The sequence below is a fragment of the Monodelphis domestica genome, chromosome 3 (assembly GCF_027887165.1).
Source record: "Monodelphis domestica isolate mMonDom1 chromosome 3, mMonDom1.pri, whole genome shotgun sequence".
NCBI classification, from domain to species: Eukaryota; Metazoa; Chordata; class Mammalia; order Didelphimorphia; family Didelphidae; genus Monodelphis; species Monodelphis domestica.
In genome coordinates, this window is record NC_077229.1 from 343,601,168 (window position 1) to 343,741,820 (window position 140,653).

Consider the following 140,653-nt stretch of genomic DNA (forward strand, 5'->3'; position numbering starts at 1 on the left):
GCTGGACTGGCCTCAAGATTTGGGCCCACAGAAGTGACAAGCAGCTGGGGATTGTCCAGCCAGCCAGAAAGGCTGGGTGGGAGGAGCCAAACCTTTCACAGACCCGGGCAGCTGGGCAAGGCACACCAAAGGAATTGGACACACGCTTTTGCAGAAGATGGCTTCTGGTGCAGGGAAAGGCCTGGCCAGGAAGGCACAAGGTAGCATTCACCCAATTGAAGCTAAGGGGAGAAAAGGCCAGGCTGCTGGGGAGCCTCTGGCTCAGAAGGGACCGCTCAGCCAGGGCAAGATTTCCCTGGGCTTGACTCCCAAGAAGAGGAGGTTCAGAAGGAGCTCAGCCAGGGGTGGAAAGACCTGAGTGGGGGCAGGAAGAAACCAAAATGCTCCTCTCCAACAGGTGCCTGCCGGGGTTTTCGGCTGTTCCTGCTCTCACCTGTAGGCCTTTGGTAGTCTCAGTTCACTCCCAAGACCTGTGGGTGCCCCTGGCTCACTTCAGGGGATCCCTTCACACACTCCTTGATTACAGCACACTACTTCTCTGAGCCAGAGATCTGAGCTCCCCTTGCCCACCTGCTGCCCTTTCCCCTGTTTCTACTCACACAGGACTAGGTCCTTGGTGGTCTTGGTCAGGTCCCCAGACCTGGGGCTGCCCCTTGTTCAGTCCTGGGCAGCCCCTCCCTCACTGGTGGATTCTGGCCAGTGCTGACTTCAACTCTGGCTCCCTTGGTGTGGTGGCTCGGGGAGGGTGGGTCAGCTTTTCATTCCCTTAGGTTGGGGAAATGACACAGTCCCACCTACCTTCACTGCTGAGCCTTGGTGTGGGGCCTCTCCCTTCTTATGAGGATGGTGTCTTTTCTGGGGGTGGGGGAGGGGAGGTTTGAGGTCATCTGTGCCATTGGGTCTGAGGAGAGGAAGGGAGCCACCTTTACCAGGAAGTCCCCGATATTGTCAAAATGGATACCATTGTGCCCTAGAACATGAATAGGATGAGCACAGAAAAGTCTAGGAAAAGATGTGAACTGATATCATGTAAACTGATGACTGGAAGGACACTATACAGGAACAGAAATTTTGAATAGTGATCAACTCTGAAGGATTAAATCATCAGCAAAGTTTCCAAGGCATTCCCAAGGGACTCAGGATGGAAAAATACGATCAACACCCAAGCAATGAATTTTTGGAATCGGATGGTAGATCAGAGTATGCCATCTTCCACTTCATTTGCTGAGACCTGACTGGAAGGGTGATGTGCATCTTCCCTCACGGATTCAGCAATAGGGAAACCTCTTATGAAAGCATTGCTATAGCTCATATCTGACTCTTTATTGCCTGGGGGACGGGGAGGGAAAGAATCTGATTTCTAAATGGAAAATCAAAAATTGTTTCCACATGTAATTGAATAAACTGAAATGAAAACAGTCTTCCATATTAAAAAACAAAAAGTGGCCATTTTTCTACACACACAGAACTAGAGTACCATGCTACTTGAACCTGTAGGGCTAGCAGCAGTCTAATGGTGGTCACATTCCCTGCAACTACAACGTCTTCTTTTACTCACAGAACAAACAACATCATAGCCACCTGGGCAAATTTCACCTAGATTCGGGTATTTAAGAAAAGAAATCCAAGTTAACTTCCCCCCCCCATTCATGGTAGTCTGAAGACTCTCCCACATTCAGTACATTTACTAAATTTCCTTTCAAGTGTTTTCTGATGGGTGAGAAGAGCAAACTTCTCTTAGAAAGCTCTCCCACATTCACTACCCTCATGGTTTTCCTCCTTTGGAATCCTGATGGAAATCCATGGCTGACCTGTCAGAAGGTTTTGCCACCTTCACTATACACATCAATGATTCTCTTCAGTATGAGTTCTGATGGAAGGACCACGAGGTATTTGAACGTTTTGTTCACATTCAGAGTGTTCATAGGGCTTGGCTCCACTTTCAGTACTGATGCTGAGTAAGAAATGAGCAGTACTTGAAGGATTTCCCACAGTCAGTACATTCACTAGGTTTCTCTCCAGTATGAATTTTCTGATGTTCAATAATGTGCTCTGTTTAAAAGCTCTCACATTGTGTCAGCCCAAGAAAAATCACCAGAGAAAACAGTTTCCACAGGGAAGGATAGAAACAAATTCCTATGTGGGAGCCCCAGTAAATGAACTTTCCAAAGTCTCCTGTTGACATCCCTTTTCATTAATGAGAAATGAGGGGTGTATGGAGCCAGTAAGAAATGAGTGTCTTCAATATAGTTTTGGTTATCAGTAGGGAAATTAGATCACTCTTCCTGAAACACCAAATGGAGATGATTGGAATCATTAGATAACAGTTTCACTCTCCCTTCTCCTTTCCCCTTCCCAGTCTCTTCTCACAAAAGCTCTTAATGAGGAATCTTTTGCATAGGAAGAGGATATTGGATGAGTTTCTTTTGAATTGGGAGTTCACTTGTAAATCTTGGGGTCTCCTTGAAGCACAGTGTCCCCATCCTTTGAGTAAGCAATGAAACCACATTTGTGGGCATCTCATCTTGGCCCAATTGTTTGAGCGGTAAGGGGGGGTATATCTTGTTATATGCAGACACCCCAAAATCCCCACTCCAGACAAGGGAAGTAATCAAGGTGGGCTATAATACAACAGGAAATGCTCAGTTCCACTTTTTGATATGAAGTTTTCACAACATTTTCCTCCCTTACAAGATTCATGCCTCCCTCCCCCCTTCCCTTTCTCTTCCAGGTGTTGACAAGCAGTTCCACTGGGTCATTCAATGACCATTACTTGTCATGAAATAACAGGGCAGCAGGCTTGGAGTCGGCTCCAAGGGGAACCTTGGAGTGAACTGTCCAGTTTAGGGTACTCTCATGTATCTGGAATGTAAAACAGGTGCTTATCAGGAGACCACCTTGAAATGTGAAAAAGAAAAGGACAAAAAACATGGTGGGGAATATGGGCAACCTGAGGACAGGACTCAGATTGAGAGGCAGGAACCACAGGCCTCAGGGTATCCAGACTCTCAGATCAAGGTATCTCATTGCCTAGCACAGTGTCTGAAACAGAGTAGTCACTTCAATGTGGATTGAAATCCTATGTGTCCCTTGGTTGGCCAGAATGGGAGCTGAGCTCTAGAGGAAACCTCCTTTGGGAGGGTCCAAGGCTATCTGGCCATGACACAACAGAAACGAACCTTACAAGAGTTGCTGTGGCCCCAAGTTTTCCCATGAGAAACTGAGGCTTGTCTTGGCATGCTTGCTGTGCTAGCACCAGGCCTACTAGAGACATACGAGGTCTCTAAAATTCTCCTCCAGGAAAATAGTCAGAAAAGACTCAAAGGCCAGAAGAGTGGAAGGAAAGGGCTTTACCCAGCACCACACGAGTCCTTAGGCTGTAAAAGACCAACTCTTTCCATCTAAAGCGAAGCCCATGCAGTCCTCCAAATTCTGTCACCCCCAAATATTGAATTTTTTTTTTTTCAGAAAACCTGGACATCTTGGGCTGAGGCAGAAGAGTGAGGCCAGGTTCTTCCTGTGCTCTTCTAGCTGAATCAAGTTCCTGGGGGGTGGTCAATGGCAAACCTTGGCCCAACAGAGCCATCCTGTTTGCCACTTTTAAAGGGAACACTTTGGTCTCTCTGAGTTTACACTTGGGAAAGGGAATCCTTTCTTCCCTTTGCCTCTTCTGAGTTAACCTAACTGAGGTAGCCCTGCTTACATTGTGAAGAAGGGATCAACTCTCCTTTGTCTACTTTGGAAGGGAATCAGCAAGAGATTGAAGACCCTCCCTAGTCCTGGGTGACAAGCTACCAGGGTCATGGAGAAGTCCCAAGTCACTTAGAGCTGCACCCTACTAAGTCAGTGCCAAACTTGTGCATCCTCTGAGCAGAGTTCACACCTTCAGAAACCCAGGCAGCCAGGAAGGTGTGAACCCTCTTGATGTGTAGCCACCCCTCCAGAAGGGGAGAACTGGTTCCCACAAGCACTGCCCTCTGGGCAGGGCTAGACAGTTTGAAAACTGTGATTGGCCCCTGTGAAGAGGGGCGGGGACAAAAAAGCACCATAAGAACCCAAGGCTCCTGGGACTTGAGTCACTCTTGTGCAGATACTCTCCTGGCTAGAGAGAGACAGACAGAGGCAGAGACAGAGGCAGAGGCAGAGGCAGAGACAGAGAGGATAAAGAACTTTTCTATCTCCTTCACTTTTTTTACTTTAAGGCTTCCTCTATTTTGTACAGAAATTTCTGGCTTGAGATAGAATATCGGCGACAACAGAATTTCCTCAAATTCTTGACTAACTGGGGCAAGTGCCCTCCTTCCCTCAGGGCACACTTCTGCTTGCAGCCCTGCCTTTGGGGCAGAGAAAGAGGGTGATGGCTGCTGGAGGGAGAGACCCTGGTGCTGGCCATGTGGAGGAAGAAGCCTCGCAGCTTGTCTTTCCCAGAGAGTTTGAAACAGCACAAACTCTCCTCAATTCAGAAGTCCACATGCTGCTAGAGCATCGAAAGCAACAGCATGAAAGTGGGCAGGATGCACGAGAACTTCCAGTGGTTTTCTGGAAAACTTTAGATTATGCTGCCCGCTTTAGTCGTTTTCAAAACAGGGAAACCATTGCTAGTGTTCGGGGCTTGTTACTCCAGAAGAAGCTCCACAAGTTTGAGTTGGCTGCTTTAGCAAACCTTTGTCCTGAGACAGCAGAGGAGGCCAAGGCTCTGATTCCAAGCCTAGCCGGTCGATTGGAAGATGAAGACTTGCAAGAGGTCCTTGATGATATTCAGACCAAGAGGAGCTTCCAGTATTAAGAGCAGGAACCCAGCCCTTCAGTGAACACCAAAGAGGAAATTTCCCAGAAGTCTTCTGCAACTAAGAAGAACTCCAACTCTCTCCAGAGTCTATTCAGAAATGTCAGTCACAAAAGCTGGTCGAGCCTCCTAGGGACAAGGCCATGCAGAGTCCCCTTGCATCCACATGTCATGCAAACTCCTGACCAGTTAGGATTCTTTTTGACCTTTGGAATGTTTGACCTGTGCCAAAGGCCAGGAGTGCCACTTGAATCTCCAAGGGACTTGGGGATGATTTCCTCTAATGAAGGGTTTCCAGGGGAGGTATTGGACCAGAGTCTAGGTGCTTGCTTTCACCTTTCCATCCCTCCTCTTCAATGGAATTGATGAAGGGGGAAGACTGAGTGGCAGAATTTAGCCAGGAAATACCTGTGGCATATTCGTGACTGCCTTATATCACTGAATTTGGCACTCCGTTTACATTCACATTTCTGGTTTGAATGTCAAGCCATTTTGAAATATCAACCCAGATTAGAATATGGACAAACAGCATGACTAAGACAGAGAGTGGGGTCTCCTAAACCTAAACCTAAAAAGGAAAAATCAAAGGGAACCTATTCCTAAGTGTTTGAAATTCTGAAGGAGCAGAACAACCGAACAGCTTGTCATTTTGAAGCACCATGGAGTTCATTTGTCCATGAAATACAGAGGGAAGAAGATGGAGAAAATCCTAGCAGTTGGGGGGGGCATCACTGTACAATCATAAGGTCAAAAGAGGCCTGGTTGAGGAGGCTCAGTGTGGCCCCTGGTATATCCTGAAGGCTGCAAGGTTCTGGAGCAGGAGGGCATTTGTGGGATTTATTCTGACAGCTGCCTTGGGACAGGGTCCTCTCTGAGTTGAAACTAGTCCCGGATCCAGATTTTAAATACCATTCAGTGTAGAGCTGCTCTATACCATAGGGTGTTCTCTGGGAAGACCGGAGAATGAGATTTCATTCTGGTGGAGCCATCACCATGAGCTCCATTTGGGGCACTTGTGTGGCCCCAAACTTAGCATCCGTTTCTGAAAGGTCATGCCAATATCTTTGGCACTTGCTTCTCCCATGCTACAAAATCTAGTTACTGCCACTTGATGTCATCCTAGAACGAAAGGGGGCAGGGGTAGATTCTATAGTGGATGTCTAGTTAATTGTGCAATTCCTAGGCAGTAGACAGTCTAAGGAAATCAAATTATTTTTCTATTCCAAAAATTATTGACTAGCTAGTAATTTTCCCGTCTCGAGAGAGAGACATGATACACTTGAAGAACATATTGCTAGAGATGGACCCTGAAGGAGCCAAAGAAGCATTTGTAGGTCAGGCGGAAGCTGGGGGTGGGGGGGCGTGGTGCCGGCGGGTGGCACAGTTGTCAGGGAGGTCCCTTCCAAGTCCCCCAGAGAGGCTGCCACCATGTGGCTGTCCCATCTCTAGAGACAGGGTGAAGGAGCCATGGATGAGGAAGAAGATGAGATGGAGAACTTTGAGATCCCTGATTGGGACCTCCAGAATGCATTCCAGCCCAAGCGGCAGCGTCATGGGCAGACCAAGGAGGAGGCCACAGAGGGAGTATGGGCTGAGCAGGAGAGGCCCAGCTCTGCAGGCCATGGCTCCCTCCAGAGACCTTTGGACTCCCGGTGAATTTCATTGGAGCTGGCCTGAAGCAAGCAGAGCAGGAGGATTCCGAGGAGCAAGAGAGGCCCGTGAAGCAGCTGGACTGGCCTCAAGATTTGGGCCCACAGAAGTGACAAGCAGCTGGGGATTGTCCAGCCAGCCAGAAAGGCTGGGTGGGAGGAGCCAAACCTTTCACAGACCCGGGCAGCTGGGCAAGGCACACCAAAGGAATTGGACACACGCTTTTGCAGAAGATGGCTTCTGGTGCAGGGAAAGGCCTGGCCAGGAAGGCACAAGGTAGCATTCACCCAATTGAAGCTAAGGGGAGAAAAGGCCAGGCTGCTGGGGAGCCTCTGGCTCAGAAGGGACCGCTCAGCCAGGGCAAGATTTCCCTGGGCTTGACTCCCAAGAAGAGGAGGTTCAGAAGGAGCTCAGCCAGGGGTGGAAAGACCTGAGTGGGGGCAGGAAGAAACCAAAATGCTCCTCTCCAACAGGTGCCTGCCGGGGTTTTCGGCTGTTCCTGCTCTCACCTGTAGGCCTTTGGTAGTCTCAGTTCACTCCCAAGACCTGTGGGTGCCCCTGGCTCACTTCAGGGGATCCCTTCACACACTCCTTGATTACAGCACACTACTTCTCTGAGCCAGAGATCTGAGCTCCCCTTGCCCACCTGCTGCCCTTTCCCCTGTTTCTACTCACACAGGACTAGGTCCTTGGTGGTCTTGGTCAGGTCCCCAGACCTGGGGCTGCCCCTTGTTCAGTCCTGGGCAGCCCCTCCCTCACTGGTGGATTCTGGCCAGTGCTGACTTCAACTCTGGCTCCCTTGGTGTGGTGGCTCGGGGAGGGTGGGTCAGCTTTTCATTCCCTTAGGTTGGGGAAATGACAGAGTACCACCTACCTTCCCTGCTGAGCCTTGGTGTGGGGCCTCTCCCTTCTTATGAGGATGGTGTCTTTTCTGGGGGTGGGGGAGGGGAGGTTTGAGGTCATCTGTGCCATTGGGTCTGAGGAGAGGAAGGGAGCCACCTTTACCAGGAAGTCCCCGATATTGTCAAAATGGATACCATTGTGCCCTAGAACATGAATAGGATGAGCACAGAAAAGTCTAGGAAAAGATGTGAACTGATATCATGTAAACTGATGACTGGAAGGACACTATACAGGAACAGAAATTTTGAATAGTGATCAACTCTGAAGGATTAAATCATCAGCAAAGTTTCCAAGGCATTCCCAAGGGACTCAGGATGGAAAAATACGATCAACACCCAAGCAATGAATTTTTGGAATCGGATGGTAGATCAGAGTATGCCATCTTCCACTTCATTTGCTGAGACCTGACTGGAAGGGTGATGTGCATCTTCCCTCACGGATTCAGCAATAGGGAAACCTCTTATGAAAGCATTGCTATAGCTCATATCTGACTCTTTATTGCCTGGGGGACGGGGAGGGAAAGAATCTGATTTCTAAATGGAAAATCAAAAATTGTTTCCACATGTAATTGAATAAACTGAAATGAAAACAGTCTTCCATATTAAAAAACAAAAAGTGGCCATTTTTCTACACACACAGAACTAGAGTACCATGCTACTTGAACCTGTAGGGCTAGCAGCAGTCTAATGGTGGTCACATTCCCTGCAACTACAACGTCTTCTTTTACTCACAGAACAAACAACATCATAGCCACCTGGGCAAATTTCACCTAGATTCGGGTATTTAAGAAAAGAAATCCAAGTTAACTTCCCCCCCCCATTCATGGTAGTCTGAAGACTCTCCCACATTCAGTACATTTACTAAATTTCCTTTCAAGTGTTTTCTGATGGGTGAGAAGAGCAAACTTCTCTTAGAAAGCTCTCCCACATTCACTACCCTCATGGTTTTCCTCCTTTGGAATCCTGATGGAAATCCATGGCTGACCTGTCAGAAGGTTTTGCCACCTTCACTATACACATCAATGATTCTCTTCAGTATGAGTTCTGATGGAAGGACCACGAGGTATTTGAACGTTTTGTTCACATTCAGAGTGTTCATAGGGCTTGGCTCCACTTTCAGTACTGATGCTGAGTAAGAAATGAGCAGTACTTGAAGGATTTCCCACAGTCAGTACATTCACTAGGTTTCTCTCCAGTATGAATTTTCTGATGTTCAATAATGTGCTCTGTTTAAAAGCTCTCACATTGTGTCAGCCCAAGAAAAATCACCAGAGAAAACAGTTTCCACAGGGAAGGATAGAAACAAATTCCTATGTGGGAGCCCCAGTAAATGAACTTTCCAAAGTCTCCTGTTGACATCCCTTTTCATTAATGAGAAATGAGGGGTGTATGGAGCCAGTAAGAAATGAGTGTCTTCAATATAGTTTTGGTTATCAGTAGGGAAATTAGATCACTCTTCCTGAAACACCAAATGGAGATGATTGGAATCATTAGATAACAGTTTCACTCTCCCTTCTCCTTTCCCCTTCCCAGTCTCTTCTCACAAAAGCTCTTAATGAGGAATCTTTTGCATAGGAAGAGGATATTGGATGAGTTTCTTTTGAATTGGGAGTTCACTTGTAAATCTTGGGGTCTCCTTGAAGCACAGTGTCCCCATCCTTTGAGTAAGCAATGAAACCACATTTGTGGGCATCTCATCTTGGCCCAATTGTTTGAGCGGTAAGGGGGGGTATATCTTGTTATATGCAGACACCCCAAAATCCCCACTCCAGACAAGGGAAGTAATCAAGGTGGGCTATAATACAACAGGAAATGCTCAGTTCCACTTTTTGATATGAAGTTTTCACAACATTTTCCTCCCTTACAAGATTCATGCCTCCCTCCCCCCTTCCCTTTCTCTTCCAGGTGTTGACAAGCAGTTCCACTGGGTCATTCAATGACCATTACTTGTCATGAAATAACAGGGCAGCAGGCTTGGAGTCGGCTCCAAGGGGAACCTTGGAGTGAACTGTCCAGTTTAGGGTACTCTCATGTATCTGGAATGTAAAACAGGTGCTTATCAGGAGACCACCTTGAAATGTGAAAAAGAAAAGGACAAAAAACATGGTGGGGAATATGGGCAACCTGAGGACAGGACTCAGATTGAGAGGCAGGAACCACAGGCCTCAGGGTATCCAGACTCTCAGATCAAGGTATCTCATTGCCTAGCACAGTGTCTGAAACAGAGTAGTCACTTCAATGTGGATTGAAATCCTATGTGTCCCTTGGTTGGCCAGAATGGGAGCTGAGCTCTAGAGGAAACCTCCTTTGGGAGGGTCCAAGGCTATCTGGCCATGACACAACAGAAACGAACCTTACAAGAGTTGCTGTGGCCCCAAGTTTTCCCATGAGAAACTGAGGCTTGTCTTGGCATGCTTGCTGTGCTAGCACCAGGCCTACTAGAGACATACGAGGTCTCTAAAATTCTCCTCCAGGAAAATAGTCAGAAAAGACTCAAAGGCCAGAAGAGTGGAAGGAAAGGGCTTTACCCAGCACCACACGAGTCCTTAGGCTGTAAAAGACCAACTCTTTCCATCTAAAGCGAAGCCCATGCAGTCCTCCAAATTCTGTCACCCCCAAATATTGAATTTTTTTTTTTCAGAAAACCTGGACATCTTGGGCTGAGGCAGAAGAGTGAGGCCAGGTTCTTCCTGTGCTCTTCTAGCTGAATCAAGTTCCTGGGGGGTGGTCAATGGCAAACCTTGGCCCAACAGAGCCATCCTGTTTGCCACTTTTAAAGGGAACACTTTGGTCTCTCTGAGTTTACACTTGGGAAAGGGAATCCTTTCTTCCCTTTGCCTCTTCTGAGTTAACCTAACTGAGGTAGCCCTGCTTACATTGTGAAGAAGGGATCAACTCTCCTTTGTCTACTTTGGAAGGGAATCAGCAAGAGATTGAAGACCCTCCCTAGTCCTGGGTGACAAGCTACCAGGGTCATGGAGAAGTCCCAAGTCACTTAGAGCTGCACCCTACTAAGTCAGTGCCAAACTTGTGCATCCTCTGAGCAGAGTTCACACCTTCAGAAACCCAGGCAGCCAGGAAGGTGTGAACCCTCTTGATGTGTAGCCACCCCTCCAGAAGGGGAGAACTGGTTCCCACAAGCACTGCCCTCTGGGCAGGGCTAGACAGTTTGAAAACTGTGATTGGCCCCTGTGAAGAGGGGCGGGGACAAAAAAGCACCATAAGAACCCAAGGCTCCTGGGACTTGAGTCACTCTTGTGCAGATACTCTCCTGGCTAGAGAGAGACAGACAGAGGCAGAGACAGAGGCAGAGGCAGAGGCAGAGACAGAGAGGATAAAGAACTTTTCTATCTCCTTCACTTTTTTTACTTTAAGGCTTCCTCTATTTTGTACAGAAATTTCTGGCTTGAGATAGAATATCGGCGACAACAGAATTTCCTCAAATTCTTGACTAACTGGGGCAAGTGCCCTCCTTCCCTCAGGGCACACTTCTGCTTGCAGCCCTGCCTTTGGGGCAGAGAAAGAGGGTGATGGCTGCTGGAGGGAGAGACCCTGGTGCTGGCCATGTGGAGGAAGAAGCCTCGCAGCTTGTCTTTCCCAGAGAGTTTGAAACAGCACAAACTCTCCTCAATTCAGAAGTCCACATGCTGCTAGAGCATCGAAAGCAACAGCATGAAAGTGGGCAGGATGCACGAGAACTTCCAGTGGTTTTCTGGAAAACTTTAGATTATGCTGCCCGCTTTAGTCGTTTTCAAAACAGGGAAACCATTGCTAGTGTTCGGGGCTTGTTACTCCAGAAGAAGCTCCACAAGTTTGAGTTGGCTGCTTTAGCAAACCTTTGTCCTGAGACAGCAGAGGAGGCCAAGGCTCTGATTCCAAGCCTAGCCGGTCGATTGGAAGATGAAGACTTGCAAGAGGTCCTTGATGATATTCAGACCAAGAGGAGCTTCCAGTATTAAGAGCAGGAACCCAGCCCTTCAGTGAACACCAAAGAGGAAATTTCCCAGAAGTCTTCTGCAACTAAGAAGAACTCCAACTCTCTCCAGAGTCTATTCAGAAATGTCAGTCACAAAAGCTGGTCGAGCCTCCTAGGGACAAGGCCATGCAGAGTCCCCTTGCATCCACATGTCATGCAAACTCCTGACCAGTTAGGATTCTTTTTGACCTTTGGAATGTTTGACCTGTGCCAAAGGCCAGGAGTGCCACTTGAATCTCCAAGGGACTTGGGGATGATTTCCTCTAATGAAGGGTTTCCAGGGGAGGTATTGGACCAGAGTCTAGGTGCTTGCTTTCACCTTTCCATCCCTCCTCTTCAATGGAATTGATGAAGGGGGAAGACTGAGTGGCAGAATTTAGCCAGGAAATACCTGTGGCATATTCGTGACTGCCTTATATCACTGAATTTGGCACTCCGTTTACATTCACATTTCTGGTTTGAATGTCAAGCCATTTTGAAATATCAACCCAGATTAGAATATGGACAAACAGCATGACTAAGACAGAGAGTGGGGTCTCCTAAACCTAAACCTAAAAAGGAAAAATCAAAGGGAACCTATTCCTAAGTGTTTGAAATTCTGAAGGAGCAGAACAACCGAACAGCTTGTCATTTTGAAGCACCATGGAGTTCATTTGTCCATGAAATACAGAGGGAAGAAGATGGAGAAAATCCTAGCAGTTGGGGGGGGCATCACTGTACAATCATAAGGTCAAAAGAGGCCTGGTTGAGGAGGCTCAGTGTGGCCCCTGGTATATCCTGAAGGCTGCAAGGTTCTGGAGCAGGAGGGCATTTGTGGGATTTATTCTGACAGCTGCCTTGGGACAGGGTCCTCTCTGAGTTGAAACTAGTCCCGGATCCAGATTTTAAATACCATTCAGTGTAGAGCTGCTCTATACCATAGGGTGTTCTCTGGGAAGACCGGAGAATGAGATTTCATTCTGGTGGAGCCATCACCATGAGCTCCATTTGGGGCACTTGTGTGGCCCCAAACTTAGCATCCGTTTCTGAAAGGTCATGCCAATATCTTTGGCACTTGCTTCTCCCATGCTACAAAATCTAGTTACTGCCACTTGATGTCATCCTAGAACGAAAGGGGGCAGGGGTAGATTCTATAGTGGATGTCTAGTTAATTGTGCAATTCCTAGGCAGTAGACAGTCTAAGGAAATCAAATTATTTTTCTATTCCAAAAATTATTGACTAGCTAGTAATTTTCCCGTCTCGAGAGAGAGACATGATACACTTGAAGAACATATTGCTAGAGATGGACCCTGAAGGAGCCAAAGAAGCATTTGTAGGTCAGGCGGAAGCTGGGGGTGGGGGGGCGTGGTGCCGGCGGGTGGCACTGTTGTCAGGGAGGTCCCTTCCAAGTCCCCCAGAGAGGCTGCCACCATGTGGCTGTCCCATCTCTAGAGACAGGGTGAAGGAGCCATGGATGAGGAAGAAGATGAGATGGAGAACTTTGAGATCCCTGATTGGGACCTCCAGAATGCATTCCAGCCCAAGCGGCAGCGTCATGGGCAGACCAAGGAGGAGGCCACAGAGGGAGTATGGGCTGAGCAGGAGAGGCCCAGCTCTGCAGGCCATGGCTCCCTCCAGAGACCTTTGGACTCCCGGTGAATTTCATTGGAGCTGGCCTGAAGCAAGCAGAGCAGGAGGATTCCGAGGAGCAAGAGAGGCCCGTGAAGCAGCTGGACTGGCCTCAAGATTTGGGCCCACAGAAGTGACAAGCAGCTGGTGATTGTCCAGCCAGCCAGAAAGGCTGGGTGGGAGGAGCCAAACCTTTCACAGACCCGGGCAGCTGGGCAAGGCACACCAAAGGAATTGGACACACGCTTTTGCAGAAGATGGCTTCTGGTGCAGGGAAAGGCCTGGCCAGGAAGGCACAAGGTAGCATTCACCCAATTGAAGCTAAGGGGAGAAAAGGCCAGGCTGCTGGGGAGCCTCTGGCTCAGAAGGGACCGCTCAGCCAGGGCAAGATTTCCCTGGGCTTGACTCCCAAGAAGAGGAGGTTCAGAAGGAGCTCAGCCAGGGGTGGAAAGACCTGAGTGGGGGCAGGAAGAAACCAAAATGCTCCTCTCCAACAGGTGCCTGCCGGGGTTTTCGGCTGTTCCTGCTCTCACCTGTAGGCCTTTGGTAGTCTCAGTTCACTCCCAAGACCTGTGGGTGCCCCTGGCTCACTTCAGGGGATCCCTTCACACACTCCTTGATTACAGCACACTACTTCTCTGAGCCAGAGATCTGAGCTCCCCTTGCCCACCTGCTGCCCTTTCCCCTGTTTCTACTCACACAGGACTAGGTCCTTGGTGGTCTTGGTCAGGTCCCCAGACCTGGGGCTGCCCCTTGTTCAGTCCTGGGCAGCCCCTCCCTCACTGGTGGATTCTGGCCAGTGCTGACTTCAACTCTGGCTCCCTTGGTGTGGTGGCTCGGGGAGGGTGGGTCAGCTTTTCATTCCCTTAGGTTGGGGAAATGACAGAGTACCACCTACCTTCCCTGCTGAGCCTTGGTGTGGGGCCTCTCCCTTCTTATGAGGATGGTGTCTTTTCTGGGGGTGGGGGAGGGGAGGTTTGAGGTCATCTGTGCCATTGGGTCTGAGGAGAGGAAGGGAGCCACCTTTACCAGGAAGTCCCCGATATTGTCAAAATGGATACCATTGTGCCCTAGAACATGAATAGGATGAGCACAGAAAAGTCTAGGAAAAGATGTGAACTGATATCATGTAAACTGATGACTGGAAGGACACTATACAGGAACAGAAATTTTGAATAGTGATCAACTCTGAAGGATTAAATCATCAGCAAAGTTTCCAAGGCATTCCCAAGGGACTCAGGATGGAAAAATACGATCAACACCCAAGCAATGAATTTTTGGAATCGGATGGTAGATCAGAGTATGCCATCTTCCACTTCATTTGCTGAGACCTGACTGGAAGGGTGATGTGCATCTTCCCTCACGGATTCAGCAATAGGGAAACCTCTTATGAAAGCATTGCTATAGCTCATATCTGACTCTTTATTGCCTGGGGGACGGGGAGGGAAAGAATCTGATTTCTAAATGGAAAATCAAAAATTGTTTCCACATGTAATTGAATAAACTGAAATGAAAACAGTCTTCCATATTAAAAAACAAAAAGTGGCCATTTTTCTACACACACAGAACTAGAGTACCATGCTACTTGAACCTGTAGGGCTAGCAGCAGTCTAATGGTGGTCACATTCCCTGCAACTACAACGTCTTCTTTTACTCACAGAACAAACAACATCATAGCCACCTGGGCAAATTTCACCTAGATTCGGGTATTTAAGAAAAGAAATCCAAGTTAACTTCCCCCCCCCATTCATGGTAGTCTGAAGACTCTCCCACATTCAGTACATTTACTAAATTTCCTTTCAAGTGTTTTCTGATGGGTGAGAAGAGCAAACTTCTCTTAGAAAGCTCTCCCACATTCACTACCCTCATGGTTTTCCTCCTTTGGAATCCTGATGGAAATCCATGGCTGACCTGTCAGAAGGTTTTGCCACCTTCACTATACACATCAATGATTCTCTTCAGTATGAGTTCTGATGGAAGGACCACGAGGTATTTGAACGTTTTGTTCACATTCAGAGTGTTCATAGGGCTTGGCTCCACTTTCAGTACTGATGCTGAGTAAGAAATGAGCAGTACTTGAAGGATTTCCCACGGTCAGTACATTCACTAGGTTTCTCTCCAGTATGAATTTTCTGATGTTCAATAATGTGCTCTGTTTAAAAGCTCTCACATTGTGTCAGCCCAAGAAAAATCACCAGAGAAAACAGTTTCCACAGGGAAGGATAGAAACAAATTCCTATGTGGGAGCCCCAGTAAATGAACTTTCCAAAGTCTCCTGTTGACATCCCTTTTCATTAATGAGAAATGAGGGGTGTATGGAGCCAGTAAGAAATGAGTGTCTTCAATATAGTTTTGGTTATCAGTAGGGAAATTAGATCACTCTTCCTGAAACACCAAATGGAGATGATTGGAATCATTAGATAACAGTTTCACTCTCCCTTCTCCTTTCCCCTTCCCAGTCTCTTCTCACAAAAGCTCTTAATGAGGAATCTTTTGCATAGGAAGAGGATATTGGATGAGTTTCTTTTGAATTGGGAGTTCACTTGTAAATCTTGGGGTCTCCTTGAAGCACAGTGTCCCCATCCTTTGAGTAAGCAATGAAACCACATTTGTGGGCATCTCATCTTGGCCCAATTGTTTGAGCGGTAAGGGGGGGTATATCTTGTTATATGCAGACACCCCAAAATCCCCACTCCAGACAAGGGAAGTAATCAAGGTGGGCTATAATACAACAGGAAATGCTCAGTTCCACTTTTTGATATGAAGTTTTCACAACATTTTCCTCCCTTACAAGATTCATGCCTCCCTCCCCCCTTCCCTTTCTCTTCCAGGTGTTGACAAGCAGTTCCACTGGGTCATTCAATGACCATTACTTGTCATGAAATAACAGGGCAGCAGGCTTGGAGTCGGCTCCAAGGGGAACCTTGGAGTGAACTGTCCAGTTTAGGGTACTCTCATGTATCTGGAATGTAAAACAGGTGCTTATCAGGAGACCACCTTGAAATGTGAAAAAGAAAAGGACAAAAAACATGGTGGGGAATATGGGCAACCTGAGGACAGGACTCAGATTGAGAGGCAGGAACCACAGGCCTCAGGGTATCCAGACTCTCAGATCAAGGTATCTCATTGCCTAGCACAGTGTCTGAAACAGAGTAGTCACTTCAATGTGGATTGAAATCCTATGTGTCCCTTGGTTGGCCAGAATGGGAGCTGAGCTCTAGAGGAAACCTCCTTTGGGAGGGTCCAAGGCTATCTGGCCATGACACAACAGAAACGAACCTTACAAGAGTTGCTGTGGCCCCAAGTTTTCCCATGAGAAACTGAGGCTTGTCTTGGCATGCTTGCTGTGCTAGCACCAGGCCTACTAGAGACATACGAGGTCTCTAAAATTCTCCTCCAGGAAAATAGTCAGAAAAGACTCAAAGGCCAGAAGAGTGGAAGGAAAGGGCTTTACCCAGCACCACACGAGTCCTTAGGCTGTAAAAGACCAACTCTTTCCATCTAAAGCGAAGCCCATGCAGTCCTCCAAATTCTGTCACCCCCAAATATTGAATTTTTTTTTTTCAGAAAACCTGGACATCTTGGGCTGAGGCAGAAGAGTGAGGCCAGGTTCTTCCTGTGCTCTTCTAGCTGAATCAAGTTCCTGGGGGGTGGTCAATGGCAAACCTTGGCCCAACAGAGCCATCCTGTTTGCCACTTTTAAAGGGAACACTTTGGTCTCTCTGAGTTTACACTTGGGAAAGGGAATCCTTTCTTCCCTTTGCCTCTTCTGAGTTAACCTAACTGAGGTAGCCCTGCTTACATTGTGAAGAAGGGATCAACTCTCCTTTGTCTACTTTGGAAGGGAATCAGCAAGAGATTGAAGACCCTCCCTAGTCCTGGGTGACAAGCTACCAGGGTCATGGAGAAGTCCCAAGTCACTTAGAGCTGCACCCTACTAAGTCAGTGCCAAACTTGTGCATCCTCTGAGCAGAGTTCACACCTTCAGAAACCCAGGCAGCCAGGAAGGTGTGAACCCTCTTGATGTGTAGCCACCCCTCCAGAAGGGGAGAACTGGTTCCCACAAGCACTGCCCTCTGGGCAGGGCTAGACAGTTTGAAAACTGTGATTGGCCCCTGTGAAGAGGGGCGGGGACAAAAAAGCACCATAAGAACCCAAGGCTCCTGGGACTTGAGTCACTCTTGTGCAGATACTCTCCTGGCTAGAGAGAGACAGACAGAGGCAGAGACAGAGGCAGAGGCAGAGGCAGAGACAGAGAGGATAAAGAACTTTTCTATCTCCTTCACTTTTTTTACTTTAAGGCTTCCTCTATTTTGTACAGAAATTTCTGGCTTGAGATAGAATATCGGCGACAACAGAATTTCCTCAAATTCTTGACTAACTGGGGCAAGTGCCCTCCTTCCCTCAGGGCACACTTCTGCTTGCAGCCCTGCCTTTGGGGCAGAGAAAGAGGGTGATGGCTGCTGGAGGGAGAGACCCTGGTGCTGGCCATGTGGAGGAAGAAGCCTCGCAGCTTGTCTTTCCCAGAGAGTTTGAAACAGCACAAACTCTCCTCAATTCAGAAGTCCACATGCTGCTAGAGCATCGAAAGCAACAGCATGAAAGTGGGCAGGATGCACGAGAACTTCCAGTGGTTTTCTGGAAAACTTTAGATTATGCTGCCCGTTTTAGTCGTTTTCAAAACAGGGAAACCATTGCTAGTGTTCGGGGCTTGTTACTCCAGAAGAAGCTCCACAAGTTTGAGGTGGCTGCTTTAGCAAACCTTTGTCCTGAGACAGCAGAGGAGGCCAAGGCTCTGATTCCAAGCCTAGCCGGTCGATTGGAAGATGAAGACTTGCAAGAGGTCCTTGATGATATTCAGACCAAGAGGAGCTTCCAGTATTAAGAGCAGGAACCCAGCCCTTCAGTGAACACCAAAGAGGAAATTTCCCAGAAGTCTTCTGCAACTAAGAAGAACTCCAACTCTCTCCAGAGACTATTCAGAAATGTCAGTCACAAAAGCTGGTCGAGCCTCCTAGGGACAAGGCCATGCAGAGTCCCCTTGCATCCACATGTCATGCAAACTCCTGACCAGTTAGGATTCTTTTTGACCTTTGGAATGTTTGACCTGTGCCAAAGGCCAGGAGTGCCACTTGAATCTCCAAGGGACTTGGGGATGATTTCCTCTAATGAAGGGTTTCCAGGGGAGGTATTGGACCAGAGTCTAGGTGCTTGCTTTCACCTTTCCATCCCTCCTCTTCAATGGAATTGATGAAGGGGGAAGACTGAGTGGCAGAATTTAGCCAGGAAATACCTGTGGCATATTCGTGACTGCCTTATATCACTGAATTTGGCACTCCATTTACATTCACATTTCTGGTTTGAATGTCAAGCCAATTTGAAATATCAACCCAGATTAGAATATGGACAAACAGCATGACTAAGACAGAGAGTGGGGTCTCCTAAACCTAAACCTAAAAAGGAAAAATCAAAGGGAACCTATTCCTAAGTGTTTGAAATTCTGAAGGAGCAGAACAACCGAACAGCTTGTCATTTTGAAGCACCATGGAATTCATTTGTCCAAGAAATACAGAGGTAAGAAGATGGAGAAAATCCTAGCAGTTGGGGGGGGCATCACTGTACAATCATAAGGTCAAAAGAGGCCTGGTTGAGGAGGCTCAGTGTGGCCCCTGGTATATCCTGAAGGCTGCAAGGTTCTGGAGCAGGAGGGCATTTGTGGGATTTATTCTGACAGCTGCCTTGGGACAGGGTCCTCTCTGAGTTGAAACTAGTCCCGGATCCAGATTTTAAATACCATTCAGTGTAGAGCTGCTCTATACCATAGGGTGTTCTCTGGGAAGACCGGAGAATGAGATTTCATTCTGGTGGAGTCATCACCATGAACTCCATTTGGGGCACTTGTGTGGCCCCAAACTTAGCATCCGTTTCTGAAAGGTCATGCCAATATCTTTGGCACTTGCTTCTCCCATGCTACAAAATCTAGTTACTGCCACTTGATGTCATCCTAGAACGAAAGGGGGCAGGGGTAGATTCTATAGTGGATGTCTAGTTAATTGTGCAATTCCTAGGCAGTAGACAGTCTAAGGAAATCAAATTATTTTTCTATTCCAAAAATTATTGACTAGCTAGTAATTTTCCCGTCTCGAGAGAGAGACATGATACACTTGAAGAACATATTGCTAGAGATGGACCCTGAAGGAGCCAAAGAAGCATTTGTAGGTCAGGCGGAAGCTGGGGGTGGGGGGGCGTGGTGCCGGCGGGTGGCACTGTTGTCAGGGAGGTCCCTTCCAAGTCCCCCAGAGAGGCTGCCACCATGTGGCTGTCCCATCTCTAGAGACAGGGTGAAGGAGCCATGGATGAGGAAGAAGATGAGATGGAGAACTTTGAGATCCCTGATTGGGACCTCCAGAATGCATTCCAGCCCAAGCGGCAGCGTCATGGGCAGACCAAGGAGGAGGCCACAGAGGGAGTATGGGCTGAGCAGGAGAGGCCCAGCTCTGCAGGCCATGGCTCCCTCCAGAGACCTTTGGACTCCCGGTGAATTTCATTGGAGCTGGCCTGAAGCAAGCAGAGCAGGAGGATTCCGAGGAGCAAGAGAGGCCCGTGAAGCAGCTGGACTGGCCTCAAGATTTGGGCCCACAGAAGTGACAAGCAGCTGGGGATTGTCCAGCCAGCCAGAAAGGCTGGGTGGGAGGAGCCAAACCTTTCACAGACCCGGGCAGCTGGGCAAGGCACACCAAAGGAATTGGACACACGCTTTTGCAGAAGATGGCTTCTGGTGCAGGGAAAGGCCTGGCCAGGAAGGCACAAGGTACCATTCACCCAATTGAAGCTAAGGGGAGAAAAGGCCAGGCTGCTGGGGAGCCTCTGGCTCAGAAGGGACCGCTCAGCCAGGGCAAGATTTCCCTGGGCTTGACTCCCAAGAAGAGGAGGTTCAGAAGGAGCTCAGCCAGGGGTGGAAAGACCTGAGTGGGGGCAGGAAGAAACCAAAATGCTCCTCTCCAACAGGTGCCTGCCGGGGTTTTCGGCTGTTCCTGCTCTCACCTGTAGGCCTTTGGTAGTCTCAGTTCACTCCCAAGACCTGTGGGTGCCCCTGGCTCTCTTCAGGGGATCCCTTCACACACTCCTTGATTAGAGCACACTACTTCTCTGAGCCAGAGATCTGAGCTCCCCTTGCCCACCTGCTGCCCTTTCCCCTGTTTCTACTCACACAGGACTAGGTCCTTGGTGGTCTTGGTCAGGTCCCCAGACCTGGGGCTGCCCCTTGTTCAGTCCTGGGCAGCCCCTCCCTCACTGGTGGATTCTGGCCAGTGCTGACTTCAACTCTGGCTCCCTTGGTGTGGTGGCTCGGGGAGGGTGGGTCAGCTTTTCATTCCCTTAGATTGGGGAAATGACAGAGTCCCACCTACCTTCACTGCTGAGCCTTGGTGTGGGGCCTCTCCCTTCTTATGAGGATGGTGTCTTTTCTGGGGCTGGGGGAGGGGAGGTTTGAGGTCATCTGTGCCATTGGGTCTGAGGAGAGGAAGGGAGCCACCTTTACCAGGAAGTCCCCGATATTGTCAAAATGGATACCATTGTGCCCTAGAACATGAATAGGATGAGCACAGAAAAGTCTAGGAAAAGATGTGAACTGATATCATGTAAACTGATGACTGGAAGGACACTATACAGGAACAGAAATTTTGAATAGTGATCAACTCTGAAGGATTAAATCATCAGCAAAGTTTCCAAGGCATTCCCAAGGGACTCAGGATGGAAAAATACGATCAACACCCAAGCAATGAATTTTTGGAATCGGATGGTAGATCAGAGTATGCCATCTTCCACTTCATTTGCTGAGACCTGACTGGAAGGGTGATGTGCATCTTCCCTCACGGATTCAGCAATAGGGAAACCTCTTATGAAAGCATTGCTATAGCTCATATCTGACTCTTTATTGCCTGGGGGATGGGGAGGGAAAGAATCTGATTTCTAAATGGAAAATCAAAAATTGTTTCCACATGTAATTGAATAAACTGAAATGAAAACAGTCTTCCATATTAAAAAACAAAAAGTGGCCATTTTTCTACACACACAGAACTAGAGTACCATGCTACTTGAACCTGTAGGGCTAGCAGCAGTCTAATGGTGGTCACATTCCCTGCAACTACAACGTCTTCTTTTACTCACAGAACAAACAACATCATAGCCACCTGGGCAAATTTCACCTAGATTCGGGTATTTAAGAAAAGAAATCCAAGTTAACTCCCCCCCCCCCATTCATGGTAGTCTGAAGACTCTCCCACATTCAGTACATTTACTAAATTTCCTTTCAAGTGTTTTCTGATGGGTGAGAAGAGCAAACTTCTCTTAGAAAGCTTTCCCACATTCACTACCCTCATGGTTTTCCTCCTTTGGAATCCTGATGGAAATCCATGGCTGACCTGTCAGAAGGTTTTGCCACCTTCACTATACACATCAATGATTCTCTTCAGTATGAGTTCTGATGGAAGGACCACGAGGTATTTGAACGTTTTGTTCACATTCAGAGTGTTCATAGGGCTTGGCTCCACTTTCAGTACTGATGCTGAGTAAGAAATGAGCAGTACTTGAAGGATTTCCCACAGTCAGTCCATTCACTAGGTTTCTCTCCAGTATGAATTTTCTGGTGTTCAATAATGTGCTCTGTTTAAAAGCTCTCACATTGTGTCAGCCCAAGAAAAATCACCAGAGAAAACAGTTTCCACAGGGAAGGATAGAAACAAATTCATACGTGGGAGCCCCAGTAAATGAACTTTCCAAAGTCTCCTGTTGACATCCCTGTTCATTAATGAGAAATGAGGGGTGTATGGAGCCAGTAAGAAATGAGTGTCTTCAATATAGTTTTGGTTATCAGTAGGGACATTAGATCACTCTTCCTGAAACACCAAATGGAGATGATTGGAATCATTAGATAACAGTTTCACTCTCCCTTCTCCTTTCCCCTTCCCAGTCTCTTCTCACAAAAGCTCTTAATGAGGAATCTTTTGCATAGGAAGAGGATATTGGATGAGTTTCTTTTGAATTGGGAGTTCACTTGTAAATCTTGGGGTCTCCTTGAAGCACAGTGTCCCCATCCTTTGAGTAAGCAATGAAACCACATTTGTGGGCATCTCATCTTGGCCCAATTGTTTGAGCGGTAAGGGGGGGTATATCTTGTTATATGCAGACACCCCAAAATCCCCACTCCAGACAAGGGAAGTAATCAAGGGGAGCTATAATACAACAGGAAATGCTCAGTTCCACTTTTTGATATGAAGTTTTCACAACATTTTCCTCCCTTACAAGATTCATGCCTCCCTCCCCCCTTCCCTTTCTCTTCCAGGTGTTGACAAGCAGTTCCACTGGGTCATTCAATGACCATTACTTGTCATGAAATAACAGGGCAGCAGGCTTGGAGTCGGCTCCAACGGGAACCTTGGAGTGAACTGTCCAGTTTAGGGTACTCTCATGTATCTGGAATGTAAAACAGGTGCTTATCAGGAGACCACCTTGAAATGTGAAAAAGAAAAGGACAAAAAACATGGTGGGGAATATGGGCAACCTGAGGACAGGACTCAGATTGAGAGGCAGGAACCACAGGCCTCAGGGTATCCAGACTCTCAGATCAAGGTATCTCATTGCCTAGCACAGTGTCTGAAACAGAGTAGTCACTTCAATGTGGATTGAAATCCTATGTGTCCCTTGGTTGGCCAGAATGGGAGCTGAGCTCTAGAGGAAACCTCCTTTGTGAGGGTCCAAGGCTATCTGGCCATGACACAACAGAAACGAACCTTACAAGAGTTGCTGTGGCCCCAAGTTTTCCCATGAGAAACTGAGGCTTGTCTTGGCATGCTTGCTGTGCTAGCACCAGGCCTACTAGAGACATACGAGGTCTCTAAAATTCTCCTCCAGGAAAATAGTCAGAAAAGACTCAAAGGCCAGAAGAGTGGAAGGAAAGGGCTTTACCCAGCACCACACGAGTCCTTAGGCTGAAAAAGACCAACTCTTTCCATCTAAAGCGAAGCCCATGCAGTCCTCCAAATTCTGTCACCCCCAAATATTGAATTTTTTTTTTTCAGAAAACCTGGACATCTTGGGCTGAGGCAGAAGAGTGAGGCCAGGTTCTTCCTGTGCTCTTCTAGCTGAATCAAGTTCCTGGGGGGTGGTCAATGGCAAACCTTGGCCCAACAGAGCAATCCTGTTTGCCACTTTTAAAGGGAACACTTTGGTCTCTCTGAGTTTACACTTGGGAAAGGGAATCCTTTCTTCCCTTTGCCTCTTCTGAGTTAACCTAACTGAGGTAGCCCTGCTTACATTGTGAAGAAGGGATCAACTCTCCTTTGTCTACTTTGGAAGGGAATCAGCAAGAGATTGAAGACCCTCCCTAGTCCTGGGTGACAAGCTACCAGGGTCATGGAGAAGTCCCAAGTCACTTAGAGCTGCACCCTACTAAGTCAGTGCCAAACTTGTGCATCCTCTGAGCAGAGTTCACACCTTCAGAAACCCAGGCAGCCAGGAAGGTGTGAACCCTCTTGATGTGTAGCCACCCCTCCAGAAGGGGAGAACTGGTTCCCACAAGCACTGCCCTCTGGGAAGGGCTAGACAGTTTGAAAACTGTGATTGGCCCCTGTGAAGAGGGGCGGGGACAAAAGAGCACCATAAGAACCCAAGGCTCCTGGGACTTGAGTCACTCTTGTGCAGATACTCTCCTGGCTAGAGAGAGACAGGCAGAGGCAGAGGCAGAGGCAGAGACAGAGACAGAGACAGAGAGGATAAAGAACTTTTCTATCTCCTTCACTTTTTTTACTTTAAGGCTTCCTCTATTTTGTACAGAAATTTCTGGCTTGAGATAGAATATCGGCGACAACAGAATTTCCTCAAATTCTTGACTAACTGGGGCAAGTCCCCTCCTTCCCTCAGGGCACACTTCTGCTTGCAGCCCTGCCTTTGGGGCTGAGAAAGAGGGTGATGGCTGCTGGAGGGAGAGACCCTGGTGCTGGCCATGTGGAGGAAGAAGCCTCGCAGCTTGTCTTTCCCAGAGAGTTTGAAACAGCACAAACTCTCCTCAATTCAGAAGTCCACATGCTGCTAGAGCATCGAAAGCAACAGCATGAAAGTGGGCAGGATGCACGAGAACTTCCAGTGGTTTTCTGGAAAACTTTAGATTATGCTGCCCGTTTTAGTCGTTTTCAAAACAGGGAAACCATTGCTGGTGTTCGGGGTTTGTTACTCCAGAAGAAGCTCCACAAGTTTGAGTTGGCTGCTTTAGCAAACCTTTGTCCTGAGACAGCAGAGGAGGCCAAGGCTCTGATTCCAACCCTAGCCGGTCGATTGGAAGATGAAGACTTGCAAGAGGTCCTTGATGATATTCAGACCAAGAGGAGCTTCCAGTATTAAGAGCAGGAACCCAGCCCTTCAGTGAACACCAAAGAGGAAATTTCCCAGAAGTCTTCTGCAACTAAGAAGAACTCCAACTCTCTCCAGAGACTATTCAGAAATGTCAGTCACAAAAGCTGGTCGAGCCTCCTAGGGACAAGGCCATGCAGAGTCCCCTTGCATCCACATGTCATGCAAACTCCTGACCAGTTAGGATTCTTTTTGACCTTTGGAATGTTTGACCTGTGCCAAAGGCCAGGAGTGCCACTTGAATCTCCAAGGGACTTGGGGATGATTTCCTCTAATGAAGGGTTTCCAGGGGAGGTATTGGACCAGAGTCTAGGTGCTTGCTTTCACCTTTCCATCCCTCCTCTTCAATGGAATTGATGAAGGGGGAAGACTGAGTGGCAGAATTTAGCCAGGAAACACCTGTGGCATATTCGTGACTGCCTTATATCACTGAATTTGGCACTCCGTTTACATTCACATTTCTGGTTTGAATGTCAAGCCAATTTGAAATATCAACCCAGATTAGAATATGGACAAACAGCATGACTAAGACAGAGAGTGGTGTCTCCTAAACCTAAACCTAAAAAGGAAAAATCAAAGGGAACCTATTCCTAAGTGTTTGAAATTCTGAAGGAGCAGAACAACCGAAGAGCTTGTCATTTTGAAGCACCATGGAGTTCATTTGTCCATGAAATACAGAGGGAAGAAGATGGAGAAAATCCTAGCAGTTGGGGGGGCATCACTGTACAATCATAAGGTCAAAAGAGGCCTGGTTGAGGAGGCTCAGTGTGGCCCCTGGTATATCCTGAAGGCTGCAAGGTTCTGGAGCAGGAGGGCATTTGTGGGATTTATTCTGACAGCTGCCTTGGGACAGGGTCCTCTCTGAGTTGAAACTAGTCCCGGATCCAGATTTTAAATACCATTCAGTGTAGAGCTGCTCTATACCATAGGGTGTTCTCTGGGAAGACCGGAGAATGAGATTTCATTCTGGTGGAGTCATCACCATGAACTCCATTTGGGGCACTTGTGTGGCCCCAAACTTAGCATCCGTTTCTGAAAGGTCATGCCAATATCTTTGGCACTTGCTTCTCCCATGCTACAAAATCTAGTTACTGCCACTTGATGTCATTCTAGAACGAAAGGGGGCAGGGGTAGATTCTATAGTGGATGTCTAGTTAATTGTGCAATTCCTAGGCAGTAGACAGTCTAAGGAAATCAAATTATTTTTCTATTCCAAAAATTATTGACTAGCTAGTAATTTTCCCGTCTCGAGAGAGAGACATGATACACTTGAAGAACATATTGCTAGAGATGGACCCTGAAGGAGCCAAAGAAGCATTTGTAGGTCAGGCGGAAGCTGGGGGTGGGGGGGCGTGGTGCCGGCGGGTGGCACAGTTGTCAGGGAGGTCCCTTCCAAGTCCCCCAGAGAGGCTGCCACCATGTGGCTGTCCCATCTCTAGAGACAGGGTGAAGGAGCCATGGATGAGGAAGAAGATGAGATGGAGAACTTTGAGATCCCTGATTGGGACCTCCAGAATGCATTCCAGCCCAAGCGGCAGCGTCATGGGCAGACCAAGGAGGAGGCCACAGAGGGAGTATGGGCTGAGCAGGAGAGGCCCAGCTCTGCAGGCCATGGCTCCCTCCAGAGACCTTTGGACTCCCGGTGAATTTCATTGGAGCTGGCCTGAAGCAAGCAGAGCAGGAGGATTCCGAGGAGCAAGAGAGGCCCGTGAAGCAGCTGGACTGGCCTCAAGATTTGGGCCCACAGAAGTGACAAGCAGCTGGTGATTGTCCAGCCAGCCAGAAAGGCTGGGTGGGAGGAGCCAAACCTTTCACAGACCCGGGCAGCTGGGCAAGGCACACCAAAGGAATTGGACACACGCTTTTGCAGAAGATGGCTTCTGGTGCAGGGAAAGGCCTGGCCAGGAAGGCACAAGGTACCATTCACCCAATTGAAGCTAAGGGGAGAAAAGGCCAGGCTGCTGGGGGAGCCTCTGGCTCAGAAGGGACCGCTCAGTCAGGGCAAGATTTCCCTGGGCTTGACTCCCAAGAAGAGGAGGTTCAGAAGGAGCTCAGCCAGGGGTGGAAAGACCTGAGTGGGGGCAGGAAGAAACCAAAATGCTCCTCTCCAACAGGTGCCTGCCGGGGTTTTCGGCTGTTCCTGCTCTCACCTGTAGGCCTTTGGTAGTCTCAGTTCACTCCCAAGACCTGTGGGTGCCCCTGGCTCACTTCAGGGGATCCCTTCACACACTCCTTGATTAGAGCACACTACTTCTCTGAGCCAGAGATCTGAGCTCCCCTTGCCCACCTGCTGCCCTTTCCCCTGTTTCTACTCAGACAGGACTAGGTCCTTGGTGGTCTTGGTCAGGTCCCCAGACCTGGGGCTGCCCCTTGTTCAGTCCTGGGCAGCCCCTCCCTCACTGGTGGATTCTGGCCAGTGCTGACTTCAACTCTGGCTCCCTTGGTGTGGTGGCTCGGGGAGGGTGGGTCAGCTTTTCATTCCCTTAGATTGGGGAAATGACACAGTCCCACCTACCTTCACTGCTGAGCCTTGGTGTGGGGCCTCTCCCTTCTTATGAGGATGGTGTCTTTTCTGGGGGTGGGGGAGGGGAGGTTTGAGGTCATCTGTGCCATTGGGTCTGAGGAGAGGAAGGGAGCCACCTTTACCAGGAAGTCCCCGATATTGTCAAAATGGATACCATTGTGCCCTAGAACATGAATAGGATGAGCACAGAAAAGTCTAGGAAAAGATGTGAACTGATATCATGTAAACTGATGACTGGAAGGACACTATACAGGAACAGAAATTTTGAATCTGAAGGATTAAATCATCAGCAAAGTTTCCAAGGCATTCCCAAGGGACTCATGATGGAAAAATACGATCAACACCCAAGCAATGAATTTTTGGAATCGGATGGTAGATCAGAGTACGCCATCTTCCACTTCATTTGCTGAGACTTGACTGGAAGGGTGATGTGCATCTTCCCTCACGGATTCAGCAATAGGGAAACCTCTTATGAAAGCATTGCTATAGCTCATATCTGACTCTTTATTGCCTTGGGGACGGGGAGGGAAAGAATCTGATTTCTAAATGGAAAATCAAAAATTGTTTCCACATGTAATTGAATAAACTGAAATGAAAACAGTCTTCCATATTAAAAAACAAAAAGTGGCCATTTTTCTACACACACAGAACTAGAGTACCATGCTACTTGAACCTGTAGGGCTAGCAGCAGTCTAATGGTGGTCACATTCCCTGCAACTACAACGTCTTCTTTTACTCACAGAACAAACAACATCATAGCCACCTGGGCAAATTTCACCTACATTCGGGTATTTAAGAAAAGAAATCCAAGTTAACTTCCCCCCCCCCATTCATGGTAGTCTGAAGACTCTCCCACATTCAGTACATTTACTAAATTTCCTTTCAAGTGTTTTCTGATGGGTGAGAAGAGCAAACTTCTCTTAGAAAGCTCTCCCACATTCACTACCCTCATGGTTTTCCTCCTTTGGAATCCTGATGGAAATCCATGGCTGACCTGTCAGAAGGTTTTGCCACCTTCACTATACACATCAATGATTCTCTTCAGTATGAGTTCTGATGGAAGGACCACGAGGTATTTGAACGTTTTGTTCACATTCAGAGTGTTCATAGGGCTTGGCTCCACTTTCAGTACTGATGCTGAGTAAGAAATGAGCAGTACTTGAAGGATTTCCCACAGTCAGTACATTCACTAGGTTTCTCTCCAGTATGAATTTTCTGGTGTTCAATAATGTGCTCTGTTTAAAAGCTCTCACATTGTGTCAGCCCAAGAAAAATCACCAGAGAAAACAGTTTCCACAGGGAAGAATAGAAACAAATTCATAAGTGGGAGCCCCAGTAAATGAACTTTCCAAAGTCTCCTGTTGACATCCCTTTTCATTAATGAGAAATGAGGGGTGTATGGAGCCACTAAGAAATGAGTGTCTTCAATATAGTTTTGGTTATCAGTAGGGACATTAGATCACTCTTCCTGAAACACCAAATGGAGATGATTGGAATCATTAGATAACAGTTTCACTCTCCCTTCTCCTTTCCCCTTCCCAGTCTCTTCTCACAAAAGCTCTTAATGAGGAATCTTTTGCATAGGAAGAGGATATTGGATGAGTTTCTTTTGAATTGGGAGTTCCCTTGTAAATCTTGGGGTCTCCTTGAAGCACAGTGTCCCCATCCTTTGAGTAAGCAATGAAACCACATTTGTGGGCATCTCATCTTGGCCCAATTGTTTGAGCGGTAAGGGGGGGGTATATCTTGTTATATGCAGACACCCCAAAATCCCCACTCCAGACAAGGGAAGTAATCAAGGGGAGCTATAAAAAACAGGAAATGCTCAGTTCCACTTTTTGATATGAAGTTTTCAGAACATTTTCCTCCCTTACAAGATTCATGCCTCCCTCCCCCCTTCCCTTTCTCTTCCAGGTGTTGACAAGCAGTTCCACTGGGTCATTCAATGACCATTACTTGTCATGAAATAACAGGGCAGCAGGCTTGGAGTCGGCTCCAAGGGGAACCTTGGAGTGAACTGTCCAGTTTAGGGTACTCTCATGTATCTGGAATGTAAAACAGGTGCTTATCAGGAGACCACCTTGAAATGTGAAAAAGAAAAGGACAAAAAACATGGTGGGGAATATGGGCAACCTGAGGACAGGACTCAGATTGAGAGGCAGGAACCACAGGCCTCAGGGTATCCAGACTCTCAGATCAAGGTATCTCATTGCCTAGCACAGTGTCTGAAACAGAGTAGTCACTTCAATGTGGATTGAAATCCTATGTGTCCCTTGGTTGGCCAGAATGGGAGCTGAGCTCTAGAGGAAACCTCCTTTGTGAGGGTCCAAGGCTATCTGGCCATGATACAACAGAAACGAACCTTACAAGAGTTGCTGTGGCCCCAAGTTTTCCCATGAGAAACTGAGGCTTGTCTTGGCATGCTTGCTGTGCTAGCACCAGGCCTACTAGACACATACGAGGTCTCTAAAATTCTCCTCCAGGAAAATAGTCAGAAAAGACTCAAAGGCCAGAAGAGTGGAAGGAAAGGGCTTTACCCAGCACCACACGAGTCCTTAGGCTGAAAAAGACCAACTCTTTCCATCTAAAGCGAAGCCCATGCAGTCCTCCAAATTCTGTCACCCCCAAATATTGAATTTTTTTTTTCAGAAAACCTGGACATCTTGGGCTGAGGCAGAAGAGTGAGGCCAGGTTCTTCCTGTGCTCTTTTAGCTGAATCAAGTTCCTGGGGGGTGGTCAATGGCAAACCTTGGCCCAACAGAGCCATCCTGTTTGCCACTTTTAAAGGGAACACTTTGGTCTCTCTGAGTTTACACTTGGGAAAGGGAATCCTTTCTTCCCTTTGCCTCTTCTGAGTTAACCTCACTGAGGTAGCCCTGCTTACATTGTGAAGAAGGGATCAACTCTCCTTTGTCTACTTTGGAAGGGAATCAGCAAGAGATTGAAGACCCTCCCTAGTCCTGGGTGACAAGCTACCAGGGTCATGGAGAAGTCCCAAGTCACTTAGAGCTGCACCCTACTAAGTCAGTGCCAAACTTGTGCATCCTCTGAGCAGAGTTCACACCTTCAGAAACCCAGGCAGCCAGGAAGGTGTGAACCCTCTTGATGTGTAGCCACCCCTCCAGAAGGGGAGAACTGGTTCCCACAAGCACTGCCCTCTGGGCAGGGCTAGACAGTTTGAAAACTGTGATTGGCCCCTGTGAAGAGGGGCGGGGACAAAAGAGCACCATAAGAACCCAAGGCTCCTGGGACTTGAGTCACTCTTGTGCAGATACTCTCCTGGCTAGAGAGAGACAGACAGAGGCAGAGACAGAGGCAGAGACAGAGAGGATAAAGAACTTTTCTATCTCCTTTACTTTTTTTACTTTAAGGCTTCCTCTATTTTGTACAGAAATTTCTGGCTTGAGATAGAATATCGGCGACAACAGAATTTCCTCAAATTCTTGACTAACTGGGGCAAGTCCCCTCCTTCCCTCAGGGCACACTTCTGCTTGCAGCCCTGCCTTTGGGGCTGAGAAAGAGGGTGATGGCTGCTGGAGGGAGAGACCCTGGTGCTGGCCATGTGGAGGAAGAAGCCTCGCAGCTTGTCTTTCCCAGAGAGTTTGAAACAGCACAAACTCTCCTCAATTCAGAAGTGCACATGCTGCTAGAGCATCGAAAGCAACAGCATGAAAGTGGGCAGGATGCACGAGGACTTCCATTGGTTTTCTGGAAAACTTTAGATTATGCTGCCCGCTTTAGTCGTTTTCAAAACAGGGAAACCATTGCTAGTGTTCGGGGCTTGTTACTCCAGAAGAAGCTCCACAAGTTTGAGTTGGCTGCTTTAGCAAACCTTTGTCCTGAGACAGCAGAGGAGGCCAAGGCTCTGATTCCAAGCCTAGCCGGTCGATTGGAAGATGAAGACTTGCAAGAGGTCCTTGATGATATTCAGACCAAGAGGAGCTTCCAGTATTAAGAGCAGGAACCCAGCCCTTCAGTGAAAACCAAAGAGGAAATTTCCCAGAAGTCTTCTGCAACTAAGAAGAACTCCAACTCTCTCCAGAGACTATTCAGAAATGTCAGTCACAAAAGCTGGTCGAGCCTCCTAGGGACAAGGCCATGCAGAGTCCCCTTGCATCCACATGTCATGCAAACTCCTGACCAGTTAGGATTCTTTTTGACCTTTGGAATGTTTGACCTGTGCCAAAGGCCAGGAGTGCCACTTGAATCTCCAAGGGACTTGGGGATGATTTCCTCTAATGAAGGGTTTCCAGGGGAGGTATTGGACCAGAGTCTAGGTGCTTGCTTTCACCTTTCCATCCCTCCTCTTCAATGGAATTGATGAAGGGGGAAGACTGAGTGGCAGAATTTAGCCAGGAAACACCTGTGGCATATTCGTGACTGCCTTATATCACTGAATTTGGCACTCCGTTTACATTCACATTTCTGGTTTGAATTTCAAGCCATTTTGAAATATCAACCCAGATTAGAATATGGACAAACAGCATGACTAAGACAGAGAGTGGGGTCTCCTAAACCTAAACCTAAAAAGGAAAAATCAAAGGGAACCTATTCCTAAGTGTTTGAAATTCTGAAGGAGCAGAACAACCGAACAGCTTGTCATTTTGAAGCACCATGGAGTTCATTTGTCCATGAAATACAGAGGGAAGAAGATGGAGAAAATCCTAGCAGTCGGGGGGCATCACTGTACAATCATAAGGTCAAAAGAGGCCTGGTTGAGGAGGCTCAGTGTGGCCCCTGGTATATCCTGAAGGCTGCAAGGTTCTGGAGCAGGAGGGCATTTGTGGGATTTATTCTGACAGCTGCCTTGGGACAGGGTCCTCTCTGAGTTGAAACTAGTCCCGGATCCAGATTTTAAATACCATTCAGTGTAGAGCTGCTCTATACCATAGGGTGTTCTCTGGGAAGACCGGAGAATGAGATTTCATTCTGGTGGAGTCATCACCATGAACTCCATTTGGGGCACTTGTGTGGCCCCAAACTTAGCATCCGTTTCTGAAAGGTCATGCCAATATCTTTGGCCCTTGCTTCTCCCATGCTACAAAATCTAGTTACTGCCACTTGATGTCATCCTAGAACGAAAGGGGGCAGGGGTAGATTCTATAGTGGATGTCTAGTTAATTGTGCAATTCCTAGGCAGTAGACAGTCTAAGGAAATCAAATTATTTATCTATTCCAAAAATTATTGACTAGCTAGTAATTTTCCCGTCTCGAGAGAGAGACATGATACACTTGAAGAACATATTGCTAGAGATGGACCCTGAAGGAGCCAAAGAAGCATTTGTAGGTCAGGCGGAAGTTGGGGGTGGGGGGCGTGGTGCCGGCGGGTGGCACAGTTGTCAGGGAGGTCCCTTCCAAGTCCCCCAGAGAGGCTGCCACCATGTGGCTGTCCCATCTCTAGAGACAGAGTGAAGGAGCCATGGATGAGGAAGAAGATGAGATGGAGAACTTTGAGATCCCTGATTGGGACCTCCAGAATGCATTCCACCCCAAGCGGCAGCGTCATGGGCACACCAAGGAGGAGGCCACAGAGGGAGTATGGGCTGAGCAGGAGAGGCCCAGCTCTGCAGGCCATGGCTCCCTCCAGAGACCTTTGGACTCCCGGTGAATTTCATTGGAGCTGGCCTGAAGCAAGCAGAGCAGGAGGATTCCGAGGAGCAAGAGAGGCCCGTGAAGCAGCTGGACTGGCCTCAAGATTTGGGCCCACAGAAGTGACAAGCAGCTGGTGATTGTCCAGCCAGCCAGAAAGGCTGGGTGGGAGGAGCCAAACCTTTCACAGACCCGGGCAGCTGGGCAAGGCACACCAAAGGAATTGGACACACGCTTTTGCAGAAGATGGCTTCTGGTGCAGGGAAAGGCCTGGCCAGGAAGGCACAAGGTACCATTCACCCAATTGAAGCTAAGGGGAGAAAAGGCCAGGCTGCTGGGGGAGCCTCTGGCTCAGAAGGGACCGCTCAGTCAGTGCAAGATTTCCCTGGGCTTGACTCCCAAGAAGAGGAGGTTCAGAAGGAGCTCAGCCAGGGGTGGAAAGACCTGAGTGGGGGCAGGAAGAAACCAAAATGCTCCTCTCCAACAGGTGCCTGCCGGGGTTTTCGGCTGTTCCTGCTCTCACCTGTAGGCCTTGGGTAGTCTCAGTTCACTCCCAAGACCTGTGGGTGCCCCTGGCTCACTTCAGGGGATCCCTTCACACACTCCTTGATTAGAGCACACTACTTCTCTGAGCCAGAGATCTGAGCTCCCCTTGCCCACCTGCTGCCCTTTCCCCTGTTTCTACTCACACAGGACTAGGTCCTTGGTGGTCTTGGTCAGGTCCCCAGACCTGGGGCTGCCCCTTGTTCAGTCCTGGGCAGCCCCTCCCTCACTGGTGGATTCTGGCCAGTGCTGACTTCAACTCTGGCTCCCTTGGTGTGGTGGCTCGGGGAGGGTGGGTCAGCTTTTCATTCCCTTAGATTGGGGAAATGACACAGTCCCACCTACCTTCACTGCTGAGCCTTGGTGTGGGGTCTCTCCCTTCTTATGAGGATGGTGTCTTTTCTGGGGGTGGGGGAGGGGAGGTTTGAGGTCATCTGTGCCATTGGGTCTGAGGAGAGGAAGGGAGCCACCTTTACCAGGAAGTCCCCGATATTGTCAAAATGGATACCATTGTGCCCTAGAACATGAATAGGATGAGCACAGAAAAGTCTAGGAAAAGATGTGAACTGATATCATGTAAACTGATGACTGGAAGGACACTATACAGGAACAGAAATTTTGAATAGTGATCAACTCTGAAGGATTAAATCATCAGCAAAGTTTCCAAGGCATTCCCAAGGGACTCAGGATGGAAAAATACGATCAACACCCAAGCAATGAATTTTTGGAATCGGATGGTCGATCAGAGTATGCCATCTTCCACTTCATTTGCTGAGACCTGACTGGAAGGGTGATGTGCATCTTCTCTCACGGATTCAGCAATAGGGAAATCTCTTATGAAAGCATTGCTATAGCTCATATCTGACTCTTTATTGCCTGGGGGACGGCGAGGGAAAGAATCTGATTTCTAAATTGAAAATCAAAAATTGTTTCCACATGTAATTGAATAAACTGAAATGAAAACAGTCTTACATATTAAAAAACAAAAAGTGGCCATTTTTCTACACACACAGAACTAGAGTACCATGCTACTTGAACCTGTAGGGCTAGCAGCAGTCTAATGGTGGTCACATTCCCTGCAACTACAACGTCTTCTTTTACTCACAGAACAAACAACATCATAGCCACCTGGGCAAATTTCACCTAGATTCGGGTATTTAAGAAAAGAAATCCAAGTTAACTTCCCCCCCCCCCATTCATGGTAGTCTGAAGACTCTCCCACATTCAGTACATTTACTAAATTTCCTTTCAAGTGTTTTCTGATGGGTGAGAAGAGCAAACTTCTCTTAGAAAGCTTTCCCACATTCACTACCCTCATGGTTTTCCTCCTTTGGAATCCTGATGGAAATCCATGGCTGACCTGTCAGAAGGTTTTGCCACCTTCACTATACACATCAATGATTCTCTTCAGTATGAGTTCTGATGGAAGGACCACGAGGGATTTGAACGTTTTGTTCACATTCAGAGTGTTCATAGGGCTTGGCTCCACTTTCAGTACTGATGCTGAGTAAGAAATGAGCAGTACTTGAAGGATTTCCCACAGTCAGTACATTCACTAGGTTTCTCTCCAGTATGAATTTTCTGATGTTCAATAATGTGCTCTGTTTAAAAGCTCTCACATTGTGTCAGCCCAAGAAAAATCACCAGAGAAAACAGTTTCCACAGGGAAGAATAGAAACAAATTCCTATGTGGGAGCCCCAGTAAATGAACTTTCCAAAGTCTCCTGTTGACATCCCTTTTCATTAATGAGAAATGAGGGGTGTATGGAGCCAGTAAGAAATGAGTGTCTTCAATATAGTTTTGGTTATCAGTAGGTACATTAGATCACTCTTCCTGAAACACCAAATGGAGATGATTGGAATCATTAGATAACAGTTTCACTCTCCCTTCTCCTTTCCCCTTCCCAGTCTCTTCTCACAAAAGCTCTTAATGAGGAATCTTTTGTATAGGAAGAGGATATTGGATGAGTTTCTTTTGAATTGGGAGTTCACTTGTAAATCTTGGGGTCTCCTTGAAGCACAGTGTCCCCATCCTTTGAGTAAGCAATGAAACCACATTTGTGGGCATCTCATCTTGGCCCGATTGTTTGAGCGGTAAGGGCGGGGTATATCTTGTTATATGCAGACACCCCAAAATCCCCACTCCAGACAAGGGAAGTAATCAAGGGGAGCTATAATACAACAGGAAATGCTCAGTTCCACTATTTGATATGAAGTTTTCACAACATTTTCCTCCCTTACAAGATTCATGCCTCCCTCCCCCCTTCCCTTTCTCTTCCAGGTGTTGACAAGCAGTTCCACTGGGTCATTCAATGACCATTACTTGTCATGAAAGAACAGGGCAGCAGGCTTGGAGTCGGCTCCAACGGGAACCTTGGAGTGAACTGTCCAGTTTAGGGTACTCTCATGTATCTGGAATGTAAAACAGGTGCTTATCAGGAGACCACCTTGAAATGTGAAAAAGAAAAGGACAAAAAACATGGTGGGGAATATGGGCAACCTGAGGACAGGACTCAGATTGAGAGGCAGGAACCACAGGCCTCAGGGTATCCAGACTCTCAGATCAAGGTATCTCATTGCCTAGCACAGTGTCTGAAACAGAGTAGTCACTTCAATGTGGATTGAAATCCTATGTGTCCCTTGGTTGGCCAGAATGGGAGCTGAGCTCTAGAGGAAACCTCCTTTGTGAGGGTCCAAGGCTATCTGACCATGATACAACAGAAACGAACCTTACAAGAGTTGCTGTGGCCCCAAGTTTTCCCATGAGAAACTGAGGCTTGTCTTGGCATGCTTGCTGTGCTAGCACCAGGCCTACTAGAGACATACGAGGTCTCTAAAATTCTCCTCCAGGAAAATAGTCAGAAAAGACTCAAAGGCCAGAAGAGTGGAAGGAAAGGGCTTTACCCAGCACCACACGAGTCCTTAGGCTGAAAAAGACCAACTCTTTCCATCTAAAGCGAAGCCCATGCAGTCCTCCAAATTCTGTCACCCCCAAATATTGAATTTTTTTTTTTCAGAAAACCTGGACATCTTGGGCTGAGGCAGAAGAGTGAGGCCAGGTTCTTCCTGTGCTCTTCTAGCTGAATCAAGTTCCTGGGGGGTGGTCAATGGCAAACCTTGGCCCAACAGAGCCATCCTGTTTGCCACTTTTAAAGGGAACACTTTGGTCTCTCTGAGTTTACACTTGGGAAAGGGAATCCTTTCTTCCCTTTGCCTCTTCTGAGTTAACCTAACTGAGGTAGCCCTGCTTACATTGTGAAGAAGGGATCAACTCTCCTTTGTCTACTTTGGAAGGGAATCAGCAAGAGATTGAAGACCCTCCCTAGTCCTGGGTGACAAGCTACCAGGGTCATGGAGAAGTCCCAAGTCACTTAGAGCTGCACCCTACTAAGTCAGTGCCAAACTTGTGCATCCTCTGAGCAGAGTTCACACCTTCAGAAACCCAGGCAGCCAGGAAGGTGTGAACCCTCTTGATGTGTAGCCACCCCTCCAGAAGGGGAGAACTGGTTCCCACAAGCACTGCCCTCTGGGCAGGGCTAGACAGTTTGAAAACTGTGATTGGCCCCTGTGAAGAGGGGCGGGGACAAAAGAGCACCATAAGAACCCAAGGCTCCTGGGACTTGAGTCACTCTTGTGCAGATACTCTCCTGGCTAGAGAGAGACAGACAGAGGCAGAGACAGAGGCAGAGACAGAGAGGATAAAGAACTTTTCTATCTCCTTTACTTTTTTTACTTTAAGGCTTCCTCTATTTTGTACAGAAATTTCTGGCTTGAGATAGAATATCGGCGACAACAGAATTTCCTCAAATTCTTGACTAACTGGGGCAAGTCCCCTCCTTCCCTCAGGGCACACTTCTGCTTGCAGCCCTGCCTTTGGGGCAGAGAAAGAGGGTGATGGCTGCTGGAGGGAGAGACCCTGGTGCTGGCCATGTGGAGGAAGAAGCCTCGCAGCTTGTCTTTCCCAGAGAGTTTGAAACAGCACAAACTCTCCTCAATTCAGAAGTGCACATGCTGCTAGAGCATCGAAAGCAACAGCATGAAAGTGGGCAGGATGCACGAGGACTTCCATTGGTTTTCTGGAAAACTTTAGATTATGCTGCCCGCTTTAGTCGTTTTCAAAACAGGGAAACCATTGCTAGTGTTCGGGGCTTGTTACTCCAGAAGAAGCTCCACAAGTTTGAGTTGGCTGCTTTAGCAAACCTTTGTCCTGAGACAGCAGAGGAGGCCAAGGCTCTGATTCCAAGCCTAGCCGGTCGATTGGAAGATGAAGACTTGCAAGAGGTCCTTGATGATATTCAGACCAAGAGGAGCTTCCAGTATTAAGAGCAGGAACCCAGCCCTTCAGTGAAAACCAAAGAGGAAATTTCCCAGAAGTCTTCTGCAACTAAGAAGAACTCCAACTCTCTCCAGAGACTATTCAGAAATGTCAGTCACAAAAGCTGGTCGAGCCTCCTAGGGACAAGGCCATGCAGAGTCCCCTTGCATCCACATGTCATGCAAACTCCTGACCAGTTAGGATTCTTTTTGACCTTTGGAATGTTTGACCTGTGCCAAAGGCCAGGAGTGCCACTTGAATCTCCAAGGGACTTGGGGATGATTTCCTCTAATGAAGGGTTTCCAGGGGAGGTATTGGACCAGAGTCTAGGTGCTTGCTTTCACCTTTCCATCCCTCCTCTTCAATGGAATTGATGAAGGGGGAAGACTGAGTGGCAGAATTTAGCCAGGAAACACCTGTGGCATATTCGTGACTGCCTTATATCACTGAATTTGGCACTCCGTTTACATTCACATTTCTGGTTTGAATTTCAAGCCATTTTGAAATATCAACCCAGATTAGAATATGGACAAACAGCATGACTAAGACAGAGAGTGGGGTCTCCTAAACCTAAACCTAAAAAGGAAAAATTCAAAGGGAACCTATTCCTAAGTGTTTGAAATTCTGAAGGAGCAGAACAACCGAACAGCTTGTCATTTTGAAGCACCATGGAGTTCATTTGTCCATGAAATACAGAGGGAAGAAGATGGAGAAAATCCTAGCAGTCGGGGGGCATCACTGTACAATCATAAGGTCAAAAGAGGCCTGGTTGAGGAGGCTCAGTGTGGCCCCTGGTATATCCTGAAGGCTGCAAGGTTCTGGAGCAGGAGGGCATTTGTGGGATTTATTCTGACAGCTGCCTTGGGACAGGGTCCTCTCTGAGTTGAAACTAGTCCCGGATCCAGATTTTAAATACCATTCAGTGTAGAGCTGCTCTATACCATAGGGTGTTCTCTGGGAAGACCGGAGAATGAGATTTCATTCTGGTGGAGTCATCACCATGAACTCCATTTGGGGCACTTGTGTGGCCCCAAACTTAGCATCCGTTTCTGAAAGGTCATGCCAATATCTTTGGCCCTTGCTTCTCCCATGCTACAAAATCTAGTTACTGCCACTTGATGTCATCCTAGAACGAAAGGGGGCAGGGGTAGATTCTATAGTGGATGTCTAGTTAATTGTGCAATTCCTAGGCAGTAGACAGTCTAAGGAAATCAAATTATTTATCTATTCCAAAAATTATTGACTAGCTAGTAATTTTCCCGTCTCGAGAGAGAGACATGATACACTTGAAGAACATATTGCTAGAGATGGACCCTGAAGGAGCCAAAGAAGCATTTGTAGGTCAGGCGGAAGTTGGGGGTGGGGGGCGTGGTGCCGGCGGGTGGCACAGTTGTCAGGGAGGTCCCTTCCAAGTCCCCCAGAGAGGCTGCCACCATGTGGCTGTCCCATCTCTAGAGACAGGGTGAAGGAGCCATGGATGAGGAAGAAGATGAGATGGAGAACTTTGAGATCCCTGATTGGGACCTCCAGAATGCATTCCACCCCAAGCGGCAGCGTCATGGGCACACCAAGGAGGAGGCCACAGAGGGAGTATGGGCTGAGCAGGAGAGGCCCAGCTCTGCAGGCCATGGCTCCCTCCAGAGACCTTTGGACTCCCGGTGAATTTCATTGGAGCTGGCCTGAAGCAAGCAGAGCAGGAGGATTCCGAGGAGCAAGAGAGGCCCGTGAAGCAGCTGGACTGGCCTCAAGATTTGGGCCCACAGAAGTGACAAGCAGCTGGTGATTGTCCAGCCAGCCAGAAAGGCTGGGTGGGAGGAGCCAAACCTTTCACAGACCCGGGCAGCTGGGCAAGGCACACCAAAGGAATTGGACACACGCTTTTGCAGAAGATGGCTTCTGGTGCAGGGAAAGGCCTGGCCAGGAAGGCACAAGGTACCATTCACCCAATTGAAGCTAAGGGGAGAAAAGGCCAGGCTGCTGGGGGAGCCTCTGGCTCAGAAGGGACCGCTCAGTCAGTGCAAGATTTCCCTGGGCTTGACTCCCAAGAAGAGGAGGTTCAGAAGGAGCTCAGCCAGGGGTGGAAAGACCTGAGTGGGGGCAGGAAGAAACCAAAATGCTCCCCTCCAACAGGTGCCTGCCGGGGTTTTCGGCTGTTCCTGCTCTCACCTGTAGGCCTTGGGTAGTCTCAGTTCACTCCCAAGACCTGTGGGTGCCCCTGGCTCACTTCAGGGGATCCCTTCACACACTCCTTGATTAGAGCACACTACTTCTCTGAGCCAGAGATCTGAGCTCCCCTTGCCCACCTGCTGCCCTTTCCCCTGTTTCTACTCACACAGGACTAGGTCCTTGGTGGTCTTGGTCAGGTCCCCAGACCTGGGGCTGCCCCTTGTTCAGTCCTGGGCAGCCCCTCCCTCACTGGTGGATTCTGGCCAGTGCTGACTTCAACTCTGGCTCCCTTGGTGTGGTGGCTCGGGGAGGGTGGGTCAGCTTTTCATTCCCTTAGATTGGGGAAATGACACAGTCCCACCTACCTTCACTGCTGAGCCTTGGTGTGGGGTCTCTCCCTTCTTATGAGGATGGTGTCTTTTCTGGGGGTGGGGGAGGGGAGGTTTGAGGTCATCTGTGCCATTGGGTCTGAGGAGAGGAAGGGAGCCACCTTTACCAGGAAGTCCCCGATATTGTCAAAATGGATACCATTGTGCCCTAGAACATGAATAGGATGAGCACAGAAAAGTCTAGGAAAAGATGTGAACTGATATCATGTAAACTGATGACTGGAAGGACACTATACAGGAACAGAAATTTTGAATAGTGATCAACTCTGAAGGATTAAATCATCAGCAAAGTTTCCAAGGCATTCCCAAGGGACTCAGGATGGAAAAATACGATCAACACCCAAGCAATGAATTTTTGGAATCGGATGGTCGATCAGAGTATGCCATCTTCCACTTCATTTGCTGAGACCTGACTGGAAGGGTGATGTGCATCTTCTCTCACGGATTCAGCAATAGGGAAATCTCTTATGAAAGCATTGCTATAGCTCATATCTGACTCTTTATTGCCTGGGGGACGGCGAGGGAAAGAATCTGATTTCTAAATTGAAAATCAAAAATTGTTTCCACATGTAATTGAATAAACTGAAATGAAAACAGTCTTACATATTAAAAAACAAAAAGTGGCCATTTTTCTACACACACAGAACTAGAGTACCATGCTACTTGAACCTGTAGGGCTAGCAGCAGTCTAATGGTGGTCACATTCCCTGCAACTACAACGTCTTCTTTTACTCACAGAACAAACAACATCATAGCCACCTGGGCAAATTTCACCTAGATTCGGGTATTTAAGAAAAGAAATCCAAGTTAACTTCCCCCCCCCCCATTCATGGTAGTCTGAAGACTCTCCCACATTCAGTACATTTACTAAATTTCCTTTCAAGTGTTTTCTGATGGGTGAGAAGAGCAAACTTCTCTTAGAAAGCTTTCCCACATTCACTACCCTCATGGTTTTCCTCCTTTGGAATCCTGATGGAAATCCATGGCTGACCTGTCAGAAGGTTTTGCCACCTTCACTATACACATCAATGATTCTCTTCAGTATGAGTTCTGATGGAAGGACCACGAGGGATTTGAACGTTTTGTTCACATTCAGAGTGTTCATAGGGCTTGGCTCCACTTTCAGTACTGATGCTGAGTAAGAAATGAGCAGTACTTGAAGGATTTCCCACAGTCAGTACATTCACTAGGTTTCTCTCCAGTATGAATTTTCTGATGTTCAATAATGTGCTCTGTTTAAAAGCTCTCACATTGTGTCAGCCCAAGAAAAATCACCAGAGAAAACAGTTTCCACAGGGAAGAATAGAAACAAATTCCTATGTGGGAGCCCCAGTAAATGAACTTTCCAAAGTCTCCTGTTGACATCCCTTTTCATTAATGAGAAATGAGGGGTGTATGGAGCCAGTAAGAAATGAGTGTCTTCAATATAGTTTTGGTTATCAGTAGGTACATTAGATCACTCTTCCTGAAACACCAAATGGAGATGATTGGAATCATTAGATAACAGTTTCACTCTCCCTTCTCCTTTCCCCTTCCCAGTCTCTTCTCACAAAAGCTCTTAATGAGGAATCTTTTGTATAGGAAGAGGATATTGGATGAGTTTCTTTTGAATTGGGAGTTCACTTGTAAATCTTGGGGTCTCCTTGAAGCACAGTGTCCCCATCCTTTGAGTAAGCAATGAAACCACATTTGTGGGCATCTCATCTTGGCCCGATTGTTTGAGCGGTAAGGGCGGGGTATATCTTGTTATATGCAGACACCCCAAAATCCCCACTCCAGACAAGGGAAGTAATCAAGGGGAGCTATAATACAACAGGAAATGCTCAGTTCCACTATTTGATATGAAGTTTTCACAACATTTTCCTCCCTTACAAGATTCATGCCTCCCTCCCCCCTTCCCTTTCTCTTCCAGGTGTTGACAAGCAGTTCCACTGGGTCATTCAATGACCATTACTTGTCATGAAAGAACAGGGCAGCAGGCTTGGAGTCGGCTCCAACGGGAACCTTGGAGTGAACTGTCCAGTTTAGGGTACTCTCATGTATCTGGAATGTAAAACAGGTGCTTATCAGGAGACCACCTTGAAATGTGAAAAAGAAAAGGACAAAAAACATGGTGGGGAATATGGGCAACCTGAGGACAGGACTCAGATTGAGAGGCAGGAACCACAGGCCTCAGGGTATCCAGACTCTCAGATCAAGGTATCTCATTGCCTAGCACAGTGTCTGAAACAGAGTAGTCACTTCAATGTGGATTGAAATCCTATGTGTCCCTTGGTTGGCCAGAATGGGAGCTGAGCTCTAGAGGAAACCTCCTTTGTGAGGGTCCAAGGCTATCTGACCATGATACAACAGAAACGAACCTTACAAGAGTTGCTGTGGCCCCAAGTTTTCCCATGAGAAACTGAGGCTTGTCTTGGCATGCTTGCTGTGCTAGCACCAGGCCTACTAGAGACATACGAGGTCTCTAAAATTCTCCTCCAGGAAAATAGTCAGAAAAGACTCAAAGGCCAGAAGAGTGGAAAGAAAGGGCTTTACCCAGCACCACACGAGTCCTTAGGCTGAAAAAGACCAACTCTTTCCATCTAAAGCGAAGCCCATGCAGTCCTCCAAATTCTGTCACCCCCAAATATTGAATTTTTTTTTTTCAGAAAACCTGGACATCTTGGGCTGAGGCAGAAGAGTGAGGCCAGGTTCTTCCTGTGCTCTTCTAGCTGAATCAAGTTCCTGGGGGGTGGTCAATGGCAAACCTTGGCCCAACAGAGCCATCCTGTTTGCCACTTTTAAAGGGAACACTTTGGTCTCTCTGAGTTTACACTTGGGAAAGGGAATCCTTTCTTCCCTTTGCCTCTTCTGAGTTAACCTAACTGAGGTAGCCCTGCTTACATTGTGAAGAAGGGATCAACTCTCCTTTGTCTACTTTGGAAGGGAATCAGCAAGAGATTGAAGACCCTCCCTAGTCCTGGGTGACAAGCTACCAGGGTCATGGAGAAGTCCCAAGTCACTTAGAGCTGCACCCTACTAAGTCAGTGCCAAACTTGTGCATCCTCTGAGCAGAGTTCACACCTTCAGAAACCCAGGCAGCCAGGAAGGTGTGAACCCTCTTGATGTGTAGCCACCCCTCCAGAAGGGGAGAACTGGTTCCCACAAGCACTGCCCTCTGGGCAGGGCTAGACAGTTTGAAAACTGTGATTGGCCCCTGTGAAGAGGGGCGGGGACAAAAAAGCACCATAAGAACCCAAGGCTCCTGGGACTTGAGTCACTCTTGTGCAGATACTCTCCTGGCTAGAGAGAGACAGACAGAGGCAGGGACAGAGACAGAGACAGAGGCAGAGACAGAGGCAGAGACAGAGACAGAGACAGAGAGGATAAAGAACTTTTCTATCTCCTTCACTTTTTTTACTTTAAGGCTTCCTCTATTTTGTACAGAAATTTCTGGCTTGAGATAGAATATCGGCGACAACAGAATTTCCTCAAATTCTTGACTAACTGGGGCAAGTGCCCTCCTTCCCTCAGGGCACACTTCTGCTTGCAGCCCTGCCTTTGGGGCAGAGAAAGAGGGTGATGGCTGCTGGAGGGAGAGACCCTGGTGCTGGCCATGTGGAGGAAGAAGCCTCGCAGCTTGTCTTTCCCAGAGAGTTTGAAACAGCACAAACTCTCCTCAATTCAGAAGTCCACATGCTGCTAGAGCATCGAAAGCAACAGCATGAAAGTGGGCAGGATGCACGAGAACTTCCAGTGGTTTTCTGGAAAACTTTAGATTATGCTGCCCGTTTTAGTCGTTTTCAAAACAGGGAAACCATTGCTAGTGTTCGGGGCTTGTTACTCCAGAAGAAGCTCCACAAGTTTGAGTTGGCTGCTTTAGCAAACCTTTGTCCTGAGACAGCAGAGGAGGCCAAGGCTCTGATTCCAAGCCTAGCCGGTCGATTGGAAGATGAAGACTTGCAAGAGGTCCTTGATGATATTCAGACCAAGAGGAGCTTCCAGTATTAAGAGCAGGAACCCAGCCCTTCAGTGAACACCAAAGAGGAAATTTCCCAGAAGTCTTCTGCAACTAAGAAGAACTCCAACTCTCTCCAGAGACTATTCAGAAATGTCAGTCACAAAAGCTGGTCGAGCCTCCTAGGGACAAGGCCATGCAGAGTCCCCTTGCATCCACATGTCATGCAAACTCCTGACCAGTTAGGATTCTTTTTGACCTTTGGAATGTTTGACCTGTGCCAAAGGCCAGGAGTGCCACTTGAATCTCCAAGGGACTTGGGGATGATTTCCTCTAATGAAGGGTTTCCAGGGGAGGTATTGGACCAGAGTCTAGGTGCTTGCTTTCACCTTTCCATCCCTCCTCTTCAATGGAATTGATGAAGGGGGAAGACTGAGTGGCAGAATTTAGCCAGGAAACACCTGTGGCATATTCGTGACTGCCTTATATCACTGAATTTGGCACTCCGTTTACATTCACATTTCTGGTTTGAATGTCAAGCCATTTTGAAATATCAACCCAGATTAGAATATGGACAAACAGCATGACTAAGACAGAGAGTGGGGTCTCCTAAACCTAAACCTAAAAAGGAAAAATTCAAAGGGAACCTATTCCTAAGTGTTTGAAATTCTGAAGGAGCAGAACAAAGGAACAGCTTGTCATTTTGAAGCACCATGGAGTTCATTTGTCCAAGAAATACAGAGGGAAGAAGATGGAGAAAATCCTAGCAGTTGGGGGGGGCATCACTGTACAATCATAAGGTCAAAAGAGGCCTGGTTGAGGAGGCTCAGTGTGGCCCCTGGTATATCCTGAAGGCTGCAAGGTTCTGGAGCAGGAGGGCATTTGTGGGATTTATTCTGACAGCTGCCTTGGGACAGGGTCCTCTCTGAGTTGAAACTAGTCCCGGATCCAGATTTTAAATACCATTCAGTGTAGAGCTGCTCTATACCATAGGGTGTTCTCTGGGAAGACCGGAGAATGAGATTTCATTCTGGTGGAGTCATCACCATGAACTCCATTTGGGGCACTTGTGTGGCCCCAAACTTAGCATCCGTTTCTGAAAGGTCATGCCAATATCTTTGGCACTTGCTTCTCCCATGCTACAAAATCTAGTTACTGCCACTTGATGTCATCCTAGAACGAAAGGGGGCAGGGGTAGATTCTATAGTGGATGTCTAGTTAATTGTGCAATTCCTAGGCAGTAGACAGTCTAAGGAAATCAAATTATTTTTCTATTCCAAAAATTATTGACTAGCTAGTAATTTTCCCGTCTCGAGAGAGAGACATGATACACTTGAAGAACATATTGCTAGAGATGGACCCTGAGGGAGCCAAAGAAGCATTTGTAGGTCAGGCGGAAGCTAGGGGTGGGGGGGCGTGGTGCCGGCGGGTGGCACAGTTGTCAGGGAGGTCCCTTCCAAGTCCCCCAGAGAGGCTGCCACCATGTGGCTGTCCCATCTCTAGAGACAGGGTGAAGGAGCCATGGATGAGGAAGAAGATGAGATGGAGAACTTTGAGATCCCTGATTGGGACCTCCAGAATGCATTCCAGCCCAAGGGGCAGCGTCATGGGCAGACCAAGGAGGAGGCCACAGAGGGAGTATGGGCTGAGCAGGAGAGGCCCAGCTCTGCAGGCCATGGCTCCCTCCAGAGACCTTTGGACTCCCGGTGAATTTCATTGGAGCTGGCCTGAAGCAAGCAGAGCAGGAGGATTCCGAGGAGCAAGAGAGGCCCGTGAAGCAGCTGGACTGGCCTCAAGATTTGGGCCCACAGAAGTGACAAGCAGCTGGTGATTGTCCAGCCAGCCAGAAAGGCTGGGTGGGAGGAGCCAAACCTTTCACAGACCCGGGCAGCTGGGCAAGGCACACCAAAGGAATTGGACACACGCTTTTGCAGAAGATGGCTTCTGTTGCAGGGAAAGGCCTGGCCAGGAAGGCACAAGGTACCATTCACCCAATTGAAGCTAAGGGGAGAAAAGGCCAGGCTGCTGGGGGAGCCTCTGGCTCAGAAGGGACCGCTCAGTCAGGGCAAGATTTCCCTGGGCTTGACTCCCAAGAAGAGGAGGTTCAGAAGGAGCTCAGCCAGGGGTGGAAAGCCCTGAGTGGGGGCAGGAAGAAACCAAAATGCTCCTCTCCAACAGGTGCCTGCCGGGGTTTTCGGCTGTTCCTGCTCTCACCTGTAGGCCTTTGGTAGTCTCAGTTCACTCCCAAGACCTGTGGGTGCCCCTGGCTCACTTCAGGGGATCCCTTCACACACTCCTTGATTAGAGCACACTACTTCTCTGAGCCAGAGATCTGAGCTCCCCTTGCCCACCTGCTGCCCTTTCCCCTGTTTCTACTCACACAGGACTAGGTCCTTGGTGGTCTTGGTCAGGTCCCCAGACCTGGGGCTGCCCCTTGTTCAGTCCTGGGCAGCCCCTCCCTCACTGGTGGATTCTGGCCAGTGCTGACTTCAACTCTGGCTCCCTTGGTGTGGTGGCTCGGGGAGGGTGGGTCAGCTTTTCATTCCCTTAGATTGGGGAAATGACAGAGTCCCACCTACCTTCACTGCTGAGCCTTGGTGTGGGGCCTCTCCCTTCTTATGAGGATGGTGTCTTTTCTGGGGCTGGGGGAGGCGAGGTTTGAGGTCATCTGTGCCATTGGGTCTGAGGAGAGGAAGGGAGCCACCTTTACCAGGAAGTCCCCGATATTGTCAAAATGGATACCATTGTGCCCTAGAACATGAATAGGATGAGCACAGAAAAGTCTAGGAAAAGATGTGAACTGATATCATGTAAACTGATGACTGGAAGGAGAATAGTGATCAACTCTGAAGGATTAAATCATCAGCAAAGTTTCCAAGGCATTCCCAAGGGACTCATGATGGAAAAATACGATCAACACCCAAGCAATGAATTTTTGGAATCGGATGGTAGATCAGAGTACGCCATCTTCCACTTCATTTGCTGAGACCTGACTGGAAGGGTGATGTGCATCTTCTCTCACGGATTCAGCAATAGGTAACCCTCTTATGAAAGCATTGCTATAGCTCATATCTGACTCTTTATTGCCTGGGGGACGGGGAGGGAAAGAATCTGATTTCTAAATGGAAAATCAAAAATTGTTTCCACATGTAATTGAATAAACTGAAATGAAAACAGTCTTCCATATTAAAAAACAAAAAGTGGCCATTTTTCTACACACACAGAACTAGAGTACCATGCTACTTGAACCTGTAGGGCTAGCAGCAGTCTAATGGTGGTCACATTCCCTGCAACTACAACGTCTTCTTTTACTCACAGAACAAACAACATCATAGCCACCTGGGCAAATTTCACCTAGATTCGGGTATTTAAGAAAAGAAATCCAAGTTAACTTCCCCCCCCCCCATTCATGGTAGTCTGAAGACTCTCCCACATTCAGTACATTTACTAAATTTCCTTTCAAGTGTTTTCTGATGGGTGAGAAGAGCAAACTTCTCTTAGAAAGCTCTCCCACATTCACTACCCTCATGGTTTTCCTCCTTTGGAATCCTGATGGAAATCCATGGCTGACCTGTCAGAAGGTTTTGCCACCTTCACTATACACATCAATGATTCTCTTCAGTATGAGTTCTGATGGAAGGACCACGAGGTATTTGAACGTTTTGTTCACATTCAGAGTGTTCATAGGGCTTGGCTCCACTTTCAGTACTGATGCTGAGTAAGAAATGAGCAGTACTTGAAGGATTTCCCACAGTCAGTACATTCACTAGGTTTCTCTCCAGTATGAATTTTCTGGTGTTCAATAATGTGCTCTGTTTAAAAGCTCTCACATTGTGTCAGCCCAAGAAAAATCACCAGAGAAAACAGTTTCCACAGGGAAGGATAGAAACAAATTCCTATGTGGGAGCCCCAGTAAATGAACTTTCCAAAGTCTCCTGTTGACATCCCTTTTCATTAATGAGAAATGAGGGGTGTATGGAGCCAGTAAGAAATGAGTGTCTTCAATATAGTTTTGGTTATCAGTAGGGACATTAGATCACTCTTCCTGAAACACCAAATGGAGATGATTGGAATCATTAGATAACAGTTTCACTCTCCCTTCTCCTTTCCCCTTCCCAGTCTCTTCTCACAAAAGCTCTTAATGAGGAATCTTTTGCATAGGAAGAGGATATTGGATGAGTTTCTTTTGAATTGAGAGTTCACTTGTAAATCTTGGGGTCTCCTTGAAGCACAGTGTCCCCATCCTTTGAGTAAGCAATGAAACCACATTTGTGGGCATCTCATCTTGGCCCAATTGTTTGAGCGGTAAGGGGGGGGTATATCTTGTTATATGCAGACACCCCAAAATCCCCACTCCAGACAAGGGAAGTAATCAAGGGGAGCTATAATACAACAGGAAATGCTCAGTTCCACTTTTTGATATGAAGTTTTCACAACATTTTCCTCCCGTACAAGATTCATGCCTCCCTCCCCCCTTCCCTTTCTCTTCCAGGTGTTGACAAGCAGTTCCACTGGGTCATTCAATGACCATTACTTGTCATGAAATAACAGGGCAGCAGGCTTGGAGTCGGCTCCAAGGGGAACCTTGGAGTGAACTGTCCAGTTTAGGGTACTCTCATGTATCTGGAATGTAAAACAGGTGCTTATCAGGAGACCACCTTGAAATGTGAAAAAGAAAAGGACAAAAAACATGGTGGGGAATATGGGCAACCTAAGGACAGGACTCAGATTGAGAGGCAGGAACCACAGGCCTCAGGGTATCCAGACTCTCAGATCAAGGTATCTCATTGCCTAGCACAGTGTCTGAAACAGAGTAGTCACTTCAATGTGGATTGAAATCCTATGTGTCCCTTGGTTGGCCAGAATGGGAGCTGAGCTCTAGAGGAAACCTCCTTTGTGAGGGTCCAAGGCTATCTGGCCATGACACAACAGAAACGAACCTTACAAGAGTTGCTGTGGCCCCAAGTTTTCCCATGAGAAACTGAGGCTTGTCTTGGCATGCTTGGCTGTGCTAGCACCAGGCCTACTAGAGACATACGAGGTCTCTAAAATTCTCCTCCAGGAAAATAGTCAGAAAAGACTCAAAGGCCAGAAGAGTGGAAGGAAAGGGCTTTACCCAGCACCACACGAGTCCTTAGGCTGAAAAAGAACAACTCTTTCCATCTAAAGCGAAGCCCATGCAGTCCTCCAAATTCTGTCACCCCCAAATATTGAATTTTTTTTTTTCAGAAAACCTGGACATCTTGGGCTGAGGCAGAAGAGTGAGGCCAGGTTCTTCCTGTGCTCTTCTAGCTGAATCAAGTTCCTGGGGGGTGGTCAATGGCAAACCTTGGCCCAACAGAGCCATCCTGTTTGCCACTTTTAAAGGGAACACTTTGGTCTCTCTGAGTTTACACTTGGGAAAGGGAATCCTTTCTTCCCTTTGCCTCTTCTGAGTTAACCTAACTGAGGTAGCCCTGCTTACATTGTGAAGAAGGGATCAACTCTCCTTTGTCTACTTTGGAAGGGAATCAGCAAGAGATTGAAGACCCTCCCTAGTCCTGGGTGACAAGCTACCAGGGTCATGGAGAAGTCCCAAGTCACTTAGAGCTGCACCCTACTAAGTCAGTGCCAAACTTGTGCATCCTCTGAGCAGAGTTCACACCTTCAGAAACCCAGGCAGCCAGGAAGGTGTGAACCCTCTTGATGTGTAGCCACCCCTCCAGAAGGGGAGAACTGGTTCCCACAAGCACTGCCCTCTGGGCAGGGCTAGACCGTTTGAAAACTGTGATTGGCCCCTGTGAAGAGGGGCGGGGACAAAAAAGCACCATAAGAACCCAAGGCTCCTGGGACTTGAGTCACTCTTGTGCAGATACTCTCCTGGCTAGAGAGAGACAGGCAGAGGCAGAGGCAGAGGCAGAGACAGAGACAGAGACAGAGACAGAGAGGATAAAGAACTTTTCTATCTCCTTCACTTTTTTTACTTTAAGGCTTCCTCTATTTTGTACAGAAATTTCTGGCTTGAGATAGAATATCGGCGACAACAGAATTTCCTCAAATTCTTGACTAACTGGGGCAAGTGCCCTCCTTCCCTCAGGGCACACTTCTGCTTGCAGCCCTGCCTTTGGGGCAGAGAAAGAGGGTGATGGCTGCTGGAGGGAGAGACCCTGGTGCTGGCCATGTGGAGGAAGAAGCCTCGCAGCTTGTCTTTCCCAGAGAGTTTGAAACAGCACAAACTCTCCTCAATTCAGAAGTCCACATGCTGCTAGAGCATCGAAAGCAACAGCATGAAAGTGGGCAGGATGCACGAGAACTTCCAGTGGTTTTCTGGAAAACTTTAGATTATGCTGCCCGTTTTAGTCGTTTTCAAAACAGGGAAACCATTGCTGGTGTTCGGGGTTTGTTACTCCAGAAGAAGCTCCACAAGTTTGAGTTGGCTGCTTTAGCAAACCTTTGTCCTGAGACAGCAGAGGAGGCCAAGGCTCTGATTCCAACCCTAGCCGGTCGATTGGAAGATGAAGACTTGCAAGAGGTCCTTGATGATATTCAGACCAAGAGGAGCTTCCAGTATTAAGAGCAGGAACCCAGCCCTTCAGTGAACACCAAAGAGGAAATTTCCCAGAAGTCTTCTGCAACTAAGAAGAACTCCAACTCTCTCCAGAGACTATTCAGAAATGTCAGTCACAAAAGCTGGTCGAGCCTCCTAGGGACAAGGCCATGCAGAGTCCCCTTGCATCCACATGTCATGCAAACTCCTGACCAGTTAGGATTCTTTTTGACCTTTGGAATGTTTGACCTGTGCCAAAGGCCAGGAGTGCCACTTGAATCTCCAAGGGACTTGGGGATGATTTCCTCTAATGAAGGGTTTGCAGGGGAGGTGTTGGACCAGAGTCTAGGTGCTTGCTTTCACCTTTCCATCCCTCCTCTTCAATGGATTTGATGAAGGGGGAAGACTGAGTGGCAGAATTTAGCCAGGAAACACCTGTGGCATATTCGTGACTGCCTTATATCACTGAATTTGGCACTCCGTTTACATTCACATTTCTGGTTTGAATTTCAAGCCATTTTGAAATATCAACCCAGATTAGAATATGGACAAACAGCATGACTAAGACAGAGAGTGGTGTCTCCTAAACCTAAACCTAAAAAGGAAAAATCAAAGGGAACCTATTCCTAAGTGTTTGAAATTCTGAAGGAGCAGAACAACCGAACAGCTTGTCATTTTGAAGCACCATGGAATTCATTTGTCCAAGATATACAGAGGGAAGAAGATGGAGAAAATCCTAGCAGTCGGGCGGCATCACTGTACAATCATAAGGTCAAAAGAGGCCTGGTTGAGGAGGCTCAGTGTGGCCCCTGGTATATCCTGAAGGCTGCAAGGTTCTGGAGCAGGAGGGCATTTGTGGGATTTATTCTGACAGCTGCCTTGGGACAGGGTCCTCTCTGAGTTGAAACTAGTCCCGGATCCAGATTTTAAATACCATTCAGTGTAGAGCTGCTCTATACCATAGAGTGTTCTCTGGGAAGACCGGAGAATGAGATTTCATTCTGGTGGAGTCATCACCATGAACTCCATTTGGGGCACTTGTGTGGCCCCAAACTTAGCATCCGTTTCTGAAAGGTCATGCCAATATCTTTGGCACTTGCTTCTCCCATGCTATAAAATCTAGTTACTGCCACTTGATGTCATCCTACAACGAAAGGGGGCAGGGGTAGATTCTATAGTGGATGTCTAGTTAATTGTGCAATTCCTAGGCAGTAGACAGACTAAGGAAATCAAATTATTTTTCTATTCCAAAAATTATTGACTAGCTAGTAATTTTCCCGTCTCGAGAGAGAGACATGATACACTTGAAGAACATATTGCTAGAGATGGACCCTGAAGGAGCCAAAGAAGCATTTGTAGGTCAGGCGGAAGCTGGGGGTGGGGGGGCGTGGTGCCGGCGGGTGGCACAGTTGTCAGGGAGGGCCCTTCCAAGTCCCCCAGAGAGGCTGCCACCATGTGGCTGTCCCATCTCTAGAGACAGGGTGAAGGAGCCATGGATGAGGAAGAAGATGAGATGGAGAACTTTGAGATCCCTGATTGGGACCTCCAGAATGCATTCCAGCCCAAGGGGCAGCGTCATGGGCAGACCAAGGAGGAGGCCACAGAGGGAGTATGGGCTGAGCAGGAGAGGCCCAGCTCTGCAGGCCATGGCTCCCTCCAGAGACCTTTGGACTCCCGGTGAATTTCATTGGAGCTGGCCTGAAGCAAGCAGAGCAGGAGGATTCCGAGGAGCAAGAGAGGCCCGTGAAGCAGCTGGACTGGCCTCAAGATTTGGGCCCACAGAAGTGACAAGCAGCTGGTGATTGTCCAGCCAGCCAGAAAGGCTCGGTGGGAGGAGCCAGACCTTTCACAGAATCGGGCAGCTGGGCAAGGCACACCAAAGGAATTGGACACACGCTTTTGCAGAAGATGGCTTCTGGTGCAGGGAAAGGCCTGGCCAGGAAGGCACAAGGTAGCATTCACCCAATTGAAGCTAAGGGGAGAAAAGGCCAGGCTGCTGGGGGAGCCTCTGGCTCAGAAGGGACCGCTCAGTCAGGGCAAGATTTCCCTGGGCTTGACTCCGAAGAAGAGGAGGTTCAGAAGTAGCTCAGCCAGGGTTGGAAAGACCTGAGTGGGGGCAGGAAGAAACCAAAATGCTCCTCTCCAACAGGTGCCTGCCGGGGTTTTCGGCTGTTCCTGCTCTCACCTGTAGGCCTTTGGTAGTCTCAGTTCACTCCCAAAACCTCTGGGTGCCCCTGGCTCACTTCAGGGGATCCCTTCACACACTCCTTGATTAGAGCACACTACTTCTCTGAGCCAGAGATCTGAGCTCCCCTTGCCCACCTGCTGCCCTTTCCCCTGTTTCTACTCACACAGGACTAGGTCCTTGGTGGTCTTGGTCAGGTCCCCAGACCTTGGGCTGCCCCTTGTTCAGTCCTGGGCAGCCCCTCCCTCACTGGTGGATTCTGGCCAGTGCTGACTTCAACTCTGGCTCCCTTGGTGTGGTGGCTCGGGGAGGGTGGGTCAGCTTTTCATTCCCTTAGATTGGGGAAATGACACAGTCCCACCTACCTTCACTGCTGAGCCTTGGTGTGGGGCCTCTCCCTTCTTATGAGGATGGTGTCTTTTCTGGGGGTGGGGGAGGGGAGGTTTGAGGTCATCTGTGCCATTGGGTCTGAGGAGAGGAAGGGAGCCACCTTTACCAGGAAGTCCCCGATAATGTCAAAATGGATACCATTGTGCCCTAGAACATGAATAGGATGAGCACAGAAAAGTCTAGGAAAAGATGTGAACTGATATCATGTAAACTGATGACTGGAAGGACACTATACAGGAACAGAAATTTTGAATAGTGATCAACTCTGAAGGATTAAATCATCAGCAAAGTTTCCAAGGCATTCCCAAGGGACTCAGGATGGAAAAATACGATCAACACCCAAGCAATGAATTTTTGGAATCGGATGGTAGATCAGAGTATGCCAGCTTCCACTTCATTTGCTGAGACCTGACTGGAAGGGTGATGTGCATCTTCCCTCACGGATTCAGCAATAGGGAAACCTCTTATGAAAGCATTGCTATAGCTCATATCTGACTCTTTATTGCCTGGGGGACGGGGAGGGAAAGAATCTGATTTCTAAATGGAAAATCAAAAATTGTTTCCACATGTAATTGAATAAACTGAAATGAAAACAGTCTTCCATATTAAAAAACAAAAAGTGGCCATTTTTCTACACACACAGAACTAGAGTACCATGCTACTTGAACCTGTAGGGCTAGCAGCAGTCTAATGGTGGTCACATTCCCTGCAACTACAATGTCTTCTTTTACTCACAGAACAAACAACATCATAGCCACCTGGGCAAATTTCACCTACATTCAGGTATTTAAGAAAAGAAATCCAAGTTAACTTCCCCCCCCCCCATTCATGGTAGTCTGAAGACTCTCCCACATTCAGTACATTTACTAAATTTCCTTTCAAGTGTTTTCTGATGGGTGAGAAGAGCAAACTTCTCTTAGAAAGCTCTCCCACATTCACTACCCTCATGGTTTTCCTCCTTTGGAATCCTGATGGAAATCCATGGCTGACCTGTCAGAAGGTTTTGCCACCTTCACTATACACATCAATGATTCTCTTCAGTATGAGTTCTGATGGAAGGACCACGAGGTATTTGAACGTTTTGTTCACATTCAGAGTGTTCATAGGGCTTGGCTCCACTTTCAGTACTGATGCTGAGTAAGAAATGAGCAGTACTTGAAGGATTTCCCACAGTCAGTACATTCACTAGGTTTCTCTCCAGTATGAATTTTCTGGTGTTCAATAATGTGCTCTGTTTAAAAGCTCTCACATTGTGTCAGCCCAAGGAAATCACCAGAGAAAACAGTTTCCACAGGGAAGAATAGAAACAAATTCCTATGTGGGAGCCCCAGTAAATGAACTTTCCAAAGTCTCCTGTTGACATCCCTTTTCATTAATGAGAAATGAGGGGTGTATGGAGCCAGTAAGAAATGAGTGTCTTCAATATAGTTTTGGTTATCAGTAGGGACATTAGATCACTCTTCCTGAAACACCAAATGGAGATGATTGGAATCATTAGATAACAGTTTCACTCTCCCTTCTCCTTTCCCCTTCCCAGTCTCTTCTCACAAAAGCTCTTAATGAGGAATCTTTTGCATAGGAAGAGGATATTGGATGAGTTTCTTTTGAATTGGGAGTTCACTTGTAAATCTTGGGGTCTCCTTGAAGCACAGTGTCCCCATCCTTTGAGTAAGCAATGAAACCACATTTGTGGGCATCTCATCTTGGCCCAATTGTTTGAGCAGTAAGGGGGGGTATATCTTGTTATATGCAGACACCCCAAAATCCCCACTCCAGACAAGGGAAGTAATCAAGGGGAGCTATAATACAACAGGAAATGCTCAGTTCCACTTTTTGATATGAAGTTTTCACAACATTTTCCTCCCTTACAAGATTCATGCCTCCCTCCCCCCTTCCCTTTCTCTTCCAGGTGTTGACAAGCAGTTCCACTGGGTCATTCAATGACCATTACTTGTCATGAAATAACAGGGCAGCAGGCTTGGAGTCGGCTCCAACGGGAACCTTGGAGTGAACTGTCCAGTTTAGGGTACTCTCATGTATCTGGAATGTAAAACAGGTGCTTATCAGGAGACCACCTTGAAATGTGAAAAAGAAAAGGACAAAAAACATGGTAGGGAATATGGGCAACCTGAGGACAGGACTCAGATTGAGAGGCAGGAACCACAGGCCTCAGGGTATCCAGACTCTCAGATCAAGGTATCTCATTGACTAGCACAGTGTCTGAAACAGAGTAGTCACTTCAATGTGGATTGAAATCCTATGTGTCCCTTGGTTGGCCAGAATGGGAGCTGAGCTCTAGAGGAAACCTCCTTTGTGAGGGTCCAAGGCTATCTGGCCATGATACAACAGAAACGAACCTTACAAGAGTTGCTGTGGCCCCAAGTTTTCCCGTGAGAAACTGAGGCTTGTCTTGGCATGCTTGCTGTGCTAGCACCAGGCCTACTAGAGACATACGAGGTCTCTAAAATTCTCCTCCAGGAAAATAGTCAGAAAAGACTCAAAGGCCAGAAGAGTGGAAGGAAAGGGCTTTACCCAGCACCACACGAGTCCTTAGGCTGAAAAACACCAACTCTTTCCATCTAAAGCGAAGCCCATGCAGTCCTCCAAATTCTGTCACCCCCAAATATTGAATTTTTTTTTTTTCAGAAAACCTGGACATCTTGGGCTGAGGCAGAAGAGTGAGGCCATGTTCTTCCTGTGCTCTTCCAGCTGAATCAAGTTCCTGGGGGGTGGTCAATGGCAAACCTTGGCCCAACAGAGCCATCCTGTTTGCCACTTTTAAAGGGAACACTTTGGTCTCTCTGAGTTTACACTTGGGAAAGGGAATCCTTTCTTCCCTTTGCCTCTTCTGAGTTAACCTAACTGAGGTAGCCCTGCTTACATTGTGAAGAAGGGATCAACTCTCCTTTGTCTACTTTGGAAGGGAATCAGCAAGAGATTGAAGACCCTCCCTAGTCCTGGGTGACAAGCTACCAGGGTCATGGAGAAGTCCCAAGTCACTTAGAGCTGCACCCTACTAAGTCAGTGCCAAACTTGTGCATCCTCTGAGCAGAGTTCACACCTTCAGAAACCCAGGCAGCCAGGAAGGTGTGAACCCTCTTGATGTGTAGCCACCCCTCCAGAAGGGGAGAACTGGTTCCCACAAGCACTGCCCTCTGGGCAGGGCTAGACAGTTTGAAAACTGTGATTGGCCCCTGTGAAGAGGGGCGGGGACAAAAAAGCACCATAAGAACCCAAGGCTCCTGGGACTTGAGTCACTCTTGTGCAGATACTCTCCTGGCTAGAGAGAGACAGACAGAGGCAGAGACAGAGACAGAGACAGAGGCAGAGACAGAGAGGATAAAGAACTTTTCTATCTCCTTCACTTTTTTTACTTTAAGGCTTCCTCTATTTTGTACAGAAATTTCTGGCTTGAGATAGAATATCGGCGACAACAGAATTTCCTCAAATTCTTGACTAACTGGGGCAAGTGCCCTCCTTCCCTCAGGGCACACTTCTGCTTGCAGCCCTGCCTTTGGGGCAGAGAAAGAGGGTGATGGCTGCTGGAGGGAGAGACCCTGGTGCTGGCCATGTGGAGGAAGAAGCCTCGCAGCTTGTCTTTCCCAGAGAGTTTGAAACAGCACAAACTCTCCTCAATTCAGAAGTCCACATGCTGCTAGAGCATCGAAAGCAACAGCATGAAAGTGGGCAGGATGCACGAGAACTTCCAGTGGTTTTCTGGAAAACTTTAGATTATGCTGCCCGTTTTAGTCGTTTTCAAAACAGGGAAACCATTGCTAGTGTTCGGGGCTTGTTACTCCAGAAGAAGCTCCACAAGTTTGAGTTGGCTGCTTTAGCAAACCTTTGTCCTGAGACAGCAGAGGAGGCCAAGGCTCTGATTCCAAGCCTAGCTGGTCGATTGGAAGATGAAGACTTGCAAGAGGTCCTTGATGATATTCAGACCAAGAGGAGCTTCCAGTATTAAGAGCAGGAACCCAGCCCTTCAGTGAACACCAAAGAGGAAATTTCCCAGAAGTCTTCTGCAACTAAGAAGAACTCCAACTCTCTCCAGAGACTATTCAGAAATGTCAGTCACAAAAGCTGGTCGAGCCTCCTAGGGACAAGGCCATGCAGAGTCCCCTTGCATCCACATGTCATGCAAACTCCTGACCAGTTAGGATTCTTTTTGACCTTTGGAATGTTTGACCTGTGCCAAAGGCCAGGAGTGCCACTTGAATCTCCAAGGGACTTGGGGATGATTTCCTCTAATGAAGGGTTTCCAGGGGAGGTATTGGACCAGAGTCTAGGTGCTTGCTTTCACCTTTCCATCCCTCCTCTTCAATGGAATTGATGAAGGGGGAAGACTGAGTGGCAGAATTTAGCCAGGAAATACCTGTGGCATATTCGTGACTGCCTTATATCACTGAATTTGGCACTCCATTTACATTCACATTTCTGGTTTGAATGTCAAGCCATTTCGAAATATCAACCCAGATTAGAATATGGACAAACAGCATGACTAAGACAGAGAGTGGGGTCTCCTAAACCTAAACCTAAAAAGGAAAAATCAAAGGGAACCTATTCCTAAGTGTTTGAAATTCTGAAGGAGCAGAACAACCGAACAGCTTGTCATTTTGAAGCACCATGGAGTTCATTTGTCCAAGATATACAGAGGGAAGAAGATGGAGAAAATCCTAGCAGTCGGGCGGCATCACTGTACAATCATAAGGTCAAAAGAGGCCTGGTTGAGGAGGCTCAGTGTGGCCCCTGGTATATCCTGAAGGCTGCAAGGTTCTGGAGCAGGAGGGCATTTGTGGGATTTATTCTGACAGCTGCCTTGGGACAGGGTCCTCTCTGAGTTGAAACTAGTCCCGGATCCAGATTTTAAATACCATTCAGTGTAGAGCTGCTCTATACCATAGGGTGTTCTCTGGGAAGACCGGAGAATGAGATTTCATTCTGGTGGAGTCATCACCATGAACTCCATTTGGGGCACTTGTGTGGCCCCAAACTTAGCATCCGTTTCTGAAAGGTCATGCCAATATCTTTGGCACTTGCTTCTCCCATGCTACAAAATCTAGTTACTGCCACTTGATGTCATCCTAGAACGAAAGGGGGCAGGGGTAGATTCTATAGTGGATGTCTAGTTAATTGTGCAATTCCTAGGCAGTAGACAGTCTAAGGAAAACAAATTATTTTTCTATTCCAAAAATTATTGACTAGCTAGTAATTTTCCCGTCTCGAGAGAGAGACATGATACACTTGAAGAACATATTGCTAGAGATGGACCCTGAAGGAGCCAAAGAAGCATTTGTAGGTCAGGCGGAAGCTGGGGGTGGGGGGGCGTGGTGCCGGCGGGTGGCACAGTTGTCAGGGAGGTCCCTTCCAAGTCCCCCAGAGAGGCTGCCACCATGTGGCTGTCCCATCTCTAGAGACAGGGTGAAGGAGCCATGGATGAGGAAGAAGATGAGATGGAGAACTTTGAGATCCCTGATTGGGACCTCCAGAATGCATTCCAGCCCAAGGGGCAGCGTCATGGGCAGACCAAGGAGGAGGCCACAGAGGGAGTATGGGCTGAGCAGGAGAGGCCCAGCTCTGCAGGCCATGGCTCCCTCCAGAGACCTTTGGACTCCCGGTGAATTTCATTGGAGCTGGCCTGAAGCAAGCAGAGCAGGAGGATTCCGAGGAGCAAGAGAGGCCCGGGAAGCAGCTGGACTGGCCTCAAGATTTGGGCCCACAGAAGTGACAAGCAGCTGGTGATTGTCCAGCCAGCCAGAAAGGCTCGGTGGGAGGAGCCAGACCTTTCACAGAATCGGGCAGCTGGGCAAGGCACACCAAAGGAATTGGACACACGCTTTTGCAGAAGATGGCTTCTGGTGCAGGGAAAGGCCTGGCCAGGAAGGCACAAGGTAGCATTCACCCAATTGAAGCTAAGGGGAGAAAAGGCCAGGCTGCTGGGGGAGCCTCTGGCTCAGAAGGGACCGCTCAGTCAGGGCAAGATTTCCCTGGGCTTGACTCCGAAGAAGAGGAGGTTCAGAAGGAGCTCAGCCAGGGGGGGAAAGACCTGAGTGGGGGCAGGAAGAAACCAAAATGCTCCTCTCCAACAGGTGCCTGCCGGGGTTTTCGGCTGTTCCTGCTCTCACCTGTAGGCCTTGGGTAGTCTCAGTTCACTCCCAAGACCTGTGGGTGCCCCTGGCTCACTTCAGGGGATCCCTTCACACACTCCTTGATTAGAGCACACTACTTCTCTGAGCCAGAGATCTGAGCTCCCCTTGCCCACCTGCTGCCCTTTCCCCTGTTTCTACTCACACAGGACTAGGTCCTTGGTGGTCTTGGTCAGGTCCCCAGACCTGGAGCGGCCCCTTGTTCAGTCCTGGGCAGCCCCTCCCTCACTGGTGGATTCTGGCCAGTGCTGACTTCAACTCTGGCTCCCTTGGTGTGGTGGCTCGGGGAGGGTGGGTCAGCTTTTCATTCCCTTAGATTGGGGAAATGACAGAGTCCCACCTACCTTCACTGCTGAGCCTTGGTGTGGGGCCTCTCCCTTCTTATGAGGATGGTGTCTTTTCTGGGGGTGGGGGAGGGGAGGTTTGAGGTCATCTGTGCCATTGGGTCTGAGGAGAGGAAGGGAGCCACCTTTACCAGGAAGTCCCCGATATTGTCAAAATGGATACCATTGTGCCCTAGAACATGAATAGGATGAGCACAGAAAAGTCTAGGAAAAGATGTGAACTGATATCATGTAAACTGATGACTGGAAGGACACTATACAGGAACAGAAATTTTGAATAGTGATCAACTCTGAAGGATTAAATCATCAGCAAAGTTTCCAAGGCATTCCCAAGGGACTCAGGATGGAAAAATACGATCAACACCCAAGCAATGAATTTTTGGAATCGGATGGTAGATCAGAGTATGCCAGCTTCCACTTCATTTGCTGAGACCTGACTGGAAGGGTGATGTGCATCTTCCCTCACGGATTCAGCAATAGGGAAACCTCTTATGAAAGCATTGCTATAGCTCATATCTGACTCTTTATTGCCTGGGGGACGGGGAGGGAAAGAATCTGATTTCTAAATGGAAAATCAAAAATTGTTTCCACATGTAATTGAATAAACTGAAATGAAAACAGTCTTCCATATTAAAAAACAAAAAGTGGCCATTTTTCTACACACACAGAACTAGAGTACCATGCTACTTGAACCTGTAGGGCTAGCAGCAGTCTAATGGTGGTCACATTCCCTGCAACTACAATGTCTTCTTTTACTCACAGAACAAACAACATCATAGCCACCTGGGCAAATTTCACCTACATTCGGGTATTTAAGAAAAGAAATCCAAGTTAACTTCCCCCCCCCCATTCATGGTAGTCTGAAGACTCTCCCACATTCAGTACATTTACTAAATTTCCTTTCAAGTGTTTTCTGATGGGTGAGAAGAGCAAACTTCTCTTAGAAAGCTCTCCCACATTCACTACCCTCATGGTTTTCCTCCTTTGGAATCCTGATGGAAATCCATGGCTGACCTGTCAGAAGGTTTTGCCACCTTCACTATACACATCAATGATTCTCTTCAGTATGAGTTCTGATGGAAGGACCACGAGGTATTTGAACGTTTTGTTCACATTCAGAGTGTTCATAGGGCTTGGCTCCACTTTCAGTACTGATGCTGAGTAAGAAATGAGCAGTACTTGAAGGATTTCCCACAGTCAGTCCATTCACTAGGTTTCTCTCCAGTATGAATTTTCTGATGTTCAATAATGTGCTCTGTTTAAAAGCTCTCACATTGTGTCAGCCCAAGGAAATCACCAGAGAAAACAGTTTCCACAGGGAAGAATAGAAACAAATTCCTATGTGGGAGCCCCAGTAAATGAACTTTCCAAAGTCTCCTGTTGACATCCCTTTTCATTAATGAGAAATGAGGGGTGTATGGAGCCAGTAAGAAATGAGTGTCTTCAATATAGTTTTGGTTATCAGTAGGGACATTAGATCACTCTTCCTGAAACACCAAATGGAGATGATTGGAATCATTAGATAACAGTTTCACTCTCCCTTCTCCTTTCCCCTTCCCAGTCTCTTCTCACAAAAGCTCTTAATGAGGAATCTTTTGCATAGGAAGAGGATATTGGATGAGTTTCTTTTGAATTGGGAGTTCACTTGTAAATCTTGGGGTCTCCTTGAAGCACAGTGTCCCCATCCTTTGAGTAAGCAATGAAACCACATTTGTGGGCATCTCATCTTGGCCCAATTGTTTGAGCAGTAAGGGGGGGTATATCTTGTTATATGCAGACACCCCAAAATCCCCACTCCAGACAAGGGAAGTAATCAAGGGGAGCTATAATACAACAGGAAATGCTCAGTTCCACTTTTTGATATGAAGTTTTCACAACATTTTCCTCCCTTACAAGATTCATGCCTCCCTCCCCCCTTCCCTTTCTCTTCCAGGTGTTGACAAGCAGTTCCACTGGGTCATTCAATGACCATTACTTGTCATGAAATAACAGGGCAGCAGGCTTGGAGTCGGCTCCAACGGGAACCTTGGAGTGAACTGTCCAGTTTAGGGTACTCTCATGTATCTGGAATGTAAAACAGGTGCTTATCAGGAGACCACCTTGAAATGTGAAAAAGAAAAGGACAAAAAACATGGTGGGGAATATGGGCAACCTGAGGACAGGACTCAGATTGAGAGGCAGGAACCACAGGCCTCAGGGTATCCAGACTCTCAGATCAAGGTATCTCATTGACTAGCACAGTGTCTGAAACAGAGTAGTCACTTCAATGTGGATTGAAATCCTATGTGTCCCTTGGTTGGCCAGAATGGGAGCTGAGCTCTAGAGGAAACCTCCTTTGTGAGGGTCCAAGGCTATCTGGCCATGATACAACAGAAACGAACCTTACAAGAGTTGCTGTGGCCCCAAGTTTTCCCATGAGAAACTGAGGCTTGTCTTGGCATGCTTGCTGTGCTAGCACCAGGCCTACTAGAGACATACGAGGTCTCTAAAATTCTCCTCCAGGAAAATAGTCAGAAAAGACTCAAAGGCCAGAAGAGTGGAAGGAAAGGGCTTTACCCAGCACCACACGAGTCCTTAGGCTGAAAAAGACCAACTCTTTCCATCTAAAGCGAAGCCCATGCAGTCCTCCAAATTCTGTCACCCCCAAATATTGAATTTTTTTTTTTTTCAGAAAACCTGGACATCTTGGGCTGAGGCAGAAGAGTGAGGCCAGGTTCTTCCTGTGCTCTTCTAGCTGAATCAAGTTCCTGGGGGGTGGTCAATGGCAAACCTTGGCCCAACAGAGCCATCCTGTTTGCCACTTTTAAAGGGAACACTTTGGTCTCTCTGAGTTTACACTTGGGAAAGGGAATCCTTTCTTCCCTTTGCCTCTTCTGAGTTAACCTCACTGAGGTAGCCCTGCTTACATTGTGAAGAAGGGATCAACTCTCCTTTGTCTACTTTGGAAGGGAATCAGCAAGAGATTGAAGACCCTCCCTAGTCCTGGGTGACAAGCTACCAGGGTCATGGAGAAGTCCCAAGTCACTTAGAGCTGCACCCTACTAAGTCAGTGCCAAACTTGTGCATCCTCTGAGCAGAGTTCACACCTTCAGAAACCCAGGCAGCCAGGAAGGTGTGAACCCTCTTGATGTGTAGCCACCCCTCCAGAAGGGGAGAACTGGTTCCCACAAGCACTGCCCTCTGGGCAGGGCTAGACAGTTTGAAAACTGTGATTGGCCCCTGTGAAGAGGGGCGGGGACAAAAAAGCACCATAAGAACCCAAGGCTCCTGGGACTTGAGTCACTCTTGTGCAGATACTCTCCTGGCTAGAGAGAGACAGACAGAGGCAGAGACAGAGACAGAGACAGAGGCAGAGACAGAGAGGATAAAGAACTTTTCTATCTCCTTCACTTTTTTTACTTTAAGGCTTCCTCTATTTTGTACAGAAATTTCTGGCTTGAGATAGAATATCGGCGACAACAGAATTTCCTCAAATTCTTGACTAACTGGGGCAAGTGCCCTCCTTCCCTCAGGGCACACTTCTGCTTGCAGCCCTGCCTTTGGGGCAGAGAAAGAGGGTGATGGCTGCTGGAGGGAGAGACCCTGGTGCTGGCCATGTGGAGGAAGAAGCCTCGCAGCTTGTCTTTCCCAGAGAGTTTGAAACAGCACAAACTCTCCTCAATTCAGAAGTCCACATGCTGCTAGAGCATCGAAAGCAACAGCATGAAAGTGGGCAGGATGCACGAGAACTTCCAGTGGTTTTCTGGAAAACTTTAGATTATGCTGCCCGTTTTAGTCGTTTTCAAAACAGGGAAACCATTGCTAGTGTTCGGGGCTTGTTACTCCAGAAGAAGCTCCACAAGTTTGAGTTGGCTGCTTTAGCAAACCTTTGTCCTGAGACAGCAGAGGAGGCCAAGGCTCTGATTCCAAGCCTAGCCGGTCGATTGGAAGATGAAGACTTGCAAGAGGTCCTTGATGATATTCAGACCAAGAGGAGTTTCCAGTATTAAGAGCAGGAACCCAGCCCTTCAGTGAACACCAAAGAGGAAATTTCCCAGAAGTCTTCTGCAACTAAGAAGAACTCCAACTCTCTCCAGAGACTATTCAGAAATGTCAGTCACAAAAGCTGGTCGAGCCTCCTAGGGACAAGGCCATGCAGAGTCCCCTTGCATCCACATGTCATGCAAACTCCTGACCAGTTAGGATTCTTTTTGACCTTTGGAATGTTTGACCTGTGCCAAAGGCCAGGAGTGCCACTTGAATCTCCAAGGGACTTGGGGATGATTTCCTCTAATGAAGGGTTTCCAGGGGAGGTATTGGACCAGAGTCTAGGTGCTTGCTTTCACCTTTCCATCCCTCCTCTTCAATGGAATTGATGAAGGGGGAAGACTGAGTGGCAGAATTTAGCCAGGAAACACCTGTGGCATATTCGTGACTGCCTTATATCACTGAATTTGGCACTCCGTTTACATTCACATTTCTGGTTTGAATGTCAAGCCATTTTGAAATATCAACCCAGATTAGAATATGGACAAACAGCATGACTAAGACAGAGAGTGGGGTCTCCTAAACCTAAACCTAAAAAGGAAAAATCAAAGGGAACCTATTCCTAAGTGTTTGAAATTCTGAAGGAGCAGAACAAAGGAACAGCTTGTCATTTTGAAGCACCATGGAGTTCATTTGTCCAAGAAATACAGAGGGAAGAAGATGGAGAAAATCCTAGCAGTTGGGGGGGGCATCACTGTACAATCATAAGGTCAAAAGAGGCCTGGTTGAGGAGGCTCAGTGTGGCCCCTGGTATATCCTGAAGGCTGCAAGGTTCTGGAGCAGGAGGGCATTTGTGGGATTTATTCTGACAGCTGCCTTGGGACAGGGTCCTCTCTGAGTTGAAACTAGTCCCGGATCCAGATTTTAAATACCATTCAGTGTAGAGCTGCTCTATACCATAGGGTGTTCTCTGGGAAGACCGGAGAATGAGATTTCATTCTGGTGGAGTCATCACCATGAACTCCATTTGGGGCACTTGTGTGGCCCCAAACTTAGCATCCGTTTCTGAAAGGTCATGCCAATATCTTTGGCACTTGCTTCTCCCATGCTACAAAATCTAGTTACTGCCACTTGATGTCATCCTAGAACGAAAGGGGGCAGGGGTAGATTCTATAGTGGATGTCTAGTTAATTGTGCAATTCCTAGGCAGTAGACAGTCTAAGGAAATCAAATTATTTTTCTATTCCAAAAATTATTGACTAGCTAGTAATTTTCCCGTCTCGAGAGAGAGACATGATACACTTGAAGAACATATTGCTAGAGATGGACCCTGAAGGAGCCAAAGAAGCATTTGTAGGTCAGGCGGAAGCTGGGGGTGGGGGGGCGTGGTGCCGGCGGGTGGCACAGTTGTCAGGGAGGTCCCTTCCAAGTCCCCCAGAGAGGCTGCCACCATGTGGCTGTCCCATCTCTAGAGACAGGGTGAAGGAGCCATGGATGAGGAAGAAGATGAGATGGAGAACTTTGAGATCCCTGATTGGGACCTCCAGAATGCATTCCAGCCCAAGGGGCAGCGTCATGGGCAGACCAAGGAGGAGGCCACAGAGGGAGTATGGGCTGAGCAGGAGAGGCCCAGCTCTGCAGGCCATGGCTCCCTCCAGAGACCTTTGGACTCCCGGTGAATTTCATTGGAGCTGGCCTGAAGCAAGCAGAGCAGGAGGATTCCGAGGAGCAAGAGAGGCCCGTGAAGCAGCTGGACTGGCCTCAAGATTTGGGCCCACAGAAGTGACAAGCAGCTGGTGATTGTCCAGCCAGCCAGAAAGGCTGGGTGGGAGGAGCCAAACCTTTCACAGACCCGGGCAGCTGGGCAAGGCACACCAAAGGAATTGGACACACGCTTTTGCAGAAGATGGCTTCTGGTGCAGGGAAAGGCCTGGCCAGGAAGGCACAAGGTACCATTCAGCCAATTGAAGCTAAGGGGAGAAAAGGCCAGGCTGCTGGGGAGCCTCTGGCTCAGAAGGGACCGCTCAGTCAGTGCAAGATTTCCCTGGGCTTGACTCCCAAGAAGAGGAGGTTCAGAAGGAGCTCAGCCAGGGGTGGAAAGACCTGAGTGGGGGCAGGAAGAAACCAAAATGCTCCTCTCCAACAGGTGCCTGCCGGGGTTTTCGGCTGTTCCTGCTCTCACCTGTAGGCCTTTGGTAGTCTCAGTTCACTCCCAAGACCTGTGGGTGCCCCTGGCTCACTTCAGGGGATCCCTTCACACACTCCTTGATTAGAGCACACTACTTCTCTGAGCCAGAGATCTGAGCTCCCCTTGCCCACCTGCTGCCCTTTCCCCTGTTTCTACTCACACAGGACTAGGTCCTTGGTGGTCTTGGTCAGGTCCCCAGACCTGGGGCTGCCCCTTGTTCAGTCCTGGGCAGCCCCTCCCTCACTGGTGGATTCTGGCCAGTGCTGACTTCAACTCTGGCTCCCTTGGTGTGGTGGCTCGGGGAGGGTGGGTCAGCTTTTCATTCCCTTAGATTGGGGAAATGACAGAGTCCCACCTACCTTCACTGCTGAGCCTTGGTGTGGGGCCTCTCCCTTCTTATGAGGATGGTGTCTTTTCTGGGGGTGGGGGAGGGGAGGTTTGAGGTCATCTGTGCCATTGGGTCTGAGGAGAGGAAGGGAGCCACCTTTACCAGGAAGTCCCCGATATTGTCAAAATGGATACCATTGTGCCCTAGAACATGAATAGGATGAGCACAGAAAAGTCTAGGAAAAGATGTGAACTGATATCATGTAAACTGATGACTGGAAGGACACTATACAGGAACAGAAATTTTGAATAGTGATCAACTCTGAAGGATTAAATCATCAGCAAAGTTTCCAAGGCATTCCCAAGGGACTCAGGATGGAAAAATACGATCAACACCCAAGCAATGAATTTTTGGAATCGGATGGTAGATCAGAGTATGCCATCTTCCACTTCATTTGCTGAGACCTGACTGGAAGGGTGATGTGCATCTTCCCTCACGGATTCAGCAATAGGGAAACCTCTTATGAAAGCATTGCTATAGCTCATATCTGACTCTTTATTGCCTGGGGGATGGGGAGGGAAAGAATCTGATTTCTAAATGGAAAATCAAAAATTGTTTCCACATGTAATTGAATAAACTGAAATGAAAACAGTCTTCCATATTAAAAAACAAAAAGTGGCCATTTTTCTACACACACAGAACTAGAGTACCATGCTACTTGAACCTGTAGGGCTAGCAGCAGTCTAATGGTGGTCACATTCCCTGCAACTACAACGTCTTCTTTTACTCACAGAACAAACAACATCATAGCCACCTGGGCAAATTTCACCTAGATTCGGGTATTTAAGAAAAGAAATCCAAGTTAACTCCCCCCCCCCCCATTCATGGTAGTCTGAAGACTCTCCCACATTCAGTACATTTACTAAATTTCCTTTCAAGTGTTTTCTGATGGGTGAGAAGAGCAAACTTCTCTTAGAAAGCTCTCCCACATTCACTACCCTCATGGTTTTCCTCCTTTGGAATCCTGATGGAAATCCATGGCTGACCTGTCAGAAGGTTTTGCCACCTTCACTATACACATCAATGATTCTCTTCAGTATGAGTTCTGATGGAAGGACCACGAGGTATTTGAACGTTTTGTTCACATTCAGAGTGTTCATAGGGCTTGGCTCCACTTTCAGTACTGATGCTGAGTAAGAAATGAGCAGTACTTGAAGGATTTCCCACAGTCAGTCCATTCACTAGGTTTCTCTCCAGTATGAATTTTCTGGTGTTCAATAATGTGCTCTGTTTAAAAGCTCTCACATTGTGTCAGCCCAAGAAAAATCACCAGAGAAAACAGTTTCCACAGGGAAGGATAGAAACAAATTCATACGTGGGAGCCCCAGTAAATGAACTTTCCAAAGTCTCCTGTTGACATCCCTGTTCATTAATGAGAAATGAGGGGTGTATGGAGCCAGTAAGAAATGAGTGTCTTCAATATAGTTTTGGTTATCAGTAGGGACATTAGATCACTCTTCCTGAAACACCAAATGGAGATGATTGGAATCATTAGATAACAGTTTCACTCTCCCTTCTCCTTTCCCCTTCCCAGTCTCTTCTCACAAAAGCTCTTAATGAGGAATCTTTTGCATAGGAAGAGGATATTGGATGAGTTTCTTTTGAATTGGGAGTTCACTTGTAAATCTTGGGGTCTCCTTGAAGCACAGTGTCCCCATCCTTTGAGTAAGCAATGAAACCACATTTGTGGGCATCTCATCTTGGCCCAATTGTTTGAGCGGTAAGGGGGGGTATATCTTGTTATATGCAGACACCCCAAAATCCCCACTCCAGACAAGGGAAGTAATCAAGGGGAGCTATAATACAACAGGAAATGCTCAGTTCCACTTTTTGATATGAAGTTTTCACAACATTTTCCTCCCTTACAAGATTCATGCCTCCCTCCCCCCTTCCCTTTCTCTTCCAGGTGTTGACAAGCAGTTCCACTGGGTCATTCAATGACCATTACTTGTCATGAAATAACAGGGCAGCAGGCTTGGAGTCGGCTCCAACGGGAACCTTGGAGTGAACTGTCCAGTTTAGGGTACTCTCATGTATCTGGAATGTAAAACAGGTGCTTATCAGGAGACCACCTTGAAATGTGAAAAGGAAAAGGACAAAAAACATGGTGGGGAATATGGGCAACCTGAGGACAGGACTCAGATTGAGAGGCAGGAACCACAGGCCTCAGGGTATCCAGACTCTCAGATCAAGGTATCTCATTGACTAGCACAGTGTCTGAAACAGAGTAGTCACTTCAATGTGGATTGAAATCCTATGTGTCCCTTGGTTGGCCAGAATGGGAGCTGAGCTCTAGAGGAAACCTCCTTTGTGAGGGTCCAAGGCTATCTGGCCATGACACAACAGAAACGAACCTTACAAGAGTTGCTGTGGCCCCAAGTTTTCCCATGAGAAACTGAGGCTTGTCTTGGCATGCTTGCTGTGCTAGCACCAGGCCTACTAGAGACATACGAGGTCTCTAAAATTCTCCTCCAGGAAAATAGTCAGAAAAGACTCAAAGGCCAGAAGAGTGGAAGGAAAGGGCTTTACCCAGCACCACACGAGTCCTTAGGCTGAAAAAGACCAACTCTTTCCATCTAAAGCGAAGCCCATGCAGTCCTCCAAATTCTGTCACCCCCAAATATTGAATTTTTTTTTTTTCAGAAAACCTGGACATCTTGGGCTGAGGCAGAAGAGTGAGGCCAGGTTCTTCCTGTGCTCTTCTAGCTGAATCAAGTTCCTGGGGGGTGGTCAATGGCAAACCTTGGCCCAACAGAGCCATCCTGTTTGCCACTTTTAAAGGGAACACTTTGGTCTCTCTGAGTTTACACTTGGGAAAGGGAATCCTTTCTTCCCTTTGCCTCTTCTGAGTTAACCTAACTGAGGTAGCCCTGCTTACATTGTGAAGAAGGGATCAACTCTCCTTTGTCTACTTTGGAAGGGAATCAGCAAGAGATTGAAGACCCTCCCTAGTCCTGGGTGACAAGCTACCAGGGTCATGGAGAAGTCCCAAGTCACTTAGAGCTGCACCCTACTAAGTCAGTGCCAAACTTGTGCATCCTCTGAGCAGAGTTCACACCTTCAGAAACCCAGGCAGCCAGGAAGGTGTGAACCCTCTTGATGTGTAGCCACCCCTCCAGAAGGGGAGAACTGGTTCCCACAAGCACTGCCCTCTGGGCAGGGCTAGACAGTTTGAAAACTGTGATTGGCCCCTGTGAAGAGGGGCGGGGACAAAAAAGCACCATAAGAACCCAAGGCTCCTGGGACTTGAGTCACTCTTGTGCAGATACTCTCCTGGCTAGAGAGAGACAGGCAGAGGCAGAGGCAGAGGCAGAGACAGAGACAGAGAGGATAAAGAACTTTTCTATCTCCTTCACTTTTTTTACTTTAAGGCTTCCTCTATTTTGTACAGAAATTTCTGGCTTGAGATAGAATATCGGCGACAACAGAATTTCCTCAAATTCTTGACTAACTGGGGCAAGTCCCCTCCTTCCCTCAGGGCACACTTCTGCTTGCAGCCCTGCCTTTGGGACAGAGAAAGAGAGTGATGGCTGCTGGAGGGAGAGACCCTGGTGCTGGCCATGTGGAGGAAGAAGCCTCGCAGCTTGTCTTTCCCAGAGAGTTTGAAACAGCACAAACTCTCCTCAATTCAGAAGTCCACATGCTGCTAGAGCATCGAAAGCAACAGCATGAAAGTGGGCAGGATGCACGAGGACTTCCAGTAGTTTTCTGGAAAACTTTAGATTATGCTGCCCGTTTTAGTCGTTTTCAAAACAGGGAAACCATTGCTAGTGTTCGGGGCTTGTTACTCCAGAAGAAGCTCCACAAGTTTGAGGTGGCTGCTTTAGCAAACCTTTGTCCTGAGACAGCAGAGGAGGCCAAGGCTCTGATTCCAAGCCTAGCCGGTCGATTGGAAGATGAAGACTTGCAAGAGGTCCTTGATGATATTCAGACCAAGAGGAGCTTCCAGTATTAAGAGCAGGAACCCAGCCCTTCAGTGAACACCAAAGAGGAAATTTCCCAGAAGTCTTCTGCAACTAAGAAGAACTCCAACTCTCTCCAGAGACTATTCAGAAATGTCAGTCACAAAAGCTGGTCGAGCCTCCTAGGGACAAGGCCATGCAGAGTCCCCTTGCATCCACATGTCATGCAAACTCCTGACCAGTTAGGATTCTTTTTGACCTTTGGAATGTTTGACCTGTGCCAAAGGCCAGGAGTGCCACTTGAATCTCCAAGGGACTTGGGGATGATTTCCTCTAATGAAGGGTTTCCAGGGGAGGTATTGGACCAGAGTCTAGGTGCTTGCTTTCACCTTTCCATCCCTCCTCTTCAATGGAATTGATGAAGGGGGAAGACTGAGTGGCAGAATTTAGCCAGGAAACACCTGTGGCATATTCGTGACTGCCTTATATCACTGAATTTGGCACTCCATTTACATTCACATTTCTGGTTTGAATGTCAAGCCATTTTGAAATATCAACCCAGATTAGAATATGGACAAACAGCATGACTAAGACAGAGAGTGGGGTCTCCTAAACCTAAACCTAAAAAGGAAAAATCAAAGGGAACCTATTCCTAAGTGTTTGAAATTCTGAAGGAGCAGAACAACCGAACAGCTTGTCATTTTGAAGCACCATGGAATTCATTTGTCCAAGAAATACAGAGGTAAGAAGATGGAGAAAATCCTAGCAGTTGGGGGGGGCATCACTGTACAATCATAAGGTCAAAAGAGGCCTGGTTGAGGAGGCTCAGTGTGGCCCCTGGTATATCCTGAAGGCTGCAAGGTTCTGGAGCAGGAGGGCATTTGTGGGATTTATTCTGACAGCTGCCTTGGGACAGGGTCCTCTCTGAGTTGAAACTAGTCCCGGATCCAGATTTTAAATACCATTCAGTGTAGAGCTGCTCTATACCATAGGGTGTTCTCTGGGAAGACCGGAGAATGAGATTTCATTCTGGTGGAGTCATCACCATGAACTCCATTTGGGGCACTTGTGTGGCCCCAAACTTAGCATCCGTTTCTGAAAGGTCATGCCAATATCTTTGGCACTTGCTTCTCCCATGCTACAAAATCTAGTTACTGCCACTTGATGTCATTCTAGAACGAAAGGGGGCAGGGGTAGATTCTATAGTGGATGTCTAGTTAATTGTGCAATTCCTAGGCAGTAGACAGTCTAAGGAAATCAAATTATTTTTCTATTCCAAAAATTATTGACTAGCTAGTAATTTTCCCGTCTCGAGAGAGAGACATGATACACTTGAAGAACATATTGCTAGAGATGGACCCTGAGGGAGCCAAAGAAGCATTTGTAGGTCAGGCGGAAGCTGGGGGTGGGGGGGGGGGTGCCGGCGGGTGGCACAGTTGTCAGGGAGGTCCCTTCCAAGTCCCCCAGAGAGGCTGCCACCATGTGGCTGTCCCATCTCTAGAGACAGGGTGAAGGAGCCATGGATGAGGAAGAAGATGAGATGGAGAACTTTGAGATCCCTGATTGGGACCTCCAGAATGTATTCCAGCCCAAGGGGCAGCGTCATGGGCAGACCAAGGAGGAGGCCACAGAGGGAGTATGGGCTGAGCAGGAGAGGCCCAGCTCTGCAGGCCATGGCTCCCTCCAGAGACCTTTGGACTCCCGGTGAATTTCATTGGAGCTGGCCTGAAGAAAGCAGAGCAGGAGGATTCCGAGGAGCAAGAGAGGCCCGTGAACCAGCTGGACTGGCCTCAAGATTTGGGCCCACAGAAGTGACAAGCAGCTGGTGATTGTCCAGCCAGCCAGAAAGGCTGGGTGGGAGGAGCCAAACCTTTCACAGACCCGGGCAGCTGGGCAAGGCACACCAAAGGAATTGGACACACGCTTTTGCAGAAGATGGCTTCTGGTGCAGGGAAAGGCCTGGCCAGGAAGGCACAAGGTACCATTCACCCAATTGAAGCTAAGGGGAGAAAAGGCCAGGCTGCTGGGGGAGCCTCTGGCTCAGAAGGGACCGCTCAGTCAGTGCAAGATTTCCCTGGGCTTGACTCCCAAGAAGAGGAGGTTCAGAAGGAGCTCAGCCAGGGGTGGAAAGACCTGAGTGGGGGCAGGAAGAAACCAAAATGCTCCTCTCCAACAGGTGCCTGCCGGGGTTTTCGGCTGTTCCTGCTCTCACCTGTAGGCCTTTGGTAGTCTCAGTTCACTCCCAAGACCTGTGGGTGCCCCTGGCTCACTTCAGGGGATCCCTTCACACACTCCTTGATTAGAGCACACTACTTCTCTGAGCCAGAGATCTGAGCTCCCCTTGCCCACCTGCTGCCCTTTCCCCTGTTTCTACTCACACAGGACTAGGTCCTTGGTGGTCTTGGTCAGGTCCCCAGACCTTGGGCTGCCCCTTGTTCAGTCCTGGGCAGCCCCTCCCTCACTGGTGGATTCTGGCCAGTGCTGACTTCAACTCTGGCTCCCTTGGTGTGGTGGCTGGGGGAGGGTGGGTCAGCTTTTCATTCCCTTAGATTGGGGAAATGACAGAGTCCCACCTACCTTCACTGCTGAGCCTTGGTGTGGGGCCTCTCCCTTCTTATGAGGATGGTGTCTTTTCTGGGGGTGGGGGAGGGGAGGTTTGAGGTCATCTGTGCCATTGGGTCTGAGGAGAGGAAGGGAGCCACCTTTACCAGGAAGTCCCCGATAATGTCAAAATGGATACCATTGTGCCCTAGAACATGAATAGGATGAGCACAGAAAAGTCTAGGAAAAGATGTGAACTGATATCATGTAAACTGATGACTGGAAGGACACTATACAGGAACAGAAATTTTGAATAGTGATCAACTCTGAAGGATTAAATCATCAGCAAAGTTTCCAAGGCATTCCCAAGGGACTCAGGATGGAAAAATACGATCAACACCCAAGCAATGAATTTTTGGAATCGGATGGTAGATCAGAGTATGCCATCTTCCACTTCATTTGCTGAGACCTGACTGGAAGGGTGATGTGCATCTTCCCTCACGGATTCAGCAATAGGGAAACCTCTTATGAAAGCATTGCTATAGCTCATATCTGACTCTTTATTGCCTGGGGGACGGGGAGGGAAAGAATCTGATTTCTAAATGGAAAATCAAAAATTGTTTCCACATGTAATTGAATAAACTGAAATGAAAACAGTCTTCCATATTAAAAAACAAAAAGTGGCCATTTTTCTACACACACAGAACTAGAGTACCATGCTACTTGAACCTGTAGGGCTAGCAGCAGTCTAATGGTGGTCACATTCCCTGCAACTACAATGTCTTCTTTTACTCACAGAACAAACAACATCATAGCCACCTGGGCAAATTTCACCTAGATTCGGGTATTTAAGAAAAGAAATCCAAGTTAACTTCCCCCCCCCATTCATGGTAGTCTGAAGACTCTCCCACATTCAGTACATTTACTAAATTTCCTTTCAAGTGTTTTCTGATGGGTGAGAAGAGCAAACTTCTCTTAGAAAGCTCTCCCACATTCACTACCCTCATGGTTTTCCTCCTTTGGAATCCTGATGGAAATCCATGGCTGACCTGTCAGAAGGTTTTGCCACCTTCACTATACACATCAATGATTCTCTTCAGTATGAGTTCTGATGGAAGGACCACGAGGTATTTGAACGTTTTGTTCACATTCAGAGTGTTCATAGGGCTTGGCTCCACTTTCAGTACTGATGCTGAGTAAGAAATGAGCAGTACTTGAAGGATTTCCCACAGTCAGTACATTCACTAGGTTTCTCTCCAGTATGAATTTTCTGGTGTTCAATAATGTGCTCTGTTTAAAAGCTCTCACATTGTGTCAGCCCAAGAAAAATCACCAGAGAAAACAGTTTCCACAGGGAAGAATAGAAACAAATTCCTATGTGGGAGCCCCAGTAAATGAACTTTCCAAAGTCTCCTGTTGACATCCCTGTTCATTAATGAGAAATGAGGGGTGTATGGAGCCAGTAAGAAATGAGTGTCTTCAATATAGTTTTGGTTATCAGTAGGGACATTAGATCACTCTTCCTGAAACACCAAATGGAGATGATTGGAATCATTAGATAACAGTTTCACTCTCCCTTCTCCTTTCCCCTTCCCAGTCTCTTCTCACAAAAGCTCTTAATGAGGAATCTTTTGCATAGGAAGAGGATATTGGATGAGTTTCTTTTGAATTGGGAGTTCACTTGTAAATCTTGGGGTCTCCTTGAAGCACAGTGTCCCCATCCTTTGAGTAAGCAATGAAACCACATTTGTGGGCATCTCCTCTTGGCCCAATTGTTTGAGCGGTAAGGGGGGGGTATATCTTGTTATATGCAGACACCCCAAAATCCCCACTCCAGACAAGGGAAGTAATCAAGGGGAGCTATAATACAACAGGAAATGCTCAGTTCCACTTTTTGATATGAAGTTTTCAGAATATTTTCCTTCCTTACAAGATTCATGCCTCCCTCCCCCCTTCCCTTTCTCTTCCAGGTGTTGACAAGCAGTTCCACTGGGTCATTCAATGACCATTACTTGTCATGAAATAACAGGGCAGCAGGCTTGGAGTCGGCTCCAACGGGAACCTTGGAGTGAACTGTCCAGTTTAGGGTACTCTCATGTATCTGGAATGTAAAACAGGTGCTTATCAGGAGACCACCTTGAAATGTGAAAAAGAAAAGGACAAAAAACATGGTGGGGAATATGGGCAACCTGAGGACAGGACTCAGATTGAGAGGCAGGAACCACAGGCCTCAGGGTATCCAGACTCTCAGATCAAGGTATCTCATTGCCTAGCACAGTGTCTGAAACAGAGTAGTCACTTCAATGTGGATTGAAATCCTATGTGTCCCTTGGTTGGCCAGAATGGGAGCTGAGCTCTAGAGGAAACCTCCTTTGTGAGGGTCCAAGGCTATCTGGCCATGATACAACAGAAACGAACCTTACAAGAGTTGCTGTGGCCCCAAGTTTTCCCATGAGAAACTGAGGCTTGTCTTGGCATGCTTGCTGTGCTAGCACCAGGCCTACTAGAGACATACGAGGTCTCTAAAATTCTCCTCCAGGAAAATAGTCAGAAAAGACTCAAAGGCCAGAAGAGTGGAAGGAAAGGGCTTTACCCAGCACCACACGAGTCCTTAGGCTGAAAAACACCAACTCTTTCCATCTAAAGCGAAGCCCATGCAGTCCTCCAAATTCTGTCACCCCCAAATATTGAATTTTTTTTTTTTCAGAAAACCTGGACATCTTGGGCTGAGGCAGAAGAGTGAGGCCAGGTTCTTCCTGTGCTCTTCTAGCTGAATCAAGTTCCTGGGGGGTGGTCAATGGCAAACCTTGGCCCAACAGAGCCATCCTGTTTGCCACTTTTAAAGGGAACACTTTGGTCTCTCTGAGTTTACACTTGGGAAAGGGAATCCTTTCTTCCCTTTGCCTCTTCTGAGTTAACCTAACTGAGGTAGCCCTGCTTACATTGTGAAGAAGGGATCAACTCTCCTTTGTCTACTTTGGAAGGGAATCAGCAAGAGATTGAAGACCCTCCCTAGTCCTGGGTGACAAGCTACCAGGGTCATGGAGAAGTCCCAAGTCACTTAGAGCTGCACCCTACTAAGTCAGTGCCAAACTTGTGCATCCTCTGAGCAGAGTTCACACCTTCAGAAACCCAGGCAGCCAGGAAGGTGTGAACCCTCTTGATGTGTAGCCACCCCTCCAGAAGGGGAGAACTGGTTCCCACAAGCACTGCCCTCTGGGCAGGGCTAGACAGTTTGAAAACTGTGATTGGCCCCTGTGAAGAGGGGCGGGGACAAAAAAGCACCATAAGAACCCAAGGCTCCTGGGACTTGAGTCACTCTTGTGCAGATACTCTCCTGGCTAGAGAGAGACAGACAGAGGCAGAGACAGAGGCAGAGACAGAGACAGAGACAGAGACAGAGAGGATAAAGAACTTTTCTATCTCCTTCACTTTTTTTACTTTAAGGCTTCCTCTATTTTGTACAGAAATTTCTGGCTTGAGATAGAATATCGGCGACAACAGAATTTCCTCAAATTCTTGACTAACTGGGGCAAGTGCCCTCCTTCCCTCAGGGCACACTTCTGCTTGCAGCCCTGCCTTTGGGGCAGAGAAAGAGGGTGATGGCTGCTGGAGGGAGAGACCCTGGTGCTGGCCATGTGGAGGAAGAAGCCTCGCAGCTTGTCTTTCCCAGAGAGTTTGAAACAGCACAAACTCTCCTCAATTCAGAAGTCCACATGCTGCTAGAGCATCGAAAGCAACAGCATGAAAGTGGGCAGGATGCACGAGAACTTCCAGTGGTTTTCTGGAAAACTTTAGATTATGCTGCCCGTTTTAGTCGTTTTCAAAACAGGGAAACCATTGCTAGTGTTCGGGGCTTGTTACTCCAGAAGAAGCTCCACAAGTTTGAGGTGGCTGCTTTAGCAAACCTTTGTCCTGAGACAGCAGAGGAGGCCAAGGCTCTGATTCCAAGCCTAGCCGGTCGATTGGAAGATGAAGACTTGCAAGAGGTCCTTGATGATATTCAGACCAAGAGGAGCTTCCAGTATTAAGAGCAGGAACCCAGCCCTTCAGTGAACACCAAAGAGGAAATTTCCCAGAAGTCTTCTGCAACTAAGAAGAACTCCAACTCTCTCCAGAGACTATTCAGAAATGTCAGTCACAAAAGCTGGTCGAGCCTCCTAGGGACAAGGCCATGCAGAGTCCCCTTGCATCCACATGTCATGCAAACTCCTGACCAGTTAGGATTCTTTTTGACCTTTGGAATGTTTGACCTGTGCCAAAGGCCAGGAGTGCCACTTGAATCTCCAAGGGACTTGGGGATGATTTCCTCTAATGAAGGGTTTGCAGGGGAGGTATTGGACCAGAGTCTAGGTGCTTGCTTTCACCTTTCCATCCCTCCTCTTCAATGGAATTGATGAAGGGGGAAGACTGAGTGGCAGAATTTAGCCAGGAAACACCTGTGGCATATTCGTGACTGCCTTATATCACTGAATTTGGCACTCCGTTTACATTCACATTTCTGGTTTGAATGTCAAGCCATTTTGAAATGTCAACCCAGATTAGAATATGGACAAACAGCATGACTAAGACAGAGTGGTGTCTCCTAAACCTAAACCTAAAAAGGAAAAATCAAAGGGAACCTATTCCTAAGTGTTTGAAATTCTGAAGGAGCAGAACAACCGAACAGCTTGTCATTTTGAAGCACCATGGAGTTCATTAGTCCATGAAATACAGAGGGAAGAAGATGGAGAAAATCCTAGCAGTTGGGGGGGCATCACTGTACAATCATAAGGTCAAAAGAGGCCTGGTTGAGGAGGCTCAGTGTGGCCCCTGGTATATCCTGAAGGCTGCAAGGTTCTGGAGCAGGAGGGCATTTGTGGGATTTATTCTGACAGCTGCCTTGGGACAGGGTCCTCTCTGAGTTGAAACTAGTCCCGGATCCAGATTTTAAATACCATTCAGTGTAGAGCTGCTCTATACCATAGGGTGTTCTCTGGGAAGACCGGAGAATGAGATTTCATTCTGGTGGAGTCATCACCATGAACTCCATTTGGGGCACTTGTGTGGCCCCAAACTTAGCATCCGTTTCTGAAAGGTCATGCCAATATCTTTGGCACTTGCTTCTCCCATGCTACAAAATCTAGTTACTGCCACTTGATGTCATCCTAGAACGAAAGGGGGCAGGGTAGATTCTATAGTGGATGTCTAGTTAATTGTGCAATTCCTAGGCAGTAGACAGTCTAAGGAAATCAAATTATTTTTCTATTCCAAAAATTATTGACTAGCTAGTAATTTTCCCGTCTCGAGAGAGAGACATGATACACTTGAAGAACATATTGCTAGAGATGGACCCTGAGGGAGCCAAAGAAGCATTTGTAGGTCAGGCGGAAGCTGGGGGTGGGGGGGGGGGTGCCGGCGGGTGGCACAGTTGTCAGGGAGGTCCCTTCCAAGTCCCCCAGAGAGGCTGCCACCATGTGGCTGTCCCATCTCTAGAGACAGGGTGAAGGAGCCATGGATGAGGAAGAAGATGAGATGGAGAACTTTGAGATCCCTGATTGGGACCTCCAGAATGTATTCCAGCCCAAGGGGCAGCGTCATGGGCAGACCAAGGAGGAGGCCACAGAGGGAGTATGGGCTGAGCAGGAGAGGCCCAGCTCTGCAGGCCATGGCTCCCTCCAGAGACCTTTGGACTCCCGGTGAATTTCATTGGAGCTGGCCTGAAGAAAGCAGAGCAGGAGGATTCCGAGGAGCAAGAGAGGCCCGTGAACCAGCTGGACTGGCCTCAAGATTTGGGCCCACAGAAGTGACAAGCAGCTGGTGATTGTCCAGCCAGCCAGAAAGGCTGGGTGGGAGGAGCCAAACCTTTCACAGACCCGGGCAGCTGGGCAAGGCACACCAAAGGAATTGGACACACGCTTTTGCAGAAGATGGCTTCTGGTGCAGGGAAAGGCCTGGCCAGGAAGGCACAAGGTACCATTCACCCAATTGAAGCTAAGGGGAGAAAAGGCCAGGCTGCTGGGGGAGCCTCTGGCTCAGAAGGGACCGCTCAGTCAGTGCAAGATTTCCCTGGGCTTGACTCCCAAGAAGAGGAGGTTCAGAAGGAGCTCAGCCAGGGGTGGAAAGACCTGAGTGGGGGCAGGAAGAAACCAAAATGCTCCTCTCCAACAGGTGCCTGCCGGGGTTTTCGGCTGTTCCTGCTCTCACCTGTAGGCCTTTGGTAGTCTCAGTTCACTCCCAAGACCTGTGGGTGCCCCTGGCTCACTTCAGGGGATCCCTTCACACACTCCTTGATTAGAGCACACTACTTCTCTGAGCCAGAGATCTGAGCTCCCCTTGCCCACCTGCTGCCCTTTCCCCTGTTTCTACTCACACAGGACTAGGTCCTTGGTGGTCTTGGTCAGGTCCCCAGACCTTGGGCTGCCCCTTGTTCAGTCCTGGGCAGCCCCTCCCTCACTGGTGGATTCTGGCCAGTGCTGACTTCAACTCTGGCTCCCTTGGTGTGGTGGCTGGGGGAGGGTGGGTCAGCTTTTCATTCCCTTAGATTGGGGAAATGACAGAGTCCCACCTACCTTCACTGCTGAGCCTTGGTGTGGGGCCTCTCCCTTCTTATGAGGATGGTGTCTTTTCTGGGGGTGGGGGAGGGGAGGTTTGAGGTCATCTGTGCCATTGGGTCTGAGGAGAGGAAGGGAGCCACCTTTACCAGGAAGTCCCCGATAATGTCAAAATGGATACCATTGTGCCCTAGAACATGAATAGGATGAGCACAGAAAAGTCTAGGAAAAGATGTGAACTGATATCATGTAAACTGATGACTGGAAGGACACTATACAGGAACAGAAATTTTGAATAGTGATCAACTCTGAAGGATTAAATCATCAGCAAAGTTTCCAAGGCATTCCCAAGGGACTCAGGATGGAAAAATACGATCAACACCCAAGCAATGAATTTTTGGAATCGGATGGTAGATCAGAGTATGCCATCTTCCACTTCATTTGCTGAGACCTGACTGGAAGGGTGATGTGCATCTTCTCTCACGGATTCAGCAATAGGGAAATCTCTTATGAAAGCATGGCTATAGCTCATATCTGACTCTTTATTGCCTGGGGGACGGGGAGGGAAAGAATCTGATTTCTAAATGGAAAATCAAAAATTGTTTCCACATGTAATTGAATAAACTGAAATGAAAACAGTCTTCCATATTAAAAAACAAAAAGTGGCCATTTTTCTACACACACAGAACTAGAGTACCATGCTACTTGAACCTGTAGGGCTAGCAGCAGTCTAATGGTGGTCACATTCCCTGCAACTACAATGTCTTCTTTTACTCACAGAACAAACAACATCATAGCCACCTGGGCAAATTTCACCTAGATTCGGGTATTTAAGAAAAGAAATCCAAGTTAACTTCCCCCCCCCATTCATGGTAGTCTGAAGACTCTCCCACATTCAGTACATTTACTAAATTTCCTTTCAAGTGTTTTCTGATGGGTGAGAAGAGCAAACTTCTCTTAGAAAGCTCTCCCACATTCACTACCCTCATGGTTTTCCTCCTTTGGAATCCTGATGGAAATCCATGGCTGACCTGTCAGAAGGTTTTGCCACCTTCACTATACACATCAATGATTCTCTTCAGTATGAGTTCTGATGGAAGGACCACGAGGTATTTGAACGTTTTGTTCACATTCAGAGTGTTCATAGGGCTTGGCTCCACTTTCAGTACTGATGCTGAGTAAGAAATGAGCAGTACTTGAAGGATTTCCCACAGTCAGTACATTCACTAGGTTTCTCTCCAGTATGAATTTTCTGGTGTTCAATAATGTGCTCTGTTTAAAAGCTCTCACATTGTGTCAGCCCAAGAAAAATCACCAGAGAAAACAGTTTCCACAGGGAAGAATAGAAACAAATTCCTATGTGGGAGCCCCAGTAAATGAACTTTCCAAAGTCTCCTGTTGACATCCCTGTTCATTAATGAGAAATGAGGGGTGTATGGAGCCACTAAGAAATGAGTGTCTTCAATATAGTTTTGGTTATCAGTAGGGACATTAGATCACTCTTCCTGAAACACCAAATGGAGATGATTGGAATCATTAGATAACAGTTTCACTCTCCCTTCTCCTTTCCCCTTCCCAGTCTCTTCTCACAAAAGCTCTTAATGAGGAATCTTTTGCATAGGAAGAGGATATTGGATGAGTTTCTTTTGAATTGGGAGTTCACTTGTAAATCTTGGGGTCTCCTTGAAGCACAGTGTCCCCATCCTTTGAGTAAGCAATGAAACCACATTTGTGGGCATCTCCTCTTGGCCCAATTGTTTGAGCGGTAAGGGGGGGGTATATCTTGTTATATGCAGACACCCCAAAATCCCCACTCCAGACAAGGGAAGTAATCAAGGGGAGCTATAATACAACAGGAAATGCTCAGTTCCACTTTTTGATATGAAGTTTTCAGAATATTTTCCTTCCTTACAAGATTCATGCCTCCCTCCCCCCTTCCCTTTCTCTTCCAGGTGTTGACAAGCAGTTCCACTGGGTCATTCAATGACCATTACTTGTCATGAAATAACAGGGCAGCAGGCTTGGAGTCGGCTCCAACGGGAACCTTGGAGTGAACTGTCCAGTTTAGGGTACTCTCATGTATCTGGAATGTAAAACAGGTGCTTATCAGGAGACCACCTTGAAATGTGAAAAAGAAAAGGACAAAAAACATGGTGGGGAATATGGGCAACCTGAGGACAGGACTCAGATTGAGAGGCAGGAACCACAGGCCTCAGGGTATCCAGACTCTCAGATCAAGGTATCTCATTGCCTAGCACAGTGTCTGAAACAGAGTAGTCACTTCAATGTGGATTGAAATCCTATGTGTCCCTTGGTTGGCCAGAATGGGAGCTGAGCTCTAGAGGAAACCTCCTTTGTGAGGGTCCAAGGCTATCTGGCCATGATACAACAGAAACGAACCTTACAAGAGTTGCTGTGGCCCCAAGTTTTCCCATGAGAAACTGAGGCTTGTCTTGGCATGCTTGCTGTGCTAGCACCAGGCCTACTAGAGACATACGAGGTCTCTAAAATTCTCCTCCAGGAAAATAGTCAGAAAAGACTCAAAGGCCAGAAGAGTGGAAGGAAAGGGCTTTACCCAGCACCACACGAGTCCTTAGGCTGAAAAACACCAACTCTTTCCATCTAAAGCGAAGCCCATGCAGTCCTCCAAATTCTGTCACCCCCAAATATTGAATTTTTTTTTTTTCAGAAAACCTGGACATCTTGGGCTGAGGCAGAAGAGTGAGGCCAGGTTCTTCCTGTGCTCTTCTAGCTGAATCAAGTTCCTGGGGGGTGGTCAATGGCAAACCTTGGCCCAACAGAGCCATCCTGTTTGCCACTTTTAAAGGGAACACTTTGGTCTCTCTGAGTTTACACTTGGGAAAGGGAATCCTTTCTTCCCTTTGCCTCTTCTGAGTTAACCTAACTGAGGTAGCCCTGCTTACATTGTGAAGAAGGGATCAACTCTCCTTTGTCTACTTTGGAAGGGAATCAGCAAGAGATTGAAGACCCTCCCTAGTCCTGGGTGACAAGCTACCAGGGTCATGGAGAAGTCCCAAGTCACTTAGAGCTGCACCCTACTAAGTCAGTGCCAAACTTGTGCATCCTCTGAGCAGAGTTCACACCTTCAGAAACCCAGGCAGCCAGGAAGGTGTGAACCCTCTTGATGTGTAGCCACCCCTCCAGAAGGGGAGAACTGGTTCCCACAAGCACTGCCCTCTGGGCAGGGCTAGACAGTTTGAAAACTGTGATTGGCCCCTGTGAAGAGGGGCGGGGACAAAAAAGCACCATAAGAACCCAAGGCTCCTGGGACTTGAGTCACTCTTGTGCAGATACTCTCCTGGCTAGAGAGAGACAGACAGAGGCAGAGACAGAGACAGAGACAGAGACAGAGAGGATAAAGAACTTTTCTATCTCCTTCACTTTTTTTACTTTAAGGCTTCCTCTATTTTGTACAGAAATTTCTGGCTTGAGATAGAATATCGGCGACAACAGAATTTCCTCAAATTCTTGACTAACTGGGGCAAGTGCCCTCCTTCCCTCAGGGCACACTTCTGCTTGCAGCCCTGCCTTTGGGGCAGAGAAAGAGGGTGATGGCTGCTGGAGGGAGAGACCCTGGTGCTGGCCATGTGGAGGAAGAAGCCTCGCAGCTTGTCTTTCCCAGAGAGTTTGAAACAGCACAAACTCTCCTCAATTCAGAAGTCCACATGCTGCTAGAGCATCGAAAGCAACAGCATGAAAGTGGGCAGGATGCACGAGAACTTCCAGTGGTTTTCTGGAAAACTTTAGATTATGCTGCCCGTTTTAGTCGTTTTCAAAACAGGGAAACCATTGCTAGTGTTCGGGGCTTGTTACTCCAGAAGAAGCTCCACAAGTTTGAGGTGGCTGCTTTAGCAAACCTTTGTCCTGAGACAGCAGAGGAGGCCAAGGCTCTGATTCCAAGCCTAGCCGGTCGATTGGAAGATGAAGACTTGGAAGAGGTCCTTGATGATATTCAGACCAAGAGGAGCTTCCAGTATTAAGAGCAGGAACCCAGCCCTTCAGTGAACACCAAAGAGGAAATTTCCCAGAAGTCTTCTGCAACTAAGAAGAACTCCAACTCTCTCCAGAGACTATTCAGAAATGTCAGTCACAAAAGCTGGTCGAGCCTCCTAGGGACAAGGCCATGCAGAGTCCCCTTGCATCCACATGTCATGCAAACTCCTGACCAGTTAGGATTCTTTTTGACCTTTGGAATGTTTGACCTGTGCCAAAGGCCAGGAGTGCCACTTGAATCTCCAAGGGACTTGGGGATGATTTCCTCTAATGAAGGGTTTCCAGGGGAGGTATTGGACCAGAGTCTAGGTGCTTGCTTTCACCTTTCCATCCCTCCTCTTCAATGGAATTGATGAAGGGGGAAGACTGAGTGGCAGAATTTAGCCAGGAAACACCTGTGGCATATTCGTGACTGCCTTATATCACTGAATTTGGCACTCCGTTTACATTCACATTTCTGGTTTGAATGTCAAGCCATTTTGAAATGTCAACCCAGATTAGAATATGGACAAACAGCATGACTAAGACAGAGTGGTGTCTCCTAAACCTAAACCTAAAAAGGAAAAATCAAAGGGAACCTATTCCTAAGTGTTTGAAATTCTGAAGGAGCAGAACAACCGAACAGCTTGTCATTTTGAAGCACCATGGAGTTCATTAGTCCATGAAATACAGAGGGAAGAAGATGGAGAAAATCCTAGCAGTTGGGGGGGCATCACTGTACAATCATAAGGTCAAAAGAGGCCTGGTTGAGGAGGCTCAGTGTGGCCCCTGGTATATCCTGAAGGCTGCAAGGTTCTGGAGCAGGAGGGCATTTGTGGGATTTATTCTGACAGCTGCCTTGGGACAGGGTCCTCTCTGAGTTGAAACTAGTCCCGGATCCAGATTTTAAATACCATTCAGTGTAGAGCTGCTCTATACCATAGGGTGTTCTCTGGGAAGACCGGAGAATGAGATTTCATTCTGGTGGAGTCATCACCATGAACTCCATTTGGGGCACTTGTGTGGCCCCAAACTTAGCATCCGTTTCTGAAAGGTCATGCCAATATCTTTGGCACTTGCTTCTCCCATGCTACAAAATCTAGTTACTGCCACTTGATGTCATCCTAGAACGAAAGGGGGCAGGGTAGATTCTATAGTGGATGTCTAGTTAATTGTGCAATTCCTAGGCAGTAGACAGTCCAAGGAAATCAAATTATTTTTCTATTCCAAAAATTATTGACTAGCTAGTAATTTTCCCGTCTCGAGAGAGAGACATGATACACTTGAAGAACATATTGCTAGAGATGGACCCTGAAGGAGCCAAAGAAGCATTTGTAGGTCAGGCGGAAGCTGGGGGTGGTGGGGGGGTGCCGGCGGGTGGCACAGTTGTCAGGGAGGGCCCTTCCAAGTCCCCCAGAGAGGCTGCCACCATGTGGCTGTCCCATCTCTAGAGACAGGGTGAAGGAGCCATGGATGAGGAAGAAGATGAGATGGAGAACTTTGAGATCCCTGATTGGGACCTCCAGAATGCATTCCAGCCCAAGCGGCAGCGTCATGGGCAGACCAAGGAGGAGGCCACAGAGGGAGTATGGGCTGAGCAGGAGAGGCCCAGCTCTGCAGGCCATGGCTCCCTCCAGAGACCTTTGGACTCCCGGTGAATTTCATTGGAGCTGGCCTGAAGCAAGCAGAGCAGGAGGATTCCGAGGAGCAAGAGAGGCCCGTGAAGCAGCTGGACTGGCCTCAAGATTTGGGCCCACAGAAGTGACAAGCAGCTGGGGATTGTCCAGCCAGCCAGAAAGGCTGGGTGGGAGGAGCCAAACCTTTCACAGACCCGGGCAGCTGGGCAAGGCACACCAAAGGAATTGGACACACGCTTTTGCAGAAGATGGCTTCTGGTGCAGGGAAAGGCCTGGCCAGGAAGGCACAAGGTACCATTCAGCCAATTGAAGCTAAGGGGAGAAAAGGCCAGGCTGCTGGGGGAGCCTCTGGCTCAGAAGGGACCGCTCAGTCAGGGCAAGATTTCCCTGGGCTTGACTCCCAAGAAGAGGAGGTTCAGAAGGAGCTCAGCCAGGGGTGGAAAGACCTGAGTGGGGGCAGGAAGAAACCAAAATGCTCCTCTCCAACAGGTGCCTGCCGGGGTTTTCGGCTGTTCCTGCTCTCACCTGTAGGCCTTTGGTAGTCTCAGTTCACTCCCAAGACCTGTGGGTGCCCCTGGCTCACTTCAGGGGATCCCTTCACACACTCCTTGATTAGAGCACACTACTTCTCTGAGCCAGAGATCTGAGCTCCCCTTGCCCACCTGCTGCCCTTTCCCCTGTTTCTACTCACACAGGACTAGGTCCTTGGTGGTCTTGGTCAGGTCCCCAGACCTGGGGCTGCCCCTTGTTCAGTCCTGGGCAGCCCCTCCCTCACTGGTGGATTCTGGCCAGTGCTGACTTCAACTCTGGCTCCCTTGGTGTGGTGGCTCGGGGAGGGTGGGTCAGCTTTTCATTCCCTTAGATTGGGGAAATGACAGAGTCCCACCTACCTTCACTGCTGAGCCTTGGTGTGGGGCCTCTCCCTTCTTATGAGGATGGTGTCTTTTCTGGGGCTGGGGGAGGGGAGGTTTGAGGTCATCTGTGCCATTGGGTCTGAGGAGAGGAAGGGAGCCACCTTTACCAGGAAGTCCCCGATATTGTCAAAATGGATACCATTGTGCCCTAGAACATGAATAGGATGAGCACAGAAAAGTCTAGGAAAAGATGTGAACTGATATCATGTAAACTGATGACTGGAAGGACACTATACAGGAACAGAAATTTTGAATAGTGATCAACTCTGAAGGATTAAATCATCAGCAAAGTTTCCAAGGCATTCCCAAGGGACTCAGGATGGAAAAATACGATCAACACCCAAGCAATGAATTTTTGGAATCGGATGGTAGATCAGAGTATGCCATCTTCCACTTCATTTGCTGAGACCTGACTGGAAGGGTGATGTGCATCTTCTCTCACGGATTCAGCAATAGGGAAACCTCTTATGAAAGCATGGCTATAGCTCATATCTGACTCTTTATTGCCTGGGGGACGGGGAGGGAAAGAATCTGATTTCTAAATGGAAAATCAAAAATTGTTTCCACATGTAATTGAATAAACTGAAATGAAAACAGTCTTCCATATTATAAAACAAAAAGTGGCCATTTTTCTACACACACAGAACTAGAGTTCCATGCTACTTGAACCTGTAGGGCTAGCAGCAGTCTAATGGTGGTCACATTCCCTGCAACTACAACGTCTTCTTTTACTCACAGAACAAACAACATCATAGCCACCTGGGCAAATTTCACCTACATTCGGGTATTTAAGAAAAGAAATCCAAGTTAACTTCCCCCCCCCCCCATTCATGGTAGTCTGAAGACTCTCCCACATTCAGTACATTTACTAAATTTCCTTTCAAGTGTTTTCTGATGGGAGAGAAGAGCAAACTTCTCTTAGAAAGCTCTCCCACATTCACGACCCTCATGGTTTTCCTCCTTTGGAAACCTAATGGAAATCCATGGCTGACCTGTCAGAAGGTTTTGCCTCCTTCACTATACACATCAATGATTCTCTTCAGTATGAGTTCTGATGGAAGGACCACGAGGTATTTGAATGTTTTGTTCACATTCAGAGTGTTCATAGGGCTTGGCTCCACTTTCAGTACTGATGCTGAGTAAGAAATGAGCAGTACTTGAAGGATTTCCCACAGTCAGTACATTCACTAGGTTTCTCTCCAGTATGAATTTTCTGGTGTTCAATAATGTGCTCTGTTTAAAAGCTCTCACATTGTGTCAGCCCAAGAAAAATCACCAGAGAAAACAGTTTCCACAGGGAAGAATAGAAACAAATTCATACGTGGGAGCCCCAGTAAATGAACTTTCCAAAGTCTCCTGTTGACATCCCTGTTCATTAATGAGAAATGAGGGGTGTATGGAGCCAGTAAGAAATGAGTGTCTTCAATATAGTTTTGGTTATCAGTAGGGACATTAGATCACTCTTCCTGAAACACCAAATGGAGATGATTGGAATCATTAGATAACAGTTTCACTCTCCCTTCTCCTTTCCCCTTCCCAGTCTCTTCTCACAAAAGCTCTTAATGAGGAATCTTTTGCATAGGAAGAGGATATTGGATGAGTTTCTTTTGAATTGGGAGTTCACTTGTAAATCTTGGGGTCTCCTTGAAGCACAGTGTCCCCATCCTTTGAGTAAGCAATGAAACCACATTTGTGGGCATCTCATCTTGGCCCAATTGTTTGAGCGGTAAGGGGGGGGTATATCTTGTTATATGCAGACACCCCAAAATCCCCACTCCAGACAAGGGAAGTAATCAAGTGGAGCTATAATACAACAGGAAATGCTCAGTTCCACTTTTTGATATGAAGTTTTCACAACATTTTCCTCCCTTACAAGATTCATGCCTCCCTCCCCCCTTCCCTTTCTCTTCCAGGTGTTGACAAGCAGTTCCACTGGGTCATTCAATGACCATTACTTGTCATGAAATAACAGGGCAGCAGGCTTGGAGTCGGCTCCAACGGGAACCTTGGAGTGAACTGTCCAGTTTAGGGTACTCTCATGTATCTGGAATGTAAAACAGGTGCTTATCAGGAGACCACCTTGAAATGTGAAAAAGAAAAGGACAAAAAACATGGTGGGGAATATGGGCAACCTGAGGACAGGACTCAGATTGAGAGGCAGGAACCACAGGCCTCAGGGTATCCAGACTCTCAGATCAAGGTATCTCATTGCCTAGCACAGTGTCTGAAACAGAGTAGTCACTTCAATGTGGATTGAAATCCTATGTGTCCCTTGGTTGGCCAGAATGGGAGCTGAGCTCTAGAGGAAACCTCCTTTGTGAGGGTCCAAGGCTATCTGGCCATGATACAACAGAAACGAACCTTACAAGAGTTGCTGTGGCCCCAAGTTTTCCCATGAGAAACTGAGGCTTGTCTTGGCATGCTTGCTGTGCTAGCACCAGGCCTACTAGAGACATACGAGGTCTCTAAAATTCTCCTCCAGGAAAATAGTCAGAAAAGACTCAAAGGCCAGAAGAGTGGAAGGAAAGGGCTTTACCCAGCACCACACGAGTCCTTAGGCTGAAAAAGACCAACTCTTTCCATCTAAAGCGAAGCCCATGCAGTCCTCCAAATTGTCACCCCCAAATATTGAATTTTTTTTTTTCAGAAAACCTGGACATCTTGGGCTGAGGCAGAAGAGTGAGGCCAGGTTCTTCCTGTGCTCTTCTAGCTGAATCAAGTTCCTGGGGGGTGGTCAATGGCAAACCTTGGCCCAACAGAGCCATCCTGTTTGCCACTTTTAAAGGGAACACTTTGGTCTCTCTGAGTTTACACTTGGGAAAGGGAATCCTTTCTTCCCTTTGCCTCTTCTGAGTTAACCTAACTGAGGTAGCCCTGCTTACATTGTGAAGAAGGGATCAACTCTCCTTTGTCTACTTTGGAAGGGAATCAGCAAGAGATTGAAGACCCTCCCTAGTCCTGGGTGACAAGCTACCAGGGTCATGGAGAAGTCCCAAGTCACTTAGAGCTGCACCCTACTAAGTCAGTGCCAAACTTGTGCATCCTCTGAGCAGAGTTCACACCTTCAGAAACCCAGGCAGCCAGGAAGGTGTGAACCCTCTTGATGTGTAGCCACCCCTCCAGAAGGGGAGAACTGGTTCCCACAAGCACTGCCCTCTGGGCAGGGCTAGACAGTTTGAAAACTGTGATTGGCCCCCGTGAAGAGGGGCGGGCACAAAAAAGCACCATAAGAACCCAAGGCTCCTGGGACTTGAGTCACTCTTGTGCAGATACTCTCCTGGCTAGAGAGAGACAGACAGAGACAGAGACAGAGACAGAGACAGAGAGGATAAAGAACTTTTCTATCTCCTTCACTTTTTTTACTTTAAGGCTTCCTCTATTTTGTACAGAAATTTCTGGCTTGAGATAGAATATCGGCGACAACAGAATTTCCTCAAATTCTTGACTAACTGGGGCAAGTCCCCTCCTTCCCTCAGGGCACACTTCTGCTTGCAGCCCTGCCTTTGGGGCAGAGAAAGAGGGTGATGGCTGCTGGAGGGAGAGACCCTGGTGCTGGCCATGTGGAGGAAGAAGCCTCGCAGCTTGTCTTTCCCAGAGAGTTTGAAACAGCACAAACTCTCCTCAATTCAGAAGTCCACATGCTGCTAGAGCATCGAAAGCAACAGCATGAAAGTGGGCAGGATGCTCGAGAACTTCCAGTGGTTTTCTGGAAAACTTTAGATTATGCTGCCCGTTTTAGTCGTTTTCAAAACAGGGAAACCATTGCTAGTGTTCGGGGCTTGTTACTCCAGAAGAAGCTCCACAAGTTTGAGTTGGCTGCTTTAGCAAACCTTTGTCCTGAGACAGCAGAGGAGGCCAAGGCTCTGATTCCAAGCCTAGCCGGTCGATTGGAAGATGAAGACTTGCAAGAGGTCCTTGATGATATTCAGACCAAGAGGAGCTTCCAGTATTAAGAGCAGGAACCCAGCCCTTCAGTGAACACCAAAGAGGAAATTTCCCAGAAGTCTTCTGCAACTAAGAAGAACTCCAACTCTCTCCAGAGACTATTCAGAAATGTCAGTCACAAAAGCTGGTCGAGCCTCCTAGGGACAAGGCCATGCAGAGTCCCCTTGCATCCACATGTCATGCAAACTCCTGACCAGTTAGGATTCTTTTTGACCTTTGGAATGTTTGACCTGTGCCAAAGGCCAGGAGTGCCACTTGAATCTCCAAGGGACTTGGGGATGATTTCCTCTAATGAAGGGTTTCCAGGGGAGGTATTGGACCAGAGTCTAGGTGCTTGCTTTCACCTTTCCATCCCTCCTCTTCAATGGAATTGATGAAGGGGGAAGACTGAGTGGCAGAATTTAGCCAGGAAACACCTGTGGCATATTCGTGACTGCCTTATATCACTGAATTTGGCACTCCGTTTACATTCACATTTCTGGTTTGAATTTCAAGCCATTTTGAAATATCAACCCAGATTAGAATATGGACAAACAGCATGACTAAGACAGAGAGTGGGGTCTCCTAAACCTAAACCTAAAAAGGAAAAATCAAAGGGAACCTATTCCTAAGTGTTTGAAATTCTGAAGGAGCAGAACAACCGAACAGCTTGTCATTTTGAAGCACCATGGAGTTCATTTGTCCAAGAAATACAGAGGGAAGAAGATGGAGAAAATCCTAGCAGTTGGGGGGGGCATCACTGTACAATCATAAGGTCAAAAGAGGCCTGGTTGAGGAGGCTCAGTGTGGCCCCTGGTATATCCTGAAGGCTGCAAGGTTCTGGAGCAGGAGGGCATTTGTGGGATTTATTCTGACAGCTGCCTTGGGACAGGGTCCTCTCTGAGTTGAAACTAGTCCCGGATCCAGATTTTAAATACCATTCAGTGTAGAGCTGCTCTATACCATAGGGTGTTCTCTGGGAAGACCGGAGAATGAGATTTCATTCTGGTGGAGTCATCACCATGAACTCCATTTGGGGCACTTGTGTGGCCCCAAACTTAGCATCCGTTTCTGAAAGGTCATGCCAATATCTTTGGCACTTGCTTCTCCCATGCTACAAAATCTAGTTACTGCCACTTGATGTCATCCTAGAACGAAAGGGGGCAGGGGTAGATTCTATAGTGGATGTCTAGTTAATTGTGCAATTCCTAGGCAGTAGACAGTCTAAGGAAATCAAATTATTTTTCTATTCCAAAAATTATTGACTAGCTAGTAATTTTCCCGTCTCGAGAGAGAGACATGATACACTTGAAGAACATATTGCTAGAGATGGACCCTGAAGGAGCCAAAGAAGCATTTGTAGGTCAGGCGGAAGCTGGGGGTAGGGGGGCGTGGGGCCGGCGGGTGGCACAGTTGTCAGGGAGGTCCCTTCCAAGTCCCCCAGAGAGGCTGCCACCATGTGGCTGTCCCATCTCTAGAGACAGGGTGAAGGAGCCATGGATGAGGAAGAAGATGAGATGGAGAACTTTGAGATCCCTGATTGGGACCTCCAGAATGCATTCCAGCCCAAGCAGCAGCGTCATGGGCAGACCAAGGAGGAGGCCACAGAGGGAGTATGGGCTGAGCAGGAGAGGCCCAGCTCTGCAGGCCATGGCTCCCTCCAGAGACCTTTGGACTCCCTGTGAATTTCATTGGAGCTGGCCTGAAGAAAGCAGAGCAGGAGGATTCCGAGGAGCAAGAGAGGCCCGTGAAGCAGCTGGACTGGCCTCAAGATTTGGGCCCACAGAAGTGACAAGCAGCTGGTGATTGTCCAGCCAGCCAGAAAGGCTGGGTGGGAGGAGCCAAACCTTTCACAGACCCGGGCAGCTGGGCAAGGCACACCAAAGGAATTGGACACACGCTTTTGCAGAAGATGGCTTCTGGTGCAGGGAAAGGCCTGGCCAGGAAGGCACAAGGTACCATTCAGCCAATTGAAGCTAAGGGGAGAAAAGGCCAGGCTGCTGGGGGAGCCTCTGGCTCAGAAGGGACCGCTCAGTCAGGGCAAGATTTCCCTGGGATTGACTCCCAAGCAGAGGAGGTTCAGAAGGAGCTCAGCCAGGGGTGGAAAGACCTGAGTGGGGGCAGGAAGAAACCAAAATGCTCCCCTCCAACAGGTGCCTGCCGGGGTTTTCGGCTGTTCCTGCTCTCACCTGTAGGCCTTTGGTAGTCTCAGTTCACTCCCAAGACCTGTGGGTGCCCCTTGCTCACTTCAGGGGATCCCTTCACACACTCCTTGATTAGAGCACACTACTTCTCTGAGCCAGAGATCTGAGCTCCCCTTGCCCACCTGCTGCCCTTTCCCCTGTTTCTACTCACACAGGACTAGGTCCTTGGTGGTCTTGGTCAGGTCCCCAGACCTGGGGCTGCCCCTTGTTCAGTCCTGGGCAGCCCCTCCCTCACTGGTGGATTCTGGCCAGTGCTGACTTCAACTCTGGCTCCCTTGGTGTGGTGGCTCGGGGAGGGTGGGTCAGCTTTTCATTCCCTTAGATTGGGGAAATGACAGAGTCCCACCTACCTTCACTGCTGAGCCTTGGTGTGGGGCCTCTCCCTTCTTATGAGGATGGTGTCTTTTCTGGGGGTGGGGGAGGCGAGGTTTGAGGTCATCTGTGCCATTGGGTCTGAGGAGAGGAAGGGAGCCACCTTTACCAGGAAGTCCCCGATATTGTCAAAATGGATACCATTGTGCCCTAGAACATGAATAGGATGAGCACAGAAAAGTCTAGGAAAAGATGTGAACTGATATCATGTAAACTGATGACTGGAAGGACACTATACAGGAACAGAAATTTTGAATAGTGATCAACTCTGAAGGATTAAATCATCAGCAAAGTTTCCAAGGCATTCCCAAGGGACTCAGGATGGAAAAATACGATCAACACCCAAGCAATGAATTTTTGGAATCGGATGGTAGATCAGAGTATGCCATCTTCCACTTCATTTGCTGAGACCTGACTGGAAGGGTGATGTGCATCTTCTCTCACGGATTCAGCAATAGGGAAACCTCTTATGAAAGCATTGCTATAGCTCATATCTGACTCTTTATTGCCTGGGGGATGGGGAGCGAAGAATCCGATTTCTAAATTGAAAATCAAAAATTGTTTCCACATGTAATTGAATAAACTGAAATGAAAACAGTCTTCCATATTAAAAAACAAAAAGTGGCCATTTTTCTACACACACAGAACTAGAGTACCATGCTACTTGAACCTGTAGGGCTAGCAGCAGTCTAATGGTGGTCACATTCCCTGCAACTACAATGTCTTCTTTTACTCACAGAACAAACAACATCATAGCCACCTGGGCAAATTTCACCTACATTCAAGTATTTAAGAAAAGAAATCCAAGTTAACTTCCCCCCCCCCCCCCATTCATGGTAGTCTGAAGACTCTCCCACATTCAGTACATTTACTAAATTTCCTTTCAAGTGTTTTCTGATGGGTGAGAAGAGCAAACTTCTCTTAGAAAGCTCTCCCACATTCACTACCCTCATGGTTTTCCTCCTTTGGAATCCTGATGGAAATCCATGGCTGACCTGTCAGAAGGTTTTGCCACCTTCACTATACACATCAATGATTCTCTTCAGTATGAGTTCTGATGGAAGGACCACGAGGTATTTGAACGTTTTGTTCACATTCAGAGTGTTCATAGGGCTTGGCTCCACTTTCAGTACTGATGCTGAGTAAGAAATGAGCAGTACTTGAAGGATTTCCCACAGTCTATACATTCACTAGGTTTCTCTCCAGTATGAATTTTCTGGTGTTCAATAATGTGCTCTGTTTAAAAGCTCTCACATTGTGTCAGCCCAAGAAAAATCACCAGAGAAAACAGTTTCCACAGGGAAGAATAGAAACAAATTCCTATGTGGGAGCCCCAGTAAATGAACTTTCCAAAGTCTCCTGTTGACATCCCTTTTCATTAATGAGAAATGAGGGGTGTATGGAGCCACTAAGAAATGAGTTTCTTCAATATAGTTTTGGTTATCAGTAGGGACATTAGATCACTCTTCCTGAAACAACAAATGGAGATGATTGGAATCATTAGATAACAGTTTCACTCTCCCTTCTCCTTTCACCTTCCCAGTCTCTTCTCACAAAAGCTCTTAATGAGGAATCTTTTGCATAGGAAGAGGATATTGGATGAGTTTCTTTTGAATTGAGAGTTCACTTGTAAATCTTGGGGTCTCCGTGAAGCACAGTGTCCCCATCCTTTGAGTAAGCAATGAAACCACATTTGTGGGCATCTCCTCTTGGCCCAATTGTTTGAGCGGTAAGGGGGGGGTATATCTTGTTATATGCAGACACCCCAAAATCCCCACCCCAGACAAGGGTAGTAATCAAGGGGAGCTATAATACAACAGGAAATGCTCAGTTCCACTTTTTGATATGAAGTTTTCACAACATTTTCCTCCCTTACAAGATTCATGCCTCCCTCCCCCCTTCCCTTTCTCTTCCAGGTGTTGACAAGCAGTTCCACTGGGTCATTCAATGACCATTACTTGTCATGAAATAACAGGGCAGCAGGCTTGGAGTCGGCTCCAACGGGAACCTTGGAGTGAACTGTCCAGTTTAGGGTACTCTCATGTATCTGGAATGTAAAACAGGTGCTTATCAGGAGACCACCTTGAAATGTGAAAAAGAAAAGGACAAAAAACATGGTGGGGAATATGGGCAACCTGAGGACAGGACTCAGATTGAGAGGCAGGAACCACAGGCCTCAGGGTATCCAGACTCTCAGATCAAGGTATCTCATTGCCTAGCACAGTGTCTGAAACAGAGTAGTCACTTCAATGTGGATTGAAATCCTATGTGTCCCTTGGTTGGCCAGAATGGGAGCTGAGCTCTAGAGGAAACCTCCTTTGTGAGGGTCCAAGGCTATCTGGCCATGATACAACAGAAACGAACCTTACAAGAGTTGCTGTGGCCCCAAGTTTTCCCATGAGAAACTGAGGCTTGTCTTGGCATGCTTGCTGTGCTAGCACCAGGCCTACTAGAGACATACGAGGTCTCTAAAATTCTCCTCCAGGAAAATAGTCAGAAAAGACTCAAAGGCCAGAAGAGTGGAAGGAAAGGGCTTTACCCAGCACCACACGAGTCCTTAGGCTGAAAAAGACCAACTCTTTCCATCTAAAGCGAAGCCCATGCAGTCCTCCAAATTCTGTCACCCCCAAATATTGAATTTTTTTTTTTCAGAAAACCTGGACATCTTGGGCTGAGGCAGAAGAGTGAGGCCAGGTTCTTCCTGTGCTCTTCTAGCTGAATCAAGTTCCTGGGGGGTGGTCAATGGCAAACCTTGGCCCAACAGAGCCATCCTGTTTGCCACTTTTAAAGGGAACACTTTGGTCTGAGTTTACACTTGGGAAAGGGAATCCTTTCTTCCCTTTGCCTCTTCTGAGTTAACCTAACTGAGGTAGCCCTGCTTACATTGTGAAGAAGGGATCAACTCTCCTTTGTCTACTTTGGAAGGGAATCAGCAAGAGATTGAAGACCCTCCCTAGTCCTGGGTGACAAGCTACCAGGGTCATGGAGAAGTCCCAAGTCACTTAGAGCTGCACCCTACTAAGTCAGTGCCAAACTTGTGCATCCTCTGAGCAGAGTTCACACCTTCAGAAACCCAGGCAGCCAGGAAGGTGTGAACCCTCTTGATGTGTAGCCACCCCTCCAGAAAGGGAGAACTGGTTCCCACAAGCACTGCCCTCTGGGCAGGGCTAGACAGTTTGAAAACTGTGATTGGCCCCTGTGAAGAGGGGCGGGGACAAAAAAGCACCATAAGAACCCAAGGCTCCTGGGACTTGAGTCACTCTTGTGCAGATACTCTCCTGGCTAGAGAGAGACAGACAGAGGCAGAGACAGAGGCAGAGACAGAGACAGAGACAGAGAGGATAAAGAACTTTTCTATCTCCTTCACTTTTTTTACTTTAAGGCTTCCTCTATTTTGTACAGAAATTTCTGGCTTGAGATAGAATATCGGCGACAACAGAATTTCCTCAAATTCTTGACTAACTGGGGCAAGTCCCCTCCTTCCCTCAGGGCACACTTCTGCTTGCAGCCCTGCCTTTGGGGCAGAGAAAGAGGGTGATGGCTGCTGGAGGGAGAGACCCTGGTGCTGGCCATGTGGAGGAAGAAGCCTCGCAGCTTGTCTTTCCCAGAGAGTTTGAAACAGCACAAACTCTCCTCAATTCAGAAGTCCACATGCTGCTAGAGCATCGAAAGCAACAGCATGAAAGTGGGCAGGATGCACGAGAACTTCCAGTGGTTTTCTGGAAAACTTTAGATTATGCTGCCCGTTTTAGTCGTTTTCAAAACAGGGAAACCATTGCTAGTGTTCGGGGTTTGTTACTCCAGAAGAAGCTCCACAAATTTGAGTTGGCTGCTTTAGCAAACCTTTGTCCTGAGACAGCAGAGGAGGCCAAGGCTCTGATTCCAAGCCTAGCCGGTCGATTGGAAGATGAAGACTTGCAAGAGGTCCTTGATGATATTCAGACCAAGAGGAGCTTCCAGTATTAAGAGCAGGAACCCAGCCCTTCAGTGAAAACCAAAGAGGAAATTTCCCAGAAGTCTTCTGCAACTAAGAAGAACTCCAACTCTCTCCAGAGACTATTCAGAAATGTCAGTCACAAAAGCTGGTCGAGCCTCCTAGGGACAAGGCCATGCAGAGTCCCCTTGCATCCACATGTCATGCAAACCCCTGACCAGTTAGGATTCTTTTTGACCTTTGGAATGTTTGACCTGTGCCAAAGGCCAGGAGTGCCACTTGAATCTCCAAGGGACTTGGGGATGATTTCCTCTAATGAAGGGTTTCTAGGGGAGGTATTGGACCAGAGTCTAGGTGCTTGCTTTCACCTTTCCATCCCTCCTCTTCAATGGAATTGATGAAGGGGGAAGACTGAGTGGCAGAATTTAGCCAGGAAATACCTGTGGCATATTCGTGACTGCCTTATATCACTGAATTTGGCACTCCGTTTACATTCACATTTCTGGTTTGAATTTCAAGCCATTGTGAAATATCAACCCAGATTAGAATATGGACAAACAGCATGACTAAGACAGAGAGTGGGGTCTCCTAAACCTAAACCTAAAAAGGAAAAATCAAAGGGAACCTATTCCTAAGTGTTTGAAATTCTGAAGGAGCAGAACAACCGAACAGCTTGTCATTTTGAAGCACCATGGAGTTCATTTGTCCAAGAAATACAGAGGGAAGAAGATGGAGAAAATCCTAGCAGTCGGGGGGCATCACTGTACAATCATAAGGTCAAAAGAGGCCTGGTTGAGGAGGCTCAGTGTGGCCCCTGGTATATCCTGAAGGCTGCAAGGTTCTGGAGCAGGAGGGCATTTGTGGGATTTATTCTGACAGCTGCCTTGGGACAGGGTCCTCTCTGAGTTGAAACTAGTCCCGGATCCAGATTTTAAATACCATTCAGTGTAGAGCTGCTCTATACCATAGGGTGTTCTCTGGGAAGACCGGAGAATGAGATTTCATTCTGGTGGAGTCATCACCATGAACTCCATTTGGGGCACTTGTGTGGCCCCAAACTTAGCATCCGTTTCTGAAAGGTCATGCCAATATCTTTGGCACTTGCTTCTCCCATGCTACAAAATCTAGTTACTGCCACTTGATGTCATCCTAGAACGAAAGGGGGCAGGGGTAGATTCTATAGTGGATGTCTAGTTAATTGTGCAATTCCTAGGCAGTAGACAGTCTAAGGAAATCAAATTATTTTTCTATTCCAAAAATTATTGACTAGCTAGTAATTTTCCCGTCTCGAGAGAGAGAGACATGATACACTTGAAGAACATATTGCTAGAGATGGACCCTGAAGGAGCCAAAGAAGCATTTGTAGGTCAGGCGGAAGCTGGGGGTGGGGGGGCGTGGTGCCGGCGGGTGGCACAGTTGTCAGGGAGGTCCCTTCCAAGTCCCCCAGAGAGGCTGCCACCAAGTTGATCAACTCTCCTTCATCTTCTTTTGAATGGAATATACAAAAGATCCAAGATCCTCCTTAGTCCTAGGTGAGAAGCTAGCAAGGTATTGGATATCTCACAAGTCACTTACTTAGAGCTACACCCTACTAAGTTAGTCCAAACTTGTGAATCCTCTGAGCAGAGTTCACACCTTCAGAAACCCAGTCAGCCAGGATCATGTGAGCCCTCCTTTCCAGGAGGTGAGAACTGTTTCCCTCATGCACTCAGTTCTAGACAGTTTGAAATCTGTGATTGGCCCCTGTGAAGAGGGCAGGGACAAAAATGCAACATAAAAAGCCAAGGATCCTGGGACTTGAGTCACTCTTGTGGAGATACTCTCCTGAGTAGAGAGAGAGAGAGAGAGAGGGAGTGAAAGAGAGTGAAAGAATGAGACTGACTGACTTAGAGGGAGTTTAGCTGAAGACTGTCGCTTGCAGCTGTTTTAACTTGGACTTTGACTCCTGGACTACCTTGTTGGGTGAGTGAAAGGCTGACCCCTTTCCTAGTTTCTGGAGACAGGTAGCTTCCATCTTGGAGAAGGCCACATGATTAATTCTCTCACTCTGGAAGGCCAATAGTGAGCAATTTCTGCCTGTATTAAGACAGGATAAATAACTTTTCCATCTCCTTCACATTTTTCTACTTTAATGTTTCCTGTATTTTGTAATGAAATTTCTGTCTTTAGAGAATATTGGTGCTAATATAATTTCATAAAATTATTGACTAACTGCTAATTTTTACCTTTTTAGAGACATTATTTTCTTTAAGAATATATTGCTAAGATGCTGCCACCAAGGAGTCGGGAAGTTCAAATTGGCCACCGTCGAATCTCAGGTGCCGCGGAAAGCGCCTGAAATTGAAGATGCGGATAATTCTGAAAAGAGCATAAATGAAGAAAATGGAGAAATGTTGGAGGAGGACCAATCTCATAAGCACAGATGACACAAGAAAAAGAAGCACAAACAAGAAACTAACATTCTTCAGAAGATGATGAAGACAAGCACAAAAAACAAACAAACAAAAAGAGGTTATTGATGCCTCTGACAAAGAAGGGGCATCTCCAGCAAAACAAACGAAAATTGATGACTTTGCTTTGCTGGAAGATTTGGAGAAACAGAGAGCTTTAATTAAAGCTGAACTTGATAATGAGTTGATGGAAGGTAAAGTCTAGTCTGGAATGGGGCTAATATTACAGGGTTATGATTCAGGCTCTGAAGAAAAGGGAGAAATACATGAGAAGATGAGAAATGGGAATAGATCAACTGCTAGGTCAAACACTAAGGGAAATCTTAAACTTGTAGACAATAAAAAGAGTTCAAAGAAATGAAACAAAAGCAGATCAAAAGAACAGACTAGACATAGATCTGATAAAACGAAAAGCAAGGGAAGCATTGGAGGAGTTAAAGAAAAAACAACCAGAAGTAAGTCTAAGGAAAGAAAAACGTCCAAGAGTCCATCTAAAAGAAGCAAATCTCAAGATCAAGCAAGAAAATCAAAATCCCCAGCACTTAAAAGGCGATCTCAGGAGAAAATTGGAAAGGTCAAATCCCCTACTGAGGATAAGATTAAATTAGAAGATAAAAGTAAATCAGAAGATAGAAAGAAATCTCCAATTGTAAATGAAAGCAAAAGTCGTGATCATGGGAAAAAATCCAAATCTCCAATAGAACTAAGAAGCAATTTCAAAGACAGAAGGTCAAGATCCAAATATAAAAAATCCAATATATCTGAATTGACAAAGAAAAGAAGCCAATTAAATCTCCCTCTAAAGATGCTTCCTTTGGAAAAGAAAATAGGTCCCCAAGTAGAAGACCAGGTCATAGTCCTAAAGGAAAAAGTTTAACTCCAAAACAGTATGATAAATCCAAAAGGAGTAGGTCCCCTCTACTTAATGATCAGAGATTCAAGCAAATTAAATCACCATCTTGGACTCTGTCTCCTGGTAGAAGAGCTAAGAGTAGATCAGTGGAAAGAAAACGAAGAGAACCAGAAAGAAGACTTTCTTCTCCAAGAACACGTACTAGGGATGATATTCTTAGCAGACATTAGAGATCAAAAGATGTCATTCCTATTAGATAGTCCCTAACCAGAAGAAGATCAAGTAGGTCTCCTATCCACAGGAGATCTCGTTCACCACTCAGGCAAAGCAGGTCCCCAAGAAGAAGAGATAGAGGTAGGAGGATTAGATCTCTGCTTCAACGGTGGTCTTGATCCAGGGGGTGGTCATAGGCACAGAAGCAGAAGCAAAGTAAAGGAATATAAGTTTAAAGGAAGCCTTTCTGAAGGAATGAAAGATGAACAGGAATCATCTGATGATAACCTAGAAGACCTTGATGTTGAAGATGAAGAAGCCCTAATAGAGAAGAGAAGACTCCAAAGGCAGGCAATTGTTCAGAAATATAAATACCTTGCTCAGGATAGCAATATGTCTATGCCATCTGAGCCAAGCAGCCCTCAGAGTAGCACTCGAACACGTTCACCGTCTCCTGATGACATTTTAGAATGGGTTGCTGCTGATGTTAAAGAATATGAAAGGGAAACTGTTGATACGTTTGAGGCCTCTGTAAAAGCCAAGCACAATCTTATGACAGTTGAACAAAATGGTTCAACTCAGAAGAAACTATTGGCTCCTGACATGTTCACAGAATCAGATGATATGTTTGCTGCATATTTTGATAGTGCTCATCTTCAGGCTGCTGGCATTGGAAAAGATTCCAAAGAAAATCCCAACCTCAGGGATAATTGGACTGATGCAGAAGGCTATTACCGTGTACACATAGGTGAAGTCCTAGAGAAAAGTTACACTGTGTATGGCTACACTGGACAGGGTGTCTTCAGTAATGTAGTGAGAGCCAGAGACATGGCAAGAGCAAACCAGGAAGTGGCAGTGAAAATCATCAGGAACAATGAGCTCATGCAAAAAACGGGGTTAAAAGAACTGGAATTTTTGAAAAAGCTTAATGATGCTGATCCTGATGACAAATTTCATTGTTTATGGCTCTTCCAACACTTTTACTATAAACAACATCTCTGCTTTGTGTTTGAGCCTCTAAGTATGAATTTACGAGAGGTACTGAAAAAGTATGGAAAGGATGTCGGTCTCCATATTAAGGTTGTTCTTGGCATTGAAACTTCTTAAAAGGTGCAACATCCTACATGCTGATATTAAGCCAGACAATATCTTTCTTAATGAATCAAAAACTATTCTAAAGCTTTGTGACTTTGGATCAGCTTCACATGTTGCAGATAATGACATTACACCCTATCTCGTCAGTAGATTTTATCGTGCTCCTGAAATTATTATAGGAAAAAGCTATGACTATGGTATAGATATGTGGTCTGTAGGCTGCACATTATATGAACTTTATACTGGAAAAATATTATTTCCTGGTAAAACCAATAATCATATGTTGAAACTTGCTATGGACTTCAAAGGGAAAATGCCAAATAAGATGATAAGAAAAGGTATGTTCAAAGATCAGCACTTTGATCAAAATCTCAACTTCATGTACATAGAAGTAGATAAAGTAACAGAAAGGGAGAAAGTTACTGTCATGAGCACCATTAATCCTACCAAGGACCTCTTGGCTGATTTGATTGGGTGCCAGAGGCTTCCTGAAGACCAACGCAAAAAAGTACACCAGCTAAAAGACTTGTTGGACCAGATCTTAATGTTGGACCCAGCTAAACGAATTAGCACCCACCAGGCTCTACAGCATGCCTTCATCCAGGAAAAAATGTAAATGAGATAAAGAAGCTGAAAGGGCTTGAGTAATAAAAATACAAAAACTGAAGAAATTTCACAGCAGTTTATTAATGTATATAAACTTATAAATATTTTCCCTGCAAATTGAGGAAGCATGATATATTTGAATTAACACCAAGGCTGATATTTCTTTTAGAAATGTTAAAATAAATCTGTGTCTTATGTGAAAATTTTCATGTAGAACCGTTTTAATTGCTGAGACTGCACATGACAACAGTGCTAATGTAAATTGTTGCAGTTCACATCAAAAGGAAAAAATATGTTATAAAGTGAACAGTAATACTGGGTGGATGATTGGTTTTTTAGCAGACTTGGCTTCATTTTTGTCTTAAAAGAAAAAAAAAAGGCCAGCATAAATGCTGTTTATATTCATGTGTTTCTAGGTGTATATGTACAGGTCACAGCAGCATGCCCTTGGTGTAGTCAATGCCCAAAGGGGTCTGTTCCTTCTTGAGCCTGCCTGCAGGGATGGTCTCTTCCTTTAAAGCAGGTTGTGTACAACTTTCAGTACACTGAAGGTAAGCTAAACCATCAACATCACTGGTGTTTTTAAGATGTTATTTTACTGGAACAACTGGCAAATAAGGGACAATACCTTTGTGGCAGAATTCCCTGCATGTCCAATAACTGATCTTGTTTTTTGGCATTGCAACTGTGGCATAGTTACAATTTCTGTTCTGTTCATCACATTTAAAATTTGGAGAGTGTGCTTGATGGGTAAAGTGCCTTCACTGTAATGTTTCTTATTACTTTATTTTTTTAAATCAACTTGCTATAGACTTTGTATACATTTTGCTAAATACAGTTCCCAATGACATAGAACCACTACTTACAGTTTTCATTTACTAATTAGAAATGTTGGGGTCTAATTCTGAGAAGTCCTCATTTAAAAGTTAGATAGACAACATAATGAAATTTTAAACTATTTGTATGTCATTTTGAAAGTGTACTGCTTTATGGTAAAAGTGTTTCATTTGTTCAAAAAATATATATATATATATATAAAGAATAGAGAAACAAGGGACTTCTGGGTAAGCAGGTTGCACAGCTGGCTTCCTCTCCTCAGACCCAATGACACAGATGACCTCAAAAGAACCCCAATTAGTGTGTTATTCTCAAGGTGACTAATATATCCAAAATGAGTATGTCAAGGACCCCAGTAAAATGAGTCTCTCCTAGGATTGCCTCAACCCCTTCACAATGCAAAGGCCTCTTAAATACCTTTGGCCTCAGTGAGACAAACAACTTAAGTCTATAATCAGAAGCAAGCAATATCTCGACTATACAAAGTGTTTTAGGAGTCCTTTAAATTTACAATTTAAAATGTTAAGTTTGTGATTTCTCCCAGTTTCTGTAAACTTTACCCCATGGACCATCTCTCTACCTGCCTTCTGAATGAATGTGCAGATTGGAACCTGTAACCTAACCCTGATCAATGTGTTCCAAGAGATTCTGTGTGCTTAAGTAAATTAGAACCTCTACTTGAATGTGGGGATTTGGAGAGGAGGTTCTGATTGATAATGTTGCAGGAAAAAAATGGGAGGGACTTTTCTCTATGGTTTTCTCTCTCAATAAATAACTGCATTATGGGAGACAAAGTGATAGATTTTTTCTCCTAATGGACTCAATTCTTAGTTTGAAGAAAATACTTCATTTTAACAAAACCAATAAAAACTGGCAGATATCTAGCTCTATACTATGAATATGCTGCTACCCCATTTCATATCATTCCTGCAATCTGCCACCCAGTCTTATCACATAAGCCAGGTGCCTAAACTCTCTCAAACTTTCAAGCCCTCTTTCTCATTCTTCTTCCTACCCGACTCAAACCTATGATATAGGGCTTCTATGCCATTTCATTTTATTTGGGAAATTCCAGTTTTATCATTTTTATTAATTTGCATATATTCTCACAGGATTTCATGAATAGTGCATATATCACCCCATTTTTACAGTTAAGAGTTTAGATAGGTAACAATATGATCACCAGCCAAACCATTTCTTCTATTCCAACAAGAATTTTTATGCTGGCCTACTTCTCTATGTGAAATATAATCTCATTTCTCACTTCTGTTAATCTTTTCCATATCTCATCATTCACTAGCATCCAAGATTTGCACTAATTTTAATTAATATTTATCCATTTTTATTGCATCATTGAATTTTTTTCCCCAGATTCATCAAAAATATTTATTAGGAATTTCCTAGGTAGAACAAACTGTGCTAGGCATTGGGGATACAATGACAAAATGAAAAAAAGAGGTTCCTGCCCTCAGGGAGCCTCCATTTTCTTGGAAGTATAGAGTCTATGAAGAGAATAGTAAATCCAAGCCATTTTGAAGAGAGAAAGATCATTAAACATCAGGAAGAATCAGAAAAGGTTTGTCAAAGAAGGACGTTAAGAGGCTAAGGTGATGGGGTTGTATGGATCCTTTGTCATATGATCCTACAGCTGAGCTATGCCTTAGTTGGTCAGGCCTCTTCATTGGTTCCAGTCCCTTCTGATTATATGGGCTGTTGGATGAAGCATGAAGACAGGCATCATAGTCCAGGGAAATCAAGGGAGAACTGCATTCCTTGGAGGTGAAGAAAGGATTTTGTATGGAAGAGAAAACCATACTGACCTCCAGGTATCTTTCTAAAAGCCTTCCTCAAGCTGTTGGGTCAGGTGGCATTTTAGCCTTGTGGTCCCCAGAGATTGTGTCCCGTCATCCAGTCTTAACAAATGAATGGACACTCATTGGGTAAATTAGGATGGAGAGTGCTTTCATGAATAGAGACCCCAGACTAGAAAAGTCCTTTCCAATACTAAGGCTGTGACAGAATTCAGAAAACTAACCTTTTCCACTATGATCACACCCTCTTCTAAGAGGATTAAGGGAAGAAACAGGGAGTGCCAATGTGTAAACATTTAAGTTGTCTTATCTGAACAGCACTCTGGCATAGACAGACCTTTCCATGAGGACCTTCTGACAATCTGATCTGAGATATTCAGAATATGCAATCTAAAGACATGCCAACACATCTAGACAATTGGTCTCCATTACTTCTGTGGGCATGGCCTCATTGCACCCCTAAAAAGGACTGCCAGAAAGGTGGCCATTTGATAGCAAACACTTATTAGGAACCTACCTTGTGTCAAGCTCTGACCTAAGCACTCAGGTAAAAAGAAAAGCAAAAAATAGTCCCTGCCCTCCAGGAGCTCCTGATCTAATGAGGGAAAAGAACACATAAGCTGAAAAGTAGGGATGAGGGAGAAATGGGGGATCCTAAAAAGAGGCAGGAAAGTATCAGCTGCTGCACTGGGTACATTCCCATAGAGAGGCCAGCAATCAAGTATTCAAAGACCACACTACTAGCTCATGGGATGACTTGGTTGGTTAGCATACTCAGGTCCAAGAACTCTTTAGAGACATTCTGACACCCCCAAGATGAAGACCGTTTCTTGTTCTGTAGTTAAAAAGAAAGGCCTCTCTACCTTCTTCCTGAGAGAATAAAAGAAAAGAGAATGATGTATATATTCAGAGTATTTATAGCAACTCCTTTCATATTACAATATTGTAAGTCAGCACAAGAAATTAAATGGGATTTTTTGGAGTTTTGCACAAGCTACAGATTTCAAAAGGCAAGCAAATAACAGAAAAAGCTTATAAACTCAAATGTATAAAATATATGTATAACACATCCATATTTTCTCTTTTAATATAATAAAATTTTACTATAAACATTTTGTACTTCTCTGGTACCAGGAGAACACCAAAACCTTTACATGATTTTCCAGGTTGCAAGGGGATGACACTCCAGCAATCTGGAAAGGAGGCCTGTAGTCCCAGACTAGAAACCAAGAGGCTGTCCTCCTGGTGGGGAATGGCTTAAACCCCATGCTGTAAGATTGCAAAAAAAGAATGACTAGCTATAGTACAAATGAAAAAATAGACAGTTTCAGAAGAAATTGGACAAATCTCTATGAAATGGTATGCAGTGAATTGAGTACAACCATAAATATATGCAGCAACACCAAAAATTTAGAACACTGATCTAGGATAGACCATAATTCCAGAGGAGTCAAGCACGCCACCTGCCTCCTGCCAAAAAAGTGATGTATTTCAAATTAAGAATGAGACTTACATTTTGGGTCATAGCCAATGTCAATTTGTTTTTCTTTTTCAAATGACAGGAATAGCGGAGAACAAAAAAATTAAGAAGAATGACTGGTAGAAGATAGATTGTCTGTCCAATGCATTTAGCAAACAAGCCATTATAACCAATTAGGATCTATATTGGAATGCAAGGATGCCTGAATACCAAGTAAGAGTCAACAAATCATATAAAAGATTCCCCTACCCCCACCTAAAAGACTTCAGAAAATAATATAAAGGCTTGTGTGGACTGATGAAAGCAAAGGGAGAAAGCAGGGAGCAAGTTGTAGAATATTTTAAAGGGAAACAACTTTGAAAGACTAACTCTTAACAAAATGGAACCACTTACACTGCCAAATGTCACGAATTGTTTCCATAAAGCTCCAGATAGTGGTGAGGGATCCAAGGGGTAGACAGACTTGGAGACTAATGTAGAAATTTGTTTTAAATATTCATACCTTAATAGTTTGGTTTCCCCTGCTTTCTCAATGTGGAAGGGAGAGGGAAATGGGATGCATAATATTCAGAGCCATAAATTAAGAAAAATTGAATTGTTAAAAAAAGACAATTGGCCTGGGAGAGATGGTATCCAACCCTATTCTCAACAGCACTCATGGCATACAGAAGACCTTTAGATAATGCTATACTACAGAAGAATCTTCCATTATGGCTAAGTAAACTTCCTTTTGCTGGGTATTTAAAAAGATTTCACTCCTACAGTTTCCTTTCAATAAGATTTTAGAATAAGTGTCTTAAAAGATGGATTCCAAACTGGAGACAGCTTGAGGAGTATAAAATGTGCAGAAATCCTGAATTATATTGAGGCTAAATGGTGAATAGAGAATTCCTTGGGCAACATTGAAAGGAAAGTGTAAAGTCCTCTACAACCCCCAGAATATTATGTGAGTACTAGCTGATATTGTTCATGGGGAAAAAGTGACTATCAAATGTATCGGTCAGATCCCTTGCTTTTATTGAAAGAAACTTGATAGTTATTTGGACAGTGAAGAACAGAGGTAATATCATATGATCAAATATAAGTTGTTTTATGTTCTGCTGGTGTTTGAATAGACCTGAGTAGTTACCCTGTCAACAAGGACTATGGGGGAAACAAAGCACTTTGTCCTGGCCAATAGCCTTGTAAAACCCAACCCAGATAAGAAAAATGGTTGCAACTGGCTCACCTAGCAAAATTCTGTTCTCTATTTGGAGAGATTAGATGGTCTTTTTCACAGCCACACCCCACTCGCCCCTATGAATGGAGAGTACCTGAGGCTCAGGATCTATCCATGTTCCTTTGGTAAAAGTCCCCTGGCAAAATCCAGACATATCTGCATATATTTCACAAAAGATTAATTCACTCTTATTTTTGCAAAATTCCAATAAATGTTTAGGAGCATTAAAAGAGGATCAAAATAAGAGGGTAGATAAGTGAACCCCCTCTAAATTTTCTGTGAACTGATAAAAGCTTCTGGGTGAGCTTTAGGACTCACAGTTATAAGTTTAACAGATTCCCCGGGTCCACTACTTTGCCAAAGCATTACTGAAGCCACATAGAAGATAAATGAAAAACATGAATCTCATGACAAAAGAATTACCACATTTCTTTCATTACTCCAGGTATCTAGGAGACGGAGGCCATAAGATTTATGGCTTACCAAAAAAAGATACAGAATGATAAAAATAAACAAGTCCCAGTTCTGTTCCAGAAAAGTCACTGAAGGCTATTTTCTAGCCAAATCCACATGAATTCCATTGCAAATTAATCAAATACTGGAGTTTATGTATGTCCACTAGGAGGTGGGAAGTACATTTAAAAAAGTGTAAGTAATAAGGGTCAGTATTGTATAATTAAGTATATAGCAAAAATAATTTAGAACAAAGAATAAGAAAGTCTGAGGAGATGCTGAGGCTTAATGCTGCATCTAATAATAAGGATCAAGGGGCAAATTTTAAATTCTTTAAGCCCCAACTAAAAGATTTACTCCCTTCTAGGAAAGAGACTAATAAAGCACAAGGCAAATAAGCCAGGAGATGCTGGCTATCATGTAAGCAGGTTGGTAGGCATAACAACCATCATTCGGGACCTTCAAAAAGCTTGTGCCCTCCCACAAGTAAGATGGCCCTTAGAAGGGAACCAGGCAAGCTGCTTCCAGGTTCATTGCAGTGAGGCTAGCAAAAATGGAATAAGCTCACAAGTTCTCCTGGTACATTCATTTCTCAGTCACTTGTACAGGTACTCTTCCTTGAATGGACAATGGGAGAAAAGGATTTTGATGCCCACCTCCTCTCAGTAATAAAGTATTCAAACAAGGCACCTAAAAGAAAATCACATCTGTCTTCTCAAAAGACTATATTTGGGGGGACAGCTAGGTGGCTCAGCAGATTGAGGGCCAGACCTAGAGATGGAGGTGCTGGGTTCAAATCTACCCTCAGACACATCTTAGATGTGTGATCCTGGTCAAGTCACCTAACCCCCATTGCCCAGGCTTATTCCTCTTCTGCCTTAGAACTAATACAGAGCATTGAGGACTGAAGGGAAGGATTTTCCATGGAATACTGTTAATAGATTTGCCTCACTTCTGCTCACTGTCCTATCATCACTTGTCCCTTGTTGTTTAGAGAGCTTGGACAGTGTTTAGGCAATGGCAATGCCAGTCTTATCTAAATAAGAATTTCTATTCTGTCATGGCCCCCAAGGTCAAACCTGCTGCCCTACATGTGTTTCTAGTTCTGGGGTAGTCCATAGAACATTGAGAACTCTGTACTAATTGAGACATATGGTCATATGTTCACTTTGTTCCATATCTTTCAGAGGTCCTTTCGGGAATCCAAAGGTCTCCAGAAATACTTGGCACAAGAACATTGGACAGAGGGTGACAATGGGTAGAGCACCAGAGGCATAAACAAGGACATAGATGTTCCATTGGGTACTCAAGAAATCTGACTGTCTTCCACCCTGAGGATTCCAAGTTACAGGCAGGCAGCACCCATGATCATAGCTGTGCTGAAGGGTTGTGATGGGATTCCCGAGGTTGAGGCATACAGAAAGGGTTGTGTTTGGTCGAGGGGGACAGAATGTCATACTATGAGGGCAAGTAGGAAGTTTTCATCTCACAAGAAAACCTTCATAATCCCCCTTTAAACGCCACACTAGCTAATAGAGGCATATCCTCATTTTGGATACACTAAAGCTTCTGTGATACACCCCTCTGACTAGTTTGCTGGTGTTTTCCTTTAGGAGGAAGCCAAGAAACTCAGAATCAAGGGGAAAAAAGCATGAAGATCCTTCAAGGTCAGAAAGTCAGTAGGAAACACTCAGGTCTAAGAACAAGTCATATATTTCACAGGACTACTTCCTGGTGTCCTAGTCCAGGTTGTACTTTATCTTTAGCCTCCATTAGAATGTGAGGCTCCTTAAGGGCAGGTAATATCTGTAGCTTTCTTTGAACCCCACAAACATTGTGTAGATTTGACCCAACGGGGGCTTAGAGGCTTATGGCCTGATCTTTCAAATAATACTCATGAAAAATGGAAATAAGCTATTTTGATTTCATAAGGAACAAAAGAATTGCCAGCTACAAAAGAGTTGTTGACAACAGTCATTCCTAGGCTAACCAGGATGTGTTGGGACCCGGACCACAGTTGGAAGCAATTTTGAAAGACCTACAAGAGGTTATAAAAAGTCAATGAGCAGAACTAAGAATTTTACATGCAGAAAATATTTTTGGGAATACATCATAAATGTCACCTCCAGAGAAAGGATAAGGAAGATAATTCCATATATGCATTTATCTTTGTCAAATGATGCTTTCTTTAGTGTAGGGAGGGAGATACTTGGGGAATTTTCATATATATATATTTTTTACTTTCCAAAGTTTACAAAGGCAGAGAGCTTGACAAGAATTTAGTGGTTTGAATGGAAGACTTTCCCCTCTCTAATAAAGGGTACCCTGCCCTGGCTGAAGCTTCAACTTCCCAGGCACAGGACAGAGAGGATTTCACTCTACTCATCTACATAGTCACAAAATTGACAAAAGCAAACTGATGATCCCACTCTATTGAAGAAATAGATGGAGTGAAGATGGTCTTAAGTTTCATTTTTTCCCCTCAGCAAGCATTGAAGGTAGCTTTCAGTATTAGATTTTTAATCAGAAGAGCACACACAGGGACAGAATGTGCATAAGGAAGATGGTCTAATGGTCTTGGATGAATGTGTGTTATAGTTCAGGAGCAGGACAGAGGCAGCAGTCATGAAGGTCAGTGGGACATCTCCCAAGACAAAGCCTCAAACTAATGAGCCCCATCATCATGGCTTGACCTTTCCCAGCTACAGGGCTCACCTCAAACTGAGTAATTAGCCTCTTCAAGAATCCTCCTCATTATGCATCTCTTCACATTCTTAGGCTTCTGTGTGGATGCAGTTTGCCTTGATGCTAAAACATTTGGAGTTTAATTCTAAAGTGGCAGCACCAAGTTCTGTTCAGATTGTCACTCGGGGCACATACATTGAGCCTCCTTCCACCTGGAGAGGTAAACTCAGAATGAGATTATGAAAAACCAGTACAATACTGAAAGGCACCATAGAGGCCCCTCTAGTCCAAGACCTTCATTTTACAGAGGGGGAAACAGACAAGAATGAATTGACTTGACCTGATCACATAGTTAAATGAGAAAGGATTTCAAATTCAGATACTTTGACTCCAAAGTTGGTACTTTTCCTACTTGAGCACTACTTTGCCTCACTTTTAAGTTGTGGCCTCAAAATGTCTTCTAATCACAAAAAGAATATGGCAGGTTATTAGTCCTGAAGCCACATCAGACAGAATTTGTGCTGGAGCAGGGCATCATGAATACCAGATGTAGGGAAGAGTGTGGCAATTGGGACAGATAACATTTTCTCAGCTCAGTTGTAACGAATCCGTACCACATCTCAGGTTATGGGAAAGGAGATCCCTGGACACTAGGCAGGTAAGCAAGTGATACAAAAAATGCCTCAGGAAGACAAAAGTATGCTTCAAATATAGCAGGTGTTCTTAATCTGGGGTTCATAAACTAACATTTTGTTCATTGTATTTCCATGTAATTGGTTCCCTTTGTAATCCTATGGATTTTATTTTACACTTTTTAAAGTTTTACATTATTCTGAGAGTTAATAGGACATAGTCCATCTTTCCGAAGGAGTCTGTGACTAATGGGAGACAGGAGTCAAGAACATTGATTAAAATGTTTTTGCTTTGCTTTAGTTTTTTTACAGATTCAGAGTGCAGATGGAGCCATATTTTTCTGGCCATGACCAATGCAGGAGTATTTTGTTTGACTACACACATTTGTTAAAAAGAGTTTGGGTTTTTCTTTTTATATGGAGAGGCTGGAAAAGAAGTTCATTAGTGTAAAATCTAAACTAAAGAATTCTCTTTTCAAACAGTTTCATGTTAATGTCAATAAAGAATTGGAAATTGAAGATGTCCATTAATTGAGAATGGCTGAACAAGTTGTGGTATAGGAGTACAATTGTGCCATAAAGGATGAATAGGATGAGTACAGAAAAACCTGGAAAATATATAAACTGATATGATGTAAACTGGGAGAAAATATACAGGGAAGAGAAATATTGAATAATGATCAATTCTGAAGGATTAAGTTATCAGCAAAGTTTCCAAGACATTCACAAGGAACTCATGATGAAAAATACTATCTACAAGTAAAGAAAGATCTTTTGGAATCAGATTGCAGATCAAAGTATGCCATCTTCTACTTTATTTCCTGAGACTTTTGATTGAAGGGTGATGTGCATCTTCTGTCATGGAATAATATGGAAATCTCATATGAAAGCATTGGTATATCCCATATCAGATTATTGCCTGGGGTAGGAAGAGAGGGAAAGAATCTGAATTGTAAAATGAAAACAATTGTCAGAAATTGTTTCTACATGTAATTGAATGAGAACAGTCTTCCATATTAAAAAAAAAGTGGCCATTTTTCTACACTCAGAACTAGAGTACAATGCTACTTGAACCTGTATGACTAGCAGTCTAATGGTGGTAAAATTCCCTGCCATTACAACCTTTTATTTTACTCACAACCAAAATCATAGCCACTGATAAATTTCATCTGGATTTGGGTATTTAAGGAAAAATCTAAGTTAGCTTTTCTCCCATTCATTGTAGTCTGGATGAAGACTCTCCCCCTTTCAGTACACTTACCGAATTTCTCTTCAGGATATGTTTTCTGATGGGTAAGAAGAACTTCTATTAGAAATCTTTCCTACATTCACCATATTCATAGAGTTTTTTCTCTAATATGTGTTTGCTGATGGTGAATAAGGGTTGAATTATGGATAAAAGCTTTCCCTCACTCACTACACTCATGGTTTTTCTCTAGTATGGATTCTTATGGGAATAAATGGCTGAGTTGTCAGGTTTTCCCACATTCACTATACACATCAATGATTCTCTTCAGTATGAGTTCTGATGGAAGGACCAAGAAGTATTTGAATGTTTTTCCACAGTGTGTTCATAAGGCTTTGCTCCAGTATGAGTTCTGATGCTGAGTAAGAAATGAGCAGTACTTAAAGGATTTCCCACAGTCATTACATTCACTAGGTCTCTCTCCAGTATGAATTCTGATGTTCAATTATGTGCTCTGTTTAAAAGCTCTCACATTGTGTCAACATAAGAAAAATAACCAGAGAAAACCATTTCCACAGAGAGTAGTAGAAATAAATTCACATGTGGGGGCCCCAGTAAATGAATTTTTCGAAGAGTCCAAGTCTCATGTTTATATACTTTTTCATTTTTGGGAAATGAGGGGTGTATGGAGCTAGTAAGAAATTAGTGTATTCAATATATTTTTGGTTATCAGTAGTGACATTAAATCAATATTCCTGAAACTCCAAATGGAGGTAGTTTGAATGATTATATTCAGTTTCACTCTCTCTTCTTTTTCCCTCCCAGTTTGTTCTCACATAAACCCTTAATTAGTAATATTTTGCATAGGTGGAGGATATTGTATTAGTTTCTTATGAATTGGGCTTACTTGTACAACTTTGGGTCTAATTGAAGCACAATGTTCCCATCCTTGGCATAAGCAATAAAACCACATCTTTCTGCATCTTATCTTGGCCTGATTATTTGAATTATGGGGGGGGGTGCATCTTGCTATATTGAGACACTCTAAATTCCCACTACAGACAAGGTAAGTAATCAAGGGGAGCTATAATGCAACAGGAGATGCTCAGTTCCTTTTTTTTATATTAAAATTTAAGGATATTTTCCATGGTCACATGATTCATGACTCCCTCCCCTCTTCCCTTCTCCCAGTGTTGACAAGCAATTCTACTGGGTTATTCAATGACCATTACTTGTGATACAATAACAGGGCATCAGCCTTAGAATTTGTAAGATTTAGAGGTTTCTTTCAGGGACAATGTGGTATTTACATTTGTTCAAGATTGATGCCCATGATAAGCACTTCAGCTTTTTAGAGTCAAGATGGATAATCCAGAGGCATCCAAGTCATCTCCTCAGAGACAGGATGGTGGGTTAATTCTGATTATGCCAGACTATTAGAGGCTCAACTAGAAATTCTTAAAAAATATTCCTGATCAGATTCATTCCCACATTCACTGTTGTGAGCTTTGAGGAGAAAACCCAGGTTTGGGACAGGTTACCCTTTGTAAGAATGCAAGACTGTAAAAGTAGCTTTAAAATAAAGAGACATTTATTCATTTGAAGTCATGTTGAAAGACCAGGAGACAATATGCAGGTAAACACTGGGCCTCTTAGAGGTGGAGTTTGAGGATGTTATTCTTTTGATAACAGGGCCAAAGTGACTAGAGGAAAGGACGATGGCATGTTGCTGGGTCTCTGGAACCTGAGATAGAGGCATAGGACATAACCACATGACCTAAGTCAAAAGGGAGTGGACTGTCCAGTTTAGAGGATGATCAAGTATCTGGGATATAAAATTGGCACTTCCCAGCTTGCTCCTGATCAGCATCTATCTGTGCACATTAAGAATGAGGGGAGAGTCCAGAGGGGCTCAAAGTCACTTTCCCTAGCACCACAGGAATGGAAGGATAAATCAATTTTATTTACCTGGCACACAATCTGGGATGTTAGGGTGTCTAGCAGAAGCCTGTGCCCTCACATCATTGTTACCCTCACAATTGCATTCTTAAGTCTTGCCACTAGGAGTTTGCATATGCTGACTGTGAGGCAGATGTATGCTAACTAAAAGCCTTCCCACAGTAGCTGCTTTTATAGGGCTTCTCTCCAGTGAGTTCTTATGCAAACAAAGAAATGAGTGCAACTAAAGACCTTTCCTTCATCAGTATATTCTTAGGATTTCTTGCCAGCAAGAATTCTGATTTGGGGTCAAGCATGTGTTCTGGCTGATGGCCACACTGGTTACATTAATAGAACTGTTCACCAGTATGAATTTTCTGATTATTTCAAACAAAACTCCAAGAAAATGAAATTTCCATATTTGTTATGGAGTCTCATCCACCGAAATTCTTTGCTGACAGTATGTCAAAGATCCCCTCAAACCCACTACATTCAAAAACTCTCTGCCCAGGGACTATTTTTTTATTGTATTTAGCCCATTTAGAACATTATTCCTTGGTTACAAGAATCATATCCTTCCCTCCCTCCCCTCCTCTCACCCTTCTTATAGCCGATGCACGATTCCACTGGGTATTACATGTGTCCTTGATCAGAACCTATTTCCATGTTGTTGATGTTTGCAATACGATGATCATTTAGAGTCTACATCCCCAATCATATCCCCTTGACCCATGTAACCAAGCAGTTGTTTTTCTTCTGTGTTTCTACTCCCCCAGTTTTTCTACTGAATGTGGATAGTGTTTTTTCTCGTATATCCCTCTAAGTTGTTCAGGATCATTGCATTGCTGCTAGAAAAGAAGTCCATTACATTCAATTGTGCCATGGCATATCCATCTCTGTGTACAATGTTCTCCTGGTTCTGCTCCTTTCACTCTGCATCAATTCCTGGAGGTCCTTCCAGTCCCCATGAAATTCCTCCAGTTCATTATTCCTTTGAGCACAGTATTGGTTTCCTGTGGAGAGGATGAGTTGCTCAGAGACTAGCAATTTTTGACTGACAGTTGGAGATAGAGAAAATGAATTTTAAAGCCTTAACAGCCTGTAAAAGGATGAATGCTTACTGATTAGCTTGGGTATATAGGGGTAAGTTAGTGAATCAATTAATTATTAGTCATTGTAGGCAGAGTAGGATGCAGTTGGCCCTGGTAGAAGAAACTGCCCTCAAAGGCAGATAAATTTTGGGTTTCTTAGAAAATTTTAGTCAGGATCAGGATCTTAGGGATAGTTTTAAGGTATGAGATTACTCTCACTTTCCTCCTTTCTATTTCCTATCTGAACTTTTCTAAAATAAAGTGTTTTGTGTTTACCACACTGCTCTCCTGACCTTTGTTTCAAACTCCTACCCCAAAATTTACCCCTTCGCACCACTTAGTCATGCCTATATTAATTTAATATTGGATGATCTTGGCTTTTCATGAATTTTTATGCTAACTAGTGACTGCTGAAAGGAAGCTTAAAGTGACTATTAGGAAGGTAAAACTCATTTCTTTTGCCTCAAACCTCTGAGTGCTCCCAGTCATTCTCCAATAATCATTTACCAAGTTATGAAGTAATAAAAGGTTCCCAGAAAAGGATGATCACTAGAGTTAAGTCTGATGCTTACTCTAAATGTTGCCTTGCTCAACCCCAAGCTGCATCTTCCCAGAAAGTCATCCTGTAGTAAAAGGAGAGCTGGTTCAAGGTTGAGGAGTAAAGTCTACTCCTCTCTCTACATGTCCAATAAGGTTTCAAGAGGCACAATATTGGGGGAGGGCTTTACATGAAATATGATCTATTTAAAGCCCAACTTCAGCAGTGAATAGAGCCCAAAGCTCATGCTTGCTTTTATCTGATTCAGTGGATTTTCTTTGATTGCATTGGTGTAGGAAGTTACGTAGTCATCCCTTCTACAAGGTATAGCTAGTTAAGTATATTGTCCACTTATAATGAACTAAAGTAGTATTTCAGGAGTTAATTGGACCCAGAAAGCACTAGACTAAGACAATTTAAGGGCCTTGAGGAAGAGAAAAAAATACCTATAAACTTGAGACAATCAAACAAGAGACTTTTAGGGGCATGAGTAAGCCTTTCTACTAAAAAAATGAAGGCAGAAGAGAGAAATTTTAAAAGTATATGATTAGAGCAGAAGATGAAGGGGCTGGGTAAACAGATTGAGTTAACCATAGACCATTATCTGCTGTTGGAAACTACTCCTACTAAAGAGGGTTTAGTGTTCAGAGACTGAAATTTAAGGACCATAAATTATGAGCTTGTTTCTTGAGTCATTAGAATATGTACAAAAACCAAAAAGCCAATGGAATCCACTCAGTAAAAAGACCACTCTGAAGAGATTTCCTGATGGCAGACTTATAGGAGAACATGGACAAGAGACAAGGTACTCAGTGGTCTGCATCCCTCAGACTCATAACTCATGAAAGTATGATTAGCATTTCAGAAACAGCTCCAGCATCACAGGGGACTTTCCTGGTGGCATACTTGCTTTGTCACCAAAATCCATTTTGCAGATAAGGTTGCATATCAAAAAGGTGAGGGAAAGTTATTTGGGCAACCCTTATTTAGAAGACACCAAAAAGGGAAAGGTCAGATCACATGTGACATCTTATACTGTATAGGATACTTATTTACAGGGCCATGAGGCTGCTGGAAAAGAAGTCTCCCATTAGTAGCTATCAGAAAAGATAAGACAACCTCTAACTTGATCTGATATATATTCTTATTTCTACAAGAATGTTTCTTATTTCAACTGCTACTAAGTAGTAGTCCCATATTGAGTCTGAGTAAATGCTACAGTAGATATTTTTGTTGATTTGACTCAGCTATTGGCAGGAATTTCTTACTAAAGTAATCTATTTCAGTTCTTTTCTAAAGGTTGTCTATTTCAATCTATCCCAGCTTGGGGGTCCTCTAAAGTTGGGTCATAGTGGAATTACATGCCAGAAGTTTTAGGGGGTGGCTGTAGGGCTTCATTAGAAGATCTATTCTATCAGAATCTTCTAGGTCTATTGGCATTGCTCATTCACAACCTGCCTCTGCTCCAAGACCTCAGCAAGACTTCCACAAAGTGCAAAGCTATAGTGGAACTGCACATTTAGGCAATCTTTCCTTTAGGAGTGTAGCTGAACTAACAAACAATAAACTGACAATTTGGTGCTGATCCTGGAGTTATCAACATCCCAACCTGGCCTCTTTGAATGTATCACTAGAGATTTTGATCAATCCTCTAACATTTTGTTTCTTGGGCAGGTCTTCTCTGCTGTAAGGGATCACGACTCAAGGGGGCAAACCAAACTATTCTGCCAAAACAGTTCTAGGCTTGTGATTCTGATCTTAATGACAGACCTATAAAAGGACATCAAGTTAGGAACTTATGGTTCATTTGAAACTTCAGAGAATTTAGGTTTCCTATTGTCCCATTAGAATTATTTCCATTTGACATGATCATCTGATCTTGTTTCTTTCAATTCTCCATTCCAGTCTAGTTCCTTTAGGAGCAGATGTTTTTGATCTAATCCTACACATTAATTTAGGTAATAACACCTATTCCAAGAATGTCAGATGGGTTATCCATAGTAACAATTAAACTTTATTCACAGGTAGATATTTCACAAAGAGTTGCCACTAAGATTGAAATTCTATTGCTTAGAACAGGTTTTAGGCTTTAAAACACCTCAAATAAATTCACTTCTTTCATGAGCTTTTTTAAAAAAAATCTGTCCCATTGTCTCTTTAGTGTTCTGAAAGAATGCACTACTTCAGGGCCTTACTCTCATACATGACTATATATGCATTAGAAAGCAGATAATTTCAAGTATTAATTTACTTATCTGGGGGTATAGAATGACTATATATACAGATTCAAAATGTAAGATCCTACATATTCACATCATACCCATATCTTACCGCTTGCCTCTTATAGAAATTTGCTATAAAAGGGAAAAAAAAACAAGGATAACTACTATAGCATCAAAACTGGTCCTTCAGGCCTAAGACCAAGGTCTCAGAATGACTCATCACATATATACCAGAATAAAGCATCCTTAGTCTTATTTGACTTGAGGCAAGAGTCAGTTGACAACCATACGGCAAGAGTTCCATGTCCTAGCCAGACTCAAGTTTAGATGGGAAGCTTTTCTGTTTGAAAGGAAATTACAAGAACAGGGAAACTGAATCAAGAAGATTCTACCTTTGGCCATGCCAAGGTGATCCTCTCTTCAGCTTTTCCCCCCAACTACAGAACTCTTCCTATAATAGTTCAAGAATTATACACCCTCTGGATAACTTGAGACATTTTTCTCAAAGGTTGGACTGACTTCATGATCCATTAGAAAACTAAATCCAAACTTAGAATAATTAGTTATAGTCATAAGACATTTTACCTCAAATAGAAAGTTTTATTGATCACACTTTAGGGCTTGGATAAGTTTTACTCTCGTGGTGTTAGAATAAGCAATATAAATTTACCAGGACACACTTAACATCCTTCTTTTGTTTCTTTTCTTGACTTTAGGCTCATCCTGACAGATTAGAAATTCTCTTATTTTGTAAACCTTGTCAATTGGTAACCCAAATTCATTGTTTAGGAATTCCATGATCCATAATAAGCTCTTTTCTCAGAGATGATATGTATGACCTTGCCCAAATAGATGATTTCAAGGGGAAATCTAAGGTCTTTTAAAACTTCATACCTTTTCCTACAAAGAAATTGTTAGTTTTTTCCCCCCTTTGTTACAATTAAATTTTTCTAGCCCTACCAAGACTTATCAAGCAGTAGTAGATCTGATAGGATGTTTCCCCAAGCTATTGATGCTCACCTATCTAGGAGGTTCTCAGAAGGATTTGGGGTTTGCCTCCTGTTCCCTTCAATATGTTTCTCTTCTCATAGGGAAACGATAATTCTTAAATTAAAGATAATTTAAATAATTTAAATGTAATTATATATCATTATATTTATAATTTATAAATAAAATAATATACTATATTAATATAATAAAATATTTATAATTAAAATAAAATAAATGAATAATTTAAATTATAATTTAAATATATAATAAATTAATTTAATTCATTTAAATTAGTTTAAAGTAAAAGATAATTCTTAAAATTCAGATTAAACAATCTATTACAACAATGGGCAGGAGTCTATTTACAATAAGCTTCTAACTTCAAGACACATCAATCTTAGTCATTCAAAAATTGAACATTAGTTTGCAAGACTCCCTAAATATTTTGAAGGTCTAATTAACCCTCAGTTACCTTCTGGTTATTTTCTAATTCAAACTTTTTTTTCCTGGGAGCCAGAAAAGTGTTAGTTCTAGGCAGGCAGTTTGTGAACCAAGTCTACCTTTTTCCTCTGAAACTTCACTGGTACCACCCCCAAATCCATTTCCCTATAATCAATGAGATTTTCCCTTCATTTTCAATTTGTAAGACAATTATGTCATTCTGGGGGGATGGGAAATGCTTTTAGTTCCCTTAAAACAATTATGGAAATTTAGCATTTACGCTTTCAAATGTAGAGGGGCAAAATTTGACATGTTGACTTATCACTATCAGATTGAGAAGAGATGCTCGTGTCCCCTTCTAGGGCTAGGGGGTTTTAATTACAAAGACTCAGGAAGGCAGAAAGAAAACCAAGCAACCTATCAAAGGAGCAGAGACAAAATAGTATGTTGCTGAGGATTGGAGGCAAGTATATAATTTGATTAGAAGCTGGTACAAGATACTCTTCTGCTGAGCTATAGCAATTATAAAATAGAGCAGTGAGATGCTTTACTATTACATCACCAACAATCCTACAATAATATGAATGACATGGCCCTGATAGGTGGGTCAAGAGCTGAATCAGAGGTAGAAGAGCTTGCATTGTCTGCAATTGTATTAAGAGTGATAACCTTGTTTCCAAGCAGTAGAGACCAAGGATTCATTGCTGGGAGGTAGAAAAGGATACCTGTGCCCTTCTACCACTTAGCCAGATTCCAGGTTGACAGACCAAAGAAATTCACATCTTGACTTCCAGCCCTATGTTTTAATTTATTACATTAGAATTCCCAGGTATTGCCCACACTTCTCCCCCTTTAGAGGGGGCAACATTTACCCAAAAACTATATAACTGTCTTGCTTGTTCCTTTTATCAGTTCTTTGAAAGCAGACACAAGTCATTCTTCAAATAATAGTTCTGTTGTAGGATGTTCCTACTTCACTTTTCATAACTTCATGTAGATCTTCCCTATTCCCTGTCCCCCTCAGAGTTAACCTCCTCACTTTTTATGCTGTTGGTATCCCAACCAAGTTTTTCTTCAACAACAGTTTCTTCTACAAGGGATGATTAAGAATACTACCTTCACCTCCCCAACAGGGTAGAAAAATATTCAATCTAATTGACTGTCTCAAAATGAGTTGATCTTTGTGTTATTGGGATTCCCATGTATTTTTACACATGAACTCAGGAAATAAAGATCTATACTGAGCCAGAACTCGAGTTTTCTTTGTATTTTGTTTTCTTTGATTTTGACCGCTTAAAGGGATGACATGCCAGTCATGGTGTGCTGACCGGGTGTTTGTAGGGCAGAATAAAGACTAGTACTTAGAAAATAGATCAGGTAAAAAACAGACATTTGACACTCTGGGTACAATATGAATGGACTACACTAAAGCACCAGTTATTTTCTATGTTTTCTTATTGAAAAATTAAACCTCCTTAGTAAATACACCATGAGGTATCATCAGTTCTCTCCATGAAGCATAAGCATTTCTTCAAGTTTGTAAAATCACATGGATAATCCTGTTCCTTTAGAGAGTTTCTTATACTGCTAAGACTACATTCTCCTGAGCAGTGCTGAATCCTTTGGTTTCAAATTGGACCAGAATGGCATTCCCAAGCAGTTTGTTTTAGGTAGATACATAGTTCTTCAGGAAGTTCTCTAAGGATCTTTTGGGGAATTTGAGGAACTCCATTTTTAAGGAAGTGTAAGAAATCTTGCTTTTTCTTCAGCATTACCTACAAGCTAACAGGAGAGTAGAAGAAGTCAATAACTATTTTAAAAACTGACTTACTTATAGAAGAATGACATCCTGTCCCAGTTCAGTTCAAAGTTGCCTCCAGCCAAGAACTGCTTAAATGTATTTGTCAACACTAGTTTTGCAATGAGCTCAACACCTATAGGCTGGCCTACTATCCCCGAAGGCAAGAGTCATAAGAGGAAACATTGTCAATATCCTGGATAGGTATAAGCATAAAGGCCTAGATTTTTAGCAGGCGAGAAACAAGATATTCTTATCTAGAGGCTATAATGAAGGCTTATTTGGAAAGATGCTACTAAAGTTCTTGAACACATCATTCCTAGGAGGGACCTAGTAGGAGTAGATGCACTTAGAAAGATTCTGGTAAAAACAGTTATCTAAAAGTTAGCTTTACAAGCAGAAATGAAGGGAAACCTGCACATTCAGGATATTCCTATGCCTCTTTTCCAGAAAGGCCAACTTTATGGCATTCCTCTCTTCCCCCACCCCCCATAAGCCTCAAATGCCAGCAGCCTTTAAGGAATTAGCTATTAGAACAATTCTATTCAGAGAGCCTGAAATAACTGAAGCCTTAGATCAGTCTACATTTGACATGTTCCTTTTGGTAAAGGCACCACAATTAGGTGCCTCCTAGACCCGTTTTTGCTTTGTTCAAAAAAGAAAAATGGTCTAAAATGAAGTTTTCTAAGAAAAACCTTAGATTTAGTTGACTTCAAATGAGACATCTGGGCTCTGATCTCTCCTCTGATGCCTTTTAGCTGTGTCATGGGAGAATCAGCCCCTAAACCTCATTCTCCCTCTCTTTTAGGTGTGGATAAACACCAAGTCAAATGTCCAACCTTCTGGGATTGTTGAAATCAACCAAGAAATTAGGAAGCTGGAAAGAATCTCCATTCAAACTTAAGACTGATTTCTGCTCTTCAGATAACAGAACATTTATCAGTTTCTACAAAAACAGTTTTTGTAACACTCTTATAGAACACTTTTGATTGTTTCAGAAGATGGTGTTTATTCCCAATTTACAGATCAGGAAAAGGAGGTGAGAAAACTAGTGTAACGGTTAGCAACATTTATCAAAGTCTAGAATTGAAAGATCCTTAAGATTTCTAGTTCAACTCCATTTTATTCAAGAGAAATAATGGGACTAAGGAAACAGAAAACAAATATTTCTGGAGCACACACTACACATAGTAGAGGACTGTAATGGTAATTAGGTAGAAGGACAATTTGAACTGCTGTTCTGATTCCCACCCAGAATCCTTTCATCACATACTTAATTTCTCCTAAAGGTGATTTGTCAGAAAAACTCAGAAAGAAACCATTTACAAGAGAAAACAAGAGAAATGAGTTTTAACACCACCCCTCCCAGCCAGTTACATAAGTGAAGAATGAGTAAAAAAGGAAAACTTTCCTATCAGCAAAGAATGAATCATTTAATGTCCTCTTAACATTTCACCAAGAGGAAAACAACAGCAACCAAAACCTCCGACCAAAAAAACAAACTCGAGTCCTTGCAGTTGCTTTTAAAGGCTACAAAGTGCCTGGAGCATGCTCATTGTGAACCACCTAATCAGCAAAATAGATTTTCCCCCCTTTTCTCGTGCTTTCTACCAGCCCTGCCCAATCAACTCTGTACCCTTCTCCTAACACCTGCAATAAATTTCAAAGATTGAGACCATTCAGGGGGAGATTGGCTTCATTAAAGAAAAAATGTGCCAGTACTTTTTTTTGGGGGGGTGGGGGGTTAAGTTTTGTTTTAAATTCCTTCCTTATAAGCCTGGCCATACAATGCATAATTCGAGGAGTGGTGCCTCCAAGATAATTTAACCCTTGATGTACTCTGATTGGGGAATGGCTGAACAAATTGTGGTATCTGATGGTGATGGATTACTATTGTACTACAAGGAATAAGGAACTGGAGGAATTCCATGTGAACTGGAATGCCCTCCAGGAATTGATGCAGAGTGAGAGGAGCTTTTCTTGATCTGGGCCTCCTATGGAAGATTCTTGACTTGAGGGATAATGTCATGTCACCTTTCTAAAAACAAAACAACCAAAAAAAAAAAACCCCTTACCTTCAGTCTTTAGAATCCATTCATAAGCAGAAAAGTAGGTAGGGCTAGGCAATTGGGATTAAGTGATTTGCCCAGGGTCTCACAGCTAGAAAGTATCTGAGGTCAAATTTGAACCCGGATCCTTCTGACTGCAGGTCTGGTGCTCTATCCCCACTGTGCTCCCTATCTGCCCCCATCCTTTTTCTTTTTAATGCATTCCCTTCATGCTTTTTTTTTTGTACAACAGTATTCCATCACATTCATATACCATAATTTTCTCAGTCAATTGCTGGGCACACCTTACTTTCCAAATTCTAGCCATCACTAAAAGAAGTGTTATAAATACTTTTGCACAGTATATATATATATATATATATATATATATATATATATATATATATACTTTAATGGGTGAGGAGAAAGGGAAAGAAAAGAGATAGTCTAAGGGAGGGAGAGAAAAAGTGAGGGAGAGAAAAAGGGAGGAAAGGAGGAAAGAGAGCAATAGAGAAATAAAGAAAAGAGGAGAATGGGAGGAAGAGTTAGAAAATGAGCGGGAGAATCAATGTGTGAGAGGGAGAGTTAAAGACTGAATGTGTTAGAGAGAGAATGGGATCTAAGGAAAGGCCATAATGAAAAGTGCCTGGGTTTCCACTTTCTGCCCTGACCTTTCTAGTATCCAGCCTCACACAGAAGGCAAAGACCAAAGGCAGGGGATAGAGTCACTGATAGCTAGTCATTTCCCTAAGAACAAATGAGTTTCATAGGTGGGAGGCAGAAACAATTAAGACTTTGCAGGCCTTTGTTGACGACTTTCCCTATGTTCTCCCCGAAAGACATGAACAATAGTTCTTCCTATACTGTTCCCTTCAAGGGCAAAATAAGTGCCTGCTTCCCCCTACATTGCCACCCCAGCCCAGACTGATGGGCTCTAGGCTCAAGGAAAATTTGAAAGTTTAGTTCTGGTGGAGGTTTTTGTCAAAGATTTTAAACACACACACACACACACACACATATGCACTCATGCTGCAATACAGATTTTGTTCACAGGAGGGAGACATATGTCCAGAAACTAAAATTGCTTTTAGTCATAATAAGTGAAGACATGGAGAAAATCCTAAGAAATCTTTAAAAGTGACACTAGACTAAAAGATTATAGCTGCTGACCAAATGAAATGCCTTGCGATTTTTGGTAGAGGATACTATAGTCTTCATTCCATCGAGGAAGAAAAAAAAGAGGATTTTATATGTCTATGTATGTGTATGTATGTATACATATACTCATGCATGTGGGATAGTTGGGTGGTACAGTGGATAAATGCTAAGCCTAGAGTCAAGAATTCTCATCTTTGTGAGTTAAAATCTGGCCTCAGATAATAATTAGCTGTGTGACTCTAGACAAGTCACTTAACTCTATTCATCTCAGTTTCTCATCTGGAGGAGCTGGAAAAGGAAATTGGAAAAGTACCGTTGTCCAGAAACCCCCAAATGGAGGCACAAAGAGTTGGAAATGACTGAAACAACTGAACAACAAAGAAATATGTATATAAAAATACACGCATGCACATCTGCATATCATTATTATCCACAGGTTTCAAACCTATCTGTGAGTTTAGGAGGATGTCTACACCAAGCATGTGAAGTCTTTCCCTATAGAATGGGTGTATGAGAATTATGCATTTCAAAGGCTAAGAAGGAAGCTAAGCAGGTGCTAATGTATAAGTGCTTAGAGCTTTGCCAGTCAACTTAACTTTTCTCTTGCCACTGGACTTCGATGACTCTAAAAGATTGAGGCTAATAACTCTGGGCATCTCTGCCTCACATCCAATTCCTAGGAGAGTCAAGTCATCACTCTAGGCCATTGGTCCTCTTTGAAACAAAGGACAAACAACAACTCTTATATCCACATATTTACCTCTGTGTGTATCCATAGCATTTCCTTATGTATATTGTGTATATAGCTAAACACACACTGACACACAGAGTAAGTGCTCCTAGTCTGAGGACTAGTACCTAGAATACCTTCTCCAAAGCCCACTTGCCAGGCTCTAAGCCTCCCTCAGCAGCCCCCAGGGCTCATAGTGACAATCATGAAAATCAGAACCACCATCCTAAGGACAGCAGTCATCAGGATCATAACAAGGGAGAAAGGAAGCCCAGAACTGCTGACCTGTTGGGAAATCAGCCAGGTCTTATCTTTGTGTCTTCAACCCAAAGGGGGATGGTTGTGGCAGTGATGCAATTCTATGATCTTTGAAATCTCTTTCAACTCTACATTAAAGATGTCACAGTCTCAAGTCCACAGCTGATTAAAAGAGTAAGGAATAAGGAAGGGTCAAAAAGCAAATTCATTGCCATAGATTTTACATCAGACATCCTAGGTTCTAGTCCTCTGACCAGGGACCCTGATTCCTAGTATGTTCCTGAGTCAATCTTTCAAATTTGGGTTAAGAACAGAGAGGCTAATTATGTTTAATGATCATCATCTTTATTTACATAGTAAAAGAATAACAGGTATTGTATTAATGCCATACAGGTATAATGGATATAGAGATTACAGTACTTGAATACCTAGTGAGGAGTTGGGTATATAACCTAAATTTCATTTGCCCCGTTAGCATTAAAGAAGTGACTCAGAGTCTTGATTTGATTGATGACATTTTTGATCTAGGATCTTGCAAGTTAAGGGAAGAGATAGTAATGGTGGCACAGAAGAGAGAGTACTGGGCTTGGAGTCAGCAAGACCTGAGTTCAAATCCAGTCTAAGATACTTACTAGCTATGTAATCCTAGATAATCTACTTAAGCCCTGTCTGCCTCAGTTTTCTCAATTGTAGAATGGGAATAATTCTAGCCTCTATCTCCCAGGGTTGTTGTGAGCATCAATGAAAAGAATCCTTGTATACTGGCCTATAGTTGAAAATTAATAAATGATTGTTGATGATAAGATCATTTGCTCATTGAAGTATTTTATTACTTCACAGAGTTTCTTTAACAAAAGTACCTTTAAAATGCTACACATGAGTGAGCAATTATGATGACTCTATAATGTTATCTGTATTTTGAGGCTTTTCTAGATTCATCGTTTTTCACCAACCCCCGAAATAGGAAACTGGTCTTGCTCATTGTTCTCTTTAATACTACTGAGTCTTTCCTTTACCATTGATAATTTGCCCACTAACCCAACCAAATCTATTTTTTATCATTGTTTTATTTTTATTTTCCTTTAGAATTTGTATAACACTTTATGATTATAAAAGAGTATTAGTTAGTCAGTGGTAGTCTCTTGGTGACCGAGAATGACAATTGTCTTTGTGCATTATCATCTATTGATGTACCCTCATGTGGCTTTGAAGTCCAAAGGCTGAGGCGCACAGTTTGTGGCACATGGGGCATGGGACTCCAGTTGTTACGGGAGGTGCGGTTGTGGCCTGGTGTCGGCGCAGCGGCAAGACATCGACATCATTCATCTTCAAAGATGGTGGTGGCATGGTTAATGTGTGTATGCCAGCTGCTTCTGTCAGAGGCAGTGAGTTCTAGTTGCTTTGGTGTAATGCCAGCCCACTTCAAGTTGGACTTCAGCTGATCCCTGAATCTTTTCTTTGGTCGGCCTTGTTTCCTGAGTCTAGCTGACAGTTCACCATAGAATACCTGTCTTGGTATTCGCTGTGGGTCCATGCGGATGACGTGTCCAGACCATCCTAGCTGGGCTTTGAGGACCATGACTTCGATGCTGGTGGAGTTGGCTCTGTCGAGGACTTCCTGGTTGGTGATTCGGTCCTGCCATCGGATCCTCATGATTGACCGGAGAGAGCGTTGGTGGAATTGCTCCAGCTGTTTCATGTGCTTCCAGTACACTGTCCATGTCTCACAACCATACAGGAGCGAGCTGAGGACCACTGCGTTATACACTTTGAGCTTTGTCGCAGTGATTACACCTCTGTGTTGGAGGACTTTGGAGCACAGCCGCCCGAGTGCCTGGCTGGCCTTTTGGATCCTGGCATTGATCTCGTGGTCTAGGGACCCGTCGTTGGCGATGCTGCTGCCCAGGTACTTGAAAGTGTTAATGGAAAGCTGCGTGCTGTCAATTGTAATGCACGGTTGGTTCGTTGGCCTCCCTGGTGCGGGTTGGAACTGTAGCTCTGTTTTGCTGAGGCTGATAGACAGTCCAAACAATTTTGTTGCGGTAGAGAACCTGTCCACAATGGTTTGGAGATGATTTTCTTGGTGGGCCATGAGAGCACAGTCATATGCGAAGAGAGCTTCCAGGATGAGTCTCTCTGTTGTCTTTGTTTTTGCAGTCAGGCGGCGAAGGTCGAAGAGTGAGCCATCTAGTCGGTATTTGATGTAGATGCCCAGGTCTAGATCCATCGAAGCATGTTGTAATACTTGGGTGAAGTATAGGTTGAATAGTACCAGAGCGAGGACACAGCCTTGTTTCACGCCATTGGAGATGTTGAAGCGATCTGAAGTCTCTCCACCAGATAGGACTTCCCCTGTCATGTAGACATGAAAGAGCTGGATCAGTTTGACGAATTTTGCTGGGCAACCGAGCTTGCTGAGGATCAGCCGCAAGGTGTCCCTGTTCACTGTGTCGAATGCCTTTGTCAGGTCTATGAAGACAATGTAGAGACTCAGGTTCTGCTCAAGGCATTTTTCCTGCATTTTCCTCACCGTGAAGACCATGTCGATGGTGCTGCGATCTGGTTGGAAGCCACATTGTGATTCAGGCAGGTTCTCCTCTGAAACAGATGACAGGACTCTGTTGAGTATAACACAGGTGAGGGTCTTTCCAGCAGTGGAAAGTAGTGAGATGCCTCTGTAGTTGTCACAGGCTGCTCGTGCGCCTTTGTTCTTGTACTGGGCTATGATGGAGGCATCTCTGAGTTCTGGGGGCATGTCTTCCTCTTCCCATATGCTGGTCAGCACTATGTGGAATGCCTGGAGCCCCTTTCCATTTAAGGCCTTGTACACCTCAGTTGGGATCCCGTCTTTACCAGGTGCCTTGCCTGCACTCATTTGTTTAATGGCTTTTTGGACTTCCTCTATTGAAGGAGGGACATCAAGTTGTTCAATGGTGCGGTTTTGGGGGATCTGGTCAAGGGCTCTTTGGTCGACTGAAGAGGGTTGGTTGAGAAGCTGACTGAAGTGTTCTTTCCACCTGTTAATGATGCCTTTTTTATCTTTTATGAGAGTGTCACCATCAGAGGATAGCAAGGGAGTGGTGGTGGGTTTTAATGGCCCATAGACAGTCTTGAGGGCACTGAAAAATTGTTTGTAGTTTTTCGTATCAGCAAAGCACTGGATTTCTTCTGCCTTTTTTCCCCACCATCGGTCTTGCAACTTCCTGATCTCATACTGCACCGTGGCTTGGAGAGACTTGAATCTGTCCTTTTTAGGAGCAGAATTTGGGTTATTTTGCCACTCCATAAAGGCTTTGTTCTTTTTGCTCAATAGATCTTCAATAGCAGTGTTGTTCTTGTCGAACCAGTCCTGGTGGTTGCGTTGTTTGGGGCCTAGGACTGCCATTGATGTTTCCTTCACTGCATCTCTGAACTGGTTCCATTTCTTGGTTGAGCTTCCAGTGAGTGGTCCCTTGGCAGACAGCTTGTTGTCCAGGCAGGACTGGAATGTTTGCAAATAAGATGGATCTCTAAGACAACTCACATTGTAAAATGCGTGAACTGTCTGGGCGTGTTTTGGATGGCAAGGCGCAATGCGCATTTGTAGAGTCGCTTTAACAAATCGGTGGTCTGTCCAGCATTCAGCTCCTCTCATGGCTCTGGTGATCTGTACATCCTGGATGTCTCACCAGCTTACAATGATGTAGTCAATGAGATGCCACTGTTTTGATCGTGGGTGCATCCATGTTGTTTTATATTTGTTCGCCATTCTGAACACAGTGTTCGTGATGGTGAGTTCAAACTCTGAGCATTTGCTGAGTAGCAGTAGGCCGTTGTTGTTCATTTTGCCCATGCCGTGTTTGCTGAGCACTCCTTTCCATCTTTCATGGTCCTGGCAAACACGGGCGTTGAAGTCTCCCAGTAATATCAGCTTGTCATTTGTGGGCACTGAGTGCAGGACGGCACTCAGGTCAGAGTAGAACTGCTCGATTGTCTCCTCTGTGCTGGTCAGTGTTGGGGCTTATGCGCTGATGATTGTGGCATACTGGTCTTTGCTGAGAGGTAAATGGATCTTCATGAGTCTCTCGCTGATGCCCACAGGCAAGCCTGGCAGCTGTTTGAGCAAACTGGTCTTGATAGCCAGGCCAACACCGAGGATTCTGTCTTCATTTGTGGCTCTACCTTTCCAGAAGAAGGTGTATCCAGTGGTGGGTTCACTGAGTGATCCCTCCTCTGGTAAGCGTGTTTCACTTAAGGCTGCGATGTCGATGTTATATCGTGCCAGTTCTTTACCTACTAGAGCTGTTCTTCTCTCAGGTCTTGGGGTATTCTCTCTGTCAAGTAATGTTCTGATGTTCCATGCTCCTAGTAGGAGTTTCTTTGTATTTTTTCTTTGATTTCGACTGTTTAAAGGGATGACCCGCCAGCCGCGGTGTGCTGACAGGGTGTTTGTAGGGCAGGCAATGTTTGGGACACCTTTTCTAGTCCCCTCCCTTGATTAGGGTGAGCAGTGCTGTCCTAGAGAGGGCTGCTCAGTCACCCAGGATGCTGCCGAACATCTCTGCTGCCCTACAGGGCCGAGCGACCACTGGTCCGTGGGCCTCCTACGTGCAGGATCGTGACCACAACTGCCAGTGGTCACCTCCACCTGTTGCGTCGCCATTCCCCCGTCACTGCAGGTCTTGAAGAGGGTAGACAGAGTTAGGATAGATGAGTGTGCACAAAGATACTTGTGTGTGAAAGAGATTTAAGTGGAAAAGTCGATGCACAGAGACAGTCCCACTCTCTCGGTGTTAGAAGCCTGGGTCCAGTGGCATGAAAAGTCGTTACACCTGGAGACTTCCTCAGCTGCATTGGATGGCCATGTTGTCTTTTGTGCTCCAACATGCCCTAAGCACTCCACAGTGCTTTGCTGCTTCGCCCTCTCAGCCCTTGAACCTTCTTATTGGTTTCTTCCGTCTGTTCAGCCGAAGCAGTCTTCACATGCTGGGTGAGCAAAAGCCCTGGTTCACCAGGGGTCAACGTTGACCCGATGGCTACCCTCACAAGGTTTGGCCGGCCTGTCGAAGCCATTGCCTGGGGTGTGGCCGCTGCCGCATGCTAGCAGCTACTGGGAGCCACAAGTGAGAGCTGGGTGTCAGGTGGGGGTCAGAGGTCAGAGAGCTGTCTAGGAGGGCACTACAAGCCCTCCATACCAGAGATACCAGAGATACTACCCCTCCCTGAACACCCCATAAAAGAGTATAACAATTACTTTTAATAGCTGATCTTTGAGGCATGAAGTAGAACTGGAGTCCCTTGCTCTCACTCACTGCTAATCAGTCTCTTTTGTCAACTTCTTGATTTTAAATTTACAGATGGGAGGGGTGATTATAAGAAAAACCTTATTTGGATCCTCAATGAGTACTCTGCTGTTTATTCAACAAAAGGCTATTTATTTCCCTTGGGAGACCCATGGTAACACTGAACCTGGCTGATGTGGAAAAGGGAAACAGGAATTTGAGCCTTTCTCTCAGGATCAGGAGGAAAAGGTCTTAGTCTGTTCTTAGATGGGTCTTATATGTTGTTGATGGATAACCCATCCCTGAATAGAGCTCTCAGCGAACCTTGGGTGGGTTAGGAGACTATCCAGTTTTCAAGCCATTATCAGAGACCAGAAATATCCTGGTCCTTTGCTTGTATAACCTAATTCTCTATGGATTTTGAATCCAAGTATGCCTAGCGATAAATATCTAATAAAGCATCAAACTGAAAAATGGAGTCACACAGAGCCACTGGCTGAGTGCTACCCAGAATCTGCAAGATATTTCCTTACCCTAAAGTTCATTCTGGTGGGGAATGATTGAGGATTAAATGTCTTTTCTTCCTTTTCCCTCTCCAGCTCAAAAACCCATTTTAGACAGCAAGCATCTCTGAGGGCTTTTCACCCACCAAAATGGTCACTGAACGCATTAAGTCATGCCTGCCTCTAACTTAATGGCAAAAGCAGATTCTATCAACAGAAAATTTGTGGGGTAGAGTGGGCTGCTTTGTTTTGTATTATTATTTTTTAAATTTTATTTATTTAATAGAAATTATTCATAGGTATCTCAGTTCCTCCCTTTCCACATCATAGAAGATATCACCCCCCAAAAAAGATATGTGTATATCAATTTATCTTTCTTGTTTCTATTTTTCACTTTATTCTCTGGAGATGGACATTCACAAGTTATTGTAGGGTTTCAGTTATAATGAAAAGATGTATTCAAAAGCTGACTCATGAGCAAAGTGTTCATGGACCAGACTTATGGATATATATGGCTAATATTTCACATGATTGATTTCTGAATCCTTAGATTGGATAGGGCTCAAATTTTGTGGAACTTAAACCTCTACCAGTATCTGCAGTCTGGAAGGCTGGCAAGCAATTTCAATAGCTTCTTTGTAATGTCAAAGACATATATACAACATCTGAATGAGATGGTGCCAGTGTTCTGGAGAAAGAAGGACTTTCAAATGAGCTTCTTTTCTGGGCACTGGCTATACCATTGTGTTGGTATAGTTTCTTTATCTTGTAACTGATTGCCAACATTATGCTAATAAATCCATCATGCCACCTGTTTGGTTGACATTTCTATAACTCCCATTCCTTGAAGCCTCAACTCAACTGACTGACTCTCTCAGACCATCTGAGGAGAAGCTGACAGGCTGACCTGATGACACCTCACTAATGTTTTGTCTTTGTGTTTCTTGTTTCTCTGATCCTTCTTTATTTCATTCCCTCTAGCCTCAAGTCCTAACCCATTGCTTTCCAGCTTCCAGCCTCCCTTCACAGGTGATACAAACCCACAGGAGAATTATATGTATGAGCTGGTTCTCTACAGTTATTGTTCAAAAATTAATTCTATGGCCAGCAGGATGACTTCAGAAATTTTTCAAAAAACTTATATGAACTTATATAAAATGGAGTGAGCAGAAACAAAAAAAAATATATTGTACACGATGACAACAGTATTTTTTGATAAACATCTGTGAATAACCTAGTTATTCTCAGCAATGCAGGGATCCAAGACAATCCCAGAGACTCATGATGAAAAATGCCATCTTCCCTCTGTAAGAGAAGATTTGGGACTTTTGGAAAAGAAGCAGACCTGAAAAGATGAAAGATCCTGCTGGAACAGGGGATGGGCAGGAAGGAGTCAGAACTTTAGAGAAGGAGGAGGAAGTGAACTGAGCAGATTTAGTTGGAGAGTATCCTTCTCTCTGGGAATCTAACCAAAGAGGTGGGACCTGTGTGGATCTCGAGCCTGCACCCCTCTTTTTCTGTGTAGCCTGCTCCAAACACCCTGTGAAGATCTCCAAAGTGTATAGGTTTCAGCCAGAAGCTATTCACAAGAAAGGATTCCTCTGAATCCCCTGAAACCCTGAACTTTTGAGACATTGGCCAGTGCTGCCAGGAAGTCAGGGCTTCCTCATCACACTGACCCCAAGGGAGGGTCAGGCCATCCAAACCTGATCTATGGCCTACCTTTTTGTTTCTTCCTCAGAATAAACCCTTATTAGAAAAGAACCAGTGATTTCATTTTATCTTATCAAGAGGGAACTGTGAATTTGGGGAAGGAAAGGGACATCCTTCTCCCCAGGGAGGAAGAGGCTGACTGAAACAAGCCTCTTCAAACAAGATCTCTGAGGGAATAGAAGTCAGGAGTTAAAGGCGGCCATAGTGGGGTCTTGTCAAGGGAGAGTTGAGGGGAAAAAAGATAAACCTATCCTCTCTCTCTCCTGTGACTTTCACAACATCTCCTTCCTCTCTCTAGGCCTGCCTAAATATAAGAGAAGACTCCATTTTTCTTATCTAATATTACACCTTCAAGGAAGAACTAATAGAGTCTGAATGCAGATTGAAACATACTATATTGCACTTTCTATTTTTCTTTTTTATTTGAGATCTCTTCAACAAAATGACTAGTATGGAAAAACATTTTGCATGATTGTATATGTAAAATCTATATAATAATTGCTTGCTGTTTCAGTGAGGGGAAGGAAATGAAGTAGAAAAGATGGAAAAGGGAGAGATTTTGAAACTCAAAACTTTAAAAAATGAATGTAAAAATTGTTTTTATATGTAATTGAGGAAAATAAAAAAGTGTATATAAAATTTAACAAGGTAGTAACTAAAAGGTGAGTTTTATTTTCCTTATATAAGTGCATGAAAAACAAAATATTAATATTTAATTAAATATTAATTATACTCATTTCACTTATTATTTTATATAGATATTTCCCAAATTTTAAAAAATTAATCTGTTCATCATTTCTTATGGTATAGTAATATTCCATCATAATCATATAGCATAGTTCATTCAGCCATTCCCCAGTTGATGGACATCTCTTGAGTTTCCACTTCTTTATCACTGCAAAGAGAGCTGTTATAAATACTTAGAAAATATAGCATTGATTTGGGAGAGGTAAAGAGAGAGGAAAGGTGATTTAGAGGAGACAGAGCAATCTCATTATATCCAGGTTTTGACAGTGATACATATGTATGTTTTGGAAGAGGCCAATGAACAGGTCAGTTACATACCCTGAATCATAACTCACTAGCCAGAGAAGAGCTCTAACTTCTCTGTCTCCCTATATGTATGTGTGCCCCAAATGTCTTAAGACACTTTTGCAATTCATAAAGTGTTCTACACTAATCCAAAGAGAGAGCTAGAACTGCTGTGGTTATTCCATTAATATGAATGAAGAAACAGACTTGAGGAGAAATAGTTTTCCCAGGAAGTAAGTGACAGTGGGGAAACTCAAACCCAGATTCTTTTCTACTATAGTAAGTGCTAAATCTTTATCAAAGCAAAGGTTTCCTGGAATAAAGGAACCAAGTAGGAAAACTAGGTGTAGAGGCTTGAGTAAATTGGCAAATTACAGCCAGGTATGCCATACCCAGAAGTTGAATTTTCTTTCCCAGAAGTTCTGAGCTTGTCTGATTCAACCCTCTCATTTCCTTTGAGAGGGATTACTTATCTTTATAGTAATCCACATTCCTATGGGGTTGGTTTTGCTGGAAAGATCTCCTAGTGACAGGTTGGCTTCTCTTCACTGAAAGGCTTCATTTCAGCACAGATTTCAATTTACTTCTTTGTGAAAAAGAAATGGCTAGTAAAGAAACCTTTCTAATGTCCACTCACAATTTCTCTCCATGATAGTTCCGGTATTAAACCACTCAAGAAGAGAATGAGTTTGCTTTCTGATTAAAAATAAAAAGTTGCCCAACTGATAGGAGTTTCTTCAGCAGCTAAATATAGGAAAGATTTATATATCTGACATAAAGATAATTAATTAGGTAGAGAAGATAGAGGGAGAGCTTTCTTTTTTCTTATTCATTTCCCCCCTATAACATGTAAAAGCAATTTTTTTTAACATTCATTCTTCAAATTTGGGGTTCCAAATTCTCTCCCTTCTTCTGACCCTCATTCCCTCACACCCTCCCTGCCCTCCTACCTCGGTGAGATGACATGAAATCTTGCATAGATTTTACATGTATAATTATGTAAAACATTTTTCCATATTAGTTGTTTTATGTGAGTTCTCAAATAGGAAAAATGAAGAAAGAAAATGAAATATAGTATATTTCAGTCTTCTTTCAGACTCCAGTTCTTTCTCAGAGGGCAGATAGCTTTTTTTTTTTTATCACATATCATATATTGTCTTGGATAACTGTATTGTTGAGAATAACTAGGTCATTTACAGTTGTTCATTAATAGTATTGCCACTGTATATAATGTTCTTCTGGCTCTGCTTACTTCACTTGGTTTCAGTGCAAGCAAGTCTTTCCAGATTTTTCTGAAATATATTATTTATTGTTTTTTAATAACACAATAGAATTCTATAACTATTATATCCCACAACTTGTTCAGTCATTCCCCAGTTGATGGGAAACCCCTCAATTCTTTGCTTACACAAAAAGAACTGCAATAAATATTTTTGTACCAAGAGGTCCTTTTCCTTAATAAACTGTATAAGCAAACTACAATGCTTGATACCCAGTGTCTTCATATGATGTTAATTTTTAAAAGATTTATACTGAAATATTTTTTTAAAAAATTCTCCTAGAAGAATAAGCAATAAACTAAATAGAAGACAAGAGAATGTTAAATAATAGGAATAAAATATAAAGAGAAACCTAGCATTTGATAACTTTTCTGCCTCTCCAGATTTATTCTTATTTAATCAGTTTTGAAAAACATAAGGAAACAAATGCCTTCCCAATGTAGCCCAGATCAGTAGACTTCCTAAAGGCAAACCATTAGGTTTAGTAATAAAAAAATAGATCAGGAAAATTTCTGTCTGATATTCATAAAATTAATGTCGACACCTTAGTAATTTTTTTAAAAACCCTTACCTTCCATCTTGGAGTCAATACTGTCTATTGGTTCCAAGGCAGAAAAGTGGTATGGGCTAGGCAAAATGGGGATCAAGTGACTTGCCCAGTGTCACACAGTTGGGAAGTGTCTGAGGCCAAATTTGAACCCAGGACCTCCCATCTTTAGGTATGGCTCTCAATCTACTGAGCCACCCAGCTACCCCCAAACTTGATAATTTTTAAAATGTGTATAAATGGAACTTTTAGCTCATTTAAGTTTCTTCTGGTCATTTAGAGATGAAGAATTGAATTCCAACAAAACTTTGTGCCTACTTTTTCAAAGTCAGTATACTAAATGCTGGGGTGTAAACTCAAAAATGATTATGAGAAACTCATATTCTACTAAGAATGGCAAAATGTACACATATGTAAATAGTAGAAAAAGAATAATAATAACTTGGGGAGATCAGAAGGCTTCACAAAAGAAGGGAAAAAATTTAATCTAAAATATTTTAAGGAAGATGGTGACCCTAAGATAAAAAGGTGAAGAGAATGTGCATTCAAGGGATGGAGGAAAAAAATATGATTCAGAGAGGAGATAGATCAAATGTTGCTTTGTGAGAACAATTAGAAAATGTTTTGCTAAAAATAAAGTATATAAAGGAGCAAAATGTAAAATACATCTACAAAGGTAGATTAGAGTCAGACTTTTTGGTCCATCAGTGTCAAACTGGTGTTTGTATTTTTATCCAAGAATCAAGAGGGAGTTGTAAATATGAATAATAGCAAATAAAACTGTTAGCCTTCAAAGAATTAACCCCTGAAGTTGGGCTGACGTAGAGCAGCTCGTATATTAATTGAACACTTTAAAGGATTTCTCTTAAATAGTTTTAAATACATCTTTCTTTTACTCAACTCTACCATTAACCACAGAAACTATGATCAGTCTTTCCAATTTCTTCTATTCTTTTCCTGTTTTTTTTTTAATTTAAAATTAGATCACTAATCATTTCATTGCATATGTAGTTCTGAGTTGAACTGGATATGTTGCTAAAAAAATTAAGAAAAACAGCAATTTATTAAAAAGCCAGTTAAACAACAAAATAGAAATCTTAAACATCAAAGAAGAGATGAACAAAACTAAAAGTAAAAAACAAAACAAAACAAAAAGACACCAAAAACACCTCTTGGTTACTTGGTTGTTTCTCAATGGAATTGTTAAATTTAGTCACTGTGTGTCTTGAGTTTGCAAACTTGTTTTTGATTTTTGTTTTCTGGGGGGAAACTATGCATTCAATTGGCCCTATGTTTTGTATGCTCAGAATTTCTGGACAGTTTTATAATTACTTGTATTATGTTGTTCACGTTTTTTGATGAATCATGTGTTTCTTGGGAGACATAATTTTTAAATTGTTTTTACTCATTCTATCTTTGAGATCATAAAAACATTGTTTGAAAAAGACAGCATGTTTTCTTTTAAGGCTATAGCTTTGCCTTTCTCTTTTTCCAGATTATCTTTTATTTCTGAGTATTTGCATTCCCATACAGTTGTCCTCTTTCATGTTTCTTTAGTAAGACTTGCCACCATAGATTGAAATATTTTTTCTGCCAATTGTTTCCCCTTTCATAATTTTCATCTTAAAAAGCACTCAAAAATGGTACATTGTAGTTCCATGTTCTCAAAGTCTACAGGATTCTCTGTCTAATCAAGTATTGGATCATTTTCCTTTTTCACAATATTTCTTCATAAATGCCAGAAAATGTTTACTACATCTGGAGATCATATTTCCTTCTGCTCCTCACGTTTTCTTTTGTTCATTTATCTGCTTATATAAGTTCAAGGTCTTTGAGTTTTTTTCTATTTGAGGTCTTTGGTGATTTCAGTCTTTCCCCCCTTATTTTCCCTTATTGCTCCCTTCTCTGCTGGTGGTTTCCCTGAGGGCTAACTCTCATAATGTCTCAACTTTCTCCCAAATTGGGCAATTCATGATTCACCAAACTAGGTCTCTTCCCCAAGAGACCTTTGGAGGGGAATAGAACTGGCCCCATCTGCATTCTGGGACGTTTCCCTCAGACTTATGCAGTGCCACCAAGCTTTTGCAAATAGATGTCTTGTCCCAGTAACCTGCCCCATTCTCTGTGTTCCTCAGTTCTCTGGTCAATCAGTACAGGTTTTGTTTGGTTATTTGTTTTCACTGCTACTGTGGCAAGGCAGATTTCTTTAGTTTGGAGTTAGAATCTCTTCAATTCAGTGAGAAGGGAGAGGAGTTAGGGTGTGGGATTGAGCTCTATTATAAGGCCAGAGATAAGCCCTTCTCCATTCCTTGTGCTTCTCTACTCTTCTGTGGAGTTCTGTAAAGAATTCTCCCTCCTACTAGCTACTGTAGCTTCAGCCAATTTCTGTAATATGGAGTTCGGATTTGGGGGCACTGGAAAAGTCAGGATGTAGGATCATTTTTTTGTGGCAAATCTATGGGTTGTATTGACTAGTACAGTTTTTGCTTCTTTAACAAGTTAGGTGTTAGTTCTTGGAGTTTTCTAACCTTTTGCATTTTCAGTGTCTTGGAGAGAGTCATACAAGTTAAGGCTACAACAAAACTACCAAGTGTAGCCTGAAACAGATTAAAATGTAATTGTACAATGTTAACAAAATATAAAAATACAACACAATATAGATAATGCTAATTTGTGGATTTCTAAGTCAATATGCAGCCCACAGGGATCTGTTTCTATTTGAATTTGGTACCACTTATAAACATCAAGATAGCTGAAGTTGCTTGATATTTAGTGCATAATTTCTGTTTGGGAGTTGTGAGAAGCAGAGAAAATACCTAATCCTCAATCTTGTTCATGTGGTCAAAAGAAATCATGAACTTTAAAATATATATATTATGATTTTCTTCCAGGATTTTCATAAATATTATCTGAGATCATCGTAGGATGCATTTCTGTCAGATGATGTGGGATACTATGATAGTTTAGACCGACATTTCTCTCTAACCCAGAAATAGAATAATATTAAATGATATGGTATAAGAACACAGTTTACTAAATGGTACTGATGATATAAGGATCCCAAAAGATCATGATCAACTTTATGCTTTTGATGTTACGATTATTATGTAATATCATAGATATTGTTTGATATATTGGATTGATATAATTATAAATATAAGTGGTCTCATTTCCCATAGAAACATATAGACAAAACAAAGTTTGTACTTTTCTACTGACAATTCCATATTATGGGGATAAAGTTTTCAGTCTCTGATGGGATGAACTTTTGACTGCTGGAGGGACCTTGAGTCATTCTACTTCTGCCTAAGTTAACATTAGACTTTCCCACCAATTTGTGGTCCCATAAAGAAAATCTCCCTATCTGAGCTCTGCCCATGCCTTCAATCACTAATAGATCATGAGATCTTTTCTACTGAACCTGGGCATAGTCTGATTGCATATAATCTGTCCTCAGAACCACAAGATCAAGAAGGGAATATAGTGAAGATGACTCAAAATAACTTTGGCAGCTATGTGCTCACAGATTCTTAAATATAGGCAGTCCACAACAGTTAGTAGTCAATAAATATATTAAATGCCTAGTGTGCCAGTCACTGTGCTTAAATGCTGGGGATACAAAAAGAAAAAAGCAAATAGACCCTCTTTTAAAAAAGCTCACAGAACAATAATATTCATAGCTGCGCTCTTTGTGGTGGCAAAAAATTGGAAAATGAGGGGATGCCCTTCAATTGGGGAATGGATGAACACATTGTGGTATATGATGGTGATGGAATACTACTGTGCTAAAAGGAATAATAAAGTGGAGGAATTCTATGGGGACTGGAATGACCTCCAGGAATTGATGCATAAGGAAAGGAGCAGAACCAGGAGAACATTATACAGAGACTGATACACTGTGGTACAATCAAATGTAATGGATTTCTCCATTAGTGGCAATGCAGTGATCCTGAACAACCTGGAGGGATCTATGAGAAAAAACACTATCTGTATTCAGAGGAAAAACTGTGGGAGTATAAACACAAAAGAAAAACAACTGCTTGATTACATGGGTCGAAGGGATATGGCTGGGGATGTAAACTCTAAATGAACATCCTAGTACAAACATCAACAACATGGAAATAGGTTCTGATCAAGGGCACATATAAAACCCAGTGGAATTGCATGTTAGCTGTGAGAAGGGTGGGGGAGAGGAGGGAGGGAAAGAATATGATTCTTGTAACCAATGAATAATGTTCTAAATTGACTAAATACAAATTTCAACATCAAAAAAATTAAATGAAATCAGATTCAGAAAAGAACAAAAACTAATTTTTTTCTATTCATAATGGGTTAAGTTTCATAATAATGATATCTTTTTATACTTTTATTTGATGTATATATGTTTTAATAAAATAGATGTCAAGATAAAAGTATTTTCTCTAATTAAAAATAAAATAAAGAGCTCACAGACTAATGGGAGAAACAATATGCAAACAACTATGGTCAAACAAAATATAGACAGGAAAGGTTTCAGATAATCCACAGAGAAAAGACACTAGCATCAATGGATACTGGGAAAAGTTTCCTAGAGAAGACAGGATTTTAGCTAAGATTGGAAGGAAGACATGTAAGTCATGGTAGAGATAAGGAAGGTGCAATTGAACTCTTTATGGGAATTCCTGTCTTTGGGTCATGCCTCTAGATGGACACAAGACATTCCATTTCCTGACATAAGGCATCTTCACTGACTGCCCCCAAATTTGTCTCTCTCAAGGCTTAATCAACCTCTCTATTTGCTTTTTCATTCATTATCCCCTGCAGAGACAATGTCCAGATCTGGACAACTCCAGACCTGGGACACATATAAATTCAGACTCAAGTAATCATAGATTGGTGATTGGAAGAGTTCTTATAGGTTATCCAATTAATTCCCCTCATTTTTCATGTTTTCACCTTATACGTAGCTAGGTGTCTCAGTGATTAGAAACCAGGAACTGGAATCAGGAAGACCTGACTTTAAATCCACCCCCCCAGACACTCACTAGTTTTCTCACTTTGGGCAAATCATTTAACCTTTGTCTGCCTCAACTTCTTCATCTCTAAAATGGGAATAACAATAGCACTTGCCTCCCAGGTTTGTTGTGAGGATCAAATGAGATAATTTGCATAAAGTACTTTGTAAATCTTTTTTTTTTAGTTTTTAAAACATTATTTGGTCATTTTCATACATTATTCATTAGAAACAGATCCTTTTCTTTTCCTCCCTTCCTCCCCTACCACCCCTCCCCTAGTCAACAGGAGATTCCTCTGGGTATCACATGTGTCCTTGCTCTGAACCAATTTCCTTGTTGTTGGTATTTGCCTTAGGGTGCTCATTTAGCATCTCTCCTGGATCATGTCCCCTCAACCTCTGTAGTCAAGCACTTGCTTTTCCTCTGTGTTTTTACTCCCTCAGTTTGTCCTCTGCTTAAGGATAGTTTTTTTTCCTTGTAGATCCCTGCAGATTGTTCAGGGACATTGTAAATCCATTAATGGAGAAGTCCATTACGTTCGATTGTACCACAGTGTATCCTTCTCTGTGTACAATGCTCTCCTGGTTCTGTTCCTCTTACTCTGTATCACTTCCTGAAGGTTGTTCCAGTCTCCATGGAATTCCTCCACTTTATTATTCCTTTTAGCACAATAGTATTCCATCACCAACATATACCACAATTTGTTCAGCCATTC

The 140,653-nt window shown here is 44.9% G+C and overlaps 15 protein-coding genes and 1 pseudogene across 15 annotated transcripts; all 16 read left to right on the forward strand.

The window, feature by feature from the left end:
* The first annotated feature begins 4,352 nt into the window (after positions 1–4,352).
* LOC130458003 (DNA-directed RNA polymerase II subunit RPB4-like) lies at positions 4,353–4,817 on the forward strand. The gene has a single exon (XM_056820895.1). The coding sequence runs from the start codon at positions 4,358–4,360 to the stop codon at positions 4,784–4,786; it is 429 nt and encodes a 142-aa protein (XP_056676873.1). The 5' UTR covers positions 4,353–4,357; the 3' UTR covers positions 4,787–4,817.
* Positions 4,818–10,863: 6,046 nt separating this feature from the next.
* LOC130458004 (DNA-directed RNA polymerase II subunit RPB4-like) lies at positions 10,864–11,328 on the forward strand. The gene has a single exon (XM_056820896.1). The coding sequence runs from the start codon at positions 10,869–10,871 to the stop codon at positions 11,295–11,297; it is 429 nt and encodes a 142-aa protein (XP_056676874.1). The 5' UTR covers positions 10,864–10,868; the 3' UTR covers positions 11,298–11,328.
* A 6,039-nt stretch (positions 11,329–17,367) lies between these two features.
* Positions 17,368–17,973, forward strand: LOC130458005 (DNA-directed RNA polymerase II subunit RPB4-like). The gene has a single exon (XM_056820897.1). The coding sequence runs from the start codon at positions 17,380–17,382 to the stop codon at positions 17,806–17,808; it is 429 nt and encodes a 142-aa protein (XP_056676875.1). The 5' UTR covers positions 17,368–17,379; the 3' UTR covers positions 17,809–17,973.
* A 5,918-nt stretch (positions 17,974–23,891) lies between these two features.
* On the forward strand, positions 23,892–24,485 carry LOC100017768 (DNA-directed RNA polymerase II subunit RPB4-like). Its single transcript, XM_056820898.1, has one exon. The coding sequence runs from the start codon at positions 23,892–23,894 to the stop codon at positions 24,318–24,320; it is 429 nt and encodes a 142-aa protein (XP_056676876.1). The 3' UTR covers positions 24,321–24,485.
* A 5,894-nt stretch (positions 24,486–30,379) lies between these two features.
* Positions 30,380–30,808, forward strand: LOC130458006 (DNA-directed RNA polymerase II subunit RPB4-like). The gene has a single exon (XM_056820899.1). It carries the CDS (start codon positions 30,380–30,382, stop codon positions 30,806–30,808), a length of 429 nt encoding a protein of 142 aa, XP_056676877.1.
* A 5,939-nt stretch (positions 30,809–36,747) lies between these two features.
* On the forward strand, positions 36,748–37,308 carry LOC130458007 (DNA-directed RNA polymerase II subunit RPB4-like). The gene has a single exon (XM_056820900.1). The coding sequence runs from the start codon at positions 36,880–36,882 to the stop codon at positions 37,306–37,308; it is 429 nt and encodes a 142-aa protein (XP_056676878.1). The 5' UTR covers positions 36,748–36,879.
* A 6,096-nt stretch (positions 37,309–43,404) lies between these two features.
* Positions 43,405–44,010, forward strand: LOC100017550 (DNA-directed RNA polymerase II subunit RPB4-like). The gene has a single exon (XM_056820901.1). The coding sequence runs from the start codon at positions 43,417–43,419 to the stop codon at positions 43,843–43,845; it is 429 nt and encodes a 142-aa protein (XP_056676879.1). The 5' UTR covers positions 43,405–43,416; the 3' UTR covers positions 43,846–44,010.
* A 5,901-nt stretch (positions 44,011–49,911) lies between these two features.
* Positions 49,912–50,572, forward strand: LOC130458008 (DNA-directed RNA polymerase II subunit RPB4-like). The gene has a single exon (XM_056820902.1). It carries the CDS (start codon positions 49,917–49,919, stop codon positions 50,343–50,345), a length of 429 nt encoding a protein of 142 aa, XP_056676880.1. The 5' UTR covers positions 49,912–49,916; the 3' UTR covers positions 50,346–50,572.
* Positions 50,573–56,416: 5,844 nt separating this feature from the next.
* Positions 56,417–57,022, forward strand: LOC130458009 (DNA-directed RNA polymerase II subunit RPB4-like). The gene has a single exon (XM_056820903.1). The coding sequence runs from the start codon at positions 56,429–56,431 to the stop codon at positions 56,855–56,857; it is 429 nt and encodes a 142-aa protein (XP_056676881.1). The 5' UTR covers positions 56,417–56,428; the 3' UTR covers positions 56,858–57,022.
* Positions 57,023–62,928: 5,906 nt separating this feature from the next.
* On the forward strand, positions 62,929–63,369 carry LOC130458010 (DNA-directed RNA polymerase II subunit RPB4-like). Its single transcript, XM_056820904.1, has one exon. It carries the CDS (start codon positions 62,941–62,943, stop codon positions 63,367–63,369), a length of 429 nt encoding a protein of 142 aa, XP_056676882.1. The 5' UTR covers positions 62,929–62,940.
* Positions 63,370–69,448: 6,079 nt separating this feature from the next.
* Positions 69,449–70,042, forward strand: LOC130458011 (DNA-directed RNA polymerase II subunit RPB4-like). The gene has a single exon (XM_056820905.1). The coding sequence runs from the start codon at positions 69,449–69,451 to the stop codon at positions 69,875–69,877; it is 429 nt and encodes a 142-aa protein (XP_056676883.1). The 3' UTR covers positions 69,878–70,042.
* A 5,913-nt stretch (positions 70,043–75,955) lies between these two features.
* Positions 75,956–76,623, forward strand: LOC130458012 (DNA-directed RNA polymerase II subunit RPB4-like). Its single transcript, XM_056820906.1, has one exon. It carries the CDS (start codon positions 75,968–75,970, stop codon positions 76,394–76,396), a length of 429 nt encoding a protein of 142 aa, XP_056676884.1. The 5' UTR covers positions 75,956–75,967; the 3' UTR covers positions 76,397–76,623.
* Positions 76,624–82,458: 5,835 nt separating this feature from the next.
* LOC130458013 (DNA-directed RNA polymerase II subunit RPB4-like) lies at positions 82,459–82,899 on the forward strand. The gene has a single exon (XM_056820907.1). The coding sequence runs from the start codon at positions 82,471–82,473 to the stop codon at positions 82,897–82,899; it is 429 nt and encodes a 142-aa protein (XP_056676885.1). The 5' UTR covers positions 82,459–82,470.
* A 5,916-nt stretch (positions 82,900–88,815) lies between these two features.
* Positions 88,816–89,560, forward strand: LOC130458458 (DNA-directed RNA polymerase II subunit RPB4-like). The gene has a single exon (XM_056824223.1). The coding sequence runs from the start codon at positions 88,967–88,969 to the stop codon at positions 89,393–89,395; it is 429 nt and encodes a 142-aa protein (XP_056680201.1). The 5' UTR covers positions 88,816–88,966; the 3' UTR covers positions 89,396–89,560.
* A 5,768-nt stretch (positions 89,561–95,328) lies between these two features.
* LOC100017395 (DNA-directed RNA polymerase II subunit RPB4-like) lies at positions 95,329–95,908 on the forward strand. Its single transcript, XM_056824224.1, has one exon. It carries the CDS (start codon positions 95,480–95,482, stop codon positions 95,906–95,908), a length of 429 nt encoding a protein of 142 aa, XP_056680202.1. The 5' UTR covers positions 95,329–95,479.
* Positions 95,909–96,869: 961 nt separating this feature from the next.
* On the forward strand, positions 96,870–101,243 carry LOC130458115 (serine/threonine-protein kinase PRP4 homolog; annotated as a pseudogene).
* Positions 101,244–140,653: the final 39,410 nt, after the last annotated feature.

Coding starts and splice junctions, on each gene's coding strand:
- LOC130458003 (XM_056820895.1), top strand. CDS start 4,358: ATGGCTGCTGGAGGGAGAGACCCTGGTGCTGGCCATGTGGAGGAAGAA.
- LOC130458004 (XM_056820896.1), top strand. CDS start 10,869: ATGGCTGCTGGAGGGAGAGACCCTGGTGCTGGCCATGTGGAGGAAGAA.
- LOC130458005 (XM_056820897.1), top strand. CDS start 17,380: ATGGCTGCTGGAGGGAGAGACCCTGGTGCTGGCCATGTGGAGGAAGAA.
- LOC100017768 (XM_056820898.1), top strand. CDS start 23,892: ATGGCTGCTGGAGGGAGAGACCCTGGTGCTGGCCATGTGGAGGAAGAA.
- LOC130458006 (XM_056820899.1), top strand. CDS start 30,380: ATGGCTGCTGGAGGGAGAGACCCTGGTGCTGGCCATGTGGAGGAAGAA.
- LOC130458007 (XM_056820900.1), top strand. CDS start 36,880: ATGGCTGCTGGAGGGAGAGACCCTGGTGCTGGCCATGTGGAGGAAGAA.
- LOC100017550 (XM_056820901.1), top strand. CDS start 43,417: ATGGCTGCTGGAGGGAGAGACCCTGGTGCTGGCCATGTGGAGGAAGAA.
- LOC130458008 (XM_056820902.1), top strand. CDS start 49,917: ATGGCTGCTGGAGGGAGAGACCCTGGTGCTGGCCATGTGGAGGAAGAA.
- LOC130458009 (XM_056820903.1), top strand. CDS start 56,429: ATGGCTGCTGGAGGGAGAGACCCTGGTGCTGGCCATGTGGAGGAAGAA.
- LOC130458010 (XM_056820904.1), top strand. CDS start 62,941: ATGGCTGCTGGAGGGAGAGACCCTGGTGCTGGCCATGTGGAGGAAGAA.
- LOC130458011 (XM_056820905.1), top strand. CDS start 69,449: ATGGCTGCTGGAGGGAGAGACCCTGGTGCTGGCCATGTGGAGGAAGAA.
- LOC130458012 (XM_056820906.1), top strand. CDS start 75,968: ATGGCTGCTGGAGGGAGAGACCCTGGTGCTGGCCATGTGGAGGAAGAA.
- LOC130458013 (XM_056820907.1), top strand. CDS start 82,471: ATGGCTGCTGGAGGGAGAGACCCTGGTGCTGGCCATGTGGAGGAAGAA.
- LOC130458458 (XM_056824223.1), top strand. CDS start 88,967: ATGGCTGCTGGAGGGAGAGACCCTGGTGCTGGCCATGTGGAGGAAGAA.
- LOC100017395 (XM_056824224.1), top strand. CDS start 95,480: ATGGCTGCTGGAGGGAGAGACCCTGGTGCTGGCCATGTGGAGGAAGAA.